The sequence below is a fragment of the Alosa alosa genome, chromosome 2 (assembly GCF_017589495.1).
Source record: "Alosa alosa isolate M-15738 ecotype Scorff River chromosome 2, AALO_Geno_1.1, whole genome shotgun sequence".
NCBI classification, from domain to species: domain Eukaryota; kingdom Metazoa; phylum Chordata; class Actinopteri; order Clupeiformes; family Clupeidae; genus Alosa; species Alosa alosa.
Genome location: NC_063190.1, coordinates 11115886 through 11220634, shown reverse-complemented (window position 1 = coordinate 11220634; position 104749 = coordinate 11115886). Strand labels below are relative to the sequence as shown.

General features: G+C 42.7%; 9 protein-coding genes and 1 long non-coding RNA gene across 20 annotated transcripts; 6 read left to right on the top strand and 4 right to left on the bottom strand.

Annotated features, from left to right (window-relative positions):
- Positions 1-4446: 4446 nt before the first annotated feature.
- LOC125284569 (insulin-like) lies at positions 4447-5736 on the top strand. The gene is made up of 3 exons (XM_048228563.1): positions 4447-4527; positions 4681-4873; positions 5444-5736. Exons 2-3 carry the CDS (start codon positions 4693-4695, stop codon positions 5596-5598), a joined length of 336 nt encoding a protein of 111 aa, XP_048084520.1. The 5' UTR covers positions 4447-4527; positions 4681-4692; the 3' UTR covers positions 5599-5736.
- Positions 5737-6967: 1231 nt separating this feature from the next.
- On the top strand, positions 6968-11689 carry LOC125284563 (solute carrier family 46 member 3). The gene is made up of 6 exons (XM_048228551.1): positions 6968-7094; positions 7363-7591; positions 8239-9154; positions 9483-9566; positions 9948-10104; positions 10424-11689. Exons 2-6 carry the CDS (start codon positions 7406-7408, stop codon positions 10527-10529), a joined length of 1449 nt encoding a protein of 482 aa, XP_048084508.1. The 5' UTR covers positions 6968-7094; positions 7363-7405; the 3' UTR covers positions 10530-11689.
- Positions 11690-11926: 237 nt separating this feature from the next.
- proser1 (proline and serine rich 1) lies at positions 11927-22946 on the bottom strand. Of its 2 annotated transcripts, XM_048228534.1 has the most exons (13): positions 22860-22946; positions 22284-22355; positions 22135-22200; positions 21969-22037; positions 20407-20501; positions 20057-20150; positions 19553-19663; positions 18969-19103; positions 18615-18693; positions 18036-18128; positions 16038-17457; positions 15239-15383; positions 11927-14865 (listed from the first exon to the last, which is right to left on the bottom strand). In XM_048228534.1, the coding sequence occupies exons 2-13, from the start codon at positions 22326-22328 to the stop codon at positions 14740-14742; spliced, it is 2478 nt and encodes an 825-aa protein (XP_048084491.1). In that variant the 5' UTR covers positions 22329-22355; positions 22860-22946; the 3' UTR covers positions 11927-14739. The 2 variants fall into 2 exon arrangements, with proteins under 2 accessions (XP_048084491.1, XP_048084497.1); XM_048228540.1 differs by lacking the exon at positions 18036-18128 and having other exon boundaries at positions 22284-22925.
- A 4896-nt stretch (positions 22947-27842) lies between these two features.
- On the top strand, positions 27843-34227 carry LOC125289679 (thrombospondin type-1 domain-containing protein 1). Of its 7 annotated transcripts, none has more exons than XM_048236651.1 (6): positions 27843-27948; positions 28484-28572; positions 29395-29524; positions 29858-30856; positions 31491-31652; positions 31918-34227. In XM_048236651.1, the coding sequence occupies exons 3-6, from the start codon at positions 29461-29463 to the stop codon at positions 33495-33497; spliced, it is 2805 nt and encodes a 934-aa protein (XP_048092608.1). In that variant the 5' UTR covers positions 27843-27948; positions 28484-28572; positions 29395-29460; the 3' UTR covers positions 33498-34227. The 7 variants fall into 7 exon arrangements, with proteins under 7 accessions (XP_048092608.1, XP_048092626.1, XP_048092611.1 ...); XM_048236669.1 differs by having other exon boundaries at positions 29339-29524; XM_048236654.1 differs by lacking the exon at positions 27843-27948 and adding an exon at positions 28333-28399.
- fgl1b (fibrinogen like 1B) lies at positions 34200-41042 on the bottom strand. Its single transcript, XM_048236707.1, has 8 exons — positions 40725-41042; positions 40451-40567; positions 40103-40328; positions 39854-40013; positions 39643-39740; positions 38770-38858; positions 37538-37728; positions 34200-34665 (listed from the first exon to the last, which is right to left on the bottom strand). The coding sequence occupies exons 2-8, from the start codon at positions 40526-40528 to the stop codon at positions 34482-34484; spliced, it is 1026 nt and encodes a 341-aa protein (XP_048092664.1). The 5' UTR covers positions 40529-40567; positions 40725-41042; the 3' UTR covers positions 34200-34481.
- A 203-nt stretch (positions 41043-41245) lies between these two features.
- Positions 41246-49416, top strand: tpte (transmembrane phosphatase with tensin homology). 2 transcript variants are annotated; one of them, XM_048236692.1, is made up of 19 exons: positions 41246-41332; positions 41924-41985; positions 42206-42280; positions 42975-43022; positions 43247-43411; positions 44783-44902; positions 45000-45099; positions 45345-45408; positions 45511-45575; positions 45806-45866; positions 45995-46076; positions 46312-46400; positions 47084-47145; positions 47234-47314; positions 47542-47647; positions 48005-48102; positions 48265-48360; positions 48466-48536; positions 48633-49416. In XM_048236692.1, the coding sequence occupies exons 1-19, from the start codon at positions 41330-41332 to the stop codon at positions 48733-48735; spliced, it is 1551 nt and encodes a 516-aa protein (XP_048092649.1). In that variant the 5' UTR covers positions 41246-41329; the 3' UTR covers positions 48736-49416. The 2 variants fall into 2 exon arrangements, with proteins under 2 accessions (XP_048092649.1, XP_048092653.1); XM_048236696.1 differs by lacking the exon at positions 41246-41332 and adding an exon at positions 41353-41500.
- A 4052-nt stretch (positions 49417-53468) lies between these two features.
- Positions 53469-58896, bottom strand: smpd1 (sphingomyelin phosphodiesterase 1). Its single transcript, XM_048238014.1, has 6 exons — positions 58242-58896; positions 57082-57857; positions 56536-56707; positions 55724-55800; positions 55031-55176; positions 53469-54331 (listed from the first exon to the last, which is right to left on the bottom strand). The coding sequence occupies exons 1-6, from the start codon at positions 58455-58457 to the stop codon at positions 53904-53906; spliced, it is 1815 nt and encodes a 604-aa protein (XP_048093971.1). The 5' UTR covers positions 58458-58896; the 3' UTR covers positions 53469-53903.
- Positions 58897-64715: 5819 nt separating this feature from the next.
- timm10b (translocase of inner mitochondrial membrane 10 homolog B (yeast)) lies at positions 64716-66426 on the top strand. Its single transcript, XM_048237335.1, has 3 exons — positions 64716-65010; positions 65094-65189; positions 65445-66426. Exons 1-3 carry the CDS (start codon positions 64984-64986, stop codon positions 66054-66056), a joined length of 735 nt encoding a protein of 244 aa, XP_048093292.1. The 5' UTR covers positions 64716-64983; the 3' UTR covers positions 66057-66426.
- A 2932-nt stretch (positions 66427-69358) lies between these two features.
- LOC125290966 lies at positions 69359-73516 on the bottom strand. 3 transcript variants are annotated; one of them, XM_048237446.1, is made up of 6 exons: positions 73455-73516; positions 72688-72798; positions 72338-72383; positions 71797-71861; positions 70774-70841; positions 69359-69698 (listed from the first exon to the last, which is right to left on the bottom strand). In XM_048237446.1, the coding sequence occupies exons 1-6, from the start codon at positions 73486-73488 to the stop codon at positions 69414-69416; spliced, it is 609 nt and encodes a 202-aa protein (XP_048093403.1). In that variant the 5' UTR covers positions 73489-73516; the 3' UTR covers positions 69359-69413. The 3 variants fall into 3 exon arrangements, with proteins under 3 accessions (XP_048093403.1, XP_048093402.1, XP_048093404.1); XM_048237445.1 differs by having other exon boundaries at positions 72688-73501; XM_048237447.1 differs by lacking the exon at positions 72688-72798 and having other exon boundaries at positions 73455-73497.
- Positions 73517-92089: 18573 nt separating this feature from the next.
- LOC125291290 lies at positions 92090-92780 on the top strand. The gene is made up of 3 exons (XR_007192963.1): positions 92090-92178; positions 92278-92499; positions 92688-92780. It is a non-coding gene; the product is annotated as an uncharacterized LOC125291290 (long non-coding RNA).
- The last annotated feature ends 11969 nt before the right edge of the window (positions 92781-104749 follow it).

Below are 104749 nucleotides of genomic sequence, written 5' to 3'. Positions count from 1 at the left end.
AGGGAGTTTTCTTCTTGTGTAGATGTAGCCAGTAGACACATAGCAGGCATTTTAGCCATGTTGATTTTCAATACAGGATAGGTTTCTCTGTAGCTTTTGGACTGATTTGACTGTGGTAGCTCATAGTTTTCATTGATTTATCTTTTTTTTTGTCCTAAAATCGATCATGGGATCATTGTAATAGTTTTAATTTATTACTGGCTATACATACTGTATTTTCCAAGACAACTCCATTGTGATAACTGAATTAGTGTAATCATAATTTCTCATAGTGTCTGAAGAGTGTTGTTAGTGACAACACCATCCCCTGAATGTGACGCTATGATTTCTCAATTCCATTGAAATACTGTATTTCTACAGGGTACAACTATAGTTGATAGATGTGGTTACACCAACTTCTCAGTCCTCAATAAGGGGAATCCAAGCACTCAGCTGAGCAGCTAAATGCCATGGAAAGGTTTCACTGGCATTCAGGAGTAGCCTATAATAACAACTCCAGTTGTATTCTCTGTAACACTTTAAATGACACAGCCCTTTTTACACTGTCAGGAGCATACTGTAGCACAAAGCACAGTGTCACACTAATGTTCAGGCTGAAATAATTATGTGGTTATTAGACACAACTGGAACCCAGTTTATCCAAACTCCAACTTTACCTCTTTAGCACAACCATGTTCTAGTAGTCTTTGTAACGCCATAGACTCCCATTGTACTTCACTTTACTATACTGTGTAGAGAGGGCTGTGTGGCATAAAGGGTTACTGTTTCCTGTTGTACATATCTGTATGAAATAAAAGGGTATTTGCTGCACTGTAATGTGAAGTTAACCTGAGGTAATAATTCATTGTATATGCTACTAGTTTGCAGACATTTGATCGTTAACTGTGAAGGAAGAATGTAATACAGGTCATTCACTGTTTGTAAGCATACTGTAGAGGATTTCTTAACTCTGTACAATAATCTAACCAATGGTTTGTAAAGAATGATTCCTAAATTAGAATGTGTTTTTGGGTTACATTTTTTTATTCAATGTTTCTTCTTACTCTTTTTGAGTGAAATGTTTTTTGTTTAGTTTTTTTTTTATACACGTTAGCCTGAGAAGGGAAAACTATCAACTAGACACTCTGAATGACATTCAGTTCTCACTGTGATGCCTGGGCTTTTACATGTACAGCCCCTGAAGAACTGACTCCGACCCGTTTGGACGCTAATGATGATGATGATGATGATGATGATGTGACAACAACAGCGACAGCAATGATTGTGACTGAAGAAAACAGAGCCATAATGAGTTAATATTCTGATGGGAGTCCTGATTCTAATGGTTATTATGAACAATGTTATATTGTGATGTGTAGCAATGAAGTTGGCCTAGTGTAACCATGAAGCATTCTTCAGTGTAGTTTTAGACTATTCATTGTTCATGACTCTATCTCAGATAGATTCCAAATGTAAAGATGAATTCATTACTAGATAGAACTCAAAACTACACAGATGTTTGTGTTTGGAAAGACATCATTGAAATGTTGAAAAATGGTTACACTTGGCATCCTGAAATCCATACTCTTTAGTGCAGTCAAATGTGTCATATTGCATTCAAAATTGCAAATGCCATGTTGAACATGTTGCTGAGTTTAAATACATGCATCCTGCAATGTCATTGGGGCTTGATGGAACATAAACCACTGCCATGCTAATACATTATACATTATGTATATCATTCTTAACGTCACAGTTCTCTGGTTATCAGCTAGGTTCATGAAATTCTGAATATGACATTCAAAGCCTCAGCAATGGATGAAGACATTTGAAAACACCTGTCAACCATCATCACCAATGAAAAACAAAATCCTAGGTTAACACACTTCCCCCAAAAGAGGAGCTGCTTCCCTCTTCATTTATCAGTCTTTGATCTAAACAATACAATGTTAAACAACACCAACCCACAGTATATTTATATTACCTATTACCTACTACATTGTGATGGACTTTCCAAGCAAATCTGACACTGTCCATATCTGGGTGCTTAATGTATAAACGGACCTTTTTCTGATCAGGTTCTGAGACTGCACTGAGTTGTTTGTCCTGTGGACATTTCTATGAACTACTGAATGTTAGCTCTGTTTATTCTTGCCATATATAGTATACAGGGCAGACTAGTTACACAGTAAATAGTACTAGAAGGGAAAGGGGTGGAGGGAGGGGGGTTGCTGAATGCATTTTTATGTATGTGAAATGTTTTCATCTAGACAGTATGTACTTTTTAGCTACGTACATATCATATGTAATCCGTACTATGTCTTAAAACGTCATGAGCAAATGCATGCTTGTCTACCTCTTTCTTCTATCCTACACATTTTCATCTCTTGTGATGTCCACATAGTAATGGTAGACTAGAGATTAAACTGAAGAATGGAAACCTGTATTTATAACTTTACACCTTTGTATGCACTTTTGGTAAGAGGAGTAGGTAATAAAACTTGTTGTAACAGTACAGGAGGGTGTTGAGTCTTTAATAAACTAGATGTATCACCATATGGTGTTGCCACCTGCTACTCAATGGAATTACAGTTTTTTCTGATTGCTTAAGCACATTTTTTGTAACTATGGCTTTTTTTGCAAAACTCTACACACAAATGGCAAAACCTCTCACCCAATCAGCAAAACATTGTAGTTATCTTGCAAAAGCTAACACACCTTGCTTAACTCTTCACACCTTCGTAAAAAATTGTGTTTTCAGATCTAACAGTAAACACAAGCCATCACAATAGTAAGCACACAATGTGCCAACAACACACTGATGGTATGAATAAAAACACATCTGGCTTTTGCTTTCTCTGTGCACAAGGTAGACTATGTCAGTTTGAGGTCATACTTTTGTCATAGTTCTGTAAACATACAGGGATCCCAACTTCAAGTACTAGTGTTTATTTACACACATCAAAACAAACACAAGTGTGTTTTTCCAAGTCAAAACACAAAATAGCATTTCACTGAGACAAAACAAATCAGTCTACATCGGTCGCTCTCTCAAAAATTCTGTCTACATCACATGCAATGTCCTAGTCCAAGGCACCGGGAAAAATATATTCTGGAATGACGTATCCAGCCCTGACATGACAATATCCCCACATGTAGACTGTTTTTTTGTCTCTTCTCACTCTTCCTGCTCACTCCATCGTACCCATTGTACATTACCTGTGGCTTATTTATAGTGCTTAGGCTGATTGCAAAGTGAACTAATTATCTAAAACAGTTTTCACATGAGAAAGTGTGCCAGAGAGTTGGCAAAATAGTGTAAATAATAGCCATTGTGACTACAGTTGTGCAAAGTGTGTGTTACAAAATTGCAAACTGAGTGCAAAGCAGTGTTTGTGCTTTTAGTTTTGCAAACTCAGTGAGTGGTTTTGCCATTTGTGTGTAGAGTTTTGCAAAAAAAGCCATAGTTACAAAAAATGTGTTTAAGCATTCAGAAAAAACTGTAAAGCACACTTCCCAAGTCCTCTCCAAGCCCCACTCCTGCGCCCAACACCTGCAACTGTGAATCACGCCCCACAAGATCTCTCTGTCCTCTGCTCCTGTTACTCTTTGTAAATCCATAGCCTTACGTGTCCTCCCCTTGGTTAGCACCTGAGTGTTTGTATTGAGTTTGCGTGAATGTATACACTTGCTTGAGAGCTTGTAACAATGCTACTGAACAATATACACAGTCCAAACTGCCTACTTGAACTGATATACTTGAACGTGTGTGTGTGTGTGTCTGTGTCAAACTGTGCCTGTGTGCGTGTAGCAAGTGTTTGTGTGTGTGTGCCTGTGGGTACATGTGAGTGACATTGGTGGTGAGTGAGTTAGTGAGGTTCCCCCTTTGTGTGCTCTGCCAATGTGTGTATGTGAGTGTGTGTGTGTGTGTGTGTGTGTGTTTGTGTATGTGTCTGTATATCTATGTGTGTCTGTCCAAACTTGTATGCACTGCACTGTGTGTGTGTGTGTCTGTTTGTGTGTGTGTGTGTGTATGTGTGTATATACCACGTAGGCTACTATAGGTGGAAAGAGAAAAGATGTCAAGAAAAACAAAAATAGAAGCTCCTGACCAGTGTGCATCTCCTGTCCTGTGGGCCTACACATGGACTGTTAGCCCACAGCACATGAAACCTCAGCCCATGACTCCGCCAGCCACGTCACTCTAGGCTGAGTGTTAGCCATGACGATGCAATCCAGCGCACATCCAGGCATCGCTCTCAGTGCGCACTCAGGTGCTTCACCTTTGACATGACTAATGCGGCGCGACGCCCTAATGACACAAATGCACTAAATGGGTCGCACGATTTGCGTCCAACGGGGGCTCTTATCTAATCTGATGGCTGTTTGCTCATTCTGCTCTTCTTTTCCGCTGACCTGGGAGGAAAAGGTTGACAGCTGGACGTATATAAGGTCAGGGCGACTGGTGTTCATCCTCAGCCTTCTCCATCGCCATCTGCATCTCCATCTTCACCCAGAAGAACACCTCCATCTCCAACTCCCTCGCAGGTGAGGTTCCATCACTTATTCTCTTTTAGAGTACAAGAGGTTAGAATGTAACTTTTAGGTTATGGCATGTCTCGTCTCGTCATGTCTGTATGTTTTGCTTTTTAACTTACCTGTTGTAATTAAGGAGTTTGCTGGTGTGCTTGTGTGTGACAGCCCACCGTTGCCATGGCTCTCTGGCTCCAAACAGCTGCTCTGCTTGTCGTGGTGGCTCTGTCAACCACGGGCACTGATGCCGCCACCGCCCAACACCTGTGCGGGTCGCACCTGGTGGATGCACTGTACCTGGTGTGCGCAGACGAGGGCTTCGTCTACAAGCCTACAAAGAGAGCTGTGGACCCCCTCCAGGGTAAGACAAACTAGAGACTGAAAGAGAGAGGGAGAGAGAGAATCAAACACCAGGGGCAGAATAAAAGAAACAGAAGAAGAGGGAAAGATAGAAAGAGAGAGAGACAAAGATAGAGAGACTGGTTGGAGAGAAAGAGTTGGAGATTGAGACAGAGAGAGCGAGAACGAGAGCGATGGAGAAAGAGACAGAGAGAGAGGGATGGTGTGGAGTGAGAGATACAGAAAAGACTTGTACAGAAGAATGAATAAATAGGATACTGGGATTCTAAACACTCTGAGCACATGTTGAGGCTCATGAGAACCAGATCTCTAGCATGCCAATGGTGACCACTGAATAACACATTCTACTTACAGTAGCACCGACAGTGGCACTTCTTGCACTTTCCATTTTATCAGATAATAGTGTGTGAAGTACTGTGTGTGTGTCCTAGTCTTGGCCATTTCAAATATGCATGAGTGTATGTTTTTTTTTTTATTGTTTCCTAGTGTTGTCAATACAATTTCAAATATTAACATGGTCCATTGACTGTCAGACATTTGAAAATGAAAAGGCCTTGTTTTGTCCTGTTAGGATTCCTGCCTCCAAAATCTGGCCAGGAGAATGAGGTGGGAGAAACCATTGTCTCGAGGAGGGGGGTTATGGGAGATGGAATTGTGCAGCAGTGCTGTCACAAACCCTGCAGCATCTTCGAGCTTCAAAAGTACTGTAGCTCGTTCCACAACTGAATCCCCCTGAGCAAGGAGAAGCACGCGATGAAAAAGAAGAGTGCGAATGGCCTTTTCACTAAAAATTGCCTTTTCAATGGGAGCTTGAGTCATTAGAAAAACTATGCCTGCCATTTAATAAAGCTTTTTGTTATTGATCATTTCAGTTGTGTCAATAGAGAACAAGGTTTGTGTGTGTATGTGTCAATGGATAAAAGGATGGGGCTGGGGGTGGTGGTTAAAAAAAAGTTATGTTATGAGAGTGTTATGAGGATAGTGGAAGATCCAGCCAGGGTTAATAAACCCTGATTTACATACCCAAATCAGTGCAAAATGTAAGTGTAAACACAAACACAAATGTAAACACAAATACAACGACACAGACATAAAACAAACCAATGAACCTCGATCCACACCACCAAGTCAAACATCATGTCACATCACGGGTGCTGCTCATAAATAAAAAGTAAGTCATCTAAATATTAAACATACCACAATAGACTATTGTGTTGCATTGTTATCAATCACTGAGCGAGAATATGTAATACTTTGTTGACTAAGAGTTCCAGGAGTAGGGTACCCTGGGAATCCAGAGTTCTCGCAGAAGCATTTGCTCAGCGAGAGACTCTGGCAACGAGTAATGATGCGCGTAACTTTTACCCCTTGCATCGCGGGGAACCTATCACATCTGTGTATCTGATATAGGCGGGCCAGAGGCGAGCTAAACAGATGACAGTCGTAGTGTTATCCAATTGCGTCAAAGTCCGGAATCAGTCAGTTAACATTGGTCGTAGTGTTATCCAATTGTGTGCAGTGAGATTTTCAAATACATGCTTGGTCCCGCCCCTCGAGTTGGGCCATTACATTATTCGTGGCCAGATCCTTAATCTTTCATATTTAGGTCTGGAATCTCCAGGCTAGGAGTAGGGTATGGAGAGAACTTAGAAAGTGCTTTATTTTCTATGCACAGCAGACGGCAACACCATGCGGCAGTCATACCATTCATGTTACTTATGTGAATACGGTAGTTACTTTTCTCTGCTCTTTGGTGTGGCATAAAATGAGTTATCTAGCAAGCAATTGGTCATGAATTAACACCTCTGTTATCACAACGAGCCGTACCACATCGAGTTGGGATGAGGAGATACTGACAGAAGCTTTATTTTGAATTGAGCTATCGCTTTAATGTGAGAGCCTTAAACACCCATGGGAAAAGTTATCCATTTTCTATTCCTGCCTCTCTCTTTCTCTCTCTCTCTCACACACCCACCCACACACCCTCTCTCTCTCCCTCTCATTCTCACACCCCTCATGGGTATACACGTTTGGGGATTAGCAGACTTCACAAACAATCAGGAAGTGATGGTGGCTGCCAGGTCTATCTGGACCAGTCGACAACAGTACGTATAGCTACAGTATTTACAGTGCCAGAATACTGGCTTTTGCTTCACAGGTCAGAAAACACATTTACAACAAGACAAGTGGACATGGAAACCTTCCCTTGACCTACATCTCAGGTAAGGACTTGCTGGATGTGTTCCTCTGTAGACCAACAATAGCAGCTCTTTTACTCATGATCCTCTTACTGGAGAACCTTCCAGCTCCGTTGCGTCACCAAATTTGTTTGAATAACCAAGCATTTAGGTAATGTTGTTTTTCATTTATATCAGTTGATAAGGCTTGACTTTTAGAGACACTTAGGAATGTAGTTTTCACATATTTCACATAAGAATGTGATTCAGAGCTCGGTTCCTGATAGCTGTTTCACAACTGTTTTGGTTTCAGCACCACCATACTGCAACCGTCACACACAACTGTGCTGTCCAAAATGGGCCGTGTGTACCTGATCGAGCCCGTGGTCAGCGTGTACTCCTTTGGCATGTTCATGACCTATCCACTGGTCCAGCAGTACGTGTACCGGCGCAAGTGGGAGAGGATCATAGGCTCTCCCTACCCGACTGAGCTCAACAACACCTCACGCTGTGGAGGAGCCAACCAGAGCACTCAGCATGGGGTAAGATGAGCAGGAGAGAGAGAGAGAGGGAGAGAGAGAGGCAGGGAGTGGGGAGGGTAGAGAGAGAGAGAGAGAGCGAGAGAGAGGGGAACAAAAAGATTGAAGACTGAAAAGCTTAAAATAGAAAGCTATTGTTGAAAGGCGCTTTGAATTCGTCTTACTGGGCCTAAGAGGGGAACTGGTTTTTATTGTAGTAGGCCTGTACGTAGGTAAGGTTAATTGTAGGTTTTCAATTTCTCTCACACAGTGTGTTATTTCCACTTCATCTTCTCTCTCATTTCCCTTCTTTCTTTGTCTGTCTCACCTTCTCAACTCTCATCATGTATGTTTGTCCGGTCTACTGACTGTTGTTTTACAGTCATTGTCTTCTTTCATTCATCTTTTGCCTTAAGGCGCTTTCAGATAAGAAACTGTATGTGCTATGCTCACATCTCTGTTCAGTGCAAAATACTAGTCGCCACCGCACACTGTCGTCAAAGTTCAACATTGTTTAATTTTGACCGCTGTGTGTGCAGTTGCTTGCTGCTGAATGGCTTGCATCGTGCACACTATTGAAAATAATGGGTTTCAGTGCTCATTGGTGCCATTGTGTAAGACATCAAAAGCATGTTTTTCACCGTTCCCTCTCTGTTGTTTTATTCAATCAGGCCCAGCTCCAGGCTGTGCAGAGGGAGACGTCTCTCTTCCTCCTCCACAGCGAGCTCTCCTTCCTCTTCCCCAGCCTCGTAATGTCCCTACTGCTCCTGGCCTACAGCGACTTCCACGGCCGCAAGGTGGCCATCGTGCCGCCCCTGCTGGGTGACATCCTGTTCACGCTGGCCTACGCCACCGTCAGCCGCTACTCGCTGGACCTCGGCTACCTCCTGGGCGCGGCGTTCGTGCGCGGGCTCTCGGGGGGTCCCTCGCCGCTTTTCGGCGCCTGCTTCGCCTACGTGGCGGACCGCTGCGACGGGGGCGAGGCCGAGGGGAAGTCCGGGAGGAGGACGGCGCGCATGGCCTTGCTGGAGATGCTGCTGGGCATGCAGTCGGGCTTGGCTTCCATGGCCACGGGCTTCTACATCCGCCTAGCCGGCTTCACCTGGCCCTTCCTGACCGTCACTGCGCTCCACATCCTCGTGCTGGCCTTTGTGCTCTTCGTCCTGCGGGAGTCTCTGGTCCCGGCCCAGCCGGCGCCCTTCACCTCCTCTCAGGTCCGCGCCTCGCGGCTGGGGACGGTGGCGTCGCGGCTGCGCGGGGTCGGGCGGCTCTTTTCGGCCGGCCCCAAGCGACGCGGCCCCCTGCTGGCGCTGGCACTGTGCGCCTTCGCCTTCTACAACGTGGTGACGCTGGGCGGCATGTCGCTCTTCATCCTGTACGAGCTGAACGCGCCGCTCTGCTGGGACGAGGTGATGGTGGGCTACGGCTCTGCGCTCTCCTCCGCCATGTATCTGGGCAGCTTCGCCGGCGTCCGGCTGCTGTCCGGTTACCTTGCCGACGTGTGTGTGATACTTCTGGGGCTTGTGTCACTCGCCGTTGGCTTCGTCATGGCCGCCTTTGCCAAGACCACCCTGCTCATGTATCTGGGTAAGATCAACTGGGGTCGACTGGAGCAGGAGCAAGGGGCATAGCAAGTGTCCAGTGCAGGCCAAGGGTCCAGGAACATCTCAGGCATTATAGGCCTAATAATATCTAAAAAAAAATGTATGCAGGGCCTAATATTTCTACCTACACCCCTTGCTTAAGTGGGGACCCCTAAAAGATTCGGAGGGACGTAGTGCCTGACAAGGTCCCTGAATTGTACCACTGTGTGTTACAGTGACAGGGTCCCTGAATTGTTATTAAATTGTACCACTGTGTGTTACAGTGACAGGGTCCCTGAATTGTTATTAAATTGTACCACTGTGTGTTACAGTGAGGGTCCCGCTGCTCCTGTCAGTCATGCCTTCACCACTGATTCGCTCCATGATGTCAAAGATGGTCACCAACTCTGAACAAGGTAAAGTCAACATTTGATTCAAGAGAAAATACACAACTTGTTTGCACCACAATCTGCATACCTGGAAAATGGTTCTATGGATTTAGGATAGAGCTGGTCCTGGTGATGAGTGGGCTCTTTAGTAACCACATGCAACAATACGCCTGCATCCACATTATAACTGTGGTAGATGTCATACCTGTCCACACAACTTGAGCAGTCATGAAAGGTTTTACTGTCATTTCTTATGACACTATCTCAACACAAACAATGTTTGGAAAAGGAAAGTGTTGAATTGTTCATCTCATAACCCTATGTGTGTGTTGACTACTTCCTAGTTAGCATAAATATTGTTATTATGGTCTTGTCTCTCTCACTCTATCCTCGAATTTGCCATGCCAGGGGCTGTGTTTGCGTGTGTGGCCTTTATGGAGATGGTCAGTGTTGGTGTGTCCTTCCCCACGTTCAGCAGCCTGTACGCGGCCACCGTCTCCTGGTTCCCCGGCTTCAGTTTCCTCCTGGCGGCGGTCATCACCCTGGTCCCCGTCACCTTCATCTGGTGAGTAGGCCACAGGGCTTACAGGTGCAGTGCGACAGTATAAGCCATCAACACTTCATCTGGTGAGTAGGCCACAGGGCTTACAGGTGCAGTGCGACAGTATAAGCCATCAACACTTCATCTGTTCAGTAGGCCACAGGACTTACAGGTGCAGTGCGACAGTATAAGCCATCAACACTTCAGGAGAAAACACTACAAGCTGTTTCAAGTTTCAAAGATTGCAAACATTGCACAAATTGAGTTGAATTGAATAATAAGCATACTGACAGCGTAATAATGTTGTAATCAACTGTGTGTGTATGTGTGTGTGTGTGAGCAGCGCTGTACGTCACCTGGAGAGGGCCATCCCTGAGGACACCAATCAGCTTATTCCTGATGACCCAGAGGAAAGCCTGTCTTTTCCACAACACGAAGTGAGGTCATGAGGTCCTGTTTCAAAGTTGGTTCAAGGATGGTTTGATGGCAGCATACATCTTTTACTGCTAAGCCTTTTCAATCTCCGCCTTAAAAATATGTTTACACAAGAGGAAAGACTCTGAGGAATCTGAAACTATGCTCCATATACTGTACATATTCTTACTTGATACTGACATACATGTATATCAACATAAATAGGATATGTAGACAAAATCAGGTATGTATTTAGGTGCATACATAAAAAATATAGTTCACATAACAATTCTTTATCACATTTTAAATAGTCTCAAGCACTGTACATTATGCACTAATATAAATCCATCACCAGATTCAGTCTCTGATCTTGACCTCTTCCTTGCACACCCCATTGAAATTGATACAATTGAAAAGCTTTGGATCAGAAAAAGAAACAGGTCTGGGCATATAACCAAGAGTGCCACTGCCAGGTGGAGGGGGCATGTCCCACAGGAGCAGGATGTTGGAGCACTGAGGACACAGCTGTAACGTCAGATCTGTAGACCAGGAGCTATGGTCACTGGTCAGTCACTGTGGTAAGTTCTCTGGTTTCGACTTCACACGGTGAGGCAGCATTCAGCAGTTCTGCCATTCTCAGCAGGAACCATGCAGTGGCAGGAAGATCTTAGATGGGTGCCTATTCAGCCATTTTGAGAATCTAGGTTAAACCCCTTTTGTTTTCATCAAAGAAGTCATAAGGCCTGCACTGTGCAATGCCAAGACTTCACTGTGGCTTTACTGTTTAGTTTACTGGGCCATACTTTATCTGGATGGTGTACTATGGACAGATGTTAAAACTAATAAGTATACTTTATGGTTGAGGTTAAGGGCTGGGTTTGCATAAGGTGATGTTTGAACAGTTGGAAAGACTAAACTTGAATTTGAACAAACCAGCATCTGTCCACAGGGTATCCAAATAAAGGGTTGCCATTAACTACACTGCATGTTCCCTCTTTTGTTTTTGCCTTCGATTTATAAATTGTATGTAAATGTGATGTTATGGTGTTTATTGTTTTCTGTCTTTAAATTCTCTTCAATCCATGAATAAATTAAGGTTATCTGCCTTATTTCATGATACCAATAGGTATGAATGTCCCTTTTATCTGAAAGGTGCTATTACAATTGCCAATTGTCTTGATCACTTAACTGATGCCATGCCGATGTTGTAGTTCTTCTGTAAAAATGGTCTGGTGGTGAACACTGAATAAATTAACTCAATAAATGAACCCATGTTGCGAGCACCTCCTTGTAGGGTATAACTTTGCCATCAATTTATCAAGTTATCATTGTGTTTGCTGTTGTATTCTTCATACAAAGATAAATCAAAAGAGAAAGTCATGGATGGTGCAATATAAATTCAATGAAAAAGTCTCACTCACACACAGAGCCCTTAAGAGCATTGACAACGCTTTTTAATATTGAACAATATTGCTACAGTAAATAGTCTATAAGCCTAGACAACAGTCATCCCTCTGGGCGCAACACATGGCTTACTTGGTATCTCAGGAACACATCACCCACAGCAACTCCTCTCCTATATGACACTGGGATGATGACGCCCTCGGCAAACGCCTTGGTCACCTAAGTCTTGTGAGATCAGATGTGCATTACAGCATACATCTGAAGATAAATGTATGACAATGGTTTAAAAGTTGGGTAGGAGTAATGACTAAAGCCCACCGCACACGGCCCGCGATGCGACAGTGAAACGCGACGGTGAAATTCTGTTTCGCTTTACTACACACACTGCTGGCGACGCGATCACCCATCGATTCAGTGGCCAGACAGCTGTTTTCTATTATGACGTATCAGAAAGGGGTCGAGAGACGGCAACGGTCGCCCTGTCGTTCCACTTGCTGTGTGCATTGCACCCTTCACTTCAATAGATTCTATTCCATTTTGCCGGTCGCCAGCCGTGTGAGTAGGCCATGTGCGTAGGCCTTAAAAAGCATGGACATCCAAAGATTAATCAGGCCCTAATTTCACTGATAAGCAACACAGCTGACAGCATGGTGGAAATATTGTGTTTGGTTGTTAAATAGTTACTTTATTGCCACATCCACTAATAACTCAACCTATGTTATGCTTGACTGTGCCCTGCTGAGTGGCAGTAGCAAGGGATCCATGTCTTTAAAGCATCTCTTTCAACTAGTTTACATATTTTAACTGCATTCATGAAAATGTGGCTTAAAAAATAGTCTTTCTGTTAAATTGAAATTCTCATTCAAATGTCCAGTTCTAGGCAAACTTGACTGGTATTCTGTTTGATAATGCACTCAGGCAAAGTTTCACTAAGTTGTAGGGGTATAACGGTACACAAAAATCACTGTTTGGTGTCTACCTCGGTTTTGAAATCACGGTTTGGTCAATTTTTCGGTACGGTAAGTACGGTAGGTACTGCTAGCCTAAAATTCACTGACAATATTGTTGATGTACAACGGTAATAGTATTCTGAAAAGGTGTCAAATGTTTTGTGACGTTAATTGACTAAACTGACATATGGTCTGCCACTTAATATGTTTCTGTGGGAGCTTGAATTTGAAACATGTTGAACATACTGTTCAAGACTGCATTCAGTACATTAGGCACACATCTGTATTGAACCCAACGTCCTGTACCTTAACGGTTCAGTACGAATACGTGTACCTTTACACCCCTACTAAGTTGCCTCCTGATGTGAGCTCTGTTAAACCCAATTAACACAAGACTGACCAAGGCCTTTGCCAAGAGTGGGTAACCAATTAAGCATGGCCACATGCCCCTAAAACAGAAAAACAAAACAAAACTTTTTTTTAACCGTTGGTAAAAAATAAGACAAACAAATAATTAGCTCAGTCTGAATTACTGAGCAACATAGACAATAACAAAAAAGGTAAAAAGAAAAGACAGTTCATTCAGATCAAACCATAGCAAATCACTACCAAACTATCCCCCAGGACAATTCATTTGAGCTTTAAAACATGATGAATGGAAATCCCCATATATACTTATAAAAAAGCTTCAGTGTACAGTATGTTAGAAGAAGCATGTCCATTGCACTAAGGCATGCTAACAGCAGTAAAATAACAGTTTGAGGAAATGTCCATTGTACAACTCATAATTTCTTCTTTTCCACAGCACACAACGTTATCGCTATGTCATGTACAGCAGTACTTCATCAAGTGTCATGGTGTATCAAAATAAAAGCCATAGAGTGTGTGCAGACCTCCACACTACACATTGACATGCAGTATGCTGGGGATGTCTATAAAAATGTCTTTCACTCACTCCTCAAAATCATTACCAAATTAGTCCTCAATGTACAAATGCACCAACATCAACTTGAGCCTTGGATTATCATACGCTCGAAACAGGTTGTGAACATGGGATTATAAGGTTTATGAATAGGGTTAAAACACAGCATACAATACAATGCTATAAGAATTTGTAAAATGAACAGTACCCAATTGTTAAATACTGTAGATAAAAGCTGGATTTTTGTTTAAATTTCAGTTGCCTTCCAATATCATTTCATTATTTTGTGTACACTATACTACAACCATTGTATACTAGTGCTGGCTAAGACAAGAGCTTGCTTCACAAACACACGCATACACACATAGACAGACAGACACACACACACACACACACAGAATTTGTAAACATTTCATGTCACTGATCAGTTTCTTTTGGTGTCTCTCCAAAGAGTGCGGTCAGCACAGCCTGGGAAACCAGTGAAAGATAAACAGCTAACAGAATGACATGACTTGTGTCCAGTCAGTGGCTCAGATGCAGACTTTAGAAATGCAGCCTTCATCTCTTTATCTCCTCTGTCTCACATGCACAGACCACCTTCCCGAAACCACCGGTCAGACCCATACAAATGTCCATTTTGATGTCATGACCATAACGCCATTATATTATTAAGTAATATATCAAGCATAGCTTAAAAAATTAATTTCGATCAACATCATGCAACGCCATCACGTCTCTGAACAGGAGTCCAGCCCACTCTTACAGCTTCTTAGATACTGTACTTATTAACACATCTCGCACCTCACATACCGCTGATGCTTAGCAGCTTAGTAGCGTCACGGCTTGAGATAAAAATGGACATTTGACTGGAGTGGTCTATTGACTACAGATTTCGTTTCCTCAACGTCACTAGCACGTAGAGGAGGATACCGGAGGTGGTCGTGCGGAGAGGTCAGGCGTGTGGGGGCCTCACTGCCATCCCAGCTGGGGGTGCAGTCCGGGCTGCAGGGGGAAGGGGGTGCCCGGGCCGGGGGGGTAGTTGGTGAAGCCGTTGGGCTGGGGCGGGTAGCTCTCCAGAGGGGACGCAGAGTGGGCCTGGGGACAGCGGGACAAAAGGCCAGAATGAGGATCCGACAAGCACAGAGGGCCACAAAACACTCAACGGACGCGGAACGCTCGGGGAACGTGTGCCATGGAAAAAACACTGTAAATAGTAAATGAATCAAAAGGCTGGCCTTTTAAAACTCCAATTTCACACACACACACACACATCTGTAGTCAGTGCTCAGAGATCAAATGAAAAGATGTAGTGAGGTCCATGCAGGCACAGAGACATACAACTGAACTTTGCCATAATATACAAGACTTGTCAATCTCATATATCCTGAGCTGCTACCAACAGGTCTAACTATGTAAAGTAGTTGTTGAGAGGGCACTTTTGGTAGATGCAGGCGTATGTGTGTAGTACCTGCAGCAGTGCTGACTGCATGGCTTGGTTGTGGAGTCCAGAGAGGGTAGCGGGAGAGGGAGCGGAGGAGAAGCCGGTCATGCCAGGGAAGGACAGCAGCCCGGGGAAGGAGCCGCCTCCTGCGGCCTGAAGACCACTGGTCAGGCTGCACAACAACACACATGTGCACATTACACATTATGACTTATATACCCTGGTCAGGCTGCACAACAACACACATGTGCACATTACACATTATGACTTACATGGCTTTATATACCCTAGACAGGCTGCACAACAACACACATTTGCAATAAGTCTATAATGGCTTTAATGTCCTTGGTCAGGTTGCACACACTGCGACTTGGACTTAGATAGTGCACTAGCAAGTAAATATCCATGTCAAGGACATACAAATCTGGAGAGTAGACTAGACAATACCAAGCAGTGAAAGTTGAACCTCATTTAAAGGGATACTCCGGAGTAATGGTTGATAATGGTTCACTTTAAAAGTTTGCAATGCTTCGGTTTATCTGTAGGATACCCATGGACACTACCACTGAAGTGTAAGGCTATTTTGGATTTTGCCAGTGGTTTGAGTGTTTTTTTTTTACATGGCTATATGCCCACTGTAACACGCTATAAACAATTTTGTTGCTAATGCAAATAACGTTCTAGCTGAAATTTTTGCTGAATAATTTTGCTCCCATTTTGAACCCGTTATCAAACATAAATAGACCCCAGGTTGTTTTTCCTCCAGAGTATCCCTTGAACAATGGCCCAACTACATACACACACAGACAAACAGACACACACTTACCCAGGCTGGCCCACCAGGGCTGGATTGTAGTTGGAGCTGAACGCCGAGGCGAAGCCCGGAAGCACCGGTGACGTGCTGGGGACCCCAGCGGCCGCCGCAGCTGCTGCTGCCGCCGCCTGTAATGGGGCCACGGTTGCCACCGACGACGGGGCCCCTTGGAGCCCCATTAGCGAGGAGAGCACAGGACTCCCCACCGCTGAGGGGCCTGTGGGCCCGAACCCTGAGAAGGCCTGGGGACTGTGGCCTGGGGGCAGCCCGGAAAATATGGAGGGGGCGGTGGTGAGGCCCAGGCCGAATGGGGAGGCTGCCTGAGCAACGGAGTAGACGGAGGAAGGTGGACCCACGGACGCCATGGAGGATTGCAAGGAGGAGGCCACGGAGGGGAAGGGGGAGGCGGAGGAGAGTGAGGGGGGGAAGGAGGAGAGGGCGGAGAAGGGCGAAGGAGCGGGGCTGGCGCCCGCCTGCTGGGACATGCCCTGCAGGCCCGAGAGCACGGCAGCCGGGCCGGCCATGGAGCTCTGCGGGGAGCCGGCCGAGTGCGGGTGGCCGGTCAGCCCCAGCGAGCGAGCCAGGGCGGCCGAGTTGGGCATGGCCAGCGAGCTGAGCGAGGGTGTGCCCGAGCGCGAGGGGCCCTTGAAGGCGGAGGGCACCGGGCTGCTGCTGCCACTGTTGCCACCGTGCCCGCGCTGGGTCATCACGCCCAGATGCTGGTCATTGCCGAAGAATGCCTGCTGGGCAGCAGAGGGCTTGGGGCTGGGGGCGTGCGGGGCTCCGTGGGCACCGTGAGGGATGGAGCGGTCGGAGGCGTGGGCAGAAAGGCCTCCCGTGGGGGTGTAGCTGCGGATGACCGAGTGTGAAGGGGTGCCCGCAGCGGTGGTGAAAGGCATGCCCAGTTGAGGGTCAGTGGGAGACAGGTAAGACTTGCCGGTCAGTGCCGAAGAGAGGTCACTGGCCGAGCTTCTGGAGGTAGGGGTTGGGGGTGCGCCCGATGGGGTCCCCGCACGGGACGTCCTGGCGGGGAACGGGGATGGCGAGAAGCTTCCAGAAGGCCCCGACGTCCCGCAGGGCGTAGTGGGCGTATGGGACCTGATGACCGAACCAGCAGGGCCAGCTGACGGGGGCATGCCAGGGAACGAGCCCGAGCCGGGCTGCTGCCCACTCAGGTTGGAGGGCAGGTGTGGGGACATGGGGGTCCCCGGCGGGCCCTTGATGACCGAGGGAGAAGGTGCAGGCACGGGGCTGGGCGACTGGGCCACAGGGTTCTGGGAGGGCACCATGCCGGGGAAGATGGGCGTGATGGGGGTGGTGGGGGCCGGTGTGGTGGAGGGCTGGGAGGAGACGGGCGTCGAGGGGGCCGAACACGTGTGCGGGGAGATGGTGGCCGTGGTGGTGACGCTGGTGGAGCCTGGTCGAGAGTAACCTGAAAAAACAAAACAAACAAAATGAACTCATGACTTATTCATTCCAAAACACAGTGGTTTCTTTTAGTGTGCTCTAATGTGCGGTTTTTATTAGACAGCCCAAATTACTGTTTTGATGGAGATACCATCAGTTATTAAGACACCAACAAAGGTTTGGAAGCACCCATTAGCTTTCGGCGGCCATTTCAAGCGATCAAGCTGCTTCAGGAGGAGCAGGGTTATGGGTAGTAGAAGCATGAGGAATGGGGATTGCTGCAGGGTCAAAGATCAAAGCCCACACACCCAGTTATTGGTCAATCTGGCTCCGGAAGCCTGCGCTTCCCAAAGATCTGCCTGTCAGATTGACCGCAGGAAGCGAGCGAGAAAGAGGCGGATGGTGACGTTAATCTAGCGCCAGACGCCAGGCTCGTGCGTGCGCAGCTGTGCGCGCGTGTGAGTAGCCGCTGATGGGGCAAGCTTTCTACAGCTACAGCGTGGGAGTGAGGCAGCATCTCTCAAGCCCGCGTGTGGCCCGGGTGGTCAGGGCGGTCGGCTGGGCATCAGATGTCGGGCGGGAGGGGGAGGAGGGGGGTCGTACCTGGGGAGGCGAGCGTGGCACTGTATGGTGGGGGGGGCACGCTGGCAGTGATGACCCCGCCCACTGATATTAGCCCTGCGTTGTTGTACGCACCTGGGCAGGGTGTTTAAACACATCACACGTCAGCGCCAGCCAACACACACACACACACACACACACACACACACACACACACACACACACAGGTATGTACACACACATTCATGCACAAAACCAGTTATAAACTGCATATTAGCAGTGGCCAACACAACTCATACACACACACTACCACACACACCATGACAATACACACCATGCACAAAAACATATATATCAAAAAGTTCTATACTAACACTCTCATACATCTACCACAAACTCACACAACACACACAACCAACAACTATCACTTACAGACAAACAGTCACACACACACACACTAACATCACAGCACTAAACCACAACACTAACATCACAGAAACACTCACAAATACCACAAACCCACATATACAAACAAAACAACAACACAGGCACAATCAAAGCCGAATTCTCTGTTGGGAGGTCCATCAAGACCACAGTGTTGGTGGGTGTGAGGACACTTACTTGGTGCGATTGTAGCGTGCACCCTGCAGGGTGGGATGGGGTAGGGAACAGGCCGGTGGGGGTTGTAAGAGGACGGAGACTAACAGGGCAGAAAGTGACAGGAAAAGTGGACATGAGTGCATTATAACTTTGTCCTCAAAAATCAACAACAGTATACAGACTACATATTAATTTACTAAAACACAGATGTAGTCTAAAAACTTGTCAGTTATATTGTCAATACAAAATACAAAATCAATGCAATAGTGAAATCAAAAGAAGATACAGTAACAGTGAAATTGAAATAATACTGATAAAGAACATTAATAATTCTATGACTCCCTGAAGAGGCCTAGGGAGAGGTTTGTGCATTACCGGTTTGAAGGGTCCAAGGATCCTTGCTGCAATCCCCGACCCCTTCCCTTCAGTATTAGTATTCTCCTCATTCTCCTTCTTCTTAGCAGTAGTGCCATTATTGGACTGCGACTGAGGCTGAGGCAAAGGTGCTTTCTGAAAACACACACACACACACACACACACACACACACACACACACACACACACACACACACACACACACACACACACACACACACACACACACACACAAATTGATAAACATAATAAAAACAATCTCAACCTAGTAGCTATGCCCACCATCATTGATAGTAGCAAATAATATACATGCATAAACACCTGCAATATACAAAGACATACAGAACAATGGTGGCAGACAAGCAATAACAATGGGGTTTCATTCCTTTGGTGTTTGGTGATGATCTGATTCCTTCTTGGACATGTGATTCTAACCTTGAACATAAAAACAAACTGTTCCTGGACATTATTAGATTCTGGTGCTATTTGAATCCTTGAATGGGTCAACTTTAACCTTGGGTTATGACTCCACTAATAGGAGAAAACGAAGGAGGCCAAAGATATAGCCTCACATGACTACCTACCGGGAAGCTGCCAGTGACTTGGCTGGGCCGACCCTTTGGGTAGGGGTTTCCTGGAATCACCCCACAGGAGGAAATCATGGCCACGGGAGCCTTACAGCCAACCTTACAAACCTGCAGGGTCACATTGAGCCAACAGCAGTTAAAAATACACTAATTTGTCATTATGTTGACAATTAAATAAAATGCCAAACCATTTGCAATGTAATAATGCTGAATACATCAAATAAATCTCCATGTCTTCTATCTGTGTCTATGTTAGAGATGGGCATACGTAAATATGGTTGTTTCTTAACTGTTCTGATCTTCTTTTGCTTTTTACATTTTCAAAGGCATTTCGGTCCTGTTTGTTTAAAACTGGGTAGAGTGGCTGTCGCACTTATTCCCTATGGTTCCCTCTGGTTTCTCTCAAGCCTACTGCTACCTTGGCTAAAATCATACGTATACAATAAATCCCTTTGGTTAAAACTGTCTACCAAACAGACATATGTGAGTGCATGAAGTGACCTGCTCAAGGATTCTCCGTGCTCGCTTCTTCTCAGACAGGTGAGTGCGGAAGATATCCTCCACTGGACGATAGTTCTGAGCATCGCAGATATTCCTGAGAGAGAGAGAGAGAGATGTCATTATACAATCCATCTTTAACGTGTTACTCTACCTTTATGACATTTCTCCAAGAAAAATCAACATTTTAATTCATACATTGTAATGCATCGTGTACTATAACACATTAACAATACCGGAAAAATGTGTATGCATGTAATATCTACCTAACATACCACCTAACATATTAACATTGATTACATTACTGTTTGATATCATGTAACATAAGCAGGTGGATTTAAGTTTGTACTTACAATGCAATCAGTTCCAAAACAACAAGCTTGTCCTTGGTAAACGTGAAACAGTTGAGTATGTTGGCCACTTTGGTGGTTGGGATGGCAACCATTTTCTACAATTTAGACACAAACACAGTGATGTCAAAACAAGCAGAGGTTTTATTTAAATTAGCCTACAGTCCCATAACTAGCTGTGGTAATATCAGGTATTTAGTGTGCAGCGTGTTGTAAAATGATGCATTGTACTGAAAAGGGAGGGGGTCTTAATGTCATAAAATGTTGCCAAGGCTTATTGCAGTTTTTTTCTATCGCTCTCTTAACACAGACTCACACATACAAAACACAACTGGCCAAATGGATAATTTTCTTCTCAAAAACACATTTTGTTAAATATACTACTAACACATCTTTCTCTGCACACACTAACTTTACCAAAACACTAGGAATCTGACTGAAAATGAAATTATTCTGTCAAAGAATAACACTTGTTTTCACTTCACAAGGTACATGCAGTCAATCAAAGTAAACCAGGTTTCAAAATACTGGCTATTGTTGACATTACAAAACCTGCATAGACTTTTATGTTTCAGTTTTACAGGTATTTGCATGCAATTTTTACACTAAATTTCTTGGTTGGGAACTGTCCACATGTTATGTTAACATTCAAAAGCATTTTAGTAAAATGCAAATCAGTTTTTTTCCTTTACTGTTTACTACAGGAGGCACAGAAATACTGTTTACAGTATGATAGAACAGAAAAAGTATTGCAATGCTTAGGGTGAACAAACTATCCATGAAACACACAAGCATTCTGAACAAAAAACAACAGCAAAAAGCCCAGATAAAAAGGGGGGAGCTAAAAAAAGCACAAAATTACTGTATCTAATCTCTGCGATCTTCAGGGTTAGGCCACATGTTTTCATCAACATTGCATTGATTACATGGTCAATGATAGTGGCACGAATTTCATCACTGACAACATTTCTTGCAGCCAAATGGAATGCCACCACCACGCATTCTTACATCTCTACCATGCCCTCTCCTTGGGCCTGCTCTCCTCCCTGGCCCTGCTCCAACATAAATCAGTTGTGTGTCAATTATTGGATTGTTTGTTTATTATCTGCTCAGATGTATTGTTTTTGAACTGATATCATTGCAGAAGCAGAGGTTTTTATACTGTATCTAAGGTTTGGAAGATTGTTTTTACTATTGTGGCATGTTGTGTGTTAACATTCGCAAATAATGCAAAAACAATCCATAATTTTGTTGCGAGGTATAGCTTGTCTGTTAAGAAAATGTAAGCATTGTGGAAATGTTTTCACTGACTGCATATTGTGTGAAAACGACATGAAATGTGTGAATGGTATGGCCACAAAAGACCAATGCTGTGCTAATTGTATTTAGAGTTTTGAACCACCACAAGAAGTCATGTAATGTCACTCTATGATGCAAAACGCTTGACAGAGATGACAAATCCTGACTTGACATCAGAGTATTGATCCCAAGGCAATCAATCACGATATACTAGTTATACGACTTGCCACTCCCATGTATCAAGACTTGTTTATTAAGGCACTTACGTGCTGTAAAGCCTTCACAGCTTTGATCTGTGGTTCTGCCCATGAGAAGTACTTCAGAATATCAATCACCTGCAATCACAAACAAGTGTGAGATTTCTCAAATGCCATCTTTATATATAAATATAACCTGCTACAGTACATTCTGTCATTCTTGTCTGAACCTTACCTGTTCACTTGAGAAGTAGCCATGTACCTGTTCGATTGCTTTTACTCTTTGATCTGTCAAAACACACTGAGCGGAGCACAGAGGGTTTATTATTGTTAGGCTGGCTGCCATTGTGCTGTACGTGCACATCAACCGAAATGCATCCTTACCCTTCTTATTTCGTCCAAGACGATGTCAAATGACTTCTTGTCCATGATGAATGTTCAAAGTAGCATAAATCGCTGAAATAGATTTCAGAATCCTGCCTTTAAGCATACAGATTGGTAGCCAAGATAATATCCAAGCAACTTTCCAATGGGTAACGTTTGCTGATGCAAACGATAGATAGATATAGCCTAGGAAACTTAACCTAAAGTAATATCTAATGAGCCACTTTCTGGGCCAACAACATATTCTTTAAACAAACCACATCTTACTCCGATCCTCTGAAAATATAATAAATAACCAAGTTATTTGGTTGTGTTGTCTTTTTGGTAATCTTGTATGCAAGAGCACCCCTGTAGCTGGGTTTAATTCACCAGGCTAAAACAACCCCGGTTAGCTTGCGAGCTAGCAATCTCTCCGACAATCTTCAGCCCTTTGAAATGGCAACAAACAAATAGTTTGGAAGATAGGTTGCAACCGTCCTACAAAACCGTCCCCTGCTGCTGTCAACTGGTAGATATTAAAGTGTGCTGTAAATACAGTTACTTTGCTCTATACGTTTATAAAGATATACTACTGACATGACTTCTTTTGTTAGCTAGCTTGCTAGCTAGGTCCATTGGTTCAGATTGGTGACGCTCATGCGGTAGGATTTCTGTATCCAGTGCAGCAATTCCGGATATAGTCATAATATTTACCTCACTGTCTGCCCTACGGAGTGAAAAACTATCATAATGGGGCAAAGGAAGGAACATGTTGCCAAGTTATAGAGGAACTACATATCATGTAATACTTTTGTCATACAACGATACAAAGTACCTCAAATATAACATGTAACTTTTACTTTGATACATTGTATCTCCCTATGCACTACGTCACATACGTCAAACAAATCAAATCAGCAAATTGTCACCCTATGATTGTCACACACCATAGAAAAGAAAGTAGCCTACGAAAAGGTTCAGCTCATAGTCAGTGGTTCAGCTGTAGTTATTGCATGGTAATATGGAAGCCCGTAGATTCCATTACTTCACATTTATTTTAGACCCGTTTCTCCCAGATTTCATTCCCCCTTATATTATTATCTCTGGTTATTGAACTTTGTTATCTCGAGATAATGAGAAAGATGTATTATCTTGAGATAATTAATTAAATAAATAAATAAGTTATTTCTAGATAACAAAGTTATCAATCAAGTTTTCAATGACAATGTTCTCATTATCTTGAGATAGAAAAACGTTGTTATGACAGAAACACAATGTTATTATCTCAGGGAAACCAGTGCTTGAAGTGGGTTGGGGGGGGGGGGGGGGGGGCATATTATCACATTTGACATTTCTCAAATTCAAGGTCTCAGTAGCATACAGACAACACACACACATTCACTAACAGCAGAAAAAAGTAATTAAAAGTATATAATATGATGCACGTTCAGGAGAGTTTCAATTGCGAGCTAGCGCTCTGTTTTGTTTGAGCATCAACCGAAGTGACGGTAACCATCATCGCTTAGAGCACCTTTAACCTGAAACAGGGCCAGGCGCCAGGCTAGCCTATAAACTTAAGTTTTATACCTGAAAGTCTAGGTTTAACTGACTGTGCATCAGGGACCACCATTCTGACTAACAAGGACCCTGACGACCGTTGTTGTGGGGTGTGAGGTAAACCACCTGCAATGACCACCTGCAATGCCTTCACACACCACCACTGGACAGCAGGCCACTGTCAATAACAGCAATTTGGGCAAGTCACAGCTCTAAAGCCCCAGCTTGGAACGTATTTGGGCAGTGCAAGTTCTCACTGGCACAGGGCTTGTGCAGTCCAACACATCTTCACTTTTATGAGGGATAACAAGAGGGATAATAGCTGTTTTGTCTGTTTTTCTAATGTCCATTAATGGCATTCAGTCTTTATAGTCCTTTGGCCCCATTGCTCGATGAGTGCTTGTCCACCTCTTGATGAGATCCAGACAGGGGGACCAGGACACTAGCAAGGGGATACTCTGACAAACTAGATGGCTGGTTGAAATAATGAGCTTATATGTTTAAACTTTTCTCACTTTTTTCACTGATTACAAGTCCCAGTAATCAGACATTGACCCCACAATCTGCAAGATTAGTTCGGAAGTAATAACACTGGCTCTTAGCTGTTGTGTGGAGGGAATGGCTTCAGGTGGAAGTGGAAAAAACAGGTCAGGTTCCAATTAAAGCATATTTATTTTGTTGTGTTAGAGTGCAGGGATGATGCACCTAATCCTGCAATATAATTCAAGAGGAGATTTGACTGACGCAGAACAAATCACCATCATGAAGCAGGAAGAGGTCCTAAAGAACTGGAAATATCAGGGTGTAATGATTATGTATGCCACTAGGTGGCATTATGGCAGTTCTCCCCTTCTGTCAGAAACTGGATTGAAATTTATTTTGCTATCAAACAGCAAAGCAAAAACTAAAATAATGCATTCTAATAGTATTAGACATACTAATATATGTATGCATGTTTTAAAATAGATAAACATCTTGGAAAGATGGAACTTTTTTGTTCTCAGCCAGTCTCCTCTGTGCTATAGGGTCCACTTCCCTTTCCTCAATGCTGGCTCATGATTCCCCAATGGCATGATAGTCTTGCTGTGCGGGAAATCAGCTCATTGCCATCTTTTGTTCTTACAGAATGTACACAGACAAAACAATACAGTGTTTCAAAAGCTTGTGCGCCCTTACAAACCTCGTAACTACATGAGTAAGTTGAGCAAGTGAGGTATGATCTCCCTCGTGAGAGAAAGAGAGAGACCTAAAAGAAAGAGGGGGAGAAAGAAATCAGTCATTTGACCACTGCATGAACCCCCTCAGGTCTGTGAATCTTGTGTTGCTTATCAAAGATAATTCAATCGCTGAACACAGGATTGACCACTCGCCACAGTGAAATAAATCAATTGGCAAATGTCACAGCATATGTGTAATCTGTAGACTGGGTTTTAAAGCCCAGATTGTGAGATATACCCACAACATTCCCGTAGAAATGAGTTAAGACTGTCCATGCTTCTGATTAACATTATTGTTCCGTGTTTCTTCTGTGGTGGCCTTTGGGCCATTTTTAAAAACTAAAACATCATTGTAAAATGATTTTTGATGATTAAAATTGATGATTGTACCATTTACAAAATTAGGTTATGCTATCTGGGTAGCTTCTAACATTTGAAGCCTTTTTGATAGAACTCCTACAAATGACTGTACCTGTTTACTCAAAATGCAATTATATCCCAAAAATGGATTAATAGGATGTCATAAAACCATATTTCCCCCCCCTTTGCACTACATGTGTGTCACACCACATTACTGTGAGAGGCCTGAGCACATTAAAGGGGTCAGTCTGTGCGTGTCTGGACGCTAACTATAAGCTTGTTGCTTGGCAAACTTTGGAGTGTAATCCAGGCATACTATGGCTATACCTGTAGCAACACCAACGCGCTCTCTGGTGTGTGTGCAGGTAATCCATCTAGTGAGACTCATCAAGTTTGTCTGTGAGCATGTCTGAAGGAAATTCCTGATGTCACGGCATTAGATAAACGTTCAAACTATGAAGCTGTTGGTGTCTTTTGAATTTTGACAGTTTTTTTTCTGGATATAGGGTTCTCACACTAACAAATAATTATGAGGTTTTCACTGATGTTGTGAAGGTGCATCACAAACATTTACACACATGCACACCCAAGGAGAGGTGGAGTGATAGGGCAGTGTGTGTGTGTGTGTGTGTGTGTGTGTGTGTGTGTGTGTGTGTGTGTGTGTGTGTGTGTCCGTGTGTGTGTGTGTGTGTGTGTGTGTGTGTGTGTGTGTGTGTGTGTGTGTGTGTGTGTGTGTGTGTGTGTGTGTGTGTGTGTGTGTCTGTGTGTGTCCGTGTGTATATATGTGTGTGTGTGTGTGTGTGTGCGTCCTATTGTTCTTTGCTAGAATGTGGTGCAGCACTGAGCAAGAGATAGAGATGCCGCTCAGTAGGGGTGCTGCAAGAAATATTTGGCCCTAAGATAAGAATATAATATTGAATCCCCATAATAAAAATAATATTGGTCATTATGGTCTGTGAAGGCCCCATGTTGGTGACAGCCAGGTTCCTCAGACTCATCCTAATTTTCCCACCTTATGGTGGCCCTGCCTGTCAGCGGCAATAGCAGACCAACCGTCCAGCAGGGAGGCAAGGGAGCTGATCTGATCTCCCCAGCCGCTCAGCAGAATTAGGGGCGAGAGAGGGATGAAGGGGGGGGTGAGAGAGGGAGGGCCATCTGGTCAGTACGGGATGAAGCAGGCCTCGACACAGGAAGTCTTCTACAGGGAACCAGTGAGGGGCCAGCTGAACAGGGTGCACTGATAGTGAGTTGAGTCTCAGCACTGTGGGCAACCTCAATTTTGACCTTTGGTAGTTATATATATGTATATAGATAGATATAATATACTGTATGTGTATATGTACAAAATGTAGCAACAGAGCTGATTCCAATTCTGATTGTCAGCAGTGAAGTGAGGTACAAATGTTGCATTCAAACCTTGATCAAATGGCCTTCTGGTCCAATGTTGGAGTCCTTAATAATACCATAATTCATACCCCAAGAAAGCCCTTTTCATTCAATAATGTTATCTTACTTTTATTAGGATATACACAGCCTCTGATATGCAACTTATACATTTACACAGTTTCTCTGCTCTGGTGGGCTCTGCTTTAGTGTCCATTGTCTTTCTGTTTTAGCTAAGCTGAGTGCCCAAGAAATAGAGGGAGACAGGACTTGCTGCCGTCATCAGCTTCCTGACACACTTCCTGTTGTGTTAGAGGCCATGTCCGCCTGCCGTATCCTCTACTCTTTTTCCACCTTTTAAAAGAAAACAATGGGAAAGCCGCCAGACTCTTGCTTTTAAAGCCTTGAGCAGTATTAACGTTTTATATACTCAAAAGTAGCTTCGTCATTTTAGTTTTATGGAGACAGAGACCAAATGTTTTATTCTAATAATAAATTATAATATCATTTTCCCTCATTGAGTTTAATGAAGTTCACACATCAAACTCCTTTATTTATTTATTTTCCAAATGTAGCATTCAATCTTGCTAAGCACTTTACCCTGTACCAAGACCCCACATGGTGATGGTAGGGCTATTATTTGTCTCCTTCATAATATTTTTTACACTATCGTAACAACAGTAGGCTACAACAGGATACCGTATTCTGTATGCGTACATAACCATGCATGTTGGCAGTCCAAGGTTGACGAGGTGTTGACAAGGTTAAAAAAAACACCTTTGTCAAAAACTTTTTCCTACAAGTGACACATAGTTTGTTTTTTGCATGATATATATTTTGTATTATATACAGCCTTTTCACTGATCTCATGGAAAAAAAAAAAAAAAAAAAAAAATATATATATATATATATATATATATATATATGTATATATAATATATATACATATTGACCTACTACAGAGAATGTAGGCCCTCTGGAGGCTGTGAGCCACTCCCCCAACCCAATAATGGATGGCTCTCCCATCTTGGCTTTTTATCCTAATATTAGCTCAAAATGAATTGTTTTGGTTCCTATTGTCTTGTTAATGGTCTGTGTTTTTTTCTCTACATGCGAGTTACATTTCTGGAAGCGTTTCCTGTTTTCCTTATGTCTCATCCGGGAAACACGTGAGTATTTTTTTCAAATGTCATCATTAGATTTACAGTGGGTCATTGTTAGTGACATATTGTATTGCATTATTGGTTCTGTTTTTAATATTTAAAGGGGAGAGATTGCAATAAAAGGCTGAAAGGCTGATACATAGGTTATTCATTAATAAGCTGTACACCATATTTGTCCACAAGTTCAACTGTAGGCTATTTTAATCTGTAGACTTGTTATTTTACCAGTATCACACTGTTTTTTTTTTTACTCTCATTTGGAATTTTCTCACCAATAGGCCTACGCTATGTCTGTCTTATTCACTTTGGAACCGCTTGACAAAAGGTAATGCTACTTCACTACGTGCATTATATGCCTTGACGTTGAAAGGCAAATTATTTAACCACATTTAACGCCAATAGCCAGTAATCTGCCGACAGAGGGAGCACGGAAGCGCGCGATCTCTTTGACAGAGAGGTGCGTCTGAAGACCAAACCGAGACAGATTGCTTGACAATGTCTTGCGTGTGTTAGTAATCCGTGTCTGTTTTTCAAACGCCAGGGCTATTGTAGACTATCAAACGAGTGCACAAAAAAATGACGGTTGACGGCTTACGGTGACTGGACGGATGACTTTAACCCTGAAAAAAGGTTAGTCCGTTTTTGTTCTATAGAACTATGTAGGTGTATGGTCTCTCTGTTGTACGATAACGGACCGTGAAGGTCTTGTTGTTTGCTCTTGATCTGGAATTAACCTACCATGAAAGTGTTCATTGCATTCAATCTAAATACATTTCATATGTGCAACTTTTTCTAGCCTCTGACAGTTAGATAATTATTCTATAACGACGTTGATCCTTCAATTGGCAAATTAATTATCAAAAAGACTGCTTTTTTATTATTACATACTTAGGTGCAAATATCTCGCAATTCGTCTCTCTTTATTACGTTTGTTGAACCACGGTGTCCCAAGTTTTAAAGCCAGATTCTTCTTTTAATAGCTGCAGCAGACATACTGGACTGAATGAATACATTGTCCATTGTTTCGGGGTTATTGTGAACATATGACATTTTGTAAACTATATCTCAACCTTGACAAAATCACAACTGTACATTCCCATTATTATCATACTACAGCACAGTAGGCTACTGTATTTAGGTAATCTCACACAGTCAGTATCTGTGCACTGTGACTTTTGATGGCCTATTGGGGGGCTCAAACACCATGTGATGGCAGTAGCTTTTTGCTTGTAGAGGAGATGCACAAATGATCAATCAATCATAAATGAGGCAACACCTCTACTGATATGCCTTGCATATGCCATTGCTAGTTGCATATTAGAATTTCATTTTTGGATCCTGATAGGGTTCAGTGCAGTGCTGTCACTACAACATACTGTATATGGCCACATTTTAGACTGTCTTGTTGCTTTGAACCGGAGCTGTCTGATGGTAGCTTGCCTTGTCTGACAGACAGGCCTGGATGGCTGATCAGAGGAGGCATGTGGTGCTAAAGGGTCTTGCAGCACATGCATCGGAATGACACAGAGACCCACCAATGGTAGGATCCACCTACCGTTTCTTCTTGTACTTGTGGGATATGGTGAGTAAACTCCAGTGATTACTATGATAACCAGCTCAATGGTCCTATGCAACTTTTATGACTGCTTTTATAAAGGGCGTAGTGTTGCTTTATTTCAATGGTACGGCAGCAGCATGAGGAAGAGAGAGAGGTCAGTGGAAGGGTGAGGCTCTCTTCCGTGTGTGCTTTTTTCTGAGGAAGTGACCTATACACTGTGGCATTTGTGATCACAATGCAGAGTAGGAAGAGCAGGGAGGGTGTTTTCTCTCCCAAAACTGCACAAGCCCATCATAGCCAAGGAAGAAAAAAATGGCTCAAGAATAACCTGATAGTGTGCTTTTTAATGTTTTCTAGCGATGGCTGGACTCCAGTTGTGGCCCTCTGTCCACGTTGCCCTGAGCAATGCCAGCGTGTTTGTGGATTATAACACTGACTGCAATGGCACTGGCCACAACCTGACCATCTCTCTGGTGGACATAGGAAGTAACACCACCTTGCTGACCAGGTACCTCCCCTACAACCAGTCAGAAGGTAGGATGGAGTTCGACTGTTCCTGCTTTCTCTACGCCGGCAGTTTCCGATTCCTCCTGGAACGAACAAGTGACCAGAACGCCTTAGCCAATGGCTCAGCCACCTGGTGGTGGAGTCCAGTACTGCAGATCAGCTGGCCAACCTTTCATATTTCCGTCGAGCAGGCCAACAATCGCACCTCCGGCTCCTTCCAAATCGGTGTGTCCACCAATGACCACTTCCACGCATGCGCCATCGACGGAGCGTCCAGGCTCCTCCTGGAGGTCACCTACCTGGAGTACAATCAGATCGGCAAGAACAACATCAACAAGATCCGGGCACAGACGGAGCACGAGATCACAACGCTGAGGTCGCAGCACGTGGACCTGGACTGCGTCTTCCCCTTTACCGAGCACGACTTCATCCGAGTGGCCCTGAAGTCTCCCCACACCCAGCAAGAGATCAAGGCGTCTGTACCCCTCTACCTGTCTCGCATCTTCCCCTATAAGCTCTTGGTGGACAGCAACCACAGGAGCGGGTGCAATAGGGCAGTTACTGTGCGTCTGGTCCCCCCACCCTGTGCCTTCACCTATGGGAGGGTGTTTGTATACCGGGACGGAGCGTCCAAGATGACCGGGTCTGGGTCCTCCTCCTCTGGCACCGAGGAAGCCACACTTCCTGCTCACCTGGCTTACAATTGGCTGACCCAGGGGGAAAACGAGACTGAGTTCAACTGCTCTGTCTTTGACCCCGGGAAGAATAAGTACTGCTTCCGGTTCATCCTCAACTCCAGTCGCTCACCGAGTCCTGCACAGACCTGTACAGTGGTGCAGAGGATTGCAGGTTAGCAGTTACATGCAACATACAAATTGTGTTTAGACTGTTTACACAAAACCACATCCAAATAAAATGGCATAGAAAGAACATATACTGTATGTGTAGTGTAGAGTAGTCTGGATCACCAATCCCAAATCTTAACCAAAATTGCCATCAATAACCAGTTGGCCCTACCAGTTTAGGCTGGACTTAACAAGTTGAATTTTTGAAAATTTTCCTAATAAATAATAAGTTATGTCCACAATAGTACAATGTTATATTGTGTTAACCCATCCACCCATCTTGTAACCCATGTTACAAGTCTAGATCAGTCCAAGAGGTTTGAATAAACTGCCACCTAAAAGTACGTCATGAAGCAGAGCGGTTCTGTCTTATTTGAAAGGACCTCGAGCAAGGTGGTTACAATTAGCATAATCATGGATTCAGCTCCCAGAGAACACAGATACTAATTATAATGTATATTTATACAAGTATTTGTGGATAAAAGTGATGGATCAATATAAAGTAAAGAATTGCTGAACACATCGTCTTGGAACTTCAGTGCATCCTGGCATTCTTGAACTGTTTTTCTCTGATCAGTCTAGTACTGCTTACTAATTGCTTTGTTTTTGACTGATTTTCATGTTCCTTGCCATCCCAGAGACATGGGGTCCGTGGCAGCCGTGGAGCCGCTGTAGTGTGACCTGTGGGGAGGGCATTCGGGAGCGCACACGCAAGTGTTTGGTGCCATCTGGTGGGGCGATGATTCGGTGCACAGGCTTGGTGAAGGAGCAGTCACACTGCTCCCTAGAGGATTGTGTAGGTAAGTTCACCACCCAAGAGCATTCAGTCCTATATAAGAGCTCTGTAATTTACAAATTTACACACTTACATGTACACAAATATATGCTTATATGTATACAGTAAACTATCATATCAAGTCTGATCACCATGTTCATATTCTGGTAATTGTGTGTGCTTTCATAATAAAGGCATGTTTTTGACTGCTTCATATACTGTATATTTTATACTTTGAATGCAGTAGACTATATAATGCCACATATTTTGTGTCTTTTCATCTGTTTTAGTTCCCGTGCCAGTGCCATCAATGCTCCCTCCTAAGTCTGGCTCTTCACTGCAGGGTAACCTAGTAGGTCTGGCAGGAATCTCCCTGTGCCTGGCAGTGATTGTAGCCACGATTCTCATCACTGTCTGGAGGAAGGTGTGCCGTGCGGCCAAATGCAGCTCGGTGCGTCGCAGCTCCGTGCACTCACCTGGCGGCCGCAAGAACTCGGACGAGGCATCCATCTGTGGACACAGCCTCCAGCGGCCGAGCTTCTCCGACAGCCTCCAGGCCGCTCCTGCCCTTCTGAAGGGCCCACCTCTCGCTGCTGGAGTGTCCAGCCCACCGGAGAGGGTCTTTTCAGGGGGGCATCAACAGAACCTGTCCCTCCCTCTCACCCTCAGCCCTCAGGACCCGGAGAGACTGTCTCCGTCGGGGCAGAAAATCGTGCCGCCAATTTTTGGCTACCGGCTGGCCCAGCAGCAGCTGAAAGAAATGAAGAAACGGGGCTTAAAGGAGGCCACCAAGGTCTACCACGTCTCCCAGAGCCCCATAGATGACACCATGCTGGAGGCTTTGGAGTCCACGCAGAGCGGCCTCACCGCCACACAGCAGGACAGCGAAAGCCAGGACGACTCCAACCTCAGCCGCTACCGAATCAAGTCTCCATTCCTGGAGGGAGCCTGGACACCTTCCAAAGCTTCCAAAACCCTCCCCGACAGACTCGGCCCGAAAGCTGACTACAGTCTGGGGTCCCCGACGGCAGGCTTCAGCGCACAGAAGAGGGAGCGGACGGCCGATTGGGTGGAGATGGTGGAGCGCAGCGGCGTCGGCTTATCCAAGAACCCCAACTTCAGGCGCACGTCCAGCTTCCATGAGACCAAGCTGCACCAGCAGTCTACCCCAGTATCAGCGGTGGCTGCCAGGCCCTTCCGGGAGCGGAGCATGACCCAGGTGACACCACGGCAGATCCCCGAGGGAAGCTGCAAGACGCGGGGAGCGTGGGAGCAGCCGCCCCCCATCCGTGAGAGCGAGCCCTGGGCCCCCGGGAAACCCAGAACCTCTGAAAGCACAACAGACAGCAGGAGGCGGCCGTGGATAGAGGCGTCACCGTGTCTCATCGACCTCAAGGCAAACACAGGAGGGCTAGCCAGAAGTGTTTCAGCCGGAACGGACACCAGCGCCAGACCGGTGGCTGCCCCGGTTGAGAGACACCGAGGGGACGTTCCCAGCCCACCACCGGCTCTCGGGCTGAGCAGGGCCGAGCAGGCCGAGCAGAACTGGAACCGCCGGGGTCCGTCGCCGATCCAGCGGAACATCCTGGCGCGGAAGCTACGTGAGGCCAATGCTAACCCTAACGCGAATGCTAACAACGCTAATGCGGCTTATCATCGGCAGCGCAGCGCCACTTTCTCCGCGACGGCGCAGCGGAGAGACCGCTGCCGCAGCCTCCCGCTCTCAGGTGACTACAGCAATGCCTGTGCCAGCTCACCCTACGGCCTCTCTGAGGCAGAGAAGCGCATGATCGACCTCCCAGGACACCTGGGAGAGGAGGGGGAGGGAGTGGAGCCACCGCCAGGATTGGGAATGCACAGGCGCACCTGAGGTAACACCAGTGACTGGGGAAAACATACACTACCAGTCAAAAGTTTGGACATGTGCATTTGTACATGTAGCAGTCACTATTCGATGTGAATTTCCTTTGATACACTGTTAAACTACTGAATGTTTATTGTACCAAATGTTGTTTTTGATTATGATTACACAATTTCACTCACTCTAATCACTGATTGTCATTTGATTGTCATTTGCTTTCATTTTTGGGCATAGAGGAAGGAACTGAATGCCCATAGTACTACCTGTATAATAGGAGTCTAGTGTGGATCATTTCATGGTATTTAGCAGTTTCTCATCTAAACAGGAACTGAAATCTACTTTTAGTGCATTTGTAGCAACTCACTCATGATCATAAATCTGTTCCATCTGAAGGACACTGAAGATATAACTTCATAGGGCCTTGACGTGAACAATAGATTTGTTGAAAAATGTCACGAATGGCTTAATCTCCATGCACAAATTGTTCAATAAGCAGATAACACTGGGGAGAGGTTATTGTATTTGTTTTATCGTGTTTAACCTTTCTTTTTTAACTGTTCTGTCAATGTGCACTGTGGTTAACCATGCACAAATGTACTGTTTTTTTAATACTTTTATAGAAAATGTATTATATATAAAATCTGCCTGTTTGATACGTTTTTCATGCAAATAGCAGAGTTTTTTTTAAAAAAAAGAAACACAACCAAGGGGCCAAATTCAAATGCTGGTTTTATTATCATTGTACTGAATGTAATGGAGGATATTAATTATTGGTTTAATCTAGCCATCACAAGCCCCAGTAAAATGGCATGCAAGAACAATCTTATCATTGTACTGACATGTACTAAGGATGAAAAATAAACTATGCAGTATACTACAAAAATCAGTGGTTCCAGTGTTTGTTACTGTGAACGAAGAAAGATAGCAAAAAGGAGGTTTCCAAAAAGGAACCTTTCTTGTATTGCCTAGCAGAAAGGGATCCTGCATGGCCGACTAGCCCTCTGGTCCGGCTCCACTTCCCAGGCCAGCCATGGCATGCTGTGGGCGCACCTTCATGGTGGTGTGCCTGAGGGAGTACCACAGCCCTCTCCAGGTACCCCACACTACGCCATTGTCATTTTCGCCCTTGTACTCGCCTCCTCTGTAGAACTTTCCATTCAGATTGGCAGCGTGACACCTGTATTTTATGATAAATATTGAAAAATGACATCATAAAGTATTCAAACACAGTTAATGTTTTCTCTAGACAAATTATATGAGTGACCTAGGAAGAGTTGGATGATGCTGATCATATTGTAAAACATAGATATGCTTCCATTGGGTTCCATAACCAACAACATAGGTAGTCTAGGTGAATGGTGCCCACCTTAGTGTGATTTGAGGATGTTACCTAAAGACCAACCCCCACACCTAGAAACCTGTATTGTGTGGCGTTGTGAATACAGCATCAACATGAGCTATCCAGTTTCTATCAAAACTTACCATCTACAAACCCCAAATAACAGTTATTACTGTTCCCCTTTTCAGAGCATTGCAACAATGACAAATGGGTTATTATGACCAGCGTGCTAGTGAAGTGGCAGTCATATAGGTTTAGTCAATGTTTTACTTTTTTCAGTAATTTTGTGTCAACGATTCCCGGGACACTGAAAGACCAGGCTGCACAAAACATGGTGGGCATGTAGCTCCACAAGGATGGAAGCAAGGACACAGAAAAGTTGTTTTCATCCATCGCCAACCCACTGCATCGGCCCCCCGAAAGGAGGGTGGGTTGGACACAGTTTTCTGTGAATATCTCGAAAACCGTAGGGCCTAGGATGACCAAATTATTTTGGTATGTTGGTCTCCAGGAGCCATGTCAACACATCCCATATCCACTCATTTGAGGTGTAGCAGCAGACATGGGCAGTATTTCAATTATATGTATTTAAAATACATATTTAATTACTTTAGCGTATTTTGTCATTTGTATTTTGCAGGATTGGAAAAACTCAAATGTAGTTTGTAACAAAATACTTTGAGGGATTGTATTTGAGTATTTCAACTACTTAAATACTTCTCAAATAAGCCAAAATGTCATCACTCAATTGATCAATTAAATATACTACCCGCTATAACCATGACAATAGGCAATGCTTATCATAAAGCCAAAGGCCAGAATCTTAGTGAATCTGGTTTTAAGAATAGTGCTGGGTGCCTGGAGATATCCTTTGGGCAATTCCCTGTATTCAACTGTAAAGTTGACCTAAACCTCATTACCTTTTAGGAAGAAAAACATGAAATGTTTACCCATTTTCCATTTTTCTTGCTGTGGTATGCCACATTGTGACCAACTTAAAAATCCAACTTTCCTCTATTATGATCCCCTCTGAACATTTGTAAAGTTAAAAAAAAATGAAAAGAAAAAAAGGCAATATGGGAGCCAAAATGGTCAACTTTATCACCCTTCTGTAAGGACAACATGGGGTGTAAACCCAATTTGTTTGTTTATGTCCATTTTTGTCACCTTGTGGACAACGTAAAGCCCCTTAGAACCCCTTACTGCTTAGTGCTACAAGAATAAAATTTGAAAACAATACAGATAAGATACTGAGGAAGAATATTAGGACCACGGCCTTTGACCCCATGACCTTGAGTACCTAATAGCTGATGTTCATTCTCACTGCAGGACAGTATTAAAACTTGGATTTGACATGAGGATTTACTGTAAGGAGTAACATCCGCATTTACTGCAGGACAGTATTAAAACTTGGATTTGACATGAGGATTTACTGTAAGGAGTAACATCCGCTGTGGTGTCCTGATATGCAGAAATAATGGAGGAGACGGAGACAAAGACCTCCCGGCAGTGGAATTATCTCCCAAGTTAATTCCGTGCATTTATGCATTTATAGCACAACAAGGGAAATGTAGTTTAGTTTAAAAAGAGACCGACCTGTTCAATTTGTTGTACTACTTTCATTGGTTACGGAAAATGATGGTGGGTAGGTTGCTTTGTTACAGTTGATTCCACTGTTGCGAAGCCTGCTTGTCAGTTCAATCATTGTTTACATTGATATGGGATGGTGATTACATTTTTTACCAGATCTACTTCATAGGTACCCCAATGTACAGAATTAATAGCCCCCTGTCAGCCAATCAAAAATAGTATTTCTTGTCTCTTGGGGATACATTTTCAATAATATGCCTTGTTAGTATACCATGATTATTGTGTGGGTATTTTTGTATTTCCAAATTACTAATTACTTGTATTTTAATTAAAAATCAGTATTTTGTATTTTATTTTGTTACATTTCATGAGCCAGTATTTGTAATTTGTAACAAAAGTTTTTGATGTATTTGTGCCCACCGTTGTGTAGCACCACCTAGTTAATAGTGAAAAGGCAAAAATTATGCATTGCAATCGCAGGTATCTTTGGCTGAGAGGTTCAAAACTGCATGAAATTTGAAGTATATGATCATTATGATATATTCTGAATGCATGCAAAGTTTTGGAGGGGGGTTTTGGATATCACACAAACGCACACACACAGGCACGCACACAGGCACGCACGCACACACGCACACGCACACACACACACACACACACACGCACACACGCACACACGCACACACTATGCACACACTCATTTACATACACAAAAAGTTGCAAGAGTAGGGGCTGGAGTAGGAGATGGAGACAAATTGACAAGCATGATTTATTTTTGCGGAGAGAATGTGCAGGACTGAGCGGCAGTCATATTTTGTACCACTTTGCGGTACATCTAGTTGTCCTTATATGTGGTGTGATTTGGAAAAGGATAGGATGGTATCAGAACCTTAAGTTGGTGAAATTTTACCATGCGATGGGTTTTCCCAGACCCCATCACATATGGAGACCAGATGTACACATTTAAGGATCAAATTGCTTATTCAAAATTCAGCATAAATAAAACGTCCTCAGCCCTTAAATCAAAGCTATATAACTCTTTGTATAACGTCACGTTTATGTATGTGTGTAAATTAACTCTCCATTTATAATCAGATTTAATCTCAGAATCGTAGCTGACCTGTTGTACCACCAGCCGCCTATGTTCTCCTCAGCACAGTTGCCCTGCAGGTAGCGGTCGTTGTCCTGGTCTCTGGTGCTAAACTGCATGCCGCTGAGCGAGGCTGACCACTGCTCCACCATGTTGGTCCCCCCGGAGAGCCCATCTCCTGCCTGGCCACTGCATACACCCACACTCAGCCTGTACTGGTCCTGCAGAGGAGCACACGGACAGAGATCAGCTCAGGCAGACAGGAGTTCAGTCTAATGCAGTGCTTCCAGGTTTGGTGTGGAACAGGTGTGGGAAATAAATGGAACATAAAGGGAAGAAATGCCCGCACTCTGCTAAAACTCCCATATATTTATTAAATGTTGCAATGTTTCGACCTGGCTGGGTCTTCCTCAGGCAAATCAATTTTCTTCCCTTTGAGTTCTAGTTACATTTGCCCTGCACCTCACCGGTGGGGATGTGCACACTTCTACAACTACTCTAAATAAATGGAACATGAAATGAAATGTCTGTGTACCTGGCTTCAGGTAACTAGAGTGACTACCCTTTACTGATCCTGCATATTGATATATTGTATGAATAAACAGCCTACAGTTAACTCTTAAGTGATTTTGTCCTGGTTTAGCAGATTAAACAAAACTGTGTCCGATCTGAGACGGAGTGAACTACCACCTAGAACTACCATCTGATGTTGGAATGGACACAGATAGATGTGGATGTAAGGAAAGAAGGAAACGGTCAGGAGGAAAAGGTGATTGTTCACATCCCAAGTGCAGGAGTCAAAAAACAACTTTTGACAATAAAAAGTCTTCTCTCCTTTTTTGACTGTTTTTCTTTTTATTATCCACCTGAAGTCGACCAGTGGAAACATTGTTTGAGCCATTAAAAACATTTCAAGATATTAGTCTGTATCAAATATGTTGCAGAGGGTTGGAATAAGTGACAGGTGAAGAGGGAGTTTTACAAATGTGTCAGTGGTAAGACAAACAGTGGCAACAACAAGACGAAGACAGCGAGTAAACGAGTAAAACTCTTTTTGTCTTGCTGAAGCTAATTTAACAATCAGGCCAAATTTATTTGCTGAGTTAATACCACAAGGAAAATCCTATTCACAAACATCAGTGGGTTAGCTCAATGCTCCCATAAGGCACACGATAGCTTTGCTTCTAAATTATTATGTCTCCAGCTATCCATAATAAACTACCTCTTCTCTAGTGGTGTTTGGGAGGGATGCTAAAGCTTACCTTTTCATCAGAGATTTTAAAGTTGTCATAGATGGCATACTTTGTTTGCCCATTCCAGTCCATCAGATCAATCTTCAACAGATACTCATCTAGAGCACAGGGAAATAAACTGTATGACTTTGTCAACATTCAAGTTTAACCAGAAATATATATGCATCAATGGTATACATTTTATGTATGCATTGTATATTTTGATGTGTTTGACGTTTATGAACAGGCCAGGGGTGACAAAAGAATTGGGCCCCTCATCCATACACGCTCCAGCATTAAAGAGAAACTACGCAGTTTTGGCAATTTCTTTGCTGTTTTCTCGCTTTTTGCTCGCAGCTTTCTCTGCAGAGCTCCCTCTACAGCTTCAAAGTATAGGATTTACGGGACTCCTCAATCGGTCAGTCTGTCGTTTTCCTCTTTCCCCGTTTCCCCTCCGACAACGGTTTACTCGCTTTCTGCTTCTTTTCGCTAGCTCTGCCATGACAAATGTCTGAAGAACTCCATCACTACCTAGTCAGTGCCTGGCGTGTATGTGTGTAGTGCAGTAAAACAATTTGTTACATTGTGAGGCTGCGAGCTATGGCTGCGAGACTTTCTGTCTCCGTCAGCCCGCCGGCCCAAAGTTGGAAGGGTGCTTTTTCCGCTCACAGGCGCTAAGGGGAAGCGAGACGGCCACCATTCAACCCGAAAAAAGTCATTTAACCATTCCAATGACTTTGAAGCTGTTCAAGTTAAGGTAAATTAAGCTAAAAAAAAACCTGCATAGTTCCCCTTTAAGTAGAACATATACATTCCTTGGCCTTGGGGGGTGGGGTCATCTGTGCCCTTAGACCCTTGCTGATGGCAGGACTTATTATGGTATGTATATGATGGCAGTCTTACCTCCAATGAGTACAGAATGAATGTTTTCATTCCCCAACCAAAACTCATCATTCCACAACTCATAATTTCCAAACCCATCACGGTAATCAGCCCAGTCCCTTCAGAAATTCACAAGGGGGAAATATAATTGCATTTTACCATCTCTCATACATTCAAATGAGAAAAAACATGTTTAGGGGGAGCTAACTAAATGCTGATGGTTTTGTCTTACCTGTTGAAGTCTACCTTTCCATTGCGACGTTTCTGAAACACAGTCCACCCCCCACCATCTTCCATATCACAGTACACCAGAAATGGCTCTGAGGCTGCCTTTGGCTTGATTCGGTAGAAGCCACTGGGTGGTTGCAGTCTGTCATATAACTCAGAGCAATCTAGAAAGCACAACAACATGATTTGACTAGTGGTCAATACCTTTCCCCTGAGAGTTATCCTTCACAGGGTGCGCTTTAACAAGCCTGACCTTTATCGTGTACTAGTAAATTCCCAGGACCAAGCGGTAAAAGTGGAGCAGTTGTCTTGTATGTGACTGTGTCATTTGGTATGGAGATCTGGCGCAGTTTAGGAGGTGGGAAATATCTGTACTCTCGTAGGTTTTGCAGTTGCCATTCCCCAAGCACCAGCTTGTGATCCAGCGTCTGGATGCTCTGCTTGAGTTCTGACAAGCCCAGCATACATTCTTCCTTCGCCTCAGGTGAAATAAACAAGACATAACAGTCTAAATAGCGTAACATTTAATCAATTAGCACTTTTAAAATCAATCATATTTCAGAAGTACCACAAAAATGTGAAGAGTTGTAAAACGACATACTGAGAGTGGTGGAAAGGCACCGGCATGGCACTGCCACACCATGTTGAGCACCAGGAACAGAGACACAACCAGTGGCATCAGATATGTGTGTGCGCACGCACTAGTGTGTGCAGTGGCCTTAAGAGATAACAGTGAATCAAAAAGTGTGCTCCATCCTTCAAGTGAAATGCCATCATTTTCATACTCGAGTCATTTTCCATTTTTGATGTGTTGTGTTTCTTTGGATTTGTTCAGAATGTGTTCCTGTTTTGTTCAGACCAAAAATGTGCCTTACCTTGATGAATCCTTGATGCGCTTCGCACGTTCCCCGTCCAGAAGCAAAAGAAATAGCCTGTTGTTTTCTGACAGGGTTTTGCTTGCAGTATTTATAGAACCTGTTGGTTCCGCATGTTCTACATTAAATTCAGCAAAGAACGGGAAAGGTGTCGTAACTTTTCCCATTCCTGGCATTCCACAGCTGGTAGGTTGAGTTTTTGGATCTTAGAAGCCAGGGACATCATACAACCAATATCTTGACCTTATCTTGATTTTAGTCCTGATACATAAAAGCTGCTTTTCGGTTGTGTGAGAGAGTGAAAACTCAAAGCAGTGTTTAATTGGAAACAGCTGTGGCCGAATTCCTTACAATCTGATTGCTTTTATAATAACTTGCATATATACGTATACGATATTAAATGCAGAGTTGTAGCATGGCATAGCATACACAATGTTATGAAAACCATTCAGACTCTAACTTGGAGAGGAAAAGGTAGTGGCTTCTGGAGCGCATCAGGAAGTTCAAAACCGCTACGTTAGCAGAGAAGGGGCGGCGGAATAACTGTGGATGCAAGGAAAGAAAAATACCACGAGCAACCTTTGGACCTTTTCCTTAGTATCCTCATGGTAAGTCACAAGACAGATACTACATTTCAAAAGACAGTTAGTCGGCACAAGGCAGGGAATGGGCTTGAAAATGCTAAGTAGGGAAGTAACGTATTGATACTGCAAAGTTTACAACGCAAGGGAAACAAAAGGGTTGCATTCCGTCCGTCCTCCTCCGAGAACTGTCCGGTTTGTATCGTTTTTTATGTGGAATTCGTATTCTTTAAACCTTTGACAATATTGATAGTAAATGCACTTGGTAATTGTTGGACAAGTGCATTTGATTTGCATTAATGTGAGATTTTTAACAGCTTACACATAATTGTTTCAGTAATGTTACTGTTTGCACTTTTCTTGCACATTCATGGTTTTCCCCTTAAACATTAATAGTAGGCTACACCGTAGGTCATCATATTATCTACTTTTGTATTCAGAATTGATATATTCGTATTATTATTAACATTTAAATTGCATTTAAGTATGTGAACGACTCTGGTTGTCCATGATGCACCATAAGTAAAGTGAATTTCAAGTATTGCTTGCTTTAAAATAGCCAAAAATGTAGGCCTATCACCGGCCCTGTGGGTGTATTGATGGTGTCTGTGTCATCAGGATCCAACTGACATGTCATCCGTGCATTTTAACCCTGGGCTGGATGCCAAAGAGGTTAATGGGTAAGTCGAAAACTTTCAGGCTAATCTGAACACTACACAAGCTCTTGTAACCTTTAGGCTGTCTTTTTAGAACAAAACATTTCCATCTAGAATAGCATGTAACACTTTCATTTCCATTTGAACAGTCATGCATTTGCACAATCATCTTTGGTGTTGGTTGAATGTCATGGGGTGATGTCCATGGTATTGTGATATTAAATGGTATTCCCCTTTATTTCAGAAATAAAGAAGAAGAAGCTCAAGTCAAGATTGATGATGGCAAAGAGGAGACTGATGAGCCTGATACTCTCTACCAGTAAATCTATAACTCTTATCTTATTCTTCAGGCTTACGATGGTTTTTCACAGATGATTCAAATGATACTCATAATTATCTTCACCACATAAGCAGAGTTTATATTGATGTAGATAGTATTACAGTTGATGCGTTGTAGGCTACTTTTAGTTGAGTTCATGAAGTCACATGTCTTGAAAGACCATCCTAAAAGGCGGACACAAAGATTTTATGGAGCTTTCAGCAGTGATATACAGTCTCGGTCAGACATATTGAACTGGGATAGCCATACATTGGGGGTAGCCGTGGTTAGCACTTCAGACCTGTAACCGGAGGGTTGCCGGTTCGAACCCCGACCAGTAGGCACGGCTGAAGTGCCCTTGAGCAAGGCACCTAACCCTTCACTGCTCCCCGCACTCACTGCGCCGGGATTAGTGTGTGCTTCACCTCACTGTGTGTACACTGTGTGCTGTGTGTGTTTCACTAATTCACGGATTGGGATAAATGCAGAGACTAAATTTCCCTTACGGGATCAAAAGAGTAAAAAAAAAAAAATACCTAAATGACCAGGGAGGCTGTCAAATGAAACACAGCACAGGGACTCATCATCTCTAACCGCTTGATGAAGTGCAGTGGAGGTCTAATCATGAGTTACATGTCCAGAAATGACTACCCTTTTTCCTAACTATGCATAACTTTGCTTCTTCTCCGTTTAGAAAAGTCCGAAAGAAGATTACTCCTTTTGTGATGTCCTTTGGTTTTCGGTAAATGCTTTACATTTTTTACATACTGTGACTAACATTTTCCTCTCCCAAATGTATTTTGGTTTAACCAAGTTATAATGCATATTCTCAATAAATCTGATCTGCAGGAACGCTGCAATAACAACACACCTGTATGTGTAGGCTACTGTACATCTGTACTGTAAGTCGTTTGGGATAAAAGCTTCGACTAAATGAGCAAACGTGTCTCCTCTGTGTGCCCTTAGAGTGTTCGGTGTGGTGCTCATCATTGTGGACATCTGCCTGGTCATCGCTGACTTGGCCATTCCCCAGCAGAACCGTGCGGGTCTGGGGGACACACTGGAGGCTATCTCTCTGGCCATTGCCATCTTCTTCCTGGTGGATGTGCTCCTCAGGGTATATGTGGAAGGGTAAGGAAGACCCCTGGATCAGTCACTCCAAGGCTTGCTTCTCTCTCTCTCTCTCTCTCTCTCTCTCTTTCTTTCTTTCTTTCTTTCTTTCTTTCTTTCTTTCTTTCTTTCTTTCTTTCTTTCTTTCTTTCTTTCTTTCTTTCTTTCTTTCTTTCTTTCTCTCTCTCAGCTAGGCTTTAGGTTCTCAGGCTTTGTGCTGGAATTCAGATATGGGCCAGGCCGCGAGCATTTTGGTATTGTAGTGATTAAGGAGCTTGGCTAGCATGCAGTAGCCATAAAAGTCATAGGTTCAATTCCCAACTGCTACCGTTGTACCCTTGAGCAAAGCACTTAACCCCAATTTGCTCCAGGGAATTTGTTGGCAATTGGTAGCTGTAAGTCGCTTTGGATAAAAGCGTTAGCTAATTGCAACACAAACATTAAGATTTGAAAATAGATAATCACACAATATTGATTGCATGTAAGGGGGCAAATGGCTTCAGAAATGTCCCTTTAGCCCTGTCTGCTATCTCTTAGCACATTTAGTGTGGATGGCTAGACTAAAAGTAGAATGTGACTATCCTAAAGAGTTTCTGTGGAGGGATAAGGAAGGCCCTGGAAGGTCTCCTTACATATTCTACTTGATCTGTTCTCTCTGTCTCTATTTGTGATTGTGTGGTTTGGCTAATAAGCACGCATAAAGTAACATTAAGTGCAGTAAATAATCAACAGTGTCAGTGAACTATACGTGCTGTGATAGTGAGCGTCCAGCAATGCAGACTTGCACCATAAAACTTAGAATGACCACACCACTGGTGACTGGATTTTGATGTTAAATATCCACATGTGAGTTGAGACAAAGCAGCTAAAGCTGCAGCAGAAGTGACCGTATATAACAAAACCTGCCTTCTTCTACTTATATTGAGAGTGACCACGTTGTTCAGTTTTATTTCTAAGGCTATAGAGTAACAACAGTAGGGTTCTCTAGATACATACGAGGTAATGGGGAGGATAAGATTTTGAAATGGGACCTACAATGTGGAGGAGGAAAGTCACAAATGTGCTGATTCAGGGGATTGCCTTCACCATAGGAAGTATGCACAGGAAGTGTTCGCTTCTATCAGGCAGTTATTCCTGGATATTTCGCTGACTCGTTTTTAACATGAATTTCATCTTGATTGAAATGCAGTGATGATCGTCAAACACAAAGACTTCGTCAGCATGACATTTCATTCATATTAAAGATAGAAAAATAGTCAAATTTATCACAGTAGTTACTCCTAATGTATACCATGATGGTTTATGGTAATGTAAAATAATATGATAGTACACCAAGGCATGTGGTCCTTCAACATAAGATATTCAGAAAGACTATGACATTTTGTTTTGCAGATTTAAAGTGTACTACAGCTCCAAGCTGAATATCATGGACACCTGCATTGTGGTAGTTACTTTAGTCATCACTATGATCTATACTTTCTCAGACTTCTCAGGAGTGAGCCTCATCCCAAGGTACTGTCACTCTTGTCTTTCTGATCTTTAAATCTAGTTACATTCTACTGTGAATCAGAGGTAATGACTTTACTGTGTATCTTCTGTGCCTTTATAGAGTGTTTAACTTCCTGAAGGCATTGAGAATCATTATCCTGTTCCGTGTCTTTCGCCTGGCCTCACAGAAGAAGGAGCTGGAGAAAGTTACCAGGAGAATGGTGAGTTTAAGACCTAGACAGAGACCCTTGGTAATACCAGAGCTGTGTTTCCTAAAACCTTTGTTGTGGCACAACATGTCTTAAAATGATATAAAGACTATTAAACACTGCCTTCTTAGTTTTGGATGGTTGTGGCACAACACTGCTTTTGGGGAACAACCTAGACAGTTGTCACACTGCAGCTACCATCAGTAGGAATGTGAACATGGATGATCTTCAATTGAAAGTTTACTTTACTTGTGCAGGTCTCAGAAAACAAGCGGCGTTATCAGAAAGATGGGTTTGACCTTGACCTTACGTATGTCACAGGTGGGTGTAATTCATGGGTGGTGCACCAGGGCGGCAGTACTGTGTTGAGTGCTTGTTTTTTTTTTTAGTAGCCATGTTGCCTCATATCATATTTCTTTCCAGATCGAGTCATCGCCATGTCTTTTCCATCTTCTGGGAAGCAGTCTCTCTACAGAAATCCAATCAAAGTGAGCAAGACTTTTTTTGAGAACATCAGTACTCCAGTGATTCAGTGGAACAAAAGACTAAACCAGCAGAGATATAGAATAGAGAAAGATGACCTCAAAAACAAATAGATTTTTCAATAGCAAACTAAAAATTCAGTGCATGCTTGTATACTGTGTTTTAAGATGACCGCTTGTATTGTGTAGAGGAACGCACTATGGAATGTGTCTGATTCTTTTTTTTTTTTTTACAGGAGGTGGCAAGATTCCTTGACACCAAACATCTTGATCATTACAAAGTATACAACCTCTGCAGTAAGTGAACACATAGACCGCTGAAACTGTAGAAAATGTTCGTAGAAAATGTGCATATAAACAGAAAGAATGGATATTTCAAAATCTATTTTGTCACTACATAACACAAATCCTGTTTGACTTGCCAGGTGAAAAGGGCTATGATCACGAGTTTTTCCACTACAGAGTCGAGCGCGTGCTCATAGACGACCATAATGTGCCATCTTTAGAGTAAGTATCACCTGCTGCACTATGCACATTTTCATATAATGTTGTTCCACTACAGGATCTACCGGTACTGTGGTTTACTGTGTATTCTAAGGTCTTTTAAAACACATGAGCATTGTGCTAGAAGTCCACTCATGTTTGGACTTCTGATCTCTTATAACTTTATGGTCCCTTTGTTTTCAGCAAATTGCATGTCACATTCTTGTGTTTATAATATTCTTGCGTTTGTCTCTGCTAGTGATATGCTGAAGTACACTGCCAGTGTGAGGGAGTGGATGTCAGCTGATTCCAGGAATGTTATTGCCATTCACTGCAAAGGAGGGAAAGGTAAGGCCCGTTTCACACTGGGTACGTGGCGTGAACGTTGCGTGTCAATTGTGTGCCGTCTGTGTGGCGTTTTATATGACTTTGCTTACCAGAAGCATCGGCAGCCTCTCTTTTTCTCACGTCATTTTTTTTCTTCACTGTTTTGAATGGAAACGCTTCAACCGCTTCAAACGCTTGTGCACACTGCAGAGCATAGATTTGACTCTAGAAATGTGATATTATTTTAGTCTTCATTATTCTGGAAACCATTACCATCATTTCCCAAATATTAGCCGCGGTTAATACATTGATTTTGCTAAATTTCTTCAGCTATGAGGTTAATACATAGGGGCAGTTAATATGGAATTAATATGGTTAGTTTTTTTTTACTTGCATACAACACTGTCCTGCGGTATACACAATGGAGCTAATACACAGGAAATTACTGTATTGAAAACTAAATGCCAGTGATGTATCTTAGGAGATGTTGAAAGCAGGTAGCATGTCTGCATCTGTTTTACTGTACTATTGTGTAATAGTGTAGTGGAAGGCATTGAGTTTGAGAATCAGTACCTGACCGTTGCAGGTCTCTGTCTGCCTAATAGCTGACCTTTAACTTTAAAACTTCAGAACTCTTCCTCATCCAATGCTAGACACTGGTGAGTGTGCTTTGCAACATGACGTAACTATTTCATATTTTTCAGGGCGCACTGGGACGCTGGTCTGCACATGGCTAATTGACAGTGACCAGTTTGAGAGCGCTCAGGTTAGCAAGCTCATATACAGTATTTGGCTTTTTTTTTGGTTTTACACTGACGCGTATGCTAATATGACTTTCCTGTTATAATCTGCAGGAGAGTCTGGACTACTTTGGAGAGAGGAGAACTGACAAAAGCATGAGCTCCAAGTTCCAGGGAGTGGAGACACCCTCTCAGGTGCACACTAATGCTTACATCATCACGTGTTGTTGAGCTTGAACATGATTTTAACCAAAGTTTAAATTAAAAAATATATTTGTGCAAGTGTTCAAAACCTAGTTCAACTATTGGTGCATGAAACTATTACAACCGAGGCCAATACTGCAAATGGCAGAATTAAAAATAGAAATACTTTGTTAGGCGAATGAAGGGTATTGACTCGGGACTCTCTGTTATGTCTTCAGAGCAGGTACGTTGGATATTATGAAGTCATGAAGACCAAGTATAACCGTCAGCTGCCCCCTGACAGGTTCCTGAGGATAAAGAGCGTCCGCATTCACTCCATCGCAGGTGAGGTATCCAGGTCTTCAGCTTTTGACAAAGGCTGCCATACACACATGCACTGTTTTTAAGGCAGTACGCAGTGTCTTGCTCACACTGGGTTTTGGACATGGAAATGTCCGCCTATAGATTATTTACAAACATGTAAATGGTCCAATGTACTGAGCTCTCTTGTTAAACCTGAGACGCTTTATAAAAGTGAAATGTAAATAGTCCTTTTTATATGCTGTGTAGTGATAAATAATGAGCATTTCCATCTTTGTCACACACTGCTAATGGTAAATACTGTGTTGCGTACACATTAGAAATGTTGGCAAAAATTTTTCAAACAAATCCATATCATATTTCAAACAAATCCATATGCAGGTGTGGGCAAAGGCAGTGGCATTGACCTGACAGTAAAAATTATTGTGAGGAGAGAACTTGTGTTCCAGTGTGTCTGTGCCAAGCAGGAGAAATGTGCGGTAAGAAAAGTTTGAAAATAATTGTAATGATATTCATTTATCGCTCTCTGTCTCTTGCTGTTCCTCTTTATTGATATTGGTTGATGTTTGTTTGTTTGTTTGTCTTTTTTCTTTGTTGGTTTACTTTTAGTTAACTAATTCATGGCTTGATTGGTGTTACAGCTGTTTCCAGATACTGGCAATAATGCCGTGGTCATCAGTTTACAGGACTGTCCGGTTATCTCAGGGGATATCAAGGTCATGTTTGAATCCAGTGCTGTAAGTTCTTATACTGTATTGCACAATGACCAACAATTTGATTACATCTGCATACTTGTACAGTGATTTATCTTATGCAGTAAAACTAATCCAACCTCCACACAGGGTCTTCCAAAGGGATATGAGAACTGCCCCTTCTACTTCTGGTTCAACACCTCCTTTGTTGAGAATAATAAGTATGATTTATTTGACTTCTGATTTGACTCATTTGATGCATTTTTGTGAGACATCATACTCTCACATCTTACATCTCCTCTCTTCCACCGCTCCAGGTTGTTTCTGTCCAGGGAAGAACTGGACAATCCACACAAATCGAAGGTGTGGGACATCTACAAAGAGGACTTTGGTGTGACTCTGTCCTTCTGTGACCCTTGATGAGGTGTAAGTGGACAGGACATGTCTGCTTCCCCTCACTGAAGACAAATCGTCCTCGTTGTAGTAAACTTAACGAATGGGGACACAAGACGAGTAGGGGGAGACAACTAAGCACTCCAACTCAGGAGAATGGATCCTAAGCTCTTACAACATAAATATGTTTTCATATAAAACAATATGAATATAGTACATAAAACATATTTTTGGATCGACTTGTTTGGTCAGTCTATGATTCAGTCCTCAGAAATCCTAGACTTCTCCGTGGTGTAATTTACCTGTGAAAAAAGGGATGGGATACTTGCTCAATCTGTGAAAGGGAGATTTAGGAATATATTTAAATGTATAATCTTATACTTTGTATCTTGTACATCTATTTAGCACTACTTGGTACAATATAGTGAGTTGAATGTTGTTATTGGTGCACATGTGTAATCATTATTTTGACAGACATTCTGACATATGGGTATGAAAGGGATTCACTATACTTCCACCACAAGTTCACTGCCAGAAAACGAAGACATAAAAGAGTATGAATTCTAAGTGAGTGGATAAAGATACTACATACTGTATGTAACCTACTGAGGTTTGAATGGATTTATAATGTCTTGAATTGTTCAACGACTTGAACAATGGCTCATAATTGTGAAGGTGTTTATTAATAAATTTAGGCTACTGTTTGAATCTTTGGTGTCAATGTGTCAAAAACACTCTTCGCAAGTAGCAACTTCCTCTGGACCATGATCCTGCACAGGCCTGGCTTGGACTTGCACCAGACCACTTCCTGTGTCAGTTGCTGGCCTGTGGAACTGGCTGACATTCAGTCATGGATCAGACCAACCTCTCAAAGGGTCTGCATACATCCAGAGTAGGGTTGCAACATTCAGGAAATTTTCAAAGTTAGACAATTTTCATGGGAATTAACAGGAATATATGAGAATTAACATTAATAAACTAAAATTTGCTAAATTGCAGGTAAGGCTATTGAGCAAATACTAAATTAAAATGTGTTTATACAGTTGCTAGATCAGGTGTGCTATAAACTAGCTTCTTTTTCCCCTCAATTGTCTGTTCTGCATATTCAACAGTTTATTCAGTTTAAACAGTTTATTCAACTGCATATTTGGAGAGATTCCTTTCGAAGGCTTCGTCTCGGCAATCTTTCTATTGAACTTCTAAGTTCCAGCAGCACAACTTGCTTTGTGGATTCAGACACAAGGACAGTATCTGGTTACATGGTGGTGGCTGCAATTGGCTGCTCTCCAGTTCTGACGAAGTCAATGGTCTTCTTTGAGGGCACCGCTTCACTCACTCAAGTCCTGTGCTGATTGTCTTCAAGACTTGATCGTCGGCACCATCCCTCTTCAAGTGCCTTTGAACAGAAGCTGTGTTGAATGGTTCCCATCTTGGAACACAGTGGGCATGGTGACTACTACGCTCCTGGCCCATTCACACCAAGAACGATAACTATAAATTAATATCGTTCTCGTTAATATGAATGACGATGTTCACACATAAACTATAACGATAACGACATGAAGTACGATATCGTTGGGGATCACTTTCAGAGCGATTTTCACAACGATCAAATGCTAATAGCCTATCAGAACCCATTGAATTAGCCGTCACATTTATTAACACAAGGAGAGACTTTGTTTATCGTTGTTCAGTGTGAACGCTTTTATCGTTATGGTTATAGTTATCGTTCTTGGTGTGAACGGGCCTTAAGTCTGCAGATTTTATGGGCTTGGGAGCACATCATATAGACTACTGCCTGGATGCAAAATTTGATGAGGTGAGGCTCAGCTCTTCAAAGCTCAGACTAGGTCACTTTTCAGCACATTCTCCCATCCAAGCTCCCTGCTGCTTCATTCCCACTGCCTTGCAGGCTCTTATATCCTCCACTGCTGCTCTCACCTCCTCCTGAACCAGGTGGCACCCTTCCTTCCCTCTGGAGGTGTTTGTCTTGCTTTGCCCGAGTGACCATTTCAACCAGCCTCCTGTGAGGCCTTGTCTCTGCTTCCTCCTTACCGAACCGTTCAGCGGCGATGCTGACAATTATGGTTTTCATGTCTTGTAGCTTCTCGTCGGGCTTTCCCTTCCCCATTGCCTCCAGAATTTGGTCAGTGTCATCATCCAACTGTTTCCACAGTGTTGTCATACTTGCTGCAGGCCATTTGATCTGCCTCCTTTTAGACTTGATGCTAGAGGGGTTGGTTTGCAACACTTGGAGGTATGGGGTGACCCCGGGCCTGGCTCTTCCTGCCTCTCACCAGGTTGGATACCTGTATGTTGTGCTGCTATTCCTCCTTCCTCCTCGCTTGGTGGATCTTCACGCCATTCTCCCACTTGCACACATTTGTACTACTTGCTCATGTCCATTGCCTGGGTTTGCTGCCTGAGTTTAAGTTGTGACTAAACTGTACATCTGCTGACACAGGTCTGAACACATCCTCAGTGAGGTTCTGCATCAGATCTGCACTTATCAGGGCCTGTATCTGTCTGCTGCTCTGGATATTATCATGTATTAATTTCCTTCAAACCAATTTGAGATCCCACAGGTTAATTCTGACAAAATAAGCCTGATAAATTACCGCCTGATAGCTGATAACTGCTGCACACTCATTGCAACACTACTCTTTATGACTGTATTACCTCAGCATATCTATAAAACAGGATGTTTTTTAGGACTAAAATCACACTTGTGAGTGTGGAGAGGATTGCTGTAGTTACAAGTGACACCTCTAGGTGGAGCCTCCTGCACTATACATTGCAGTCCCTGTGTCCTATTGAGGATTGACAATAGACATACACACACTCATGACTGCATTGGTGGCCTGAAAACATTGATACAATATTATGGATAACCCACCCCCACCCAAAAAAAAACCCATCAGATGAGTCGGATACATAATAGACAGTAATAGAGCTGGAAGGATCATTGGTGCTTCACTCCCCTCCCTGAAGGACATTTACACCACCCACCTCACCCATAGAAGGCGACCAAAATTGTGAGTGATGCAAGTCACCCCGCTCACAATCTGTTTGATCTACTGCCCTCTGGGAAGAGGTACAGAAGCCTCGCGCTCCCAAGACTACCAGACTCACCAACAGCTTCATACACCAAGCTGTAAGGATGCTGAACTCTCTCCCTCCTCTCCCCCCTCCACCCTCAGCTACATAACATCCTGGACATTGGACCCAAAAATGGCCGCCTGCACTACTCCACTTGCACACTTGTACACTTTACAACTGGTGTTGTTGTCCTGAAACACAACACTTCTGCTGCTCTTACATAACTTGCACCACTATGCCACTTTCTTCTTACTTAGGTCAAACAGAACTACCCAAGCCTTTTATTGGCCTGAATTTGCACTAGTATTTTTATTGACTGTCTATGCACAATTTCAACCACATTTTGCTGCTCTTATTTTTTCATTATTATATGTGCCCTCTTATTTACTTATTTACTTACTTTTTTGTTTACTTGAATGTTATGTTTGTCTGTGGACCTAAATTGGTAAAATATGTCTTGTCTTCACCGTGGGATAGTGAGAAACGTAATTTCGATCTCTTTGTATGTCTGGAACATGTGAAGAAATTGACAATAAAGCTGACTTTGACTTTGACTTTGACTTAGAGGTCAATCACCAGGATAGGGATACTTTCACTTCCTCCATGACCATGTTTGTTGTAATTTGTGAATCTATTTTTACTAAATATGTTTAATCCCCTACACATATCTACTTTTCTAACTACCAGTAGTGAATTAACTGTTGTTAAACATGTACTTGTCACTGATCAAAGTGCTTAGTAAATCAGTCATTAAATTATTTTGCTACTCTTTCCTTGGAGTAACTTAGTCTAGTACAGTAAGTACCAACAAGACTGAACGATCAGGTCAAGTTTCAGCTTCAGTTCAACTACATGTGGGTCTACAATATACTGTAAATTGTAATACTGATATAATTCAGGTTTATTAAGTTATATTAAGTATATTCATTAAATCATGTAATAATTAACTTGAATGGTTAAGGGTGCCAGAAAACAAACAACTCACAAGGGCAATAAGAAGAACTTTATGTTGTCATTGTCAAGTTAAAAGTTTAATTAATTTAACTTTTAATTTGATGTGCACGGTTTACAGTAATATTCTAAAGACAATGGTCGTTCAAATTTTACAATGTACACACAGGATGATGCATACTTTTTCCATGTGACCACATAATTAAGCTAAATAATTTTCAAAGTGATTTTAAATCACTAATGAGATCAATGAGCTAGAAGACCTGCATTCCTGTAAAAGGACAAATTACAACTACTTACTCCCAAAACAGTAAACAGTAGGTTAACACTTTAACAAAACAAAAAAAGAAAAGCCCAGCTCATTTTGGGCATTAGGTGGTAGGATCACACACCCACACACCACACACACACCACACACACCACACACACCACACACCACACACACCACACACCACACACACCACACACACCACACACACACCACACACACCACACACCACACACACCACACACACACACACACCACACACACACACACACACCACACACCACACACACACACACACACACACACACCACACACCACACACACAATAAATCAGTGAGACAAAGTTTTGCTTGCTGGTCATATAATCCAAAAGTGCATTGCCAAAGCAAATAGGTTACAAAAGAGCCAGGAACAATGTGCAAGAAACCACACAAGACTTGAGAACTTTTAAGGCATGAATATCCCCATTACATTTCTTTATTCTTTGGAAATTGAGCGCACAAAACACATCCGAGACCTATTATTGGTTTAACTACACCCAAGACCAGCACAGTGTAACCCAAGACCAGCACAGTGTAACCCAAGGCCCACTCAGAGGCCCACTCTGAGGTTTAAGTTTTTTGTGCAACACATCAGGAAATTAATAAGTCCCAAATTAATGCCAGACAGCAAAATCATGGCTCAACATAGTCCATGGAGAACAAAACATCTTTAAACACCCATGTTTAAAGGAAGTCAATAATGTCAATAGCCAGGACTGCATTAATACACCCGTGTCACACATGCAGTTTTTCACAGCATCCTAAAAATAATTCACCCGATCCGTTTTCTGGACTACAATCCAAAACCAGTCTATCCTCTCCACACTCTCGAAACGTTAACACATTGTTTTGCGGACGTATGCTGGCTTCTTGTGGCCGAGGCCCTTCAAGATGTTGCACTGCACCAGCTCCTGGTAGCGGCTGCTGCGCAAGAAGCAGATGTTGGCCGTCTTGCAGGTGTCCTTGCAGGGCTCCGACACGTGGCCCTTGTGCATCAGGTACCAGTACGTCTGGAAGTACCGGTCGTCCTGCAGGAAGGTCTGAATGAGGCCGTGCCAATCAGAGGGGAAGAGGCTGGTCAGGCCATAGGCTTTGGAGGCCCGGTATAGGAGGGTCCATTTGGGGTTGGGGTCAGCAGCAGAGAGGGGTGAGGCTGGATTGGGACGGTTGTTTGCCTCGGTGAGGTTGAGGATATACGTCTCGTGATCCAGCACGAAACGGGAACTGTCAGGGTAGTTTCCATCAACATAATACACACGATAGCCTAGCGAAGAGAAAAACAAAAACATCAATTCTGCTAATCCAGTGCTGGGTTTGCACTATAGCAATAGAGAGAGCATTGACCTTGAACACTCCACATGCCAGCAAGACATCTACTGCAACATAGTTATTTGAAACTCACCACTACTGTGCTGACCAGAATATATAAACATTGATGGAACCACTAGCTAGTTAGTATGATGGACAAATGAAGGTTATGGATTTAAGTTTACCAGTACTATATTTAGAAGCCTACTAGATGTTTGTTAATACATAAATAATAATAATAATAATAATAATAATAATAATAATAAAAAATATTCCACAGCTACAGGTCTGGAAGACTCTGCTGCATACCAACACCACCATTATCTATGTACTACAGTATGTTGTGCAAGTTCCATCTCAGTTTTTTTTTGTTCATATCAATTTAGATTACGGCTGCAACAATTCATTGATTAATTGTCAACTATATTTTTGGTGTGTGGACCAAAAAATAAACATTTGAGGACATGATCTTGGGCTGATTTTCTAACATTATATCAAACAAACCGATTAATTGAGAAAATAGTAGTCAGATTAATTGACAATGAGCATAATCAACATCGTATGTTTAAGTAATGATTAAGTTATAGTATATTGAGAGAAAAAAAAAAAAAAAAAAAAGAAGGTCAGGAACAAGATGAGTTAAAATGGAACCTACCTGGGTTAAGGTTGACAAAAGTGGTGACACTTGGTGCAATATAGGAAACACCCAGTGGCCTGGTCATGGTCTCCTCATCGTAAAACATCTGAAACTCGTCAATATGAGTGTGACCAAAGAACTGTCCCGTGATTGTGCCTTCATACCTTCAAAAGAAACACACACAAAACTAAGTTCAATAAAAATGAAAATTAGGTCAAAAGAGGAACATTATCCACACACAGATAACTAACTGAAACAATCGTGACCGAGAAAGAAACCTGTAAAATGTTACATTGGTGCATTTAAAACAAAAAACATAGATGAAGGCAAAGCTCAGGCAAAAACAAGAATAATTCAACCACTCCTAAAGTTTACACAAGTCAGTCTTAAAGGTCAGGGATCACATGATTGACAAAACCCGCAAACATTATTTGATAAAGCTTCCAAAGTTTGTTAACCTCATTCTCAGTCTTGCGGTTTCAAAAGTGCATTGGGTACATTGTACTGTACAGCTTACACATTCCCAAATCAAATTCATGTGAACCCATGATAGATCCTGATAATTCTATGAACACAGACACAGGGACCACACACACAAAATGTATTGTGGGAGACCCTCATGACTTTGTACCGAGGTTCCTAGGCATTGTATGAGGATTTGGAGAATGGAATGGGCAGAGGGCCATGAACGGAGGTTAGTGTGGCACTGACCTGTTGACTATGTGATAGTAGTTCCAGCTCCAACTGGCTAAACAAAGTCCAGGCGGGATATGTCCTATTATATGAACCTGAAATAAGGGAGACATCAATAATAACTCCACTGAAGAGCTATATTGGGTGCAGTGAAGGTACATTTACTAAGCTGTTAAAATTCACAAACTCAACAGCAAAGAAAAAATAAATAAAATTAAACTACTATGCTGCATCATATTACTCTGAAATAAAAAGGGATCATATAGGTTTAGTCAAAACCTCAATTTATCCTTAACACCATGGAGACTAAGTAAAGTAAAGCTATGGTGTTTGCAACGGATCGCTTTGATCTAACTGGATTAATCCCAGACGGCCTCTTTGGCAAGTCAGAACAGGAATTAAGACTGAAGGCTCTTTTCAGGCAACAGAATAGCTAACCACTGCCTTAATGTTGAAACATTTCAACAGTCAGACATTTTTCAACGCCAACACAGATAGGACATTTGTAACGTTATAGTGAAGAAACACAGATGGCATGATGATGGCAGACATTGAGCCTACTGTAAGCCAAGAGAGCTTTTCTTTTATTAACTTGCATGGTTATTTTGGATGACCATGATCCATCTATAAAGGTTCTTAGATGATTGGCTATCTGTAATATTAAAAGGGGTGACTTGCCTTTAAGTGATAATCACTGGGCTTTTATGACAGCCTAGCTGACGTTCATTTGAGGAGGTATGGCTGTTTCTGAGTGCAAGTGCTACTGTTTGACAATGCATTTTGTCAGGGTTCTCTGATGACCATGATCCATCTTTCAGGGGTCTTCCTACCTTCTCGCCCTTGTTCTCGGACTCCTGAAGGATGTGGACGAGCCACTGCAGCTGGTCCGCTGGGTCCGTGGAGTTCACCATGAGCCAGTAGTTCTCTCGGGCACAGAAGTTCATGTTGAGGGACACCAGCCGCAACCCTGGCTGGATCTGGACGGTGTAGAAACCAGCACGCCTAAACACATCAGCATAAGATATGTTACAAGTTGGACCCAAATCAGGATATACTAGACACTGAACACAAGGAACTGGAGGACACACCGTTTCATCTTACAATATGACAAGCTATTGAACAATATATTAACAGAGACCAAATACTGACAAAAAGAAAATCCACTTGTAAGGGCAAACTATTTATAGCAGCAACTCCCTGGAGGTAACCAAGTTAATCTAATATCAGTCAATTACAACTGCTGACAATTATAAGAGGCAAAATTTACAACCGTCAGAAAGATTACATCCATCAGAGAGGGACAACTGGAAGAACACATTACAACCGTAAGACAAAAAAAGACATAAAATTGATGGTGAAAGGGCGCGTCTGGCCACCTGATGGTGTGGAGGGCCTGAGGCGGCAGCCACACAGCCCACTCCTCCGCCATGGTATCATAGAGCCAGTGGGATGAACGGTTGCCGTGGATGAAGGGCGGTGGGAAGCTGTTGACCGGGGTGCTCTCGTGGTTGCCCACGGCCGGGTAGACAATGACGTTGGGGCCCAGGTGCTTGTGAATAAGCCTTGAGATGGTGGTGAGTTCGATCAGCTGCTGCGCGCGCGTCTGCGACCACACGTTGTGCGCCGGGATGTCGCCCGTCCAGTACACCCAGTCCCAGGGCCCGTCCTTGGCCACGTTCTCCATGAGGTTCTCCACAGTGCGCAGCGGCAGGTCGCATTTACTGTAGGTGCCCCAGTAGCCAGCGCCATGGTGCTTCCAGCTGGGCAGCCCCGAGCTGTTGCGGCAGCACAGCGGGTCCTTGCAGTCAGCGCTGCTGCCCTCAGCATACTCCCGGTCCCAGTGGATGTCGGTGAGGAAGAGCACCCGGCTCTGGGGAGAACCGGGTATGGGTGGCGTGGGCGGCGTGATGGGCGGCTTGGCCACGGCCGGCAGGGTGACGTTCCAAGGCGCATAGATGTCGAAACGGCCGCAGCTGGGGCCAACCAGGACGGCGCAGGCCTCCGTCGGCCACAGGATGGACTGCTGCAGCGTGGTGATGAAGTCGTCGCTGAACAGCTCGGTGATCTCGCGGCACACATGCTCATCTGCCAGGTGCAGGCGGGTGCAAGCTTCGCCCACGGCGTGAGCCACTCGCTCCTTATTCGTGTCGCTCTGTGAACAGGAAAGATGACATGGGTGTTGGTGGGGGGGGCATATAAATATTCATGAAGCATGGTTAACACAATTAAACACTTCCCCTTCTTCACAGTGCATGAGTATGCATGCACTGACAGTTTTGCCACAGTGGTGATATATTTTCTAAGTCTTAGTCTGACTCAATGTGTGACTAACAAGGTCTGAAGGGGTCTTTCCCATCAGGTTACATGGTGTCAAGACCAGTCCATTTATTATTACTAGTTTTGTTTTCAAACTGCTTCGCTGACTGGCATGGGCTAGGCTTTGCTTACTAACCCGATGTTCCAGTTTTTCAAACTGCAAGTTGCTAAGACAAAGGACCGATGACAAAACCGGTGTGATTAATAATTGTGTTCTTACCAACAATGCGATGTCTAGGATGGTGAAAACTGTTTTGCACACAGGACACGTGAGGTTGCGCCAGTTGAATCGGACACCAAAACGACCCAATTGCTCTACAAAGCTCAACTGGCCAAAATTCTTCTCTTGCAGAGGGATTGATGAACCGAAATGGATCAAGGTCACCGTGACGAAGAGACAAGAAAAGCCAAAGAAGGACACTTTGAACGTATTCATGGTGGCTAACTTTAAACCTCCATAAAGTGAAACGAGTTGCAGCTCTACCAACGTGCTACAGTGCACAAAAGTAAAGTCACTAGCGAGCTTCTTCTCTTCTCTGGATCGTTATTCCAGTAGTTTACTCAAAAATACCGCACCAAATCCGCACCCTCTACCGCTAACAGTCACAGCTGAAAGACTAACATTCGGCTACTGCAGGTCACACATAAGTTCAAGGATGTGCTTTTGCGGTGCAATCGTCAACAAAACAGGAAGGAAAACAGAGAGGTGGCTGGCCGGCTGCGGAGTTCTGTCGTGGCGCACTCCCCGAATGAAGAAAGCAACGCCGATATTCCAAAACGTCTACGCTATGAAAACATTCCGACCTAAGTCATTTTATCAAGCGAAATGAGACCTTATTAGCAACAACAACAAGTCACAGCTGGTCTTGTGATCGGTTCATATTGTCAGCTGACCTATCACGTGAGCTGTTCCAAAGCTACAGGAGGACCAATGCCTATCAATCGCATGATCCACGTGTAGCATATTTTAAATGAAGTAAATTGCAGCCTACTGTATACGCCAGGCCTGTTCTTTGATTGCATAGTATGGATTGTCCAGAATTGCAAGGACATCAGTTAAAATCTAACATCATAGACTTTGTTGTGACGCCTTTTAAGAGTATATGGTCTGGTCATTTGAAAGACATAGACCTAAAATAGGCCTACATCTACTAACCCTGACCAAGTCCATGCACTATAATTATATCAGGGTCAAACAGGGCTCTCCGCACACCACATCCATGCCACAATATTATCAAATATTTCAAGAATTCTTGGTATTATGCTTAGACCTGCTTTAAATGTATTATTATAACAAACAACAAATATATATGCCCAGGCAACTTCCTTTTGACCAGATGCAAGTACAATTTACTGTCACTATAGGAAGTAAAATAAGGAACAATAAGTCCAAAGTGCCGCAGTAACCACCAGTGCAGCACTAAACAAGAGACAAATCAGTCCTGGAGTTTATGTAGAATTTCCAAGGGGAAATGAGGAGTTGCAGGACTGCACATGCTCCACTGGCATATATTATTTTCAAGTCTCAGTTCTCTGTAGTAATTCTGGTAAATATATGCAATTTCACAGCTGTAATTTCATCATGTTGTTTTTTGTTTTGAATGTGAGTTTCCTTATTCCTAGGCATATACTACAAGATATTGAATGCCAAATTTTCCTTTGGGATGAAAGTAGGCCTCTATCTACCAACCTACCTACCTACCTACCTATTTATCTATCTATGTGTTGTTCCTATCCTGGCAAAGGCATGGAATATCTCGACCCAGGCCTGCTAGCCAGCCCTTACACTAAGAACTTCAAAGATGTTTCAAATATGTTTCCTTTGGTATTTACTGGTATTTACATCTCTCTCTGACTCATTTTTATGTGGGCCTATAGGCTTACTCTCGCTAACAGGGTTGGGTAGTAACTGATTACAAGTAATCTGGATTACGTAAACAGATTACAAAAAACAAGTGACTATAATCAGACCAGATTACATTAAAAAAATGTATGATCAGATTATAGTTACATTGTCGAAGATTACTTGATTACATTTTAATAATGTGTTTCAATACATACAGGGAAGGGCAAAATACATCAGAATGTAGCCTTTTTTAAATAAAATACAAAATACCCCTCCTTTTAAATGTATGGAAACTACAACATAGTGTAGCCATATTATGTATCAAAATAAAATACTGTATTTTTGTACTTTGAAAAATATCACCCTAATATCTAATGGGCCCCTCAGTCAAAAAACACAGGTCACGCTATGTACGATGATCATGCTTTGCAATTGGCATCTTTTTCACAGCAAGATGCTTAATGCTATCCATACATCAGAAGACTTTGACAAGATTTTGGAAAGATTCTTGAAAGATTGGAGTCTTTTAGCTAATATCCCCCATTCAAGCTTTACTCAAAAGACTATAATCTTTCAAGAATCTTTCCCAATTCTTGTCCAAGTCTTCTGGTGTAAGGGTGGCTTTAAATGTGTTGATGGTTATATTTGTAAGTCTCTATCTGTCCATTTCTTTGCACAATAATCATAGTCATAATTTACGGGGTTATTGCCTTTGAGCACCACAAACCTTTTGAAAAGTTGAAGCATGTTGCATGAAAAGATGAAGCATGTTGATCAATCCTGGTCAGACTGTCCTGTCACAATAAAGGCAAAAAGTCAAACAATTGTTAACACCATTAAACAGTGCAATACTTTGTGTGATTTGGAAAGGAAAATTGCATAATGTAAAATAATACTCTCATATAACTTAAGGCTTGAACACATTGCGTGTGTTGCATCTGCGGAACGGCTCCGTTGCGTGTTGATTTTCCCATGTTACCAGGTAACAGCAGCCACAGTGCCTCCTCCATATCCGTGTCTCAGGCACGGCTCAAACTCATCTGCAGCCTTGACTCAGCTAGAGAATAAAAAGGAATGCCTATTTTTGCCACTTCATGGGAGTGGTTATGTACAGAAATGCATTGAAAAGAGCAGTTGATAGTCATAACTTGTGTTTAAAGGGGAAAGTAGGTGTTACACGTGTGCAGAAGCTAGGGTGACCACCAAACAGACTCTGAAAAGGAGTATATATACTTTTTTGATCCCGTGAGGGAAATTTGGTCTCTGCATTTAACCCAATCGGTGAATTAGTGAAACACAAACAGCACACAGTGAACACACAGTGAGGTGAAGCACACACTAATCCCGACGCAGTGAGCTGCCTGCTTCAACGGTGGCGCTCAGGGAGCAGTGAGGGGTTAGGTGCCTTGCTCAAGGGCACTTCAGCCACGGCCCACTGGTCGGCGCTCGAACCGGCAACCCTCCGGTTACAAGTCCAGAGTGCTAACCAGTGGGCCACGGCTGTCTATAAAGTGAGGACAAATTAGCCAAAATGAGGATCCCCCCAATGTCTGCTTGCCTATACCGGTTGTGTAACGACTGGTGCGTATCTGTGCAGTATGTATTTTGTGTAAACTTTATTCCCAACACCTTAAGAGTTATGCTAGTAAGAGAGACAGCAGCTTGGGCTTTTAGCTTGATCGTTAGCAGGCTTGACACCCGAATCCAAGGTACTGCTGTTTGTGGGTTCGAATGCAGGGCTGAGCCGTGCAAATCAACACAAGGCATTGGTGCCGTGACCAGGATCGGGAGTGAGGTTTAGACATATACACGCAATTTGTGTTTAAAAGGGGAAGTGGGGGCTACATGTGTAGCAAAAATGGCAAAGATCCGTTTTAACCCTCTCTAGCAATAGTGTTACCACAACATAAATCTTTGGGCCATTCGCTTAACCCAGCGCAACCTCGCAGCAAATGCAATGCATGCCGCTTCCTACATGTAATGTGTGACTGCAGAGAATGTGTTGTTTTTGTCACTACTTATAAGTCTCATTTGCTTTGGAGCACTTGTATTATCACTACTTACAAGCATTGTTTGCTCTGGAACACTTGCCAAAAAGGTGGACAAATGCCCACAATGGAGGACACTCTACTTTGGTCCGGTCATAGGGCTTATAATTCAGATGAATGGTCGCCCTAGATCAGTTGTGCCAAACATAAGGCCCGGGGGCCAGATCAGGCACAGCAGAATTCATGCAGCCCCCCAAATGTTTTGGGTAGGAAGGGAAGGTAAAAAAAAAATCGAATCCAGTTCTTCATCAATGTGTATAATAAGCAATGTCTCTATGATATGATAAATTGATTAAACATAGTGCTGTACAACAAACCATCCTCAGGAAGGAAGAGGTAATTGTATTTCAAGAGGAAACCGAGGTCGAAAAAACTGACATGGAAGTAGGGTATTTCAAGAGGAAAACCATGCTGAAAAAAATAGCCGGACCAGCCAGAGCAGCTTAAAAGTGCTCTAAGCGATGTTGGGTAACGTTGATGTTCAAAGAAAACAGGAGCTAGCTCGCTACTCTCTCCCTGCCTCCTGTGCAATTGAAAATCTCCTAAACACGCATCTCGTTGGTGATTGGCTGGAACAGTTTGTTATGTATTTATGGTCCAGGCTGGACCAGGCTGTTTTTGTTGCCGTTTTTAGAGCCTGGGCTGTCCACAGAGACCAAAGTGTATTCAGGGCACAGGCAGCTAGTAGATGGTGAGGTGATGTTTGCTGTTTGACAAAAAATGTTTTAGCTTAGAAACCGTGTAACATCGCTTAGAGCATCTTTAAGGTGGTTTGCTGGTTGACCAGCTTGTTTGACTACCATATGATGGTTGACCAGCTAGTGTAACGGAGGCAGACTGAGCTAGCGTGCTAGTTGCCCGTGTAAATCCTCACAGCCCTAACCTTAAGAACGCTTCTAACTGCTGAGTTGGAAACCTGGGCTTTTAGCTCAGTGGTTAGAGCATTCGACTCCCATGCCGGTGTGTGTCGAGGTGGCGGGTTTGAGGGCCGTGAGCGACGGACGAATTACAACCTCTGTGATACTAGACCAGCAAAGCTCTTGCTAAAACATACCTACAGCTGGTTTACCCAGCTTACAATGGTATTTGGCTTGTTTTGCTTGTCGTACCACCTGAAGCTGGTCATTTTAGCTGGTGTTGCTGGTCTTACATTGGTGGTTTAACTGACTATGCCAGTCTATGTTTGTCATTCTAGAAAACCAGCATGACCATCTTCCAACAATGTCAAACTTGGCAGGCTGGTCACCAGCATGAAAATCTTACACCAGCTATATCCCACATGACAGTCTGGTCACACCTGCGTGACCAGCTTCCTCAAATGGTCATGCCAGCATGTCCACCTGGTGGCTCAACCAGCTACACCAGCAAAGACCGGCAAGAACTGGAAGAAAACCAGCAAGGACCAGCTAAAACTACCAGCATAAGCTGGTTTCTAGCTGCTTTTTTTCCGGCAGGGAAGAGAAGTATAGCACAGCAGTATGACTTGTACTTGTTTGCTCATAAGTGGGTATAGTAGAGAAGTATCATCAAACAACATTCTGATACCCATGCAGAAAAATGACCATGACAATGACGGCCCCCACGTGGTCTCATTCCAATAAATCCGGCCCACTGCCTAATATGAGTTTGACAACCCTGCCCTAGACAAACAATGGCATTAGCTAATTCTATCATTGTGGCTAACTACCTATGGCTACTGTCAGTAGAGTAGCTAACATTATTTTACTGTTGGACGTAGCACTAATGTTAATGTTTTTTTACTTAATTTTAAAATAATTATAAATGCAGATACCGATAGATCGGCAAACAGCTAATATTGGCAGATAATATCAGCACACCGATTCATCAGTCGGGCTCTAGTCGTGAGTCTGCTCAAACTACACAACAAATCGGACAGACCTGATTCATAAGTCTTGGTATAGGTCAGCACCAGCTTCCATACATCATTTTGCTTTATGACGTCACATAGATGTTTCACAGAGATTATTTGCGGTATTTTTAAAATATAAAAATACACACCAATAAAGTATTTTTAAAACAAAATACAGAGTCATTTTCTTCAACCCAATAAAATACAAATGACAAAATAGTATTTTGTATTTGAAATACATATTTTAGATACATGTATCAGAAATACTGCCCATCCCTGAATACATAACATAGCTTTGCATCATGTCCATTAGCAATGTCAGACATGCTATTTTCCGTACGTATTTTAAGTCAGAGTAGCATCAAAATGAGCTTGATGCCATTATTAAGGTAAACAACTTACATCGTGTTACTTTCAAGTGCAAAAAGAAAATAAATATTGGTGGAATAATGTTGGCAGTGTCTTTTTTATTCAATGTATTTTATTTTTAAGTAATCCAAAAGTATTCAGATTATAATCGGTTATTTAAAATGCAATAGATATGATGTAGCCTAAGTCTGTCTCAGTAATAGATAGGCCTACATTTCATAGTAATCTGACCCAACACTGCTTGCTAACAATAAAGACTTTGCCTTTGGATATTGGTCTCATATAATGATAAAAATGCCTCTGTAAGAGGACCTTGAACAATACAGTAGGCCTTTGAGGTGAAGTGAATTGATATCAGCGGGTTTATGTTCAAGGAATTGGTTGAAGGTTAGGCTAAGTCTGTGTGAGAAGCTTAGTCAAGTGTTTTGCTCATGAAACAAGACTGATGCACATTTAGTATAAACACTTTTTCATGTGATCCTAAACTGAGGATTTTTTAAAGCCCAGCAGCATTTAACCTACAGCAGTCTAAACATGTGGTGTACTCCACCACAGTAAGCGGCTGTATGCATTCATGTTTACCGAATGTTGTTCCTGCTGTAACACGAAGAAGAAACCGAGTAGGCGTGGCGAAAAGAAACATGGCGGCGCACTTCTGAAAGTCATGAGCTACACGTCTGGGAAGAATTGCAGTTGTTTATCGTGAAACATAGGCGATATTGTATTACAAATTACAACTATATCAATGATAAATTAAGACGTTAGGCACCACATTACATTTAAACGAGATACATAGGCCAATTTCCTCGGGGACTGCAGGTGTATTAAAATGGATCAAGTACAGCAGCTACGAAATGTAAGTTAACGTTAACCGTAGGCTATATGTTAGAAAGTCCAGTAGAATAAACTACTGTTTTAACTAAATATGTTATTTTTCAGTTAAAGGATTTTCTGTTAGTTTACAATCGGATGACCGAGATCTGCTTCCAGCGATGCACAACCAACTTCAATTACAGAGCTCTTACTATGGACGAGGTAAGGCGAAATTTAAGACATTATGAAATTGAAGAGGGAATGAGTCTTACTAGTCATCCTCGCTGTATGGTCAGCTAGATGCATCTGTTAGGTGGTTGAGATATAAATGTGATATTGTTTGTCAACGTATCACTGCAGGTGAAAATCGTAAATTGATGATGCTGTGTAATAGGCCTAGATGATGTGTTTGGTCCTGATGTCATGTAAATTTACTGATGTGTAGCCCATTGCCTGCTGGTGTTTGTGGTCCAATAGGAGCGTTGCGTTGACAGTTGTGCTGGTAAGCTCATCCGCTCCAACCACCGCCTGATGGGCACCTACGTGCAGCTAATGCCTGGGATGGTGCAGCGGCGGATGGACGAGCTGGAGAGCAAGGCTGCTGAGCTGGCCCAGGCGGAGGCTCAGGCTGCCGGTGCCAGTGCAGGAGTGGAGCAGGCAGCGGTGCCAGCAGTGCCAGGCCTGGCAGCCACAGATGTGCCCGTTGGGATTACGCCGGACATGGCAGCGCCCATCATCACCACAGATGCCCCACTGCCACCTGTGTTTGTCCCTGAAGCCACAGCAGCAGTCCCCAATCTATCTGGCATAGCTTCACCTGCTGCAGACATGCCGGTGATGAATGGACCGTCCCTAACTAATGGTGCTGGGAACGGCGCACCAGCCTTTGTCCTGTCACCAACTCTGGCACCAGAACTGTCAGGTCCAGTGGGCCTAGTCCCTGGTATATCAGAAGCCCCTGTTGTATCCTCTGAAGCAAAGGCAGCAGTGCCCATAACTGTTGAAGGACCAATGACACCCTTTTCTATACCATCAGTGACCGAGATACCCATACAGGGGTCCCCCCTCGGCGTTTCTGGGGAAAGGTGACCCCGTCACTCTTAAAGCTGCCTTCCACAGTAACGCCAGCCCTGCCAGTCACTGCACCAATACCACCAGAGTTCAGCTCCTCAGCACCTGGTTTGATGAATGCCTCATCAGATGCCATTGCACCTCTACCTGTTCCTGTACCTAAACCTGCTGATCTGACCAACACCACGTCTACTCCTAGCACCATTGGCACTGCAGCAGATTCCCAGTCCTCATCTTGAGTCAAACAGACTGATCTCTTTTGCTGTTACAGTGTTAGAATGATTAATGAAATATACAGATGGGCTAATGAAAATAGCTAAATGCTCAAACATTGCACATATATGTAATGACTGTGTGAACCTTTTTATTAAAAAGATTCAGCGCTGGAGAGATGATCTCTTGAAATGGTAATTAAAACACTACAGACAAACACAGTATGAAACAAGAATGGCTGAATATGATGATGGGAGACATGGAACATTATTAATGTAAGGAGTTTACAGCAGTTAGAAGTAACCTTTTTGCATTTAACACTTAATGTGAAGAGTTTGCAACAGTTAAAAGCAGCCGTTTTGCATTTTAAGATAACAATAGAAGTAGCACATTTCCTGTGGGAAGATGAGGGGATGCAAGTTCAACCCCAGCACATATTCAGTGACATAATCAACAGCCAACATCTCTAAATCTACATATTGTGCAATTTGTAAAGTTGCATCCAAAGCCTTCTTTTTATATCTGATAAAATACTCTACAAACTAGGCATGTTGGACAGACGTAGACAGGTCACTGTAGTATAAGTGTTGTTTGCCACTTGTGTTTGGCCTTGTCAGACAGCTTGGTTTTGGTCATCTTCCCACTTTTAGATTCACCCTTCAGTTACACAGTGATCACACACACACACCTTTTGCTAACACCCTTCAGGCTTTTGACATTAACTCATTTCTGCATTTCAGACGGTCCGTCTTCATCTAATGTTGCTCTCTCAAACACTGAAAGGCTTGTTCTGTGTGCCAAGCTAAATGAGGTCCTTTGACATCTTTAACATGGAGGCCTTCTGTGGTGTCATGTGAACGGCTGATAAGGTGCTACTCTCACTCTTAACTAATTGGTTAAAAGCGGATTGAATTGGTGGTTACCATGTCGGCTGGTAGAGAAACAGACAGATGAATTCTCATCACCATCACAGACTATTAGCCGCGGTTTATACATTGATTTTGCAAAATTTCTTCAGCTATGAGGTTAATGCACAGGGGCAGTTAATATGGAATAAATTATGTTTTTTTTGTTCTTTTTTACTTGCATAAAACACTGTCCTGCTTTTTATACACAATGCGGCTAATACACAGGAAATTACTGTAATGGGGGGAATGGCATCTCATTGTCACTGTGTGCCCAAGGCCTTTTGGCATAATCACAAGCTCTACCTTTAAGTCATGTTATTTGTGGGTTTGTGGGATACTGGAGTAGCCAGCCTGTTGGCTATGACTGGTGCAAACATTGCTGCCGGGCCCACCACCACAGACTCTTTTATTGATATTTAATTGAAAGGTATCCTTCAAGCAGTTTAGTAGGCTTCTTACCATTGAACTCAATGCAAATACTGGAACACTCAATTCCCTTTAGCAATTTATTAACAAATTTATTTATTAAGTGCAAAATGACTAAATGTATCCTTGAAATATGGATGTCCCACAGATTAGATTAGTCACTGTCATATTTCAAAAGTCCTGAAAGAACAAATTGATTAATCAGTGTCCATAGCACTCAAGGTGTGCATGTTGTTGCTTATTAGAAAATAGGTTATAAGGGAGCGTAAGAGTGGTGGATCATGAGCAGCAGGAACCTGCAGGGGGAGCCATAGTGCAAGAGAAGTCAGGTGACGCAGCCTCAGTTAAAGTGTCACCTAAAGTCGCACCCAAACTGAATCATGCTCTCCAATAGGCCATCAGTTGTAATGAAACTTATTTGATATACTGTAGTTGTTTTATTTTTGTGATAAATTACATGCGCCACGATAGATTAGTTGAATGAACTTGTTGTATTGCAACAGGCTATTTTATTTACAATTTCTTATTTATATTAGCTTGTTGAGCTACCAGATGCCAATCGTATGAATAAAACAATATAACAGATGTACCAGGTGAATCTAAATGTCATTGACATATTCATGTAAAGAGTCATTCATGTAGATCCCTGGTCCTTTTTTCAAAATCTCTACTTTGAATACTTTAAAAAAGACAACTGGACCTTTGCAAAAAGCATTGGTGTACTATCCACAAGGCCTCTCTCTCTTGTATATGACTGACAGCTTTTCACCCATGGAAGAGCCTTATTTTGCTATAGCACCACTTTCTATTGTTGTCATTGTTGTTGCAAATGTGCAATCGACAACAACATACATAATTGCAGTTTTTTTTTTGTCCACTGACTTCTTGGCATACTTGTCCACGCTTAGATCTCTGTTCTTGCGTGTTTGTGAAGGATGTCTGTTGAAGCTACCTTGTATGTCGGTACACTTTCATCCAGAAGTTTATAGCTTTTTTTTACCTATTCAGCATCTTGTCGACAGCTTTCGTCAGTAGTTTACATCTGACAAGCTGGACTTTTATAGTGGATGGAAGGTATTTCAGTACCACGGCAAACAGAAGAGAGCGAGAGCCTCACTTTGTATCAAAGATTCTAGAGCGTAGCGCTTTGTAGCACTTCCAAGTAGCTACTGTACATGACTACTAACACCACGCGTTAAGAATGAGCAACAAGACAGACTACTCTAATTCCCGAGACATAACACGAATACAATTTTGAATTTTACACATTCATTATTTAATTTGTGGGCTGGGGAGAATAATGGGCTGGGGAGAACATTTGTTTTAGTCCCACAAATAATATAATAATAAAACTAATATTAATTTATTTTCATTATGCAAGCATTCAGCTAAGTCATCATCCAAAAGGTTTTTCCCACTATTTGTCCAAGCTATGTGTTCGGCAGCTCTGTGATCCAGGACTAAACTTATGAAAACATAGTTTATGCCTCCACAGCAGACAAAGCTAATCACAAACTATATTATTATGTTAGCAAGCTTTTTATTAGTGCCATCTGGCTGGCCGGTGGTTTGTCAGCATTTGGCTTGCTAGTTGTGGGTCAAAACTCCAGAATGATGCTTTAATAGTAGTATACGAATAAATTAATCGGTACATATTGTAACTCTGAGTGAAGGTTTAGGTCTAGGTATGGGGTTTAACTTTTAACTCTTTAAGATTAGTAACATGTGAATATTCAAACACACAAGATGTACATTCAGAAGTGCAGAGTTATTTATTAGATACTTAGGTTCAGTGTAAAAAAATGGAATTATTTTCTCTCTCCGGCCCTCACCACTCCTCTGTGTGGCCCTGTGCATTTCCCAGCTCCTGGGCCTCCTGTGTGATCTGCTGGCTGTTGAGGTAGATGCTGTGGCGGGACACCATGAGGCTGGAGCTCCTGGAGGGAAGGGTGACGTCCTCCTCACCCTCCGCCACGTCCAGACAGCCCTGGGGCAACGTTGCGTGAAACTGGGCCTTTTGGGTCTGAGCGGTCTGGTTTTGCTGGTACTTGCGCTTCTTTTTGTGCTTTTTGGCATTTCTCAGGTCCAGAGAAGCATAGGAGACATCTGCAGGCTGAAATATTTTTATGAGATACATAACTCACTTTCTCATTTGGGTCTGCATATTGTGAGACTGAATTGCAAGTGATGGGGAGACATATACCCACTATCAGTACACAAACTATTTATTGATGTGACTCATGTAACAACCCTTCATATACCAGCACTTCTAAAAATATGACAGAAAAAGAAATTAATGTTATATTGCCACAATCATTTTGGTTTACAGTACAAGATGAGACATGAAGCATCCATTTGACACAGCCCTAATGTAAAGGAATATGTGTGCAGGATCTTACTCATGGTATTTAACTAATTTATTTTTAGCCAAATTAGCTGATGTTAGACTTTAGACTTTGCACTTTGCCTGTCATTTAAATTAGGGCCCTATAGGTTCAGAGTCAGTAATAGGCTGAAATACATCTAAAAGCTAGGAAAGCATAGGTTTGTTTGATCACAAATCATGGATAATGTGACAAATTAAGAGGTAGGTAATAGTTACAGGTCTTTTCAAAACTGATTGAAGAAACATCACTTTGGGTATGTCTGGCAACAATTTTATCTCCTCATCTGAGAGAGCAATTGGCCCAAACAGCTGGTTTTCTTTTAAGAAATTAGGAAAAGAACGCTGCATGTGTCTTACAGTTGTTGCTATTATTATAGAGCTATATGTACATATCCTTCATATGAGCATAGAGACAGATGATACTGTACATTGTTGTTCTTCATATGGTTGTAAAGGCCTATTGGATTACGGGCAGGTAAAATGGTGCAGGTAAATGGAATCTCCCTCAAACTATTTACGCTACTTCTTGCTGTTAGGTCATCTCATCTCTTAGCATCCATAGAATCGCAGACTGAGTGAAAATGAATCCACAAATTTAGGATAATGAGCATGCATGCTAGAACTATTGCGTTCCTAAAACTGTTCATGTCATGTCATGTCACATGTCATTATGTGCTATTATTAACGATGTAACTGCAGTAACTACATAAATAGAATATTTGTACATATTGTTACATATTTACGAATACACAGTTATTATCAAGTGTTTCCATGAAGATTGATATATAAAATATACACATACCCTTTCATTTGGTGTAGGGTCCCGGCCTGTCATTGGTTCGTAGCACATCTCATTTGCCGCCTCAGATTCTGGAGCACAAGCAGTGATGGGAATAATGTAAGGAACAGAATAAAAAAAATAAATAAAAAAAGGTTAAAGAAATTTTTCAGTGAAAGACAAATATTATCATTTTTATCAAAACAAAATAGTTAGGATGAATTGTGATGAGTCAAATGTAAATTAGCATTATAGCCCCTAAATCCACACTATTTAGAATGAATTAATTAGACTAACCAAAGCGTCAGTTTAGAAAAGACTGATGTTTTACTACATGAAATGGAATCACTTTAATATACAATATACCAGGGGTTCTCAACCTTGTCTGCTTTAAGGCCCACCTATTCATACTTGTAAATAAAATTAAAAAAGATCCTCAATTTGGGATTACATTTTACTGTAGCTGAAGTCCATTTTCAGTAGTCAACTGGCTTACCAGCCAGAGTTTGTGTGTCGTCTCCAGATGCCACTTCACTTTTGAATGGCTTTGGAGTGACACTGGGCTTTGGGCTCAACATCGTCACCTCCATTGTCAAAACCTTATTTTATGTAATCCGGATTGTATTTTCGCAGAGCCTTAGTAGTGTTTGGTAAAATATTAGGCCTATCACTAGCAATGGCATTTTTTCATTATATAAAGTACACAGCAGAGAACTGAAGCCTCAAATTGATGACATTGTTTAAAGTTGAAACAAATAATACAGCCTACTACTTTGATAGCTATTACTTATAAGTTAAACATGAATACTAAACATCTTTCCATTATAGATTAGATTAATATTGTGCTCTACTAAAAAATGAGTTATAACTTTTTGTAGCCCATTAGATTGTGCTCCGTGGCCCACTAATGGGCCCCAGCCCAGTGGTTGAGAAACATTGCAGTGTAACATTTGAATGCTTCAGCCTGGAAGAAATTCCACAAATAGGGCAGCACTTAAACTCGACCCTTTTACATATTTTTAAGCATGCACATAAAATACAACTCACCTCCCCCATTTGTGCATATATTTCCATAGATTGGATTTTCCTGTTGTTGCACTTCCTCCTCAAACCTAAAAGCATATTTGTGAAATAAAACCGCAAAAACAAATCCATGAGCAGTGTTGTATTTCAAAGACTTGAAAGCATGCATTCATCTATTGTCATTAAAGCAACACCAAAGAGTTTTTTGTACCTTAAAATAATGTTTCCAAAATCGTTTCAGTGGTTCATCAACTTGTAACAGAGTGAACGGCACTTCTGCATTCGCTTCACAGCCCTCTATCGGCTATAACCGCACTATGTAAGTTTGCCAGATCGGGTAGCGGATCTGTAGTTCGATGGATTGAGACATAAGAAACTACAAATTTGACTTGCATTTGATGTCGCAATACATCGTACTTTCATAAATCGTGCAACATATTCTACCTTGTCTATGGACATCATATTTGCAAAGCCGGTGCTGGATAAACAAATAGCATGCATGCGACAGAGGGAAAGTTCTTTGGTGTTGCTTTAATATGACCTCTGACATCAAATCCAACCATACCTGTTCTCACTGTGCTCAGAATTGTCGTAAAGATACTCCTCAGCATCTGATAAAAAAAATTTTTTTCTTTTTAAAGATTTCTTTTGTCACATACAGAGTTTAAATATAAGCTCTAGCACTGAAATATATGTAATTGAACATTATATTGTCTAAATCTATGATATGTCGAGTTATTCAACTATTTCATATATCATGGCCTATATCATACAGTATAAATAAGATCTATCAACATAAAAATTCAACTAAAGAAACTAGAACACTTCAACAATTCCAAAATTCTGACGAAATGCATATGTGCACCGGTTGTGATTTAAATGTCTGATTTGGTCTTTTGCAAGATTGCTACATACCTCTTGTTTTTTGATCTCTGCGTCTCAGTGAATATAACAAAACATTTAAACAGACTGAAATCATCAAGGCCAGCCCGGTCAGAGCCAGACCTATATAGGCCTGTGCACAGTCTAAAATTGGGTAGAAATCCAATACAAATTTCAGTTTCATGCATGAACAATGTGAAATCTTTACAAAATATTATCATACAGGAGATTTTTTTTTCTGTAAGATGTATTTCCTGAAATGCAAGCTACAGTTGAATGACAATATAATGTACCGTGTGTATATGCCAACAATAAAATGCTGGACATTCCACTCCAAAGTAATAATTCAGACAGTGTGTCTTTCAAAGCATCTATTGTATCTAAACTGTAGTGATTAATAGGCACAAAATCCAAAGTATTTGAATCATACAAACTCTGAAAACTGTTGCTGCTGAAAGGATGTAGTGCTGGTTAGTTTATAAATGTACACTATTAATGTTAAAATTGTCCGAGATGTGTGGTTTCTCCACTTGGTGTTTGTCGGTTTACAAAGAGCTGGATCATTTATACTGCTAAAAATAAATTCATGTTTTTTCAGTGTCAGATACTGAATGTGCAAATGATGTAGCATTACATTAATTTTAACCAGCCAACAAAATGGTGACATCTGTTAATGTAAACTACAGTATGTATTTGTATTGTTTCTTAACCCTAGAATAGTTGCCATTTAACAGCGGAAAGCAAGATTTTTTTAGGCAAAACTGGAGTAATGTTGGTTTCTTTAAAAGAATGTGCCTCACCCGACATTGTGCGGCTAGGAGTAGTTTTGGACATGTGGATCCATCTCGCCTCCTCGATCAGGTCATGGTGTATCACCACTGTTTCATTGCAGGGTTGTTTTTGTCAACCTATCTGCTATTTTTACCCTGTGACTTGTCTTTTTCAGTTACAAACAGGAAATGTGGTCGTTACCTTGTCTCTATGCAAGCCTTCGTAATGACGAGAGACCTGTTTGGAGTGCGGCTTGAGCTTCAGACGCGAGGCTAAAGATAGATTATTACACATCATGTAAAACATCAAAATGTTGCAGTTTCAATAACCATGTCAGCACTCAGTGGAAATAACTGATTGAATGGATTTGTGACAGTATAAGAATAATATGATGAATAGGACAATAGGAATGATTTTATAGACTGTTCAGTAATTCCCCCAGAGAAATGGTATCAACATTTCCATTAACTATTTTGGGGTTATTGATTCACTCAAATGTAAATCTTTGTGTTGCACTGACTTCTTTCATTGGTAAATTTCAAAGAGGGTGAAACAACTAAAAACAGGAAACATAAAAAACAACATTTGGAAGCATTAAGTAAGTCCTGGGTTTTCCACTTAGACACTTTCACTGTTGTTGACTGTTGATATAATCATTTTGCCTCCAATGATCTGTTAGCCAACTCTGGTGAGAAAAAGGCCCTGAATAATGAAAATAATCTTATCTGCAGCTGATGTACTTTGGTTTCTCTCCCACTTTAAAGACCATCATAAATCCAATGGATCTCATTTCTGAATAGTGATATGGCTGGATCTGAGTACATAAAGATTTCATTGTATGCTCACATAAAATGTATGCTCATGATAGAAAAGATGATTATGTAAGTGGACCATATTGATGCCTCTGTAGCCAGACTTTATTTTTGCTGAGAATCAGACACCTTTGATTTTTTTTTTTTTTTTTAATTTGACATGACAAATAGTATCAGCCTCAAAGGATGACTGAAAAACAAATTCGGGGAAAGACGATAGCATGTGTGAGCTAATTTGTACTTGATCACAAAAGATACCTTTCCTTTCAAAATAAACTTGAATCATCTGACGGTGACAAAACTTATCTTGACCAATGTTATTGTAGGATACATAAGTGGTGAATCTTCAAAGCATTAGAGAAATGAAATGCATTGAAAGAAATAGAAAGATGAAATTGAAATGCTAATGCACGTAAGGATCCTGCATCTGTAAATGTTAAACGTTAATGGACTTAAATTATACGACTTAAATACATTTTCTGCAGCAATCCAATGTAAATGTCACACCAATGCTCTTGTTGATTTTTCTTGCATTTGGTTCACTTATTTGTGAAATAACAATGTATTTATGTCATAACAAAGCAACAATAAAACTGTTATCCAGCCAGTGCTGCACTTTTTAAAATGTCCTCCACAAACTGATACACTTCAATAAATTGATATATAAGTTCCAGACTTTCAGAACGGACCTTCACAAATGGAGCATCCTCCTCACTCCATAGTGTCTGTGAACTCCTGTTTTAGTTGTTATGGTGGTTATGTTGGTATGGTTAACAGTTATGGCTACTGAATTATGCAGCATATTTCATCTTGAAGTCTTTGCTTTCCCGCATGTAATGTGATAATGCTGCAAATAGCCATTTAAGTCTACCCATAGTAATCTACATCCTATTGTGTGTAGACAGTTCATGTTCAGACAGTACATACTCAGAGTCGGACAAGCAGATTTCAATATGTTTTTGTTAAAATTCTTTTTATCTTCTTTATGTATTGCAACAGACCTTTCTGACTGTAAGTCTTATCTCACTGAATGTTGACAGATGCTATTTCTGATCTGTCTTGCCCATTCACCAGAAAATATGATCATCTACATTGTCTTTGCTGTGAGTTACAGGTAGCAGTATAATGTATTGTGGTGTCTGAGTTTGTGTTTACACAAGAGACAAGAGTCAACTTTTTTTCTTCTTCAGATTTTCCATTTCCGACCACCAGAACAAGAACAGGAAGTGTCCCTCCTATCTGTGCTGTCTCAGAACAATAGTCGTTCACACACACATTCACAAAGATTGTGTGTATAGGTTGAGTGTGTTATATTGTGTTATGTGATGTGATATCTGTGTGTGAGTGTATATGCGTGTGTGTGTGTATGTGTGTGAGAGATATGTGTGTGTGTGTGAGAGAGAGAGAGAGGGGAGATAGAGAGGAAATGTGTGTGTGTGTGCATGCGTGTGTAAGCGTGTGTGTGTGCGCGTGTGTGTGCGTGTGAGCGTGTGTGTGTGTGTGAACGTGTATGTGTGTATGTATGTATGTATGTATGTATGCATGCAAGGCGCATGCTTGAACCTGTTAGAGTGTATGATGTCTGTGAGTATGTGTGTGAGGTGTGAGAGAGAGAAAGAGGAGCACTAGAGACAGAGAAACTGGCACCCTGTGTTTCTTTGTTTCATGGTTAAAAGCAGGCTTGTCACATTACAAATCATACAACTCATGCAAACCCTTTCACAACAGTCTGCTGTACTACATACTATGTGTAGAGGTTCACTTCATGTCCTCCAGCAGGCCAGGTGAGAAGCATCTCCCATGTACATTTAGAATTGTCCCCTTATGTAACCCATGCAAAGCTTTTCACAACTCTCTGCAACCAGTATGTGGGCAGGCCCACTTGACCTCATGTCCTTCAATAGGCCAGATGAGAATGTACATTTATAATGGTCACAAAACAATGACCATTGTTTGTCTCCCTCAGTAATTGCTGCATGTGCAATGCAAGCAAGCAAGGACAGTATGCACAGAGATGTAATGAACTTGGGTAACATGTGACATGCGTGTTTGACCGTCCTATGACCAGCTGACTGACCAACATGCTCTGCTTGCTTGTCCTGCATCCCAGCTGGTTTCCACGGTGACTTCAACATGTCAGTTCTGTTCTATAACACACTATAACCTCAATGAGCATGCTGGACTGGTTGCAAGTTTCTAATCTTTTTTTTTTGGTCACTCGGTGTGTTGTGGCTTGTGGGTGTCAGGGCTGTAGTGTGTGGTTTGTCGGGGTCTGAGAATAAAGCTTTGAACCATCTGACCCAACTGTTACCCCAGATAGAACAGGCCAGACAACCACATAGACAATGCACCTATAGTCTACATTAAAGAAGACCAATTACAGGAACCTGTAGGCTGAGAAACTGAGATATTAATAGACAACTATTGTATGTGATATAATAAACCTATGGACAAAAACAGAAAAATAAAACATTATCTGAAAATGACTGCATACGAAAGTTGTCTTTAATATAAGACAGCCTTATTGTCTATTAAATTTACATAAAATAGACATTTGTCTTTTGGGAGTCTGACAACAAAACATACATATACATAATGCATGAAATACAGTTCAGCTGCAACAGTGTTTAAGGGTTAAGGGGGTTCAAGGGGAGGGTGTTTAATGTCCCTGCTCAGAAGTCACAGCAAAGGGTACAAATGTACCCATTTTCCTTGACTTTGAGTCTTCCCCAATACCCCCGATGAACATTCTGTCATGTAGTCATCTGCTATGAGATTATGCCCATTAACGAGGTTGTGTTTGAAATTAGTTCATAACATCATTAATTTATGGGCAAAGCAAGACATTCATTTATGTTTTATCACATGAGTGCCTCCTGGAGGCATGATGGTTTAATTGCATTTGTTTTGAATTTATACTTACAGTATTATTTGCCATGATAACTAAAAAAAAGAACTGAACAGCAGTTATCCTCATAGGCTTACAGTGCAATACTGTAGGTGTTTGAAGCATTTGGAAGCAATTCCTGTTTGCTAGGGAGTCAGAAATTCTAAACATCTACATGTAACTAAAAATATATATATTTATGTTGCATTAAAATAAATCACTCTGTGCGTCAATGTGGTGTTTAAATGTGAATACATCCAACACTGTGAGCTTTTCAAATGTAAATCTGATGATCAAGTTTAGGTGTAGCAGATTACATTTAAGAGCAGGTCCCCAGTCAGGTGAAAACCTGGGGTGTTAATGATTTTGTCACATTCCTTGTGTGACTAAAAACAAAACAAACCTGTGACCTTCTTGATATGTTTCAAATAATTCCTCAAATAAAATTCCAAAACCAAAGTCAAATCATTAAATGCAATGCACCTTTTCTGTCCACAACATTTTCTAGACTTATGCACTTCTGAAAACATAACCAAAACCAGATGGATTGTGGTAGGCGTGGAAACAACTACATTACAACATTTGCCATGATGAATGCCAACTGCCAAGAAAAACTCACTGAAGAAGTAGAACAGGCCAATGAACCCTTCTTCTTTTTCGGTGAGCTTTTTTTGGCAGTTTGCAAACGGAGTGCATTACCACCACCATCTGCTGGACTGAGGTGTAATGGCAAGTGTACCCTTTAGCCTCGTTCTGGCTGCCGGGTGAATAAGGCGAATAAACACTAGACATGTTTGGGTTTTAGAGAAGCAGAAACAAGACGATGGCACCGTCACGCTATTCTTCAGAAATTCTGCAACAGACCAAGGAAGATCTTAACCTGCTGGACAGTGAGGATGCTTACTCCTGAAACTGACACTGATTTTCGGCGGTGATGTGGTCCCTTTGGGGAAGATGTTTCTGATAAGTAAGTTTAGTTGGATAATCAAAATGGTGGTGCTGTTTATAGCGTGTCTAAGCCTTTGGTCTGCAACCATCATGGTGTCTATTTATATTGAGTATATAAGTATAAATACTCTTTTGATCCCATGAATTAGTGACACAGCACACAGTAAGGTGAAGCACACATTAATCCTGACGCAGTGAGCTGCCTGCTACAGCGGCACTCGGGGAGCAGTGAGGGGTTAGGTGCCTTAAATTTCCCCTTGGGGATCAATGATCTACAGTATATATCTATCTGCTCAAGGGCACTTCAGGCATTGGTGTGGGCATGGGAGAGCAGTGCGCAACCACTTCCCCACCCACATTTTACCTACTTGTCGGGGATCAAACCGGCAACCCTTCGGTTATAAGCCCGATGCCTGATAGCTAGGGCTGGGACAACGCGTCGACGTAATCGATGACATCGACGCAAAAAATACGTCAACGCAAAATATGCGCCAAAGACTGTTAAGGCGGAGCAAGATATTTCATCAGAAGCCACTTCCGGGAACCCGGATCACACGAGGGGGTCAAAATCCCCCTTAATGCAGAGCAGAGGCAGCGGGCACGTTTCCATGATCCTCATACCCTTCTGAACATTTCAAGTACATTTTTAGCATTATTGAGCATTCCAGCCTGGAGAAAATCGACTTTATATCAGGTGTGCGCCGGTTATTTATGCCACTGCTGTTGGCCGGTTGCAACGTACGCTCATCAATACATCATCGACACGCCTCTTTATGCAGACAGGATTCGATCCCCATTTCGCGCCCATAGAAATGAACTACGACAAAGTATCTTGCTCCGCCTTAACAATCTTTGTATGCGCGTCGATCAGGGATTAAAGTGAAAAAAAAATCGTTTGACTGAACTTTTTTCAGGTCATAAGTCATAAGGCTACGTTGTTCATATCTACCTATAGAGATAGCACCCCTTTTGCGGTCGCGACCTATTGGTTTTTAATGTACAAAAAGATGCAAACAGCAAAGTAAAGGGAGTATTCGCCTTATTCACACAGCGGCCATTGTTTAAACCAAAACGAGGCTACAGGGTATACTTACTATATAATTAATGCCACCTACAGGTGAATGCATAGAACATAACAATCCTATGGTTTGTGTACCCTGTAGCCTCGTTTTAGCAGCCAATGGCCGCCATGTGAATAAGACGAATTGAGAGTGTTCTTGATTGAGATTTCCTGATGAACAAAAATATATTTTAGATTATAGATATAGATTAGCCATTGCTGTTCTTTTCTACTGCAGCAATGTTGTAGAAAGGCTTTAACACACTCTTATTTAGTTATTTCAGGCCAAAAGTGTTTAAAGGGGAGATTTTTTTCTTGTTAATATGCAATTCAACCCCAAGTAAAATCTATAAAATCAAGTTTGCAAGACTTCCCATTTCCTCATCAAAGTAACGAATCAGAACATTCTAGATATTGTTCATATTTCCATTTGTTGCCTCATCCGCATTTAATGAAAACATGGTAATTTTGAGTTTTACAGACAACTCAGTTTTCCAATGAGCAGCAATACTGTGTGTGATCATGAAGGAGGTCTGCACATTTGATAACGACAATCTGGAGACGGTGCTTTTGTCTTCAGCAACAGATTGTATAAGGTTGACAAGAGGTTGCGATATGGTGAGGGACAGGTCGTATTTTAATTGTATGGTTATTTTTTGTCAACATACACTTACAACCTACTGTCGTTAAAAGTGAGGCCTAAACAAAATAGGCTACAAGGCTGTCTGCGTCACAAACACGACTGACACCCTTACTCGACAGTTCGCAATGATGACAATATTATTATTATTTTATGTTAAAGGAGAATTCCGGTGTGATATTGACCTAAAGTGTATTGAAACATGATACTGAGTGTGAACGTATGTCTCATAGCCCATCTCGGCTTGTCCCCTGCACTCCAAAATCTGGCTAGTTAGCGATGCTACCAACAGCTTTTCAATAGTGGTGCTTGACATCAAGCTAGCCATGCAAATAAATCACTGTTTTACACCCATTTACGAGGCTCAATGTATCTCCACACTTCATTGGTAGACTTCTGAGGGCCCTGACATTTAAAGCGAGACATTGAGAACTTTGAAAAAGTACTGGTAGTTTACTTACAAGGCGATTTATACAGACAGTATCTTCCGCAGTTTAAGCGTTTGCAGCCATCTTGAATTTAGTCACGATAAGTCGAGCAACAGTAAAAGAATGAACAGGTATGATAAAGGGATCAGATTCCAAAAATAAGTCAGTGGAAATGCATGGATTCCAGTTTCTTCCTGTAGCAGCAACTGGAATCCATGCATTTCCACTGAATTATTTTTGGAATCTGATCCATAAAGCATAATCTGTTGCGCTAAATATTTTTAATTTTACACCTTCAGTGTTTCAGACGTTGACTAATCTGTGGCTAGGGGCCACGAAATCATTGAGCTGTGCTTTTCACGCACGCAGCCTTTCCTTGCCCCAGCCACTCTCTCTTGTAACGAGCCCGCTGCCCCTCAGCATGTGCATTTAACAAAATATTCACGATTGTTGTTGCCACATAGAAGCATTGCATAGAACACGGCGGGCTAAATTGCTATTAAATCCGCTTAGCATCATGACCATGCTGCGCAAATATGTTCAAAACTGCTGCATTAAAGTTAACTCTGCTAAGGTCTCATCACAACATAGTACATTGAGGAGACCAAACTAAGTTAAGTTATGCAATCAAGCAGTATCTCAAAGCTAACGTTAGAATACTGTTCGGATGTCAAGGTTAGCATGCTTACTTACATCTGCTTGTCAATTTCGTTACTCATGTAGGGCTCATTTTATTGACTCTGAATGTTTGCAAAATCCCGATGTAAATGGAAAAGTGTTTTCCAAGACTCAAAAGTGTTTGTCCCAAGGAAAGTACGAACCGTTATTTGAACTATGTTATGAATTGCATCCACACATCAGCAGCGTTTTAACTGTGTTAATGTTAATTGCAAGGATTCCCTCACGAGTGACAGGCACTCAATTAGACCTATACACTACTGAACTGAGCTGAATGCTACCTCTGACTAAGAATGCATTACTTTGCACTTGTATAGTCTTTAATTTTGGAATCTTAAGAGCAATAAACATATATTCCAATGTTAAGGAATTCATGTATTTTTCATTCAGATATGTAAATCAACATGTATAAGTTGCTATTAGTCAATTAATGGGGAGATAATCGATAATCAAATCGAATCGAAATCGAATCGGACTGAAAAAATGAATCGTTAGATCAATCGTTTAAAAAAGAATCGTTTATCCCAGCCCTACTGATAGCAATTATTTTAGGGTTTCAAAACTACTTTTAGTTAGCCATGTGGCCCCTCTTGGCATTAAACAAAGGCACCCTCCCCTCCCCCAATGAAATGCTAATGTACTGGTTCCAAGGGCTATCAGATCCACAAGACATAGGATGTTACCTTGCTATACTGAATCCATGTCATGAAATGTAAATATATTCATGTTGGGTATCATTGTAATAGTCTCAGTAAAAGTAAAATGGCGACAACAACCAAGAACCCTGGACGCCTAGATCAAGTGACAGAAAGGCCAATTCTTTGTTACGAACAAATGGCTAGGACCCGAGACGGATTTGTCCCCAAAGCGGCTAATGTGCTAGCAGTGAATCAGGACTTGGAGAGGCGGTCTGGCATTTGGGCAGATGCCAGAAGGGCTGCCAGGCCTCTCTATGTGTGGGCGTTTGGGCGGCCCAATCCTGGGGCGGCATGCTTGTCGGTTTTTGAACATGCACCCGGTTTCACATTATCTCTCGGCCCACTATCAAGCATAAATAGTGTTAGATGGCTTCGAATCAGCCATTTATCTCTAACTCCCTTTTCCTCCTTCATAGGGGGAAACTGATCAATATTTATACCAGATATGAGTCTCTATACTACAGTCATGGTGACCCTCAATATTTACATTGAGTCTACATTCTTTTGTAACCTTATTCAATCAAATGATTAAAAAGTGCATTGTTTGAAATTGGAATACAATAAATATGCCTGTATCTTTTATTTTATTATTGGTTTACAAAAGTTAGGCTACATGAAGCAATGACTTCTGGGAATTTCAAAACCGAATGCCTACTTCCTTCGGCACGGGGAATTGTATGCCGATCTAGCATGCCTTGATCCTATGAATTTTCCCCTTATAAAAGCGAATAAACTGCCCCCAAATGCACTTCGAAACATAAAAGAATGTCTGCTTAAATTCAGACAGGTGCTACGGTTGAAAATCTACAGTCAGAATTGACACATCTCGCCACGCACTGGGACAGCCTGAAAAAGTCTCCTCTAAACGAGTATACAGTCAAAGCATCGGACTTTGATGATGCCACGGAGATATAGGAAGATACAGAAATAAACCTGGTGAGCAAGAAATGTGCTCCCTGCAAGAATTGTGCAATCTGTTGCTATTTCCTTCTCCAGCAGTTAAACCTCTTTACCTGTGCCTACAACTAGGCCTATATATGGTTAACATATGAATTCCTACTAACACTGTCATGTACTCAAGTGGCATGCAAACAGAGTTTTTCCACTCTTAAATTCATCAAGAATCGCCTAAGGACACGATTGTCACAGGATCATTTGGAGGCCTTCATGCTGATGGCGACAGAGAAAGAGGTCCTAATGAACTTGGATGCTGATGACGTGATAGACAGGGTTGGGGAGAAGAGTAAGCTCCTTCGCACCTTGTTAACTGCATGACGTTAATTAAGACACGTTTGTGGAGCGGCTGCTCTGATGATACATGGGTTTCCCGTTTACCCACAAAATTACATTCGCGGGCAGCCGTGGGGCAGACACTTGGTGGCCGTCCACAACGTTATAAACTTGACCTAAATAGTCAGCTGCTGTAAGCTACAATCGGAATTTTTTGTATACCCTGTTGTCTCAATGATAATAACATCTCATTTCAGGCTATATTTCAGAGTTTGCCGTTCATTTGCATTAACATCGTATTTTGTCATTTTTGGCGAAGACATGCATTCCTTTAGGGATATTGAACATATTGAACATTCTCTAACCATCGTGATTCTGAATTGGTGCAGTTTTCAGCACAAAAACGTATTTTATTCTTTTCATGGAAAGCACTGCTCTATGCTTTTCTATGGTGCTTTCTGCATCTTGCGCACGCATGTTTTCGTGTTGCATAGAAATCCATGTATTCTAGGCTATTCTTTTTTCATTTTCATATTTCATATTGCATTAATTTTTTTGGAGTTGTGCGTTGATATATCCATTTTCTTGGTTCAGTCTTTATGCATATTAGAATTCATGACCAATGGGTCTACAAACGTGTTATGTCCGTGCATGTGAAGTTATATCTGTGTGTTGCTGGCACGTGCGGGCCGCTGGTTGGTGAAAATGCCAGGGCCGTTTTTTAATCCCAGTCCGTCACTGTGTGCTAGTCACTTTGAACATAAAAGGAAATTTCATGCAACGGCCATCGGTGCCAAATTGAAGTTACGTAACAATTTCATAATCCTTTATTCGTCACGCACCCATCCACCTTCCAGGCATACAGTGGGCATCGCTTTCAAATAACCACTTCATTCGCGATTTACGCGGCGTGAAGCTGCGTGAAGCTTTAGTACCACTTTCAGCCACTGTGCGTCGCTCTACCACTGTACATCGCTCTGCCTGCGGTCCCTTCTGAAAAAGCAGGATCTACCATTAAACATAATTGTTGCCGAGTAAATCCCAGCCTACGAATTCAATAACAAAATAAATCATGCATAATTAAACATTACCTCGATTTAGGCTACTTGGGTATGGCTTAAGGCTTGACTACCGGTGGTAACGAAAATCGAAATCGAAATTTGCTGTCTACATTATTGTCAGTGTTGGGGTTAACGCAACTATGCAAATCAAAACAGTGGTGTGATAATTGAGCCAGTAGAGAAATAACTGTTCAGAATTAATCTGTAGCCTTGGGTAGGCTTCTGCAGAAAACAATATTGTTGCCGATTTAATACTATCTGGCGGCGTTTTTAACAGGCTACGCCATAGAGACTTAGACAACTATGACTCACGTTTTTTGGTTTAAGTAAATTAATTTGCCCTACTTCTTGACTGCAATGTAGTCAATTGACTGCTTGACATGTCATTTTATTTTCTGTACAATAAACAAATACATCTGCTTTATGCCTGCTGCAGAATTACATTCATATTTGGAACACATAGTCAATGCATCGTTCCACTAGGCTTCCTTCCTCTAGGCTTTGTTAGTGTTTCCCAAAACCATAGTAGCCTAACTCCTTCCTTCTCAAATGAACGTTCAAACCACTATCGTAAAGTTGTGTAGTTACAACTACACCTCTCGACCTGTGGTAGAATGCTAAAAGCATAGTTCAGGGATCTTCATGTCAAAGGCGTCACTGGCGCCAGTTATTTGTTTGCAAATTAATAATTATAAATATATTTAGGTTTCTAATTGATATTTACACTTCTAACCACCATACATCCATATTTTAAAATGCCCAAGGCAGAAAATACATAAATTAAAAGTCAATTTGCAGCCATGTGCACGTAAGTAAAAGTCACACACTTGCAGATAATAATAAGGTGGTGGCACTTTTGGCCGAGTCAGCTGAGAATATGTAGCCTTTGATTTTCATGGAGGGTTGTTAGTTTCATAAACCAAGCCAAGAAGGCTGATTCTGATTTTGATAATATGATCTGCACAAAAGATAAACAACGATGTCAATATTGTTGTCAACGTCTTAACAGATTCGAACTCTTGGACGGGGGACTGGTAACTGCTGTGCAATGGCGGCTGTCATCTGCCGGCCTTAACGCACGCGCCACAGAAGTATGTGCAAGTGCCCGTTCACGTGCTACTAAACGTCATTAACCACCTTAGTCCAGTCTACTGAAGTTTGGAAACTATCATGGTCCAAACTTACAGTACTATGTAAACACGACAGTTTTTTTGGGGAAACAGTCGTAACTTACATGTTGGTTAGTTGAGCGATGCATCCTGTTAGTAAAAAGCTAACCTCCGTGGTTGTGCGGGAAACGCCCCCAGATCAGCTTGTAGGCCATTAGCAATCTGTTTATTTTATTTTTTATGAAGCCTACACAGTATATCACATGCCACATTCTCACTTTCAATAGACAGATGCAATAGCCATTGGTCAAGTATTGAGTATAAAGCAATTAAGATAGTACCCTATACAAAAAGTACTTCATACTATCATAAAAATTCATTTAAACGAATAGCATTTTGCAACTTGACAAAACACTGGATTAAATATCGTAGGCACAGGAGAAAACTTGTACATCCATTGGCCCGTGGGGAGATCACATGCCAGTTGCCTCTCCCTTCAGTATGACTTGTTCGGCTGTGAGCTTGTTTCGCCAAAAAAAAAAACTATTGCAGATATCAATGCGTCTTTGTTCATGGGTTTGGCCTCACAGCAGAGGCTTAGACAACTATGACCCACGTTTTGGTTTCATAATTTGCACTACTTATTGACTGCAATGTAGTCAATTGACTGCTTGACAGGTTATTTTTTATTTTTCTGTACAATACACAAATAAATCTGCTTTATGCCGCAAATTATGCACTTGGATAGCCTATAGAACGGGCACATTTTGGAGAGAACGCCGCAAGAATCTGTAGGCTATTTGTGGCTGGTTACCAGCAAACAATGTTTATGCATTAACTCAAGGCGTCAAACATTTTTCTAAACAATACAAACAGAAAGGATGCAGCAGGCAGCAAATGTAGAAGAGTCATTTCAGTGGAAGAACAAAATGCTGAATGAAGCCCAAATTTATGAAGGCATATCTGGCAAGTTGTTATTTTTTTGAAGACGTGGTTGGGCTATAGGCCTAGTTTGCAAGAAGGAGACATAACGCGTGAGCATGCCACACTATCCACAGCTGTGGTAGCGGGGGTAGGAGGATTATATGGATTATACAGGATTTATATAAAATTCTTCAACAGAAGGCCTGCCTCGAATGACTCGCACAGTTTGCAGGCTTGTGGTTTGCGCAGCCTACAGTAAGTAGGTCTAGTGAGTTAGGAGTCCAGACTTCTTTTCAGCTATCTCAGAGGTGGAAAGTTGGGGGCAGGGCCGGGTTAACAATTCATAGACCCTTGGGAACAAATGTCTGATGGCCCCCCCTGCCCCCCAGCCAATGTGAATCGGCGGTCAGTTAATAGGCCTATCGTGAAGATTTGTATTGCCATTTAAGGCACGAGCGCATCTGTGAGGCCAATCCTCACCAAGTAGCCCGTTTGTTTACAACTAACATTACAATTAATTAAACTGCTTATAGGCTATGCCTATATCAGTGTCAGGTGAATTAGGAAATGCCTTATGGCTGAAAGCTGCTTGGGATCCCCCCTGTCAAGCAATAACCATACAAAAAAGTTAAAACAGATGACATGATCATCACTGACATAATCGCAAATAATATAGCCTAGATATTCCAATATATTCAAATACATGTGTTTATTTTAGGGGGATATTCGAGCGTCATTTTTGAGCAATTTTGACAGCCCTAGTCCACTGTAGGCTCGCCAATCGTCTATTAACACCTTCCACTAACCCGGTGAGTGGGGGTCGCTATAATCGTGTGAAATAGCACCATTGAGTAGCCTATCTTGAAATAGCCTTAAAATCGTTCGGTGTTGTGTGCCTTCTGGTTTCTCCACCTACTGGTTTCCTTTAGCGCGTGCATCGCGCTGCAGCAGTTGTCAGACATTCACAAACAAGTTGTTTCAGGCGGTTTGAAGTAAACTTTTCATAAATGCATGGCTCTGCTACATTACAGCCACTTTCGGACAAAAGACATGTAAAAAAATATATGTTTTGAAAACTAGCATTAAACTGGATTCGATCCATAAAAAGCAATACACACGTGACTCTCTCCATCCTGATTCCCTAATATGTTCGCGAATCAATTAACTATTGTAGGCTACCATTAATTAATAATGTAGGCAACACCCAGGTAACATGTTGTCCAGGCTATCTGAAGGGGTTGCCTCTCATCTACAACAACTGGTTACGTTGGGCTGCTACAGTCGTCAGTGCACTGTGCACAGTAGGCCTATGCTACTCTTTGTGGTTGATCAAAAAATAAAAGATGTATTTGGTGATGGCGTTATTGTAGGCCTAGTAGACCTAAATTCTGAGAAATTAAATGGTGCAGAAACGATCTACATAAGCGCCAGACCCGATGTCTTCAAGGGTTGAAAATTAAGGGAGTTTGCAAAAATTAGTGTCTTTGTCAGGGAACATCTGACTTTTAAAAACCATAGGCCTGGTAGTCGCTCAGACAAGGAGTTATAAGATAAAGGTTATTCAACAATTTGTGTTGAATTAGCAAGATACCATCAGAAGGCAACAATCATAAAAGCACAGTCTTGGCCTTGCGCAATCTCTCCCCTGCGCATAAAGCTGTCTGCGTGTTGTAGGCTAGATTTGCGTGAGTTCTTTCTATCTGCTTTTTTTGTGAGTTGCGACCACCTAGGCTATGTTATAGGCGTTCTATGGGGACCAGTGTTTAGCTGTGTCACAAAACAATAAGCTTTGTCAGACTACTTTTAAAATGATATTCAGGGCTATATACATTTTAAACATTCACAGGGCTGAAGACCGACAAAGCCTTGCGTTAATTCTTCAGGTGGGAAGTGTCAGGGAATTTTCATACGAGAGGCGCTCTCATTGGTGGTTAGTATATGAAGTAGGGAATTGACAGCAACATATCCAATCACATTATGAGAGATGCTGAATTTAACATAAACTGCGATGTTTGATTTTAAATGAATGTAAATTTTAGCGGGACTGTAAGCTGTCACCGCGTGGGTGCTTTCGATGTTTTCAGTGGGTGCCCGAGAGAAAGCATCCACGGTATCGGTGCCTATGACAAAGCGTATCTGGCGGTTGCATCCATTACAAACAAACATGCAATGTGAGCGTCTGGGATTGGGAAGAGCACTAAATGCTCTACTGAATAAGCACAAAGTCAAACCTTTAAATGAAAAACACTCTTTAATAATCAAAAAAATAAACCGCTAATGAAGTAAACTTGTGACCATCAAAAATCGTTTATAAGCCTGTAACTCCGTGATAACAGGGGCGTAACAGGAAGGCATTTGGCTGAGCAAAGGAGGTTAATATGCTCTATATTTTGTCCAAATGATTTCTGTCTATCATTGTTGCACTTTCGGAGAAAACCAGAATGTTTAATTTGTCCTCGTTTCTTCTCGGCTGCAACCGGGATTCACTTTCGCAGTTAACCAAATATTTCTTTATTAGGGCAGGGCAGGGCAGGCATATTTCTGGCTATTAAATTATTTCTAAACCAGTCTGCTAAAGTTTGTAGTGAAGTCTGTGTAGGGTTTTCCAGGCTCCATTTCTTTTTACAAGACACCCTGCTCACTTGAGCCATCTACTGGTTGTTTGGGTTGTTGCAGCGTCACACTGGGAAAATACAAATTAAAGTCGGGTGATCCCACGCGCGGACCGCGAGTGAAGCTGGCCAAGTCGAAGCACTGCCCACTGTATGGCCCTTTTAAGCAAAACCCTATATTATGATTACATGGTGTATATATATGGCCCTTTTCCGGCCTTCATGCATCACCCCCCTTTGTTACTTGCAACGTTATCCCCCTCCTCCTCCGGGCATTCACACTAGCGTGAGAACGGGCGGGCGTGCCGGCCGCAGGCTCGCCTCACCAAGGGGACGGCCCGCCAGGCTCTGCCTTAGGTTGCCCCTGCTGGCCAATAGGGTCGTACCCGTCCTTGAGCACTGACTGCGCCACACACCTGCCTCACCACTGGGCGGGCCAGGTCTAACGCACAGTAAGTTGGGGCGAGGTGAGCACCTCTAGTAGCAAGCTTACATCTATCCAATATTGGATGGCCTTGCAGTTGAGGGCTAATCCTCTATTATTCTTAAGTTACCGTCTACATATAGCGAAACATTAGCATTTGTGAGATAAAAGATTAAACCAATATTACTTAAGGCGACTTATTCGCATCCTCCCCGGGGGAGTCTGGTGGAGGTCCTGGTGGGCTCTGGTCTCCGTCATCGTCCTCTGGTTCCCCTGGATCTCCTGCCCCTTCTGGTGGCACCGCCCTGTAACAAGAGTTAAGGTGATACCACAAATCTGATCCTTCCACTCTTACCGCCCTGGAGGTAGCCCGGGTCACTCTGTAGGGCCCCTCTGCTCTGGGGTCGAGACACGATCTCTTAAACACCCTCAGGTACACCAAGTCTCCCACTTGGATCGGTCCTGGCTCAGTCCTCTGCTCCAGTGCTTTGTCTCTCCTCTTCTGCTCCTGGAAAACTCCCCTGTGAACTTGAGAAAGCTGTTTAATATAACTGCTCACTTCTTGTTCTAGAATTTCCAGCGGGGGCCTTTGATCTCCTCTGAACCGTGGCGTGGGCATTGCCCGCCCCGTTACCATTGTGTGGGGTCAGATGAGTGGTTCGATTCTTTTCGCAACGCATTTTCATCAGCGTGATTGGTAGCGCGTCGACCCAATTTAGGTTCGGTAAGTTTGGATCGTCGTGCGCACTTTGGCAGATTTTCGCAATCTTATTTTTCAGCGTTCCGTTCGCTCTTTCGACCATCCCCTGACTTTGGGGGTGGTAAACACAACCGAACCCGAGTTTTGATGCACAACGCCTGTGCAATCGTTTTCCACGTGTTAGCCGTGAACGCTCGACCATTGTCGCTGCTGATATTTTCGGGATCCCAAACCTGGGAATTACTTCCCTTGCTAGGAATCGAATCACTGTTTTTTCGTCTTGCCCTCTGCTCGGACAGGCTTCTACCAGAGAGGGTTCAAGCGGAGCGAGAGGCGCAAACGTTCGACAATTTCCGCGTTCGACTATTGCAAGGGGGAGGGGGGAAAATCCCCCTTTATGCAGACCAGAGTAAGCCATCACTGCATTAAAGTCAATGGGAGATTGTAGAATGTTACCAATAAATTGGTTATTATGGTTTTCTGGATTTGTTGAGGGTTGTTTGAACATCTTGTAAGTAATCTGTAAGTGTTTGTGATCATTTCAAGCCTAATAGTGTAATTTGTTTGTGTTGGTTTGGGAAAAAACACTTTATTTCAGCTCAGGTAGCGACCACTTACTGACTGGTGGCAGCGAGCTAGCTAGCCTGCTGGCTAAAGTTAGCCACGCTGTCATGCTAATGGACGACAGCCGGGGACAGTGGAAAACTGATACAGATTATTCAGAAGTTTTGAGGATGTCGTTTACCTTATAGTTGTAATATAAAAATATATAATAAACAAATAAAAATACAATTCGATTGTCTGATTCATTTATTTGGTTCTTTTTGTGCACATGCCCTGGAATGTTAAATACAAAAAAAAATACCGTTAGTATTTTTAAGAACAAAATCTTATTGAGACAACATCGAGACAATATTTCATAACGTTAACTTAGTTGTTTACACAAATTAAACATGCCGAAACTTTGACAGTCGGAAAAATCCATATTTTCTTTCCCCAAGGATACAGATCGGTAAGTTAAGATAAATTGCACAGAAAGTTAGCAACTTATGCTACGTGAGTTAACGTTACACCAAACTGCGACCTCCAGGATTTAAAGTGTAAGATCAGTGTTGTAAATTAATAGCATAAATAAATCATGTGGGCTATGAGCTTAAGTGATTGATAAATACATAGATCTTGGCAATGTTGTACTTACTCATTGTGCTTTTACTAACAGTAGCCATAAATATGTTTAGAAAAAAGAGATGGCTGATAAATATAAGAAGGGCAGATCTCTCCTTTTCCATATCAACAAGTGATCTCACAGCTGGGGGATATGGGGTTTGTGAGGATCATTTCAACCCCAGCATGATTATTCAAATGGTACGTTATCATTACAGAGTTGTATTAAAACACCACTGGAAATGTCTTGACATGGGCTAAACTATAGCATCATACACTAAAGGCATAACTCATGTCACAACTATGAAGCATTACAACTAATACAGCCGCTATCTATTAGCATATTGCATACAAAAATGAAGCATCCTTAGGTGTTCAGGTGCATACCAAATCACTTTTATAGAGCAAGAGGAAACGGCTAACTGATGAGGCGGTACCAACAATCATCAACTGCCCAAATCCTCCCAAAGGAATGACTATTATGAGATCTATATTGGACAGGACAGTTGCTGGTGGGTTTTTACTATTTATTTATTTCCGGTTCAAAGGGTAAACCTGTGAAGTAAAATGGTATCAAACAGTACATCAAACATTTGTTATTTGTTGTCAAGATACTATGGTTGCAAATCCATTTCAAGTAGAGGGGACAACCATAGGAGACCAAGGCCACCGGGAATCCAATCTGGGTACAGATGCTAGGGCAGATGTCACTGAGGTACCCAAAATGAAAAGACCTGCAATGAGATTTTAACAAAGATATTATGTGTGAAAGCACACCCTTCTCAGCTTGACTAACTAGTTTGACAAAGACTAACATGATGTACTGCTCTATGTTTAAATAAACTATTACAGCTACAAAAAGCAGCTGCAAAAAAGGGGGAGGACAAGCAGCTACTTGCACTGCAGCTCTGTGACAGCAGAAAAAGACAACAAGTGGCTTAGAAATAAAATTAAGGCATTGACAGTTTCCAAGATCCGCCTTCAGAGGAGACTCCGCTCACAACTTTATGATCTTAAAACAAAGTAGGCAACAACATATACTTCAAAATGTATTCATCAGTTATGGTGCAAGTATCTTCAAATTAATAGGATTACCTTTTTCAAAGGCTGCAGGCTGAGCAAGGCAAGATCAAGCTTTCCGACACACTGGCCACCCTTCCTCCACACAGCAGGGAATTCCTCATGTTTCAAGCAAAAGAGCAGAGGCCAATGAGGAAATGCAGGAAATTTCCAAAAAAAATCAAAGACATGGCCTATAATAAATAATAAATAAATACATCAGAGTCCAGCAACCTATAAAGTACTCAGAACATACTTTTGTCTGCCCTGTCCATCGACATTGCGACGGTACCTGGCCAACATCTTGGGGCATTTCAAAGTAAGAATGACAAAGACATGTCAATTGCTTTTTTTTTAAAAACATAATACATGTATCAAATATATATGACCAGTAGTGTTCTTCTCAATGTACTTACAGCAAGGGTTTTTAGATACCATCATTGCCCAGATGAAAAATCGAGTCAAGACAATGGAGCCTCATCAACGCAATGTCGCAATTGTGTTGGATGAGATGGCCATTAAAAAACATCTGTGTTACAATCCTACATTTGATTGTGTAGATGGCTTGACGGGCACAGGAAAGATGGCTGACCACGCAATGGTCATCATGTGTAGAGGCATAGCTTCTAAATGGAAACAAGTAAGTCAGTCTTCCCAGAAATGTGGATAAAAGTCCAAAACAATATGTAGTGTAAATGGCTTTTAAGACCTAATGTCATGAAACCATTTTGGGAAAAACTGCCATAAGCTGTACATATCAAACCAATAATACTAGACATATTACCTCATAACATGCACCTGATGAGTATGGCCATTTATCCTTTTCAGGCAATCGCTTATTTCTTTGCGAAATCGGCTTTGCCTGCAGAGGAAACTGCAGACATATTGGTGGAGGCTGTAAGACGTATGGCTAGGATTGGTCTTACAGTAAGAGAACTATCTGACTTCCAGTAAAGACATTAGTGTGGTAAGGTGCAGGGTTCCCACTCTTAGTACTTTTTAAACTACCTCAACAAAATTTCCCTGAATAGGCTTTATAAAAAATATGTGATATTCCAGAATTAACAGGACCTGTGGGAACCCTGAAGATAACAGTTTCTATAACACTAATGACAAAATAACAAGTTAATTTTCTGTGTCTTACCATAGGTTGTGTGTGTGGTTTGTGACCAATCACCCACCAATTTGAAAGCCATGAGGACTCTAGGGGCCAGTCTGAAGGCTGACGACCCAACTGTGATGGCTCACAGCTTTGCTGTGGATGGGAAGATAATACCCATTGTCTTCGATGTGCCACATTTGGTTAAATCTGTCCGCAACAATTTAAAAAGACATGGGCTTAAGGTTAGCACCAAATAAATACAATAGAAACGAACAATGTGGACGACATGCATGTTATCAATACATGAAATACAATACAATAATTAGTTTGATCAATGCATAAAAAATACAATACAATGATTATTTTTATTAATATTTTTTCAAACTAGATTCAGGACAAAAACATCTCCTGGAGCCACCTTGAAACATTTTATGAGAATGACAAAAAAAATACTGTAAGATTGGCTCCAAAATTAACAGAGAAGCACATCATATTACCACCTTTTATGAACATGCAAGTGCGGTCTTTAGCCATACTGTGGCAGCTGGTAAGAGTACACGTAGCAAGTAATGACTACAATGACCACTCAACATAAACACAATCAAGTGATTATATAAACTTACCAGTGCTTTGGTTTTGAAGGCATGAAAACCATGGTAGACTTGGGTCGGCTTCCATCTAAGGCACTGGACACTGCACTGTTCTTTCAAGATATGAACAGGCTTTTTGACATTCTAAATTCAAGGTACAGAAAGAAAGCCTAGGCTCATAATAAAATTACGACAAAATATGTCAGTAATACCCTACTTTGATATCTTGCATACTTAACAGGACCATTGGAGACAAAATCCATGGCGCCCGCCCTCTCAACATGAGGGCGCAGTCCAGGTAAAGGTCCTGGAGGAGTCTCTGCCTTGGATTTCGTCTTGGGTTTCAGGTCCATTTTGCAAACCACCTTGAACAAACGTCAATTTGCATATACAGCTAAGACTTTGCATTCAGTTAAACAAAAAAATGAATTACTTTGTCTTACTTTCATAGACCTAGATTCATTCCTCCATGCCAGTGGGGCTTCAGCCTTACCATCCGAAGTGTCATCCTTCTCTGGAACTCTATGGCAAACATTAATTTGAAATTCATTTGCACAGCAAAATTAAATCAAGACTGCATTGAGGTAAAACAGAAATGAGAAACAAAACCATATTTTTTTTTACATTGCCTGCATATTTCACAATATGATTTAAATCTATTTTTACAATACCTCTTGTACAAAGAATTTATTTTCAGTTATAAGAGGTAAAGGGGGCCATCGGTACAATCCGACTTCTCAAGAGTTTACATCAGCCTTGAGAAGTGCGTCTCTGGCCAAACTGTCCAGTCCAGAGGGGGGGAACTGCCTGGAGGAGCCTAGCATCCCACTGTTGGCCATGACAAACACCAGGGCAGAACCAACAGTGGACATCCCTGCAGCACCCCTCACTGTTGTGCGTCATCTTCCTATGCACTGTACATATATATACTTACAATATACTTAAAAGTCAACATATGGGGCTTCATTGTCCTTTTCCATCCACATGTCAGCTTAACAGTTGCTTCATTGAAAGTACAATATCAATGACTTAATGAAAGAAACTGTTTCCCCCAAACTAACAGAAACCTTTACCTTCTCAAAAAGCCTTTAGATGAGATGACAGAGGGTTTAGGAGATCTGTTGGAGGACACTGAGGCAGGCGACTGTGTGAAGAAGGAGGTCCTTACTTACATTGCTGGGTGGCTGCTTCAGGCAGTGAAAAAGACCCTGGTCTATCCACCTGCACACACTGCCAGGATATTCTGGTCCACACAGAAGAAGGTGACCACACATACGTGTCAACTATGGAAAGCTCATCATTTGTGAAGAGGAAACGCTACACCTCCACCGCTGGCCTCATACAGCCCTCTGTGTTGCTGCAGCAGATAGTGTTGAGGATGGAGGCTGTAGTTACCGAGGGCCTTCGGACATATTGGGCCAGACCCAACATCGTCAAAACAGTGCAGGAGACAGACATCTTCAATCCACTACACGATTTGCATCCTGAACATGCATCTCAATTAGTCACACTCATGCTGCCGAAATTTGTTATGTGCATGCTGGGGGCTGAACTCAAGTGCCAGAACTCACAGGCTAATAAAAGGGTTAACAAACCCTCTAAACTACCCAACAAAGGAAACTTAAATGTTTCACATCATAAATGAATGTTACATATAAAATCAGCTGTGGTTGTCTTTCTTTCCCCTGTCATTGTAGCATTGAAGATGTTGACACGAATGCACGCAGAGTCTTGTAGGCCTAGAGCCCGCGAAAATCTGGCCATGGTTGTTGATGATTGAGTTAACTGCAAATCATAATAAGTTAACATTAATCAGTTGTAAACCTGGGGGATTCAATCTCCGAACTAAACTAAAGCCAATGTTTATCAGAATAAGCTAACTGGACACGTTTCTTATTGCTACCAACCTATGATAAAATGAGGTATAAGTTAACTGGCAGCTAACATATAACAAACTATGGTAACTTAGCCGACGAACAACACGATGACTGTGACCGATAAACACACACTGGTGATATTGGTTATAATAGCAAGGTAGATTACATAAACTATACAGTTCAATGGTAATAATATGTAAGAGAAAAAACGATTTAGGCCTACCTTGATTTCATGTGGACGACGACCGCTCAGCTCCAGATCAGCGTAGTGAACAGCTCCGAGCCTTCGACCTTCTGTTCACGGCTTTCTCAGAAAATATGACGTAGGGCTAAACACGCCCCTTTATGCAGACAGGAACTGTGCCGTTTTTCTCCCATAGTAACGTATTACGTTGCTCTATCTTGCTAGTAATCAAGGATCTTTGCTTCTACCCATCGCGAGTAGCGACATTATCACCAGCACATGTTTGTATGAGTTTACCGTCCTTCCCATGTCGATGTAGTCCATTACTAGGTGTTTGAACGGTCCTTCTGCGAGCGGGACGTGTCCCAGGGGCCGTGGTCCTATGCCTATTGTTATGTTGTTTCTGTAATTATGTGTGGCACAGGTATGGCAATTCTTTAGTACGTAGCTGATGCGATCTTGAAGGTATGGGGCCCAGAATCCTTTGTCAAGTATTTGTCGCTTGACCTCCCCCCTTGCGCAATGATCCACATCATGCGCATCATGAACGAGGAGATAGAGGAAGCGATTCGGGGCCACCACTCTCCCATCATGGCTTTGCCACACCCCGTTCCTGCCTTTTGACGCCCCTCTATCCTCCCACAACGTTTTTTCGGCAGCGGGTGCCGCATTTTGTGCATCCTTGATAGCACTAAGTGTGAGCATAGGATCCACAATTCTAAGTGTTCGTCCGTCAGGCAGGGAGGGCCTGATGGGGTCTGTAATTCGAAGAGTTCGTCCATCAGGCAAGGTTCGGACCACTGGGGCTTGTATCGCTGTGTCGGTTGCTGTGAAATAGCGGTCAATTACGCCTGGCGAGTACCTAGCTTCACAGGGCTTGTCCCAGCACTCAGGACAGCTGGCCCTCTGGCACAGTGCACAGCAGACGGGATCTATCTGGTGCTCGTGGTCGTCATCACACCACTGGGAGCACCACATACATGTGTTGTAAGGGTAGGGGCATCTTGTAGGGCAAGGCATGCTGTGCACCGCCCTGTTGAGCAGTATTTTGTGTGGCTCGTTGTCTTGCGGGGAGCGTGGGGCTTTGTTCAACTTCCTAGCCTCCAGTGCTGCCTCCTTTGCTGCCTCAGCTGCCTGTGCACAGTGGTTCTCAACCTATTTTGAGCAAACGCCCCCCTGACCTTACTTTGATCCTCTGGCACCCCCCCAACCCCCACACACAATAAAAATGAAAACTACACCCCCGGGTAGGCTATAGGCCACTCACTCTTATGCTATATTGCTTAAATAAAAAAACGAGCCCATTTCTGCGCTGTTTTGGTTTCTTCTGGAATTATAAGAAAATGTCCCTATGAGCCTATTTTATTATTAAGCAGATTTAGCCCACTGTTAGAAGCAATAGGAGACTGGTTGGGTAAAAAAAAAACACTACCACATCATCATTGGTTTAATAATGATTTTTTTTAAATCAATAGGAACATTTAATCTAGGCAACAAGGCGTGTCATATTATCATGGACAAAAATCAAATGCACATCAACGTGAACAACATATGCACATCGCAACAATCCAACCAATCACAAAACAGTATCCGTGCGTGAGGCCTGTGTAGGCCTATACATATTTAAAGTATTTGATTAGCAATGGTCTTTTTTTGGAGACTATGCTCAGAGCAGCTGCAGAACAACAGCGGGGCTGGGGGGGGCGTGACTCCGGCGTGTGCATGCCCGAACTGCACTGTATGACCACTGAGCATAGATAAACAGTAAAATGTAGCTGGGACGGTAGAGGGGTTAGAAACCCATGAATAAAAATAGCCTATTTTTGCACCAAAAATATGTGAAAACCATGAAAGTTTAAAATGTAACAACATGATTTAAAATGTGAAAACAAAAAAAGAACTCTCACGTTCCCAGCGCCCCCTTAGGTTGTACGAACGCCCCCCAGGGGGCGGTACCGCCCCCGTTGAGAAACCCTAGCCTAGGGTAATATAGTCCTGTCCCTTACAGTGTGCTTTGCACTTGCATATCGCCAGTGTCTTTGGACGCATCATGGCCGCTAACAATAACTGAATCTGCTCTAGGTGTTGGATTGGGCTCCCATCCGATTTCTTGAAGCCCCTCTGCTTCCATTGGGCCCCATGCACGTGACAGACATTGTGGGCATAAGCACTATCTGTGTGTATGGTTGCGTCCTGTCCTTCTCCCAGACAGCATGCTGCTGTCAGTGCCTTCAATTCAGCCAATTGCGCTGAACATGGCTGTGTGCACGGCTCACTCATAACTGTCACAAAGGTTCCTGGATTCGTCATCTGCACTACACTAAACCCCGCATGTGTTTTGTTATCATAGTTGTGGCTAGATCCATCCACAAAGTAGGTAAGTCCTTGCCCTAGTGGCTCACTCTGTAAGTCCTCTCTCAACTTGGAGAAGGCGATTGAGTCTGCCACACAGTTGTGTGGTTCGCCCTCGTACTCAAGCGGGATGAGATCCGCTGGATTCCCTGCTGTGTCGCACGCCTTTATAGTGACATCAGGGCAGAGTGACAAGTTATAATATCTCAGCTGTCTCTGAGGCGTCACGCAGAATTTTCCTTGCTCAACCAACTGCGCTATTGCGTGACTGGTGTGTATCGTCACTGGCCATCCCATGGTGGTGCTAGAGGCTTTGACGTATGCTGAGTACGCTGCCTCCAATCCTTGAAAGCATGGAGGGTAACCTTGGGCTACCGCATCCAGCTTTGAGCTGTAGTATGCAATTGCTTGTTTGCCTCGCCCGTGGCACTGTGTTTGTGCCACAATTGCGGTCATGTATGCATCTTTTCCTGTTTCTTTTCTGACTGACACGTACAGGTAGAATGGTCTTCCATAGTCAGGTAGCGCAAGCGCCGGTGCTCGTTGCAGTTCTCCCTTGATGCGCTCGAACGCCTCATTCCCGTCTAGAGTCCATGTGAGACGGTTCTTCAGGTGGCTGGTCCCAGCCTGCACAATCATAGCTCGCAGTGGGGCTATCTTTTGTTCATAGCACTCCACCCAATCGCTGCTGAAACCTATGAGTCCAATAAACGACATCATCTGCTTCACTGTGTTTGGCTTTGGTGCCTTGGTGATGGCCTCAATGTGTTCTGGAGTGATACCCTTGTGTCCGTGTGAGATTTGGCGACCTAAGTAGATCACCTGAGGCTGTGCAAACTGTAGCTTTTTCCTTGATGCTTTGTACCCCCCTTCGGCCAGCACAGTCAGCACGTGGACTGTGTCCTTTTCACATGTTTCCTTGTCCGGTGAGCATATCAAAACGTCGTTAACATACTGCAGAATCGTACTGTGGCATGCGATGTGTTTCAAATCCTCTTTTAGTGCCTGGTTGAAAATGTGAGGTGAGTGCTTGAACCCTTGTGGGAGTCTCGTGTACTGGAATGTCTTGCCTTGATATTTGAACGCGAAGAACTCCCTGCTGGCGGGAGCCACTCGTATTGTGAAAAAAGCTTGAACCAGATCAATGGCGGAGAACGTCGTTGTGCTCGCCGGGATGTTGGTCATCAGTACGTTAGCATGTGGGATGTCCGCCGGATAGTCCTCAATGCGTTCATTCACTGGTCTGAGGTCCTGGACCATTCTCCATCGCACTCCATCTGCTTTCAGCACAGGAAATATGGGTGTGTTGCACCTTGCACTTGGGACCTCTTCCAAGACTCCTGCTCCCAGGAGATCCTCAATTGTCCCTCTTATCCCTTCAGCTGCTTCTGCTGAAATTGGGTACTGTGGTTGGAAAGGCAGCGTCGCTCCTGGTTTCAGTCTGAACTCCACAGGGCTCGCTGACTTAACCAGTCCTATGTCTCCATCTCCCTGTGACCATACCACAGATGGCACTTGTCCCAATACCTTTTCTGCACGTTCTGCGTCAGTCTCCGCCGTCTCTTGCAGCATCATCATCTTCCAGGGGGCCGGTCCCGGCCTTCCTGGTCCTTTGTCTGTCACGCAGTGCTTCTTGTATCTCTCCCAGTCTGGATCAGATTCATTGAGGGGCACATGGTTCTTCTTATCCCAACATCGATACCCTATTCCTCTCATTAGGCCATGCATGCAGTATGGGTTGCCATAGGGGCATCCCTTGACGTAGGGTATGCTGGGGACCTCTTTTGGGGCCACCTGTCCACCCTGATGCCCCTCTTGGGCATGCTCTGCCGGTTGTGTGGCCATCCTCTTGGGGCACCATGACAGGTGTCGCATGTATGTGCTCCATTCTCCGTCCTCTTTGCTGAATGGCACATGCCTTATCTTCTCCCAGCAGCGGCGTCCCGCTCCTGGGAATAGGCGGTAAAGACAGAATTGATTCCCATATGGGCACTCTTTGGCGTAGGGTATGTCCTCTTTCTCTTGTGGTTCTGTGTCCATAATCTCGATTACTTGCGGGACTCCCCACACGGTGACCGGTTTGTCCAACATTATCCTGAACATTGGCTCTCCTTCACAGTTTATGGCCGTTTGAAGTCGGTCATTTCCGGTGTCTTTCCATTTGATGCACTTGGCTTCAAGCATCACTAGGCCCATCTCCCTTGCTCTGTGGTCCCTGGCCACTCTCAGGGGATTTGTGGCATTGTTCCGGGCATGTTAAAGATCACACCCAGATCCCATCCTTCCACAAATTTCACCTCAGCGGCCACTCCTTCTCTGGCCACTACTAGTGCACGTATGTCAAGCAGGATGCGTCCCCACTTTCCCACCTCCTTGTTCCATTTCTTATCTCTGGTCGAATTTTATTGTAGAGTGAAAGGGGCACCCTCAAACGAGCATGAAGGCTGTTTATCTGGAGGACATGCTCGTTGTAGATTACTCGCTCTATGTCTGGTTCCAATCATCCAATCCAGTAGACTTGATGGGTTTCGTTTTGTGATGGGGCACTTATTCTTAGGGCCATTTGAGTTGCCAATCCTGTTATCTGTACTCCTGATGGGGAACAGTCAATTTGGAGTCTTAAGTTGCATAGCGCATCCCGTCCCAGTAGATTGACGGGCGTGTGTTCTGCTATCAAGACTGGTATCCTGATTTCCTTGTCTTCTATTTGGATCGACACTGGGGCCGTCATTGGAATTAGCTGCGTTTTTCCCGAAAAACCCACTGTCTTCATAAATTTTCCTGAAGACTTGGGGAGGTGTTGGGCATCTTTTGGGTGAAGACAAGTATACGTTGCCCCTGTGTCCACTAGACATTTAACTTCCATGCCCTCTATTAGAACCTGCAGCATTGGTTCTGCGTCAGCTCCCCTTGTCAGGGGGAACTGGGCCAGAGGGTTCCCGTACTTGCTGTGGGGCTCCCCCTTGTTGGGGAGCAGTGTTTTCCTTCTTGCATTTGTCCCTGATACCCCTGTCCTCCTTGGTTATTCTGGCCTCCAGCCTTCGTTGGGCAATCTCTGGAGATATGTCCCATCCCCCCACATATCCAACATTGAATGCCGTTCCCTTGGTTCTGTTGGCCTTGGTATTGTCCTCTTCCATAGCCTCCTCTGTCTTGTCCTCCTCTTCCTGGGCGGAATCCTCCTCTACCTCTTGGCTGGTACCACTGTTGCCTCTGTTGTTGCTGTGGTGGGGGTCCATGGCGCCTGTTGCCATGTCTGCACCATGGGCTGCACAGGTTGTGGCTGCACCATTACTGGCTGTTGCACCATGGGTGGTTGTGTCACTGGTTGTTGCGGCTGTGGGACAGGGGCTGTAGCGGGCATCACTGGAGCTTGGGTGGCTGCCTTCTTTGCCCCCTTTGCCTCCTGGAGCTGCACATGGGTCAGTTTCCTTGTGGCCTCCTTTTCTTGTTGCTCCTCCCTGTCTCTCCCTTGTCTGTACAGAGTTACATGGTGTACCACTGCTAACCTGAATTCTTCTTTAGGCATAACTGCCATGTGCCAGTCGCTTTCCAACTGCGTCCTTACTTCTCTTGGCAGTGCTTCCATGACCGCTCTCCTGAACTGCATGGTGGCGGGACCTGAGTCTTCTGGCCTTTGTTCCATCCTTATTGTCCACTCCTGTGCTGCCTTTTCCACGAAGGCTGCGGGATTATCACTGTCCTTGAGTTTTTCTATCCAGATGGCCGAGGGGCTGTACTGGTTGGGGTATGACGCCCGTAAGGCCTTCCACACACGGGAGGTCGGATTCTGTCGAAACACCAGGCGTCCAACTTGGCGTCCGTCATCAGGTACCCTAGCCCTTCTCTGTCCAGCATGGCCTCCGTGTCCGCTTTTCCTAGTATCAAACTAAGCAAACACTTCATGTCTCCCACTGCCAGGTCTCGGCCTTGAGTTTCCGACTCTAGCTTGTTTATCCATCGACCTGCACCCTCGTGTAGGACAGGAAGTCGTGCAATGAGACCGCTCACGTCTGAGTGGGCCCACGGCTGATAGTGGGCCCCTCCACCTTTAGTTATCAGCGGTGCCATCACAGCCATCTCCTCCTCATCCGATTCTTCTGGGATGGCCCCTTTCTTTTCTTTCTGCTCTCTCTCCCTTCCTTTTCTCCCTTCCTTTTCTAACTTCTCCAACTCCTTATTCTCCTTCAGGCCTTTTTTGACTTCTCCTTCAATTTCGTTGAGTCCCTTTCGTACTCCTTTTCTGATCTCGTCCAAACCTTTCTCAACAGCTCTTACTGAGTCCCACGGACCTAACTCTTGTTGCTCTTCTTCCTCAGTCCCTAAGTCGCTTTAATTTACCTCCGGTGGGGCACTAACGTCACCCTCTCTAATGCCTGCTTCTTTCTCCCCTTCGCTGCTGCCTGGGGTGAATTCCTCTAAGACCTGTTCATGAGGTTCTCCCTCGCTTGGGCTGTCAGGGGAATCAAAGTGATAAGGGTCTTCCTCTAGGGGCTCTGGCTGACTCTCTACCATGACTCTAGGCTTGGGTGCTGCTGCCCTCACAGGGGATTCAGGGGGGATAGCTGCAAAGGCCTCAAGTATCGACAACAACTTTCTTATGTTTAAATCATGGTTATCTCGCAATGTTCTTACGAACACCGGGGTCGCGGCTTCGATCAGGTGGGTCTGACGCCCGCTGTCTGTCAACGTGACGATCCTTTTCCCCCTGCCGAGTTCCTCAATATCAAGTGCGCGTGTGAACATTCCTTGCATCTATTGTGGGCCCATGCCCGTACAACAAAGCAAAACAGAAAATGGCGCACACTCAAGTTTTTTAGTGACAGCAAACAGTTTAAGATAAAATACACTTTGTTCATCTTTTGTTTTAGAATAGCTCTACTCATTTAACTCACAGCTAATATTGCAGTCTACCTATTACCCCGTTCCTCCCTCTGGAACACACATATTTGTAGGGCAGCCCGTGCTCCCCTTTTCCCACCAAATACTATTTTAGTTTTCTCCTTGAAAACTAGATTTCCTCCTTGGAAATTAAAACACTATTTTAGTTTTCTCCTTGAAAACTAGATTCCCTCCTTGGAAATTATTACATAACCATTTAACTCAGTTTTCTCCTTGAAAACTATTTTTTGACCAGTTTTAGAATAACAAACGCTTTTAAAATCAACAGTACAACCCAATCTCCGTCCTGTGTCTCCACTATTCTTTGAGGATTCGGGTAAATACCCCTTCCCGGCCTACCCACTTACTCCCACAGTACAGCCTTCCCTAATAATAAGCAAAGCGCTTACATTTTGGGCCCTTTGGAACGCTGTACTGGTAGAGTCTGCTTCACCCGGGACGGAACTGCTTTCCCTGTTGAATCCTTTCAAATCTCGGTAGGACCTCCAGATCTGTCGTGGAAAAATTATCCACTTTCCGAACCTCCAACCCGATTAGCACTCTGATGTCAAAGACCCGCAGGAGAACACCAAGACAAGAGATGTCGAAGACTGTTGATCCTTTATTCGCCGTATTGCAGTGAAAATACAATCCAAACAGCGTCAGAACTGAACCGTCAGGCAATAAGCGATGAGTTGCAGCTGCCACCCCGATGAGATCTGAACTAAGTGTGCCTGTGCTCTGTCTTTTATGCTCCTGGGGGCCTGGGAGGTGTTTCCATCACCAGGAACGTCACCAGGCCCCTTTTAGCCAATCAGATCATTTTGGGACTTGAGATATTGGTGGAAAACCCCTCTTATCTGCACATTAAAAATGTGTGTTGCTAGGCAGAATACATGTAGCCAAGTTCTACGTGTAATCTGTTGGCAGGGTATGTGTTCGTTTGGTTCTATGTGTCACCTGATTTCTCTTCTCCTCCGGAAAGTCCCTGCATCTCTTGGCCCTCTTTGTTTCTGCCTTTCTGGAAAGTCCCTATCCTGTTTACTTCACTTCTTGGCCTTTGACGGTTCAGTCCTATGACTCATCATGCAGTCCCATGACTCAGTCTCATGACTTTCAGTAACATTGAACATATGCATAACCAACACTCTTACAGTAAATGGAATCATTTCTAATAAACCAATGCATGCAGGCATAATGCCTTACTAAAATCACCACACAACCATGTGGGATTGTTTTGGCGCCAATTCTTTCTTTGTTTAACCCATACAAAAGTGACTAACTTGCAATGTTTGTCAGACTAAGAATAACTAGAACATGGAGAACTGAAGAAGAGAGAGAGAGGTTGATCCACAGAGGCCATGCATGGCCTACAGAGACTATAGACCATTTTCTTACCCTCTCTGCTTGTAACAGAATAAACCTGATTCCTGAGTGTTCCTGAAGTTTGCCAGTCTAAGTTAATATTAAGTAACTAGACTGCATTTCCGACGGGAACTGCGAAAGTGTGCTTGCCCTGGTCCGGTCAGCAACGGGAGCAGATAACCTGGCTTGATCCAAGCATTCTAACAGTGCCTTTCAGTGTTGGAGCAGTGGCAATATCTCAAAAGCTCTAGGAGAGGGCTATTCAACTATTGGCTTGCGGGGTGAATGCGGTTCGTTGGATTTTACCTGTGGCCTGCCTTCGAAATTCTATGACTAAGATCAAATCAATAAAATAAAACGACAGCAGTGATTGTTTGTCAGGTAACCTACAGAAGAATTGAAATTATGAAATATGACCAAGGCATTAAAATGCTACTTGTTTGTCAGAATACTTTTTCACTGATTTATTTAAAAAAAATATGAGCTGTGAATGTTATATATTCCATCCCCTAATTATGTTTTACTGGTTTATTTGACAA

Excerpts from the sequence above, each read along its gene's own strand:
- LOC125284569 (XM_048228563.1), top strand. The coding sequence starts at position 4,693 with ATGGCTCTCTGGCTCCAAACAGCTGCTCTGCTTGTCGTGGTGGCTCTG. Across the intron at positions 4,874-5,443 it reads AGCTGTGGACCCCCTCCAGG|GATTCCTGCCTCCAAAATCT; the intron begins GTAAGACAAACT and ends TTGTCCTGTTAG.
- LOC125284563 (XM_048228551.1), top strand. The coding sequence starts at position 7,406 with ATGGGCCGTGTGTACCTGATCGAGCCCGTGGTCAGCGTGTACTCCTTT. Across the intron at positions 7,592-8,238 it reads ACCAGAGCACTCAGCATGGG|GCCCAGCTCCAGGCTGTGCA; the intron begins GTAAGATGAGCA and ends TTATTCAATCAG. Across the intron at positions 10,105-10,423 it reads GTCCCCGTCACCTTCATCTG|CGCTGTACGTCACCTGGAGA; the intron begins GTGAGTAGGCCA and ends GTGTGTGAGCAG.
- proser1 (XM_048228534.1), bottom strand. The coding sequence starts at position 22,328 with ATGGACAAGAAGTCATTTGACATCGTCTTGGACGAAATAAGAAGG. Across the intron at positions 22,201-22,283 it reads TCTTGGACGAAATAAGAAGG|TGTGTTTTGACAGATCAAAG; the intron begins GTAAGGATGCAT and ends TGCTCCGCTCAG. Across the intron at positions 15,384-16,037 it reads GCCCTGGTGGGCCAGCCTGG|CCTGACCAGTGGTCTTCAGG; the intron begins GTAAGTGTGTGT and ends GTTGTTGTGCAG.
- LOC125289679 (XM_048236651.1), top strand. The coding sequence starts at position 29,461 with ATGACACAGAGACCCACCAATGGTAGGATCCACCTACCGTTTCTTCTT. Across the intron at positions 29,525-29,857 it reads TCTTGTACTTGTGGGATATG|CGATGGCTGGACTCCAGTTG; the intron begins GTGAGTAAACTC and ends AATGTTTTCTAG. Across the intron at positions 30,857-31,490 it reads AGTGGTGCAGAGGATTGCAG|AGACATGGGGTCCGTGGCAG; the intron begins GTTAGCAGTTAC and ends TTGCCATCCCAG.
- fgl1b (XM_048236707.1), bottom strand. The coding sequence starts at position 40,528 with ATGCCACTGGTTGTGTCTCTGTTCCTGGTGCTCAACATGGTGTGGCAG. Across the intron at positions 40,014-40,102 it reads TTTACTAGTACACGATAAAG|ATTGCTCTGAGTTATATGAC; the intron begins GTCAGGCTTGTT and ends TGTGCTTTCTAG. Across the intron at positions 39,741-39,853 it reads GGAAAGGTAGACTTCAACAG|GGACTGGGCTGATTACCGTG; the intron begins GTAAGACAAAAC and ends GAATTTCTGAAG.
- tpte (XM_048236692.1), top strand. Across the intron at positions 47,146-47,233 it reads ACCAGTTTGAGAGCGCTCAG|GAGAGTCTGGACTACTTTGG; the intron begins GTTAGCAAGCTC and ends TATAATCTGCAG. Across the intron at positions 47,315-47,541 it reads GAGTGGAGACACCCTCTCAG|AGCAGGTACGTTGGATATTA; the intron begins GTGCACACTAAT and ends TTATGTCTTCAG.
- smpd1 (XM_048238014.1), bottom strand. The coding sequence starts at position 58,457 with ATGAATACGTTCAAAGTGTCCTTCTTTGGCTTTTCTTGTCTCTTCGTC. Across the intron at positions 57,858-58,241 it reads TCCTAGACATCGCATTGTTG|AGCGACACGAATAAGGAGCG; the intron begins GTAAGAACACAA and ends TCCTGTTCACAG. Across the intron at positions 55,177-55,723 it reads TACTATCACATAGTCAACAG|GTATGAAGGCACAATCACGG; the intron begins GTCAGTGCCACA and ends TTTCTTTTGAAG.
- timm10b (XM_048237335.1), top strand. The coding sequence starts at position 64,984 with ATGGATCAAGTACAGCAGCTACGAAAT. Across the intron at positions 65,011-65,093 it reads AAGTACAGCAGCTACGAAAT|TTAAAGGATTTTCTGTTAGT; the intron begins GTAAGTTAACGT and ends GTTATTTTTCAG. Across the intron at positions 65,190-65,444 it reads GAGCTCTTACTATGGACGAG|GAGCGTTGCGTTGACAGTTG; the intron begins GTAAGGCGAAAT and ends GTGGTCCAATAG.
- LOC125290966 (XM_048237445.1), bottom strand. The coding sequence starts at position 72,838 with ATGAAACTGAAATTTGTATTGGATTTCTACCCAATTTTAGACTGTGCA. Across the intron at positions 72,384-72,687 it reads CAGAGATCAAAAAACAAGAG|ATGCTGAGGAGTATCTTTAC; the intron begins GTATGTAGCAAT and ends TTTTTTTATCAG. Across the intron at positions 70,842-71,796 it reads TATATGCACAAATGGGGGAG|AATCTGAGGCGGCAAATGAG; the intron begins GTGAGTTGTATT and ends CTTGTGCTCCAG.